This window comes from Brienomyrus brachyistius, chromosome 19 (assembly GCF_023856365.1).
Source record: "Brienomyrus brachyistius isolate T26 chromosome 19, BBRACH_0.4, whole genome shotgun sequence".
Classification (NCBI taxonomy): domain Eukaryota; kingdom Metazoa; phylum Chordata; class Actinopteri; order Osteoglossiformes; family Mormyridae; genus Brienomyrus; species Brienomyrus brachyistius.
The window spans coordinates 16910613-17034507 of NC_064551.1; the positions used below are offsets into that span (position 1 = coordinate 16910613).

The 123895-nt window shown below is 44.1% G+C and overlaps 1 protein-coding gene across 3 annotated transcripts; it reads left to right on the forward strand.

Moving 5' to 3' along the window:
- The first annotated feature begins 6126 nt into the window (after positions 1–6126).
- On the forward strand, positions 6127–114865 carry LOC125714578 (1-phosphatidylinositol 4,5-bisphosphate phosphodiesterase beta-1-like). Of its 3 annotated transcripts, none has more exons than XM_048985304.1 (33): positions 6127–6433; positions 10078–10155; positions 42648–42716; positions 62288–62428; positions 62996–63075; positions 64620–64673; positions 64969–65044; positions 65750–65850; positions 66741–66907; positions 67653–67799; positions 68546–68703; positions 69754–69836; positions 70210–70294; positions 71392–71560; positions 81988–82058; positions 82463–82559; positions 82639–82723; positions 83032–83156; positions 83731–83885; positions 84120–84284; positions 84717–84816; positions 84939–85043; positions 85398–85513; positions 89313–89448; positions 90372–90425; positions 90613–90832; positions 93818–93998; positions 95492–95568; positions 95713–95802; positions 96338–96395; positions 96688–96774; positions 97048–97072; positions 111723–111952. In XM_048985304.1, the coding sequence occupies exons 1-33, from the start codon at positions 6335–6337 to the stop codon at positions 111806–111808; spliced, it is 3540 nt and encodes a 1179-aa protein (XP_048841261.1). In that variant the 5' UTR covers positions 6127–6334; the 3' UTR covers positions 111809–111952. The 3 variants fall into 3 exon arrangements, with proteins under 3 accessions (XP_048841261.1, XP_048841260.1, XP_048841259.1); XM_048985303.1 differs by lacking the exon at positions 111723–111952 and adding an exon at positions 109361–111704; XM_048985302.1 differs by lacking the exon at positions 97048–97072 and having other exon boundaries at positions 111723–114865.
- Positions 114866–123895: the final 9030 nt, after the last annotated feature.

Below are 123895 nucleotides of genomic sequence, written 5' to 3' on the forward strand. Positions count from 1 at the left end.
AGTTTTTTTGAAGCCACCAAAATTCTTCTGATGTCGTGTTCAAATCATTGATGTTCTCTCTTAGATGTGCCCTGTATGATTCTATGAGTAGATATACAATTTTGATGTGTAGAAAGTCGATTTAAAAAATATTTGCTGCTCTTTTACTCCTTGAATTACGGCAACAGGAAGGCAGGTGTTTGGCTCCACCCTGTGGCAAAATGTAAGATTAACTTGTTTTATTTTGGCTTGTTTAGAATATATTTTTAAAGATAATTGAATTACATCCTGTGTTTTGTTTAAAACGTTCGTAAATAATACTCATTTCTGGGTGACCTTCACAGGGATATCTAGATAGTAGACTTTGCAATAGTACGTTTTTTTTCGGAGTAAATTAATAAAATAATGCCCAACCCTTATGCTTTATCATTTGAACTGATGTTTCAAATACATTCCTAATAATTCTTTTCACTCGAACCCTTCCTTCCACCCATGCATGTACCTGTCTGTATAAATAACTAGTGAGTCACGTAAATGCACTCTGAAATGCAATCTGTATCAACAGGAAACGTTTCTTTGACACTTGGTAAATATAATCTTTGAGTACAAATGCACGCAGTGATGAAGAATTGCTAGTGTTTTTTTTTGTGCTTCTTCATAATTATAGTGTAAACCACACTGCCTGGCCAAAAAAGTCGCACAGTTTAATATTTTGTTGGGCCGCCTTTAGCTTTTGATTGTAGTGCACATTCATTAATACATCGTTTCCATGCGTTTAGGCTGCATCTCAACTTTTTTTTCATCCAGATGCATTAATTTCTCATTAAAGCATTATTTTCTCGTCAAGATCTTGTATGGATGATAGGCGAGTTGAACCGCCCCGTAAAGTCTTCTTCAAACACATCTCAAAGACTTTCAATAGTGCTAAGACCAAGACTCCATGGTGGCCAGTTCATGTGTGACGATGTTTCCTTATGCTTCCTGAATCACTCTTTGACAATTCGAGCCTGATGAATCTTGGCATTATCGTCCAGGAATATGTCCGTGCCGTTAGGGAAGAAAACAAACCCCTTGATGGGATAACCTGGCCGTTCAGTAGATTCAGGTACTCAGCTGACTTCACCTTATTGCTGCATAATGTTGCTAAGCTTTAATAAAGATGCTATTAATAAAGATGCATTTAAGTACCTGCTGATTCAAATTCAAGCAGTGACTTTTTTTGGCCAGGCCGTGTATAACTTTGCGTCGGGTTTGTAAGATTCACCGGTCGGCAGAAAAGCTGTTGTCTTTTAGAAAAAAAATGTTAAGGACTCACAACTGCTGGCGTTGTACCAGTCAATTTAGGTAGGCACGTGCCTACCCAATATTTTGTAAAAATGTTACATATAAATTAATTATTTGGGCAACCAATCACATTACGTTGTGCATAACACGTCGTTAAAACTGCAGTCAACTTGCAGTCAGGGAAACCTGGCCAACGATTTCAGATCGCATCCCGTAATCCATCCATCCATTTCCCAAACGGCTTATCCTACTTGGTCGCGGGGAGTCCGGAGTCCCTTAATCCTCTCACCCATATATTCCTGTCTTCTATTGATACCAAGATTGTGGTGTATGAGCATTATATAACACAGTGTTTGTAGATGTGAGGCAGGGTGTAGAAGACAAAGAGCGGCTGCAGCATTGCAGAGGATACTGGTCAACTGTTTATGAGGGTGATGGCATGAAGAAAGAAATTGCTTCAGTATCTACTACTTTTAGTAAACAGGGTTCTGGGGGGGGGGGGAGTTTGTGTCCAGGTTGTGAGGAATCTGTAATGACTTTGGCTGCCCATTTCCTAGTTCCAGGTATTTGTGTGCAATTCTTATGCTGCTTGCAGACGTCTCCACAGGGTGTGTTGGCTGAAAACCTGTTTTCTTACCTTCTTAGTGTAGCTTCTTTTAGCCACTGTGATCTCCTTTATCACTGCATTTCTGGCTTGCTTGGACAGGGCTCTATCCCTCTTCTGTAAGCATCCACCCTGGTCCGATGAAGTTGTCTTATTTTGGCTGTGAACCATGGCTTCTTATTGTAGTGTATGCAGAAGGTCTTGGTTGGTTGGCACGCATATCTTCACCAAAGCTGATGTAAGACGTCGCAGTGTGTCAGATAGGTCAGCCAAGTTGCGAGATGCAGATTGCTGGTTTGCCTCTCTGGTCTGTTTCTTCTCTGTTTTTACCACAGATTTCAGTTTCTGCCCGTAGGTTGGAATAAGATGAACAGTCAGAGTCGCATAGCTGCCAGGGGAGCAGAGTGACATCAATCTGTAAGAATCATGTAGCAGTTTCCAGTTATGTTGTTGGGACAATTGACATGCTGTTGACATTTTTGTAGTTCGTGGTTTCATTTTGCTCTGTTAACATCGTAAAAAGTGAGTCCATATGTTTTTGTTACAAGTCGGTTATCTGGTTTGCGATGTGTCATTGGCGCTGGCCTGGGGTGAGACTTAAACCCCGACCAGGATGAAGGAGGTAAAACAGAGCGCAGTCCCAAAGCTGCCATTTGTGCCCCCATCTACCCTGTATATTCTGTTCAGAGTATCTTTAAGGCTCGTGCTCTGTAGAGGACAAAAGCCAGACAAATAAACAGCAGAGGGCGATATGGAAACATGGAAGTGGAATTCAGGAATGAGCAAATAAGGAGGAGTGATCAGACCCAGGCCGTGAAAAACACAAGGCAGGACAAAGTGCGATTTATATTAGTGCTGGAGAAGCGCGTGTGTAAGGCAAGTAGGAAAGATGCAGCGCGTGCTGCGATATTTAATCACAGTCCATCGGATGAGGAATTTTTCAGTTTGGTTTATATCTGAAATGTAAATGGATAAATGCTGAATGCAATTCACGCACCAATCACCTGGTGTTCGCTTCGTATACTTACTTAAATTACTGAATGTTATTAGACTAATTGCTTTGCTTTAATGTTCAATGTTCCCGCCTGAAATATTTGTACAGGCGATACGCTGCGCTGTCTGGGACCAAAGCAAGAACCGGACCTGAACAGGTGCCATATTTTTTACCTGGTCAGTCTCACACAGGTTAATTTTTAAACTTAGAGGACCAAGTATATCCCAGATACCCACTCTTGTGTTCACATACACACACACACACACACACAAATCTGTAAAACGTGTATAGAATTTCAGGTCATTTATTCAGGTACATTTTCAATGGGAAGAACAAGACTGACTTTATTTCCAGGTTAGACTGCTTCTTTAAACCACAACGAATAGTATGTGTGGAATAATGGAAGCATAATCAGAAAGACAAAAAAAATATGAGATATAATCTGCAATTAGAAACAATTTTCCCATAGGAAAACATGGAATGTGCCGTGATTTCACATCTTAAATGCAGAAGGCCCTGAGCAAACTCCAGATCCTTATCAGCATTCGGTTAACGGCTCTCTGGGACTGGAATCATTAACAGGTGGGCGAAAGCAGCCTTTCTGACCGCTGTCCTATCAGCAGGGCCGTGGCTTTTGTTTGCTTCCCCAATTAGCCAAAGGTCAGCCAATGGTATGACCTGAGGAGTCACCTAGCAACCAGGTCACCGGAGGGTGACCTATCTCTTCAGCGGTAAAAAAAAAAAAGAAAGAGTGCGATCACTTAAAACATTTCATTTATTTGCTGGTAGGAGTCTCAGGGCTATTTTCAGGCCCCTGTGGAAAAGCACCAGGACCAGTCGAGCGTGACTTTTGCAAAAAAAAAATAAAAAAATTGAACTCCTCAGGAGCCAGTGAGACATTGCTGACGTCATACGGTTCCCTAAATCACGCTCTTTGCAAGCAGCATGGCAGCAGCAGATCATGGCTGATAATTTCCGGTGCTTGTGTGGCAAATACCTAGAAAATACTGCAATGTAAAATATTTTCTTTAATCTCATGTGCTCTCTGCGAGTTCCTTCTGTCAGACGGATGGGAATAGGTCTCCAAAACAAAAACGTTTGATGGTGCTTTGAATTTTAAAGGGTTTTCAATTGAATTTATAGTTTCAGGAGCTGAAAACAGGCTTTAACTTTCTGTACGATTGTCTGGTTTATAAGTTCACTGTGTTGCTGATATGTACATTTGCAATCTCAGTGACGCCATCCATAGATAAACCTGTGGATCTATCACAACATTGTGGTGATTTAGAAAGCAATTTCTGATTCTGTGGTGAACAGGGAGAAATGGGGACTGAGAGGAAACGCTTATGGAGGCTATTGCGACAAATTAAATAACACAGATGAAGAATTAAACCAAATGAGCAGCCCATATAATTACGACGCTGACTATCTGAAGAATTAAACAACACAGGCAGCCCACATAATTACAACACAGCCTGCATGAAGAAGTGAACAACACAGGCAGGATATATAATTACAACACAAACTATCTTGCCCGTTCAAACAGCATCTCAGCCTGTTTTCCTTAAAACTGATACCTAGACTCCGTTCAGTGGACCTTTGTGCTCGTACAAAGACAGAGAAAACCGTGGCTGAGATGCACACTAAATCTCTGGAGGGAAAAATATGTATAATAGAGGAGGCAGCCAGAACAGGAAAGCTGAGTAAAGACCAGTCAGAAAGGTTAGACTAGAGGAGCAATTCCATAGCTATGGGTTGGACTGAGAAAGCAAGCGGTCCTCTCAGTATGCTGTACGTCACAGGCATTCGTATGACGTCAAGTGATCCGCAAATCTGAAGGTTATCTGGTCTGTGATCTTCGTGCAAATAATGAGGTTGAACAATGGTTAAAATGTAAGCAAATGCAGCATGACCATTCAACACATACACACAGAATGGGGGGGCGGGGGGGGGGGAGATAGCGAAGAAGACGATATATATAGACCCGGCCTATGTCACGATGACTTGTTACAGAGGATATAGAGGACTTCTGGCTGCGTCGAGTCCAGATGTACAACTTCTCGAAAGTACGCGTCATGTGGAACGAACAGAGCCACGCCCATACCCCATTTAAAACGAAACGACTAAATATCCCACTGACCCTACCAACAGAGCGAAGTTTAGTATAATCTGTGCAGAAATTAACCATTAACTCCACAAACAAAGTCTACGGCCTTAAACAAAAGAATAGGAAACTCGCAGAAATACATCAGAGACTCTACTCACCTTCACAAAGTCCCTGCTGCACTTGCCGGTTCTGCCTTTTGAAGTAAAGCGCCACCTACCAGTATGCAGCTGTAGACTGGATCCTTTGCAGTGCAATTACATTAAGTTCTGTGATTTAATACTATAATTTGATCTCATCGCTCTTGCCATATGCTGTAATCAGAAACGGTGCTGAATGAAAATCTGTCATACTGTATTTAATTGAACTCAAATGGTGTTAATATTAGCCAGATGTAACTGCAGGGTAACTCTTGGGCTATTTTGGCCTGGAATATATTGACTAATTAAAACTACATTTTCTTAATCACTAAACATAATTATTCTACAGTCCGCCAATTCACACAAAATTGAATCTCTGCCTCATTTTGTCCAAAGTTTTAACAAAATACTAACGAATTGCTATATATTTCTAGTCATTTATTTTCTTCGTCTTATCAGTTACATCACAGTCCTTATGTCAGAGTCAAACGGCTTTGATATAAAATGTATCCTTTTAAAAGATTCCCCCACAGCATGCAAATAAACTTGATTGCCCATGAGGTTAATTCATTTGCACATTTAGTCTTGTCTCTTACGTGACCAAATCATCAAAAAATATTCCATTAAATATATAATTCCAAAAGGCTGCAAATGGCAGTCGCCTTGGTTAAGGCTGAAATCCGCTGTGTAATTTCAACGCACGGTATATTCATCCATGTCATTGATCATGCGATCTCGCATTTGTCTTTAATATGAGTATAATAATATTCTCAAGATATATATAATCATAAATCAGAATTTATAAAGTTGCTTAAGTTGCTGTGTGTGGGAGAGAGTCATGAAAACTACGACAGAAGTTCACATCCTTTTGCGTTTTGACAGAGCAGCGAGGCGCATACAATATTTTAACAGGAGGGGGCGCTATATGCAGCGAGCCGGAACCCAGTGAATTGAATGCAGTGAATGAGTCAGTGTGGAGACCAAGTCACTTTATCTGCTCCGTCCCCCTGCCTCAGCCGTCAATAGCAAACCGCAGAGCTGCCTTTCTCATTCTCTAACAGCGCTGCTACGGCCGGATGGCTCTGTAATAAACTAAAAGCTCCTGCTTGTCAAAATATAAAAATTAAAAAGCTCTTCTTTGGCTTCAGAACAAGGAAACAACATAAATTCTCCCAATTCTCGTTGTTTTGTTTTATTTTTATTTATTATTATTTAGTGTAAATGTGTAAATGGCAGGGGCACAGCCCGGAGTTCACGCCTTGCAGCTCAAACCCGTGTCCGTTTCGGAAAACCTGAGAAAAGGAAACAAATTCATGAAATGGGAGGATGTAAGTACGGCCGCCGATGTGCACCTTTCGCCGGGTTTCTGATGGGAAATAAAAGCGGCGAAGTGCCGGCTGGGGGGGGCTAATTAATATCGCTAGACATTGTTACACGTTGCTGGAGCCAGATCACTTCAGAAAGGAGGAAAACCTCAACGTAACGGAGTAACATATTTATAAAGTCGATTAATATTTAACTTATTAAGAAGTAGTATTATAGTGCGGCAAACCTTTTGTTTTACCAAATGCATTAAAATATCAAGTCCTGAGCAGAATTAGCCTGAATGACTTAACTGTTCGGACTCTAGAAATGAGAGCGAAAGTGCTTTATTTGGCTTTACACTATGCTGTTTGCAAAGGGTTTTAAAAAGCGATGCATAAATATAATGTATTATTATTATTAGGTTTGTTTGTGTGCGTGTCCAAGCAGGAAAGGAAACACTTGATGCTACTATCTGTCTGCCCGTCGTTTGTGAACTTTACCTGAGGTGTTTTGCATTTTATAGCTTCGATTGTCCTGCATGAGATACAAACCGAAATGCTACTTTGTCGTAATGGCACATTGCCCCGTCTTTGCAAACCAAACGAAGTGTACATATAGGCCTATAGCTAAAACGTCCATAAAATAGTCTCTAGGAGTGCAGGTGTGTTGGGACAAACGATTTTAAACAACTAAAAATAATAAGTTAAATCTGGACTAAGCCTCACTTTATGCACGTTCAATACTTTTATTTTCCCCGCATCATGAAACCGAGCTGCTTGTTTAAATGGGTTATTCTATAGGGTGACTGTAGGGTTCCGATCGTGCCGTTAAAAGGCGCATCTACCGCGTTCAAACGCCTTGGGCTGGAAGCTTCAAACCGAGTTAATTTCAGATTACAGCCTGTATTACAACCACAGTAATATTGCATTACTTTAATGCACATTAATCGGCTGACCATTTAGCATAATTGTTTAAATCCTTATTATTTGACTGATTTCCTGGTTGTACACGCCTTTAGCTATTATCGACTATACTGACATTCTGCATAACCGCTTACCGAGTGCGATCGCAGGACACGAGGGAGGGGGCACCCTGGACAGGATGCCTGGCTTTCATAGGACACACTCGCAGAGCAATTCAGAGACACCTATTCCGCTAAAGGTACCGCGAAGGGTGCTGGATGGGGGTCCGGATCGAGGGGCTGGATGGCTATCATCGCCCCCCCCCCGGCATTCTTAGTCAGCCCTGTGAGTCATGCCGGTGTCACCCCGAAAGCACCAGGGAAAACACCCAGGGATCAGTCCGGGATATCGGGGAAGTCACTTTGCATAAAAAGCCCGTGCTTCATGTTTACCTAAAGGGCGGGGCGGCTGCTTTTAAAATTAAAAACCTTATTAATGTCATATTACATTATTCCGACGTGCCGAAGTTGAATGTTTTACACTGCTATTTCATTTAGAGTGCTTTGCAAATCTTTGCATATAGTGGTGAGAGTAGACTTAGAGAACCCACCTGCACATGGTCTCATAATTATGCTGTAGTAACGTTGAACGTTTAAATAACACTGAAGCTATATTAAGGAAGTAGCCTGTTTGCTTCCATTGCGTTAAAAGTTAATTAATGGGGCAGACTGTTCGGAGGTGGACCGGTTTGAGTCGGTGGTCAGTGTGGAGACAGAACCTGTTTATCCCTGTGTTTCCTCTGTGTTCTCTGGGTTGTTCTCCATGTGTGTCCTGTGAGAGCCTGGCATCCTGTCCAGGGTGTCCCCTTCCTCGTGCCCTGGGACAGGCTCCAGGTTTACCTTGACAAAGTACTGGGTAAGCAGTTATGCAAGATGTCAGTACCGCCAATAGCTAAAGGCGTGTACCATCAGCAAATCCAGTCAATTATAATGTATTAAGGCAGTAATGGGAAATGCTTAGCATCTGGCTAATGCGTATGCTGCATATAGATACATGAATTAAAGAAATACAATATGACTGTGATTGTAACACAGGCTATAACCCGAAATTAACTGTCGGGTTAGGATATGTGACACTAAGCACGGCTTGTAAATTGAACTGCGTTAAATCCTGAAGTAATACATATTTTGTCAGTATCTGTTTGATCTCTGATGCCCAGATAACAAAACTGGTTTGTTGTAAAATCCTCGGTGCATTCCAGGCCTTGGACTCGGAAAGGTCGATTCTCAGCTGGATACAGGATTTGGTCAAAGCACTAGCGCTGCGATCTGTTCCTACCGGCTCTTGCAGAGCTCCGAAAATAGGTACAACTGTTTTTTTTAAGTCACATTAAAAGCTGCCAGACTTTGTGGTTACTGTCCATTTTCAGTTTTTATTCAGAAGACCAAACACATTGATCCAATGAATAAATAATAGTATCAGTACCAGAAATTTTTAAAAATCGCTAAATGAAACTTTACTACTTTGACAACTTTTACCAGTAAAGGTGTTTAATACATTTTTATTAAAATTGGAAACTGTGTGAAGTGGAAAATATAATTTGTGGATCAGCATGTAGACTGACCACATACAGACGCGCCCAGGAATAGCCGAACCTGTTTATTCGCTTTCTTATGCACATCCTAGGTAGTTTTCAGGTGTACAGAGGTCTGTGATTCATATTTAGGATGATTAACAGCAGAGGAGTAAGTGATCAGACCACGCTGGCATTACGGGCATCGAGGCAGTAACCTGGAATGATGCCTGAAAATAGGAGGCAGTCAGAATGATAGAGGTCTGAGAGTCTGATTTCCCTTTCGGTAATTCGAAAAAGTTTTCGAAAGAGAGAGAAAACGAAGACAAAGGAAATGCCATCTATGCCTGGGTCTGGGAATGCTGTCATGGGGAGGGGAGGCACGTCCCCCCTCCAACTTTGTAATAATCATTTTTTTAATGGTGATGGTTTAAAGTGTAGAATGGATAATGACAAAATTGCTTCTTGGTTACCATGGCAACCAAAGCTGCCCTAAGACCTGTCCTTTGACAGCTCAGCTCAGATTTGACTCTTACTCCTAGTTGTCATGATTATTGTCGTTTGGACACAACAATCTAATACAGAAACCATTTGGCGTCTGATCTGAGTAGTTCAGGTACATTTTAGTTTGCTAATTCATTCATTTTTCTATGTTGCTTGTCCTATAACAAGCTGGAGATGGAGAGTTTTCCAATAAAACTCAGTAAACGCAGGAAGTTAATAAAATCCAGAAGACAAAGTAAACTATCAATCCAACCATCTTCCAACTGCTTATCCTGAGCTGGTGGCAGGGCGGCCTGGAGTCTGTCCCGAACAGCATGGGGGCGCAAGGCGGCATTAAACTGAGCACTTTTCTGTTTCAGCTGATGCCATATTTATGAGGAAACGGCCACCATGATTGGGTAGGGAAATAATTTCGGGCGGAACAGCTTAAGTGTAAGACGGCGTGTCTGTGAATTGTTTCTGTGAAGAGTAATGCTCTGCCTGGTGTCGATGTGAGAGAACCTGTGGAAATAGCCACTCATCCATCCGTCCGTCCATTTGCTCCAAACTGCTTAAGACAGAAAAGCACTGTTTGACAAATAATGGTGTTGAGAATGGGGTTCCACTGATCCTCTGCAAGACTAGTGTCACGATCTAGCTTGGTGCAAAGGGATTCGGCGCTGACTCATTCCTGTTTCCAATTCTGCAGGATTCTCCCGTGGTAACCCCTGTGACCTTGCGAGTCGACCCACAAGGATACTTTCTGTACTGGATAGATCAAAACAAGGTAAGTCTGGCCTTTATCTGGTCTTCAGGGGTTAACAGCTTGATGAGGAACTCTATAAAGACTTCCAGGATGTAATTGAAATTAATAAATTTTACACAAAATTTACTTCTAGTTTTCGCGCTTCTAAATTTCCTGTGTGTGTGTGAGAGAGAGAGAGAGAGAGAGAGAAAGAGAATGAGAGAGAGAGAATGCGTGTTGGAGAGTCCATTAAAGGACTCTCCAAAGGTCATTGTTATTGGATTTGTATGTATGAAATATCAGCCTTGTACAGTATTGCACAATGGAGGAGTATAATTTTGGAGGAGAGACTGAACTCGCTGTCAGTGTTGTTGAGAGTGATCCTGTGGAACTTGTGCCTTTTGATGTTGTAGATGGGGGAGTCAGGCTCAGACCTTAAAGTGCCGAAAATCCAGGCCTTGCTGAAAGGCACAAAGTGAGAAAAGGATGGGGGAGGGAGAGAGATGGTCGTGTGTCCTTCACATAATGTGAAAAGCATTATGTAGTAATGACAGAAGCCTGGTAATCCTGTCCAGGGGGACGAGACTAGATCGCTGGGTCCACTGGGGGTTTCTGTGTCGGAATTAAGACCGCCTTTCCACGTCGCCTTGCTGCGGCAGTTGTAATCTTGTTCTCATTCCGTTCAGGAAAGGCAGGAGGATCTGGTGATCAGGCTTATTAAAAGCATACGGGTGGGCCGTTTGCGGAGGGAGATGCTATCGGCTGGCCTTTAAGCCTATTTGGCGCGGGTGAAGATCATCCTGGTAGTGAGCTGAATGTAGTTACGTCACATACAATATGATGCAGGGTCTCTTCTTGGGTGGGGAGGCAGTTGGTAGAAGCAGGTGTGATGATGTGCAAAGATGTCAGGGGTTGGTGGGCTGCGGGGAGGGGCTAGCAGCAGGTGGGAGAAAGTCCAGTTCGCGGTGCTGTGTGAAATGATGAAAGGGCCGACCATCGATCGGTTAGAGGGCGGCCTGGTGGTAGCTGTTTCTGAAGGCGGCGATCCGGAGGTGGTCTGTCCTTTATAACGAAGGGGGAGATTCAAACACTTGTTTGATGCGGATACATGTTTTTCAGATTTCAGGAGTGCTGAGTAGGTGTGCTGGCTAGACGGGTCTTGTCAAATTCCCGCCTTTTCCTCATATTGGGCCCCATTTGGGTCGAGCCCCTGTGCTGTACAGAAGAGGAGTCTGGCTGTAAGTGAGGATTCTGTAATGTCTGATGGGTGGGAGGCAACACTTACAGTGAGGATGGCTGAGTAGCTAATAAGGAGACAGACCCAAAACCAGAAGGTTGCTGGTTCTATTTCTGGAAGAGGTCCTACTGAGGTAAATGCATGGATAAAAATCGTCTAGGTATAGACCAAAGCTGGTTCATTGTGAGAGAAACTTCTTAAAGATTAGGTCTTGCTTTTTTAGATTAAGACTTTATTGGACTCGATTGGTCCCATGGGGAAAATTCGAGATCTTTTTTTCTTCTCATGATGGCCTGTTTGGGGTGGGTTCAGCCTCTGGTTGGGGAATGACCTTTGTAAAGATCCGAGGGACAAAACTGAGGGCAGCTGTGACAGCCCTGAGCGACTGAGGCACACGGCAAAGCCTCCAAAGTCAAACTTATCGGGAGAAGCTCCCTGGTCAGGAGAGCAGACCTGGTACATGAAAGGCAAGGGTGATAAATTGTTCGAGGGAGATGAGTCACAGTAATTGTACAAATTATATTTGGGGGTGGGGTGAAGCAAATGCCCGAGATGTTGTGACGAGCAAAGGTTGATGGAAAAGGAGGATGTGCAGCTGAGCAGGCACCTGGACCTAGAAACAGTGAAGCTTAGTGCAAGATGACGCAAAGTAGCTCAACTGGACCACCCTAGAGGGCAGGGCTGCAGGACAAAAGGGGAGGTCTGCTTTTCCATAAACAGGCGCCACCTACAGGAGCTCATTTTGGTGGAGAGCAGCATGGGGTGGAAATATGAAGGCAGTAGGTGTGGATATCTCAGATTTAGCAGCTGAAAAGTGTCTGGTTAGAGAGACATGAGGATACACCCCGCCAGATTTACACGAGCTGCATTCTTTTATAGGAGATAGTGAAGCAGTATGTTTATTGTGGATAATGGGGCTCAGAAAGAAGAAATGGAAGGACCACAGCACACTGTGGATCACTGCCTGGTATAACTCAACGGGAACCAGTGAAGCAAGTAACGCGAAGCTGGCTTAAGGAGTAGGTAACTGTGAGAAAATGACATTCTCTGCATGAGCAGAGTCAAAGTTGCATTTCTCCTTTTATTAATCGAATCTGCTATAATTGTCCACAGCGAGGTATGTCAATTATTCACAGCTGGTTAGCAGAAGACGACGTGACCTTGGACTAGGGCAGAGTTTCTCAGCAGTCCTTGGGTACCCCCAGACAGGCCAGATTTTTCTCCCACCTCCCAGTAAAGAGTATGGAACTGGGAGGGAGCAAAAATGTGGACTGTCTGGGGTCCCCCGAGGACTGTGTTGAGAAACTCCGCAATATGGGGATTCACTCAACCCATAACATGCTTGTTAAGATGTCCTGTAATGACATGTAATGTCTCCTGTTCCAGCAAGGTGCCTGTCGATTGTTTTACAGATAATTGTGGTTAGGGTACGATTTGTGTGTCATAGAAATCCACCATAGGAGGATTTGAGATATCCAAGCCCGCTGAGAATTCCTGTTTAGGTATTCAGCTCATCCACATCACTCAACTGGAGTAGCCGTGGAGATAATCTCACGCTCATCTCGTTCAGGACAGTCTGGCAGGAGGATGTGGTGAGCAGGCTTATGGAAAGCTCGGGAGGAGGGTTAGGGTTATCATGGGAATTTACAGAGCAAATCGAACTCGACTAAGGTACGTTCTGCAGATGCAAGGAGTGTGATGCTGCCCCTTCAAGCCAGATTTGACTGGCTTTTCTTAGGATGCTCAGAGGCATCGGCAGGCTGTGCAGCACATGTGATTCCACATGCTCATCTGAAAGGAACCCCCCCCCCTTTCCGATCTGCAGCGTGCCACTGTTAGTATTAATCATAAAAACCCAAGTGGAAGGTCGTCACCTACTTCCTGTCAGCAGAATGAAAGTATTCTGGACAGACTCCTTTAGCTGGTCTGCTTTAAGCTGCAGCAGAAGGCTGGTATAGCTGTGTTATAGCCATAAAGAAAGCAAACTCTGTGCTTTTACCCTGGATGTTGAAAACTGGTGCTGAGAGCCTTTGGTATTTATCAGTCTGTCGTGGGGGCTTAAATATTCCTGTGTGGGACAACTAGCTAATACTGACGCCTCAGCCCGAATGTGTCCTGCAAGATGGCGTCATTGTAAACTTGTGCAGCATGTAAACATGCAAGGTACTGAAATGAACCGTCGTCCTCCCTCATGAGTGTAATGGGCTGCTTTTCACTCGTGTAGCGTTCAGCATGACCCAAATGGGTTTGCCCAGGGTTCCGCAAGGTCCGTACAGCAGCACCCCTCTGTCACTTGGGGCGGGGCTTCACACTGCGCGGTTTGGTCACGGGTCACGAACTCTGTGTCGACTCTGTGACGTCAAAATCCTAGTAAGAGTGTCAGGTCGCTGAATATCATAATTTCGCTGCTAGAGAGGAGGGTGTTTTTAAAATAAGAATACTAATTAGAGCCATAGAGATAATTTTATAGAAAAAATAGCCATTTTTTAATTATAAAAGCCTTTATAATTAATGCAGGGTTGTGGACACGGAGAGAGATTTATTAAGCTTTTGCTCTTGGCAACAAAATTAATTTTCTCTTTATGTAAATGCTGTTTGATATGGCTTGCTGACAGTCAGGCATATAGCTTGCTTGTGCACTGGATGGGAAATGTGGGCAGGCATTTTCTCTGGACGGCTAATGTGTAAACGGTGGACCCCTTGGGTTTGCTCACAGGTAAATATCATGCTAACATAAAAAAGGAAAAGAGTGGGCTAATTAAGAGAGTCCGTTTTGGAGAAAATAGGCCAGGTTCCCTTTTATTTTTTCCCTCCCTCCTCTATCAGCTGCTCTTCCCAATTCTTTGGTCTTTTGCCCACTGGCTGCCCCCCGTCACTACACTCTCACTTCTGCCCTTCAAGAAGAGGACCTGGAAATGCTCATTTGCTTTACAGTTTTGTGTAAAATTGCTGTACCCCCCCCCCCCACACACACACACTTCCTCCCTGCAGCTGTTTGATACATCCACAAACTGGGTGCCTGATTTCAATCTGGTAAAGAGGCAGAAATTAGCAGCCCATTCCCCAGAGCCGCCTTCCCTACTGCACGGCACCCTGACTTATATGCACCTCTCCTTTTAACTCCCGACTTCCGAGCAGGAAAGCAATTAGTGCCATTTTAGTTTGGGGTGGGTTTTTTTTTCCTGAGAGCGAAACCTCATCTCTCACAGGAAGGACATAACACTGAAGCTGATGTCTGATTGCGGCAGATACTGGGATGGATACTGGCCACAGACCCCGGAGCCTAGCTTATCTAAATTTGCGGTTTACCTAAAAAGGCAGGCGGAGCATTTTCCGAATCAGCGGTATATGGAGGCAGATTCAGTCTTGAACCATTTAAGCTTCTTCGTGGGATTTTCCAAACACATACCAACTAACTAAAACTTCCGACTTCCTGCTTCCTGTTTTGCCTCTGTTGTCCAATCAAATTCCCACAAATTCAAACCAGTAAACTGATATATAAATCTTAAACAGCAGATTAGAAACAATAATAATATTTAAACAGATAACATGTCAGCAGGATAATTTCTATGTTATACTTACATATTTGAGCCGGCCGTGGACGTCATTGATGAGATCTCACTGTATCTGAAGGATTCGGTCGTCATGGTCGACATCGTCGGCGATCTGGGGATTTAGCCAGTGTGATGAAATACGACGGTGAAGAGCAGATGAACTGGGGAGATGATTTGGTTCTAGTTGCATTTATATGTATTTAGCAGGCACCTTTATCCGAAGGGGCACGCTTTGTTTTGAGAAAGCATTGTCAGCCATCTCTGGAGCAGTCTACTGAGCAGCATATTTTGGACAGGAGTAACATTCTTAAAATGAGACTTTACTGTTTGCCCATTTGAGATTGGGAGACCATGTTTTGCTCAATGGGTTAGGATACCATGTCTGTGATCAGAAGGTTGCTGGTTCAAATCCCAGACTTGGCAAAGTGATGTTGGGCCCAGAGGGGGGCCTTAAACCCCAGTTGCTCCATGGACTGGCTGACCCTGATTCCTCAGTTACAGTATATGTTACTTTGGATAAAATTGTCTTTGTCCACTTGATATTTTTTATTTTCTCTGCTTGACTTGCTCCTTCACGGCTCTTGATCCCTCCGTTAGGCTTCCATTTGTCCATTTAGCAAGGATTTAGGCAGCGGAATTGTATCAGTAACATGGTAAACTGTTGCTGCACTTGGGAGGCTCAACTCTCTGTATAACACTGATATTAACCGAAAGCACCCTTGTAAAAATCTGCTCGCTTGTTTGTTCTGTTGGGTCTGCTGCGGGTTTTTGGTGACCTTCAGCCAATTCAGATGTGTGACATCGATTCCATGTTAAGCAGAAACCCCTGTCCTGTTGATTGCATTGGCTGCATGTGCTGTGCTGTGTATGGACTTCCAACATTTTTACATTTACCGGCCCCAGTATCACACCAACCATCTAATGCAAGTCGATATCAAGGAGGAACACGCTCGACAGTGTGCCCCTTAGGTAAGCAGCTGCTTACACTGTTGAAAAAGCAGTATTGCTTTTAGAAACATTGCAGCCCTTTCTGTGGATATGAGTCTTTAGAGGGGACTCGCATACTTCGGGAGGTCTGAGCGTTTTCAGTTATGCAGAGGTAGGGAACCTGATCCATGGAGAGCCAGTGTGGGTGCAAATTTTTGGGATGGCCTCTCAGTCAGCCAATAATAAAGCAGCGATTCTCAACTCCAGTCCGGGGGAGCCACTGTGATTGGCTGATTAAGCGGCCCTCCATGGATCAGGTTCCCTATCCTAACATGGGATCTTTTGCTTTGGGATCTGAGACTGCTCTGCCCCTCAGAGGAATCCCCTGGGTTACAGCTTCATGGTCTCCCTAAACGCCGAGCCCCTTGTGCTCTCCGCGCCCCCTAGGGGGCACTGTGTCACTCACCAGGTCAGGTTCTATGCCTGTAATCGGAATGTTTCTGATTCGAATCCTGTGCTTCGCAGAGGACACATCTCTGCTGGGCCCTTGAGCAAAGCCCTTAACCCCCCCCCCCCCCCCCCGAAAAATGCTCCGGGTACGATGGATAAATGGATGACCTGATGCTCTGAGCCCAAGCCTCCTTCTTACCTCTCTAAGTGTGTGTGTGTGTGTGTGTGTGTGTGTGTGTGTGTGTGTGTGTGTGTGTGTGTGTGTGTGCGCGCGCATCTTAAAGGAGAGCATGATGGGATATGTGACAGTTATCAAATTCCAGTGGTGAATAAAGCTTCATCTTGTGTTTCTGCTGCCATCAGCAGCCCAAGTTCCTGTGACGCCTACTGAACTGTCCGCTGTTACTTCTGAGCTCAGTCTGTAAGTTGAACTTGAATGCCTATTTTGGATATTTTTCTTTTCCGTTGGGAGGGGTAGGGGGGTGTTACCATACTATGGTATGTGCAGTTTTCTCAAGCCCATTGCCATGGAGACCGGCAATAGTGTCTTCAGTCGGGTCGGCGAGTGGAGTCACCCTGTGACACTGGGACATGGCAGTCAGCGGCAAGTTTGTCTGTGGGGAAAAAAAATCTCTTTTTTGGGATAGACAGGGGAGCCAGCGATTAACAGGAGCTGGGCGACCCAAACACGCCACCAGGGCGGCGACATACAGAAAGGATACCAAGCCGGTTTGAGTTGGGGCCCGAAAGCCCCCTAAATATCGCCGCTGTGTTGATGGGACTCGGGAGCCAGACGGGGCTTGTGACCCCACTGTGGGCTTGTTGGGGTTTCTCACCATGTTTTGGGGGGTATCAGGGACAAACGGAAATTTGTTTTCCAAGAGCTGGACTGTGAGGAATGTCAAAGCCAGCATTTTGGATTTGGCAATGATAATGTACGATTCACGAGAGTGGTTGGTTGATTACCCCCCCCCCCCAATCCCATGCTATATGTTTTTATTTGCTGTTAACATTTATTAGCAGTTTTCCTGGGGCTTGATCCCCCCCCCCCCCCCCAACATTTTAAAACCCTTACAATACGTGATAATTTCCCAGTCTCACTGGCTGACTGTAGGAGACAGTTTTGGAAGGCGTACATTGATACCTTGAGACATATGGTTTTAAATAATTCACCACTTTTAAATTTTAAATTAATTAGTCTAATTAATCTAAATTAGTTCAGACTAAAATTAATTGAAGCTATACTTTTTTTTTTTTTTTTTAGATTTTATTACCATATATTTATCCTGTCCATATAGTAGCCTGATGTAGCTACGGTAGGGTGGTGTAGTGGGTTCCGCTGGGACCTCCAGGGCTGTGGGTTCGATTCCCAGGCCCGGTTCTGTGTATATGACAATCACATCTTCTCATTCACCTGGGTGCTTCAGTTTCCTCATGTGCTTTAGGTCTCTGGTGTCTGTAAATTTGTCTTGCGTGTGGATGACAGACTCCATGGTCTCCACAGCCAAGCATTCATTTACCAGAAGATAATCAAATAAAATCAATCGCATATAATAATCTTTGTACCTTTTTGTAATTTCTACATCAGATTAAAACTGTTTTGGGTGAAAAGCTATTTTTAATGTGCTTTATTGCCCTGTTTTTTGCCCTGATTGTTATAGATGCATGTTGTTCATAAAAAAAAAAAAATTCTGTCTGTCTGAGTCACTTTTTACACTGTAGTCAATCAATCAGACATAAGTGAAAATAAGGCAGCGTCCGTGAGGATGAACTGGAGAAGGTGCAGCTGTGACAAATTATTAAAAAGATTAATTCACATCTACGTTTCAAATCTGAAATAGCAGCAGTAATTCAACATTGTGTATTTATTTTTGTTTTTACTGTACAGAAGTATTGGAAAGTGCTTGTATTGGTATAGAGTGGTGTAGATTTACAGCACCTGAGCTAATTGTTATGGTTACACAACTCAGTAGAGAGTGAGTGAGTGAGTGAGCGAGAGAGAGAGAGAGAGAGAGCACGGTCTCTGGTCACACTGGGAATACCTCAGAGGAACTGCAGTGTGGCCCAGAACAATGTCATGGAGGAACACCCTTCCTTAGCAGTGGGTTGGCAAAGTCAGGAGTCTGAAGGGAACTGATTTCCTCTGTTAGCTCCCGATTCCATGTGAATAAATGACCCTGATGGGGCCCTGAAGCTGATGTCACAGAAGCCCATGCCGCTTCTGTGACGGGCGAAGCTTTGGGTGTCTGAGGACCCGCACCGACGTCCACCATCACCGACAAGTGCTGCATCGTATTCATGTTTGCCAGCTTTAATGTGGTGAAATTAAATTCTCTCTTCACATAGAACGGCACCTGAGTTAATTACCAAAGAATAAACAATGTTTTATGAGACAGGATATAAAAAACAAACAAACATTGAATTGTATTTTATGTTTTGAACACTATTTCATACCTCATCTCTAAATTAGACAAAGCGTTGGCAGATTCTCAGTTTTACAGAATGTACTCATAGATTCTTCTTCCACGATTTTCATAGCTAGCTGGGAATTTGCACAGCTAGCTGTTTCGATTTGTATTTACATTTGCAAGGCATTGCATGGTGGCTTGCTGAAGGAACCCATCCCCCGGGCAAAACGTTTCACTCCATTATAAATATGTCATCTTTTCCTTCTGCTGATGTGATGACCTTTCTGAACAACAAAGCCAGAGTCAATCAATTTGAATCAGTCCCACCAGCAAGACAGTCTCAGTAGAATAGTAACCAAATCAAATGTTACCAGCTGTCTAGGTTTAATTGGAAATTCGTAACAAAACAGTGAGGTGCACGTAAGTCCATTTAATTATTTCCCTCCTGCTGGAGATGGTATCACACAATAGAAAACACTCCCTTGTGTTTCTGAAAGAAATCGCGTACTTAATTAGACTGTGGCCATGAATATTGAGTTGGTACCAAGGATCCCTTCCAGCCATGGGGCACAGTAGAGTGGATTTAAAAAAAAAAAAAAGCACCTGCCTGTTCCATACCATATGTTAAGCAGATATCCCACCTCTCCTGGAAGTTCTGGGAATCTCCCGGAAATTGACAGCACCTCCCTGACACTCGCAGATGTCATTCTGCTACCAGCCCCCTCTACCAGAGCCACCACCAACCTCCTGATTGACTCATTTTCCCCTCCCCAGTTTGATGTGTATTTTTTTAATATTAATATCACTTACAGAGCGTTGGCATGTATTCAAACACTATGGGGAGGGGGGGGGGTGATATTAGCCTTTTAATACAGGACGTATCATCGGCAAATAATCAATGATGATAGAAAGCAAAGCACAGAGAATCTATGGAAGTACAGCATCAGAATTTATTTTTATTTTTTATTTAGTTTTAACCAGAGAATCAGTTTGCCTCTGATGAAAAGGGAAACATGAAGTTCTCCCAAAGGTCCCAGTTTTATTGGGCAGTTCCTGGTATGAAGCCACAATCATTGCTATACAGGTTAATTGCTGTTAATGCGCTGTTTGGCAGTGTAACGATGCATGATGGGTAAGGTATAGGAGTAGTGCTTGGGGTCACATCATGTGACTGTGCTCGGTGACCACGAGATCTCGGCACGTCGCCATGTGATTTGGCTGTATGGAAATATGACACATACTAAGCCAGGATCTGTTAAACCTTTGCATATGCCATTTGTGCACCTGCCATTTATTACCCTGCTGCGTGAATGCTGTGTGACAAGTGACCGCAGGGCTCTCAAGTTTCATCAGAAGTTTGGAGTGAGATTACATCTGTTAGGGGCGGAGCCTGTGTCTCATGGTCAGTGCGTGCGACTTGAGAGCCCCGCCTACCACATTCATCGGATCTTCCTCTCCCACCTCGTCTGCACTCCGTGTTTATGCGCATCCGCGCATCAACATGCTTTCAGCAGGATCACATGCAACTTATTCTGGAATTTACCCAGAAACAACAAATATTTTGTTGATTTTTGCTATTTTCTGATTGGCTGGTAGGTCTCTATTAACCCTGCATAACTTGGGACAGCTATGAACTCTGCGGAAAACTCTACTCCGAATGCCAGCACCTCATTTACTAACCCTATATAACGGGACAATTTGGTGGGCGTTTTCCCTTACTTCTCAGCATGAGGAACACAAGGTGTGGCATGTGAGCGGGTGAACTTTTTGAAGACTTAAGAGGCATGTAATTGATTTGGAAAAATATATATTACATTTATATTACACACACCCACATACAATACTGTCCAAAAATCTTAGGTGGTCAAAAAAAAAAATCTGTAAATGCTCTTTATGTTGGTGTAACCCCGGACAGTCCACGTTTTTGCTTCCTCTCAGCCCCCAGCGCACCTGTACCAGGTATTCGGTGTTCCTGATTGGCTGGGAGCTGGGAGGGAGCAAAAACGTGGACAGTCCGGGTTTCCCCGAGGACTGGGTTGGGGAAACACTGCACTAGCATATCATGTTTGGCTAATCAATAGCTCATCATGTTATCTAACCAATTTAATTCCTGGCTGATGGCTATACGCAGGCATATAAATTGTCTTCATGAGAAGCAGCATCAGTGCCTTTCATCTGCTGATATCGCCGACATAATTTAATCTTTCTGCTTCTTCGGAACGCCTCCTCTGCTTCCTGCCACTTTTTCATCAATCTTGCAGTTTTCTACTTTTAAGTAGCCAAGAACTAAGGAAGGTGGAGGGTACGGTCTCCTTGAATGTCTCTCACATTGCATAAAGGCGATGATGATACAGACCACCACCAATATGCGCTGTGTTTCGGTGGACCCCTGTAAATGCTCTCCAGACCCTGGAGGGGGGGAGAGAGCCACAGGCTGGAAAAGCCCTAGTCTACAGTAACAAATGGCTGAATCCATGCATTTCACTCATACATAAATATGAAAAAAATACTTTTCATGTGCGCGTTAGTATCAGGAGATGAAATGGTTTTTTTAAAGGGAGGTGTCCCTGGGCGGTAATCCTGAACTTCTGCAGCCAGCCGTTCCTTTCTTGCTCCCTGGGTTTAAAAGCGCCCTCCTCCCACCTCCAGGGACAGCAGGTATGGTTATCCTCCCTCCTCCGCTCGGGACCCGGGGCCCTTTTATCCTCTGGTCTGCTGTTTATAGATGCCCTGTTTGGTCCAGAAGGTCATGCTGCATGCATGTGCAGCTCATGCTGACTTAAAGTGGAAAGATGATTCCCTGTCATGTACGGCCAGTGGAAAAGGCAGGATATATCATGTGTGATCTAACTGTGAGGGGCCAGTAATATTGTATTTGCCTTATGGGGCACCTCGTGGCAGACACTTCCCATCATGAGACAGGGCTGCATTTCCTGAGCCAGTAGGAGCCAACAGGTCAGATATGGGTGTTTGTCAAAATGTGTACTTGAACATTTTTGTGTTCTTGCGTACCTGTTTGACATCACCTTTCATTGCTGAAGTATAGTTCCAATTCTCAGGAATAACAGGATGGTAAAAATCCCAGGATGTTATACTTGCCCAGTCCCAGATATCAGTGATATATGGGTTGCTTCCTTGCCAATGAGAACAATCCCATGATTCATTGTGTCCCATGTTTGTTCTTAGGAGGCGAGATAGGAAGAATGCTCGTGCAAGTACCGTCTTTGCATTCTTTGTATTGAGAAACACCCTATTACTATGGCCTGCTATTCTCTGGGTTTAATAGGTGGTTGCATTAGGAATTGGCCTCTCGGCTTATTCAGCCATCAGCAGGCCTGCAGCAGGCGTAGACAGCACCCTTCCAAGCCCAGTGATGGAGAATAAGGGGTAATGCCTTCAGTCTACTTCAGTCCTCACACATCCTGTCATGTGGCTGAGCTTCATTTCCTGGAGAGTTCCATCAGTTGACATCCATAGGCTTGGATGGATAAGATCACAATGAGACTATAGTGGGAATCTGTTTTCTTACAGTTTAAAGGGGGGGGGGGGTGATCTGTCCCACTCCTGCACTGTGCATTATGAAAGAAATTAACGGTGCCTTCATCTACCTGATAAGCTAGTTCATTAAACAGTGATGCCAGGCAACTGTCAGGTATTTGCTGAAGCGAGGCCAGTTTGGGTTGAGTGGGTGGGTGGGAGTGCTCAATGTGAACTTTCAGTGACTGCAGGTTGATCGAAGAAACGCTAAATCTAAGAGATGTCTGGAAGGGGAAAGATAACATGTATGAATGAGTGTCATTTAGTAACACAGCAGTGGTGACCTAAGGCTTAGGAAGGTGTGCTTCTGATTGAATGGTTGCTGGTTTGCATCCCCGAACAGCAAGGTACTGCTAAGGTACCTTGAGCAAAGATACTGCCCCCAAGCAATGGTGCCCGGGTGCTGAATTAGCTGCGCCCTGCTAAGTCACACATGGCTGAAATGCAGAGGACACATTTCATTGTTGTGTGCTGTGGTGTGTCAATGGCAATCACTTTTTTACCTGTTTGTTTGGCATATGTATTGGGAATGGATTGGTCAACAGAGAAGATTATCAACCAAACCAGCAATAAATGCACATCTGTATACACATTCATTTTCTGAATAATTATTATTGGGCTGTGACTCCCCCCCCCCCCCCAAAATGTGCTCTCACCTGTCTGCATTAACATCAGTTTTGCACCTGCACTCCAGAAAGGTACTTAAGACTGGACCATATTGCAAAAGAAGTGTGTCTATTAATATGTGCTTAAAATAACGCAAGAATGATCAATAATGATTCTGTGCTTTTGCCCTCCAGTGGGATTCAGGGTAAATTTTCTCCCTCAGCCGGTGGTGTTATTCTCCTCCGTTGCCCTTATTTTCCTCACGGGCGTCTCGCTTGCGTAATGATGAGACTGGCTCACCGTGTTTTGTCGTGCCTTCGTGGTCTGAGGCTTATGTGCCGCTCACATCCTGCTTGTAACTGAAGATTGGTAGAGAGAGAGAGTGATTAAATGATAAACAGGGATGTGTCAGGTTCAGCACTATAAGGTAAGAGAGTCATCTGCATGTTAAGCTGTGTTTCTCCTATTTTAATTCTTTTGGCTTGATTTGTTGATTTGTGTCTCTACAGGGTGTTTTTGATGGAGTGTCTATAATGAGGAGAACTTAGACCTGGCAGAAATTTAGGATGAATCACTATGGTTCTACTAGAAATCATGAGCGTATTTGTGTATTTCTGTGTCTTTTTCAAACTGTTCACTTGTTTCGCAGTTTTACCAATGATAGCTACAAAAAAAGTAACTCTTCCGATATGAGTTTTCATTTGGGAAATGTGTCATATTCTGTAAGTATTCCTGCCATATATTAGGAGTGCAAGTAAACAGAAAATGGCCATGAATCCTAAAGGAGTTGCAGCTGTCAGAGCATTTCAGGATGGAACCGCTCGATTCTCTGCCATTTGGCAAGTTGCTTTTAATCATTTACAACTGTTTTGTGTTGTGATGAGTTCATTTTCGTTTGCATTTTTAGCAGACAAGCCTTGTTCTGAATGGCGTACTAAGTAGTTATTGTTTATTGTCGCTGTGTAGAGTTTTTGAAGTTTGTCTAAATCCCGCAGCACTATGTGCTACAAATAAAAATGAAAAACAAGCCAGTTTTTCCATTTTTTATTAATTCGAAAAAAAAAAATTGAGCAGCGAGCTTTGTGCTATTCAGTTTCGTCTTTGCTTTCTCGATCTCACAAATACTGTTTTAACTGAATTAATACATTTTAGATGAATCACACCGGTCAAAGAGTACATGATACTTGGGACCTTTAGTGCTATAGACATTGGGGGTAGACAGTTTATGCTCACAGTGTGTTGTGTGTCCCAGGCAAACGTGCACTAACGCATCCCTGGCATTTACCTGATCATTCCTGTCGTCATAATGTGGAGGAGAAATGGAACATGTCACTAAAACAACTAATTCATGCTCTGAAGCTTTCTACCAATGATCTTCCCATTTCCCGCCTTTCCCCAGTGGGAAACGCAGCCATCCAAATGCTGACTGGTGTTAGCATTTCCGGAGGCTTCCGTGGTCCTTGAAGGTTAGTGAGGTCACTGCTTTGCATGATGGAGTGCTTTATTTTAAGACCACGCAGCACACTGTTTATGTAAATTTGCTGCCTGTACAGCATCTTAAATCCTTATTCTCTCATGGTGTCTTCAGAATAACTCAGTAACTACCTTGGTGTTCATGGAATAAAAATACAAAACTCCAAAAACTCTGAATGTTTAAAATGTGTATTTAAAATGTGTATATACCTGCGGATCTGTACCGGTCTATAGTTGGCCAAAAAAAAAACCTTAGCTTGCTGTGCCATTTGTATCTGATTGTCTTTGTCATTGTACAAATTTACTCATCATTTATTCTGAGAATAATGCATCTTAAGATGGGGCGGCATGGTGGTGCCGTGGTTAGCACTGTTGTCTCACACCTCTGGGACCCGGGTTCGAGTCTCCGCCTGGGTCACATGTGTGTGGAGTTTGCATGTTCTCCCCATGTCGTAGTGGGTTTTCCTCTGGGTACTCCGGTTACCCCCCCCACAGTCCAAAAACATGCTGAGGCTAATTGGAGTCGCTAAATTGCCCATAGGAATGCGTGTGTGAGTGAATGAATGGTGTGTGAGTGTGCCCTGCGATGGGCTGGCCTCCCATCCTGGGCTGTTCCCTGCCTCGTGCCCATTGCTTTCAGGATAGGCTCTGGACCCCCACAACCCAGTAATAGGATAAGTAGTTTGGAAAATGGATGGATGCATCTTAAGATGAATATTTAATTGCATGCAAATAATGCATTTTTACCTTAAAAATGATTAACTTTGTTTTTCTTAATCCTAAACTGTTTCACGGGATATGAAAGGAGATTTCGGGGGGAAAAAATCCGGTTAAAATGCCATCAGGACCCAGATCCAGTGTTACATCACTGGTTAAAAACATTTTTGTGAACCGAAATAAGTTTACGTGCATGAGATTCAGTCAATCCTGGAAACTCTCGTTAGCAGATGGGCTCTTATCACCCAAAATGCAGATTGACTTGGGAACCAAACCATCTGCAACGAACTTTGTTGGAAAACGGTGAATTAAAACGGATCAGAAGTAAATCACAGTGCTCTCAGTGGTTTACCTTTAAAGAATAAATTAAACTGGCAAACGTGCACACAAGGAATTTAAAGAAAACTTTAAAGTCTTTATATAACTGTCTCTTTGCACAAAATGTTTGAGGTTTGGTGCACAGAATGGCCTTGAATCTAATCCAGTAAGTTAGTGTGCAGCTGATACAAAGTCTGATGATAAACTTTGGTCGAGACAATGTTTCCTCACAGCCTGCTAACGTGAGGACGCATTCCTGGCCACGGTCTCATTACTCAGCATGCTTCACGGGCAAGAGACGTTCTCGGATGCAAGAGAAAGCCTTTTCTGCGGCTACTGAGATATACTTGACTTTGGTATGAAGCACAGAGGCGTGTCGTAAAAAAGCTGGTGCTTCGAGGTGTCCTCTTTTATTTTTTTTACATTTATTTAGCAGACGTTGCTATCCGAAGCAGTTGGATGTTTTTTGAGAAAGCAGAGTCAGATAATCCCTGGAGTATTTGGGGGGGGGGGGGGGGTTAGGGTCCTTGCTTAAAGCTCCAACCGTGACATCACTCTGATGACCATGGGATTCGATCCAGCGAGTCACAGCATCCTAACCAACCCTAATCTTATTATAATTGTAGCACCTCATAAATACAGCAGTAAAGGCTTTCAATGCATTTCTACTCCCCCATCAACGGCTTGAGCAGATCGGTGCTTCGGCAGAACCCTCTCCAGCTTGTTGTGAGGCACCCTTTCATTCTTCTTCATTTTCCGCACTTTCGGCATTATGCTCGCACTGCCTGACCCTCCCCATAGGTAGCTCTGCCCTGATATGTCATTTATATAATGCGGCATTGGATGGACCAACGATGCTTTTAGTGCTCAGGGGCTCTGAATGCTGTAGCAGGCCATTGTGTCCTGACGGGCTTGATCGTTTTTTGGTAAATTGCTTGTGGGGTGTCCGGGTAATTGTCTCCGACATGCCGTACGTTTCTCAAAGCCGCCGTTAAAAGCGTTCTTAGCCGAAGAGAATTAAACGGAGGATTATTTTTGAACGTGGGTGGCTCAGTGGATAACCTCACGCTGCGTGGTCTGCGGGTTTGATTCCGGCGTCTGCCTGTGTATGTGTGCCGATTATCCCTGTTTAGAGGGGGGGGGCGGGTATGACAAGCAGATGAATGACGTCTCTGAACTTGCTTTGGTGTGTATGTGAGTGTAAGTCTTGCATTTGACTGGCATCCCATCCATGGAGGCCCCTTCCTCGTTCCAATGCTTCCTGTCATGGTGTCCAAGCCCACTATGTGCAAGATAAGGGATTATGGAAGATGGGTAGATGTCACCAAACACTGGGGAAAAAGAACCGAGGGAGGTAGGCATGCATACATACAAACGTATGTCCATACACTACCAGTCAAAAGTTTTTGCACGCCACTTTTCCATTTATTTCATAAACTGCAGATTTTGTATTCTTGTTAAACCCTTGAAAGTTTGGTGACCAACTATAAATGAAAATATAAGTTAAATGAAGCTAGTTTCCTTTATAACATGGAAAGATTATGTAACAGTGCATGTCTGACATCCTGTTAACTGGTTGTGTGGTAATGGCAGAGTCACATTCTAGGCTGTTCTTTAATTTTAAGTCCCATGAAACAGAGCAGTATTTAATGTCCTTTGTAGAGAGCATGTCTCAGACTTTCACTGTTATTGTAACTGCTAGAGGAGGTTACTTTGATGAATCAAAGGTATGACATTTTATTGATAATTGCAAAATATTGTACAAAAACTTTTAACTGGTAGTGTGTATATATACATGCATGCATACATACTTGCATTTTACATTTAGCAGATACTTTTGTTCAAAGTAATATGCGGTTAAGGAAGTCTTTAGGTCACGAGAGCAGCGTCAGTCACTGTCCCTGTACCATTTGGGGTTAAGTGTCTTGTGATGATACGATTAATCTGCTGTCCGTGGGATTTGAACCCACAAGCTCCCAGTAACAAATCCCTAAGCTGATGAGCCACGCACGCCCCCCCCACCATCGTCCTTCCTCTCCCGGCTTGCAGTTTACATTGTACTCCCAGTACTGGAGCAGAGCATTGAACACGCAGGCGCAATTTGAACGTTTTTTTAAAGTTTGCCGACGATTTCCCCACTCTTCCTGCCCCATTTATAGTTAAACGCTTAAAGTATGTCAAAAATGTGGGTCACATCTTTTTTTTTTTTGTGAGCTCAGTCAAATTGGTAAAAGGATAAAGACGATATCAAATTTTAACAACTCGGCTGTGCTTTGGGTGAGCTGGAAACACAAAGTCTGTCATACTTAAAATACCATCCGTCCTCTGAGGCTGTTCCACGAGAGAACGGTGGGGAGCAAAGAAATGGGTTCTTTAGGCGAAAAAGCGTGAGCATCCACATTTTACAACAGATTGCATAGCAAAAAGAGTTGGGGTAGACTTGGAGCAAAACGTGCAATGATGGTCTATTTGTAAAAAGAAAAAAAAAAGCATTGCTAGGTCTTGCTGTCATCGTTTTGAATTGCAGAGTGTATGTTAGCAGTTGCTATTAGCCATCTGTTGCTAAAGACTAGCATCGATGATCGTAGTCAATCTCATCGTGGTATTGAGGTCACGTCGTACTTGTAGCTTGCCACTTGTTGGTTCCACTTGCACAGGCAGTGATATCCAACTTCATCTTCTGTGCAGTCAGATTTTAGGCTAATCAGACACTTCATATAGGCGTGCAGTTGTCTTGTGCCTTTGCTGCATAGCTGTTCAGCTTCAGTCGCCATTTGGTCAATGGACAGCCTTTTTAAGGATGATTAGCAATTGTTCTGCTTTTCCGGAGTACAACGGGAGCACTGTGTCCTCTACGCGAAGAATGTGTTTCTTCGCAGTCTTGATCAGCTTTATCTGCACAATCAACAGGCTTCCTGATCACAATGGGCAAGTGGATGTGAATCTCAAGCATAGAACGATGGTTGCGATTGCAGATGAATATTTACCCATCGTAGCTGAATCCTCTCTGTCATTCTGGAGTGCAAAACACTGTGCACTTTAGTCCGATATCGTGGTGTGCAGCATATATCACAATGAAACCAGGGATTTGGGAGGGGGGGGGGAGGGGGGCATCACCTTGAAAGTTATGCCAGGAAGTCAAAATGGTAAAGGGAAGAATAGAGATTAATAAATATTCCACACATTAGGTGGGGACAAAAAGTCCACTGAATCATAACCCAGACGTGTGAGATCACAGCAATGTGACTATGAGACAGCAGTGTCAGATAAACCTGTGGTAGAACAGGAAGTAGATGATATTTCCTGTCATAATCCAAGCCACCCTGTGTTCACTGTGCATTGACTGTAGTGACCATTATCTCAAGGTTAAAGGTTCAACACAAAAGGGGAATCCTGAGCCTGGTGTAACGAATTGCATTTTTTTCCCCCTTATTCAAAATAAACACAAGCACATGAAATACACATAAGGGTGGTATGTTTGTCAGACGTAGCTATGGAAAAGGCTTAGTGCGAAAAGACCGTGTGATACCAAGGTTTATGGGATCACCAAAGGTGTATTTTAAGGAATAAATCAGAGACAGTAACAGATAAAGTTTCACAGTTTTCATGGAGCTAATGGAACAGAGGGACAACAAATTCACACACATTACTGACGTCACACTGCAGTTTGTTTGGGTTCCTGGGTCTGATGCCAGACAGAACAAAGGAAGAGGAACAGGTTGAACAAATCAACATGGACGACCTTTCCACTGTCCTCCTCCCTGCTGTTTTACAATGAGATACTCCTGCTTTATAATATGCAAGTGAAACACACTGTATCACACAGCGTTAATAACCTGAAATGTACAGGCAATCCAGGCGCCAGGGACAGCAAGTTAGTCCTGAATGCATGAAGGAGGCAGTGTCAGAGATCAGGAGCTGAAGCGCTGCCAGAAGACAAGCTTTTCGGGTCTCCGCGATCCTTAGGACGAGCTTTTCGAGGGTCTCCGCAGGCCTGGGGACGAGCTTTTCGAGGGTCTCCGCTATCCTTAGGACGAGCTTTTCGAGGGTCTCCGCGGGCCTGGGGATGAGCTTTTCGAGGGTCTCCATGGGCCTGGGGACGAGCTTTTCGAGGGTCTCCGCGATGCTTAGGACGAGCTTTTCGAGGGTCTCCGCGGGCCTGGGGACGAGCTTTTCGAGGGTCTCCGCGGGCCTGGGGACGAGCTTTTCGAGGGTCTCCGCAGGCCTGGGGACGAGCTTTTCGAGGGTCTCCGCGATGCTTAGGACGAGCTTTTCGAGGGTCTCCGCGGGCCTGGGGATGAGGTTTCCTAGGGTCTCGCTGAGCCCGAGCCTTTCCAGGGTCTCCCCAGGCCTGAGGGGAAGCCTTTGCAGGGTCTTTATGGGTGAGCCCGTTTAGGGTCTCCATGAGCCAGAGGGCAAGCCTTCTGAGGGTCACCCTGGGCCTAAGGGCATACCTTTCAAGGGTGTCTGCAGGCTCGAGGGCGAGCATTTTGAGGGTCTTCGTGGAACCTAGGGTGAGCCTTTTGAGGGTTGCCAGGCATCATACCCCCCCCCACATAGGAGCCTATACAAGGGGAAAATTTGATTTCTATACGCTGTAAAAAGGTTTACACTCCAACGTGTATTCATTCATCTTGTTTTATTGAAAGATGGTTTGGACAGCTTTGGAAGACCTTTTACGTGCCTTTGGAATGAAAAAGCAGGTAGCATGATCAGTGTCACAGCTTGAGTTATTGTGCTGCTTAGCCCTTCCCTTGGGGCAGGTTTCGCGTCTCGAGGGTGCCACTGTGCTGTGAATAGGCAGAGATTTGGAAAATATTCATCATTCCTGCATTCATAAACTGTGTTTATCAACATTCAAACCTCACATTTGTGAGCCCCCCCCCCTGAGATTTGGGCCCCCCTTCTAGGACACAAACAGTCACTAACACCAAATATTCATTTTCAGGAACAAGATCCATCAAGTAGGATATCAAAGAAAGAAAATGTGAAAGTGAGGTTCTTGAATCCCTTTCGGAATTGCGCCCATTTTGATGATACTCTATCAGACTCTTCAGCGCCATTGAGCAGTAATTACCATCTCAGTCTAAAATAAGCTTTGAAATAACTGTTACATCTGCTTTGGAAAGTCATCTGCCTTTTTACGGATTAAGTTCAGCGCCGTGCTTTTTAGTAAAGTCAGTTTAAATTTCATGAAATGTGAAGCTACAGCCTTGCAAGCTGGACCTAGACTCAAATCTCTATTTAGACCCACGAACAGGAAAATCATACACGATGGATTTCTGAGTGAGGGACACAAACTGTGCATGTAGGCAGTAGGCTGTGAAATTGGTTTACTATTGTTTTCAGACTCTCCTAAACAAAGCTGGCTGCATACGCGTAGCCTCCCTTCGATTATTGCGAAGCAGATATTTTATTTTCCCTTCATTTGAAACTAGCTTTGAGTAACAGTGCCTGAAGTAAAAAATGAAGGGGGAAAAATCACGTTAAAAAGCTCGCGAAGTGGAGACTCGTTTAAAGGCTTATCTCGCGGGTTCCGGGCCTTGCGGCGTGTGGACGGGGCTGATAGCGATTATCTGTTAATCCCACAAGTCCGGGAGCAGCTGCTGCGGAGTTTTACCGTCTGCCTGGATCGTCGATGACAGCCCCGAACGAACGGCGCAGAACGGGCGATCTGTCACTGCTAACGTGCGAAGGAGACGCACAATAGATCCAGAGGAGGGGGGTGCCTTTGATTGTCATGCCAGTCCTGAAGCGAGCGGTTTAATAAAAACAGCACATCACCGATAATGAGGCCGAGGCTGATTTGTTTCAGCGAGGGCTACGTTGCAGAGGACATCTTGTACTTAATGTGAATAAGTGTCGTCAGTGTTTTGTTTTTTGTGTCGTGTCTTTTTTCCTCCTTGTGAAATGGTTATGGCACATTTTCTGTCATATGTAATCGTGTTATGCTTTCAGGCCAATTAACAAAGAAGTTGTATATAAGTTTAGGTTGACAAAGTGTCAAATCAGCTGACACATAATTCAGAAGTAGTACGTTACGGGAACAGGAACAACCAATATCACTCCAACTGTAAATTACTGCACTGGACAAGGTCATTTTTCTTACAGACGGGCGGCTTTAATTTCGCATTTTGAATGAGACCCTTTTCCAGGAAATGTGCTGTTTCTGCCACAGAAGCAGAAACCTCTAGCGCTTTCAGATACGCGTACTTGGGAGTTCAGGCCTGGATTCTAGTGTAGTCTAGGCTTATCGAAATGCAAACAGTGGAAAACAAGGCAGCTTGTGGGTACCCCTGAAGGTCGACAGAGATGTAGAACATGCATTTCCATCTACAAAGATCTTTCATTTACCCTTGTTTTTTTTTTCTTTTTAACCAAACTGGCTACGGGTGCTTTGCATCTTGGGATACTTCTGCACCAAACTCATTATGTGTGCTTTGCATCATGGGATACGACCGACCACATACATCACAGCATGGATTAAAAAGGCAGACATCAATGCACTGGGATTAAAGGTGTCAGAGTTTTATGAAGTGTACCTATCCGCTGTGGTTGTTGACATAATTATCATGCGAGTCAAAGGCTTCCCTGGGTGATGGGGGAAATGCTTTTTAATTGTCATTTAATCATTTTACTATTGACCCCACTCCATTTTACTATTTATGAAAAGTTAATCATTATTATTAATATTATTTACTTCGGAATTGTACAGAAAATGTTTTGGCAGTAATAAGCTGATTTTTTTGGCTGAAATAAGATATTCATTTTAATGGAATCGTGCAGTAATGCTTAGTCAGTGGGGAATGTCATACATATTTATGCAATGTTTGAAAGTCGAGCAAAAAGGTTATATATAAAACCGTGTAGTTTAAAAGATAACAGTAATGCGTATTTGGTTTTTTTCCCCACAGACATTATTAGGACTCGGGCGTTCTTTGTGAACAGGAGGACTGCCACCGTCTTTATTTCCGCTGATTTAGTCCCGCTGATCGCCGCGGTGCGTCGGCGCTTTAAAGACGCTTCAAAGGCGACTCGTACTGCGGCACCCAGCGCTCTTTACCTTGGAGAGCCGCCGTCAGCGGGGCGTGTTCGGGTGACGGCGCTTTGTAGGGATCGTTCTGCGGGATCAGACGCCCGGTTTGGCATGAGTAACGTCAAATCACCGCTGTTCCGTTTTTATAACCTACACATTTATAACCTCATCTGTTCATAATGACACTTTATGTATTTTTTTGTGAAATAAAGTGAAGTTACACGCTTCCCAGGCAGCACTACTCAGCTGATACAACCCGCAAATTTTACACCAGCTGATACAACCCGTATTGGAAGAATATAATTAAAATGACTTTTCCTCATTTAAATGATGGTTTAATTATGCCTATGAGAATTATTAAGCGTATCGTCTCAATAAAAAGTGAAGCATCCGATTGCCAAAATGTCTTTTTAAATTACCGAGCTGTACAATCTGATCCTTTCTACCATTTTAAGCAAATTATTTCAGTAAACAGTTTAGAAAACTTAAGTTGCAGGGTCACAGAAAGTCTTTCTTATTAAAACAACACATTAATACATAGGTTATAGTATCGGTTATTATTACCACCTATTTTCGTCACCTAATTACAAAAGAACATTATTTGATTGAAAAAACGTTGACTCGGTGTTGTAATACTGCATATAGGATACAAATCAGTTATTTAGCAGTTATACACTGGAATAAGAATGTCTCCAGTTAAAGAACTATTTGAAGGATATCCGGGCAATGGACAGTCTGTGCAAGACTAGCACTCAACAAAATGGACTTCATATATTTTTTTTTTGCATTGAATTACCCATTAAGGATCAGTTTATCATTGTGAGCCAGTAAGACAATTTAGCAGTGAAAGAGAAAACCCAGCAGTACCTTGATGAAATCTATACCTCAGCTTCAAATCGAAAATAAAACATTCAGGAGTGGCCAGTCATCGGCTGAAAGCGAGAAGAAGCAGTTTGGGGTTGGGGGCTGCTCTGTGTCCACTGGCCAGTGTCCCAGTCCACAATGCAGCATTAGATTATTAATAATCATGTTGTCCCTATGCCAGGATGTAATCTATTAGTGGACAGCAGGTGGCATAGTCATTAAAGAATGGGACTTGTGGTAAAGGAGATCACATTTTCAAATACGTGGAGCGAGAGTTGCTTTTACCTCTGCGATATGCTGAGCTTAAATAACTTCAGTTGGCTTCTGTCTCTATAAATGCATTTTGTTTTTTGTTCAATCTGGTTACACAGAGAAATAATTCAATAACACAATGATGCTGGACGACTGAGTAAATGCTTCTTCTGTGTAGGAGCCAGGAAGACTCCTGTCTGACAGTGGACTTGGGGGGTCGTGTCGTTGGTCAGGTCCCGGCCCCCTTGCGACCTGTGGCACTCTGGGCAGTTCATGGGCTGCTTTCTGCAGGCAAACTCTTAACTAAGTTTCTCCTGATGCCCTGTTGTAGAATATGGTCAAGATGACTTTCCTTCTGCGTCTTCTGTGACATTAACCAGCGTGTGCTGGGTATCTTCACCAAATCCAGCCTGTTGTGCCATCAGCAGTAACACTGTTTACGGCACAGCACCTCATCTATAGATTTTACATGTAGCTGCTCAGCTGACATTCATCATTTCTGCCCAGTTAAACCATTAACATTTTACTGACCATGTCAGTTGACAAATAAATCTTTCTAAAAAAGGGCGAGGCCGGAAGTACGGCCTCTTCTGGAGCCAAGCACAGCAGCCGCCAAGTCCCCGCGTTGTCTGTGTGTAAGACTGTACGTCCTAAAGCTCATGTTGATTTAACACTGAGGGAAATGTCGGCTGTTTATCCCAGTGCTTTATACACTGCACGTTGTCACTTCTAATGCAGTTTTGGCAATGTTCAGTTACTCAATTAACTTAACGTGTTGGGGAACGCAGTGTCGAAGGCGATATTTTCAGAAATTACGCATTGTTTTTCTTCTTATTAAGCAGCAATGTAGGAACTTTGCTGAATGGTGTCTATCATATGACCTGCGGTAGTATTAATGATGAATAAAATCTACTGGGCAGCGTTTTATAGATCAGAATTCCTCTCCTGTCAGTGTTCGCCTCCACGTCGTAACCCTGAGGCCTGATGTTTGTCATCTGATGGTTGCTCGGTCTGGAACTATGTAAGGAATAGCCCTAGTGACAGAATAACCATCTGATTTGTGCTTCGCCCTGTCCGTTTCTGTTTTTTTTTTTTTTTTTTAGATGATGAGCCAATGGCACAAGTAGTGGGCGGGACCAAGCTGTGTGTGACTATCAAATTTGATGACTCATATTCGTCGATGTCTGGCAGTGCCTGAATGGTACAGAGGGAGAGACATAACAAACTGTCATTGTGGCTGTTATATCGAAGTGCCCATTAAGAAACCCTGTGAAATAAATGGTGCTTTTGTCCAGGGTGCCCTTATGCAACGGTCTTCATTTTTTTCTGGAAAACAAAAAGGTTAATTCATCGCAGCATATGCTGTTGCCCTGTACCGTCTGTTTATCTTAATTTCAGCTTGACTTTTTATTTTTAAGCTACCGTGATTCACAGTAATCCGTAAATGTTATTTACTTCCCCTTTTTGTGAGGCACCCTTCAGCACTCAGTGTATAGATTTATCACCCAATTATGATGCTAAAGGGCCCCAGTGTGGGATTAGCAGGGGTGTATTTCCACTGTCCAAAGACATGGATGTCGATAGATGGAGGGCGGGGCCTCTTTGCTCCCTGTGATTGGCTGTCAGTGATTGATGGAGGGATGGATGGATGCACCATCAAGTATTCCTATTCTAATGAGAGAACTACACTGTAGATACTGTTACTGCTATGGAAGTCCTTATCAGAGCATATTATCAGATCATATTAGAAATGTATAAAATAGCTGTACATCTGTGAACTTCCATTCTTATTCACTATGCATGTTTGTCATGTGAGATATGGCCAAAAAGGTCATATACGTTTTTGAAGTTTCAAAATTAACAAATGGAACAGATTGATGGTTCCTGGTTAAGCCAGGTGCTATTGTTTTACCTTTCTTTGAATATGTTAATGCTCTTTTTAATGTGATGAGCCAATCAGAAAAATTTGAATATATTAGTCAGTTTAATTAATTGTGGACTACACCGACTGGCTTAAAGTATAACATCATACTTACAAGCTACTGTCAGAGATGCCTCTAGTGATTTTGGGCCACATGAACATGTATAATATTGGGTCCCCAACCCAGATTGACAATTATATCCCCCCCCCCCCATTACAGTTAGTTCTTACTATCAAACTCAGTAAACCTAGTGAAGACTAGAGGAGCATCAGTTTTAACGGCCTAACCGATTGTTGGAGATTTTATCTCGATCGACTTTGAGCTGCTGGTGTTAGTGGTATTCATAACAGGACTGAAGACTTGTGAGGATCAAGGAAGGACGTAGTACACATGCAGGTAAGTCAGGGGAACATAATCCGGCACAATATACTCTGCAAACACTAAAGGACATGAGGATATTTAGAATTCAGGGCGAGACATGCCGGGATATGCAAATTAACTGTGTACCGATACAGGAATCGCAATACTTTGACTTTTTTAATTGAAGGTGGTGTTTAAAATTAACGGATGTTTTCCTGACCATGATTTAGTTCATCCATTCATCCATCCATCTATCTGTCTATTTTCCGCGGCTCCTTATCCCTGAAGGTTCAAGTCTGGGATGCCCAGAGCCAGTTTAGTAAAGTTCATTTGACCTTTAATTTTTCTGGCAAAAATAGCTCGGTGTGACTTACAGGTCTTTGCATTCGACAACAGAAGCAGATACAACCGACACCTAATCAATGAGTTACATGCCATATTCAGAATTGACTAGAGAATATGTATGATGTTTTAAAAGGACATTAATTATGACCCTTGTAACATAGTTAAAATATGCACATTTTTATACAGAAGTCCAGTTAATAAGGCAATTAAAATACAAAAGTTATGTATTTAAATGCTTGAATTGACGTATGTAGTGGTGGGGGGGGGGGGGGGGGGGGATAGCTGAGAATTAAAGTCAAAGTAACAATGAGCAAGTCACTAAATACAGATCAGGGAGAAGCTTCTAGAAAGAGGTCGAGATGCGGCTGGGAGTTCGGCAGGGCAGGACTGAAAGTGAACAGGCTAGTTAGGCTGTGAAAAAAATGCAGGAAATATGAAGTAAAGCTGTTACATTCGCAAAATAAAATCCAGAGTCCACATGAGCTTCCACTCTCCGACAGGTTAGACCGCCATGGCTGCACAGGAAACTAAAAATATACAAACTAAAACTAAATTACGGATCTGTGATTACTAATTACTGTCTGAATGTGATGGTGATGTTTGCAAAACGTGCCTGAAGGCGACGGAACCAGGTATTTTCTTGAAGAGATCAGACTGAGGTTCATCGGTGGACCAGTGGACTGTGGGTGGAGTCGTTGTCTTCTTGGAGAGGGTAACACTGACCAGGCCAGTGTAATGTGAACCATGGGCTCTGTGCTATGAGGACCAATCGCTGGCAGGGAACCCACCGGAGCTGGTCCGAAATGTCCCCACTCTTTGGTGTTTTCTCACTTGAAATATGATTTATTAGTTTATCAGCTTCATTTGTATATCACTGTGGACAAAAGCATCAGGCAGACAAATTTATGTAAATCTACGCTATAATGTGAAATATAGAAGATTCTGCATAAAAAAACAATAAAGTATATAACCCATAAAAACATTATTAATTTACAAAGAAATACTTTATCTTCAGCGGAAGATAAGTAGCTTAATATCTGTGTAAACTTGAAGTTTAAGATGTGAGATCATCTTCATGTTCCTTATCTAGTACATTGTTGCTTTGAAGGACAACGATAATATTAAGCAGATAGCCAGCCAGTCAGGGTTGTTGGACTTACTGTTTTCTCCCCACAGCAGTGAATTAAATCGTTTCATCATGCCCTGTTGCTGTGTGCATGGCTTCTCATTTCAGTTCAGTACTCTGCCTAATGGTGTGAGAGCAGCCCTCTTCCAGGAAACGCAAAAATTTTGCAATACCGCTTTCTACATGCTAATGTATGTTAAGCAGATTCTTAGTTTCTTTGACCAGCCGGTTATTAATAAATGTGGCTGAACAGAAGGATCTAATCCAGCACTGGACCACGAGGCTGGTAAATTTCTGAATCTACTGGAATGGGACTCTCTGGGTGGTCTGACTATGCATGAGAAGCAGCGATAGAGGGGAGAACAGCCGAAGACACTCCTGAATGCTCAATAATGCCGTTCCCTGCAACATGCTGGGCATTCGTCACTGGTCACACTGGTGCTCTGGTGTTCTGGACTGATTCCTGCTTTGAGTTATGTGCTACTGAGGCCTTTTCTGCGTCTTAAATTGAAAGTCGAGTCAGGCAGATTTTACACTGTCTGTAGGCAGGAGTACAAGGACAAAATAGTGGTCCATCAGTTTTTATTGTTTATGTTATTATTATTATCATCATCATCATTAACATCTTCCTCTAGTGGACTTTATTGTCATATTAAGCCCTTATTATAAACTAGAGGAACAATTAAATAAGTGACTGACCCAAGTGGGTTGGGCTTAATTACTGTATGTGGTAATAAAATAATTCTTTAAATTAATTTAATTTACATAACCTATGTGTTTATAAGTAGGAATGTTCAAATACCCTGTTTCTTTGCTCTACCGTATCCTGACATGATCTGAGCCTATTTTTTTTTTGAGCCGGACAGTAAGGCTCACACATGGTGGGTAGTTATAGTGACTAGAGACATGTGATATCCCTGTTCAAATACACCCATTAAACCTGGTAATTAGCCGATTAAGATGTGTTAGATTCTGGGCCTCCAGGACTGAAATTGGGCAACTCTGGTGTAGGACGTACAGAGCAGAAACAGCGAAGGCTATGAAGTGAAATCCAAAATATGGAAGCTAATAATCTAATAATTTATAATGAAATACTGCATTGGCTTTCACTGTATAAACCCCGACAAAATGATGCTTCACTGTAATGAACAAAGACTGCATCCTGCTGTTACTATGAGAAAGGCAGTTCTTGTGTCATGTTGATGTAAATATAATGGTCAAGTATTTTACTAACTGTACAGGTTAGTTCTTGTTATCGTTTGATGATTTGAATATTCTTTTGCCTTATGCAACAGCTTTTTCGTTTCAGGCATATGCAAATCTGCTGTGCCCTGTAACCAGGCAAACGGTAGTAAAGAAGGACCCGGAAGCATACCGGCGTAACGTTCTCATCATGAGGGTTACCTGAGAGCCAGTTCCAGCAGATACCCAGTGGTCCCAGTGACAGCGCTTTCTTTGCCTTTACATTGGGCTACTTTACGCCTTCTGACCTTCAATTCTGTGAAGTTCGCTGGCTGTTTTGATTTCTGAAGTGTGTCCTGAAGTCTCAGTCAATTTTCAGCTGCCCCTGTTAAGGATAATTAAACCTGTAGGATAAACGGGGCCTTCTGGGTTCATGTGGGAGGGCAGGATTGTGGGAAACCAGCCTTTCTCTGTAAAGTAACATCCCTGAAGTGTTTCTGTACTGTTATAATTATTTTGTGCTTTCAGTGAATCTCTCTTAGCGACAAACCCTTATTTGGCATTTTAAAGGTGCACAGTGCTGTTGTTGTTGTACGTTTATAAATTTGTCACCTCTAAGGAGCCTAGCTGCTTTCTGTCTTCTGCTTTTCCCATCCTCAGCAAACCATGCGTCACTCTAAATGCTAATAAATTTTACACAAATGACTTGAGTAGCTACAGAGTATTGATTGATTCGAAGAAGATTTTAGTCTACGACCCCACCAAAGATATGCAGATTTGGGGCTTGAGCAAAGGACAGAGTTCTAGGGAATGTGCTTGGTTGCTTCACACGGTGGATACATAAAGTGACAAGCTAAATGCTATATGGAAAAAGTTAACCAGGACACATCAGTATATTGTGGTGCTTGGCAGACCCAGGCATCGCAACGGCAGAAACTAAATGAGGTGAGACGGTTCCAAGCAAGGCAGCTGTTTTACTGTACCCCTTGAAAGGACAAACACCAATCACTACACTGACATGCATTACCGGGAAACGCAGGGAGGTATGGTACCGGATAGTAAAGCACACACGGTGGGTAAACTGCTCCCCCCAAAGGTCGACCATCCTGGCAACCACCACCACCCAGTCCTCAGCTCAACTGTGGATCAAGTCCCAAAGGTCTGGTGGCAGCCTCCAGTGTGCCATCTCCCATTAGGAGAGCCGTTTGCCTGCAAGCTCTGTTGAGGTTGAGGAGACTGGGAAGCTGATGTACGTTGAGCTGCTGACAGGCCTTGGCATTGCAGGTCCCCAGGAGCACTGACCTTTCGCCTTATGTGGCTTGGTGGGAACCTGCTTCCCCTTGCTCCCCTAATTGGGTGGCCTTGCGCAGCCGTTCTAGGTCCCGCTGATACTGGTAGTGCTTCTCCTCCATCTCGCAGTCCTCCCTGGCCAGCTGAGCCTCCAGACTGAGGCAGGCTGCATTTCAGTTGAGCACCATAGTGACACTTTTACTGATTCGGCCTGCTTCCTTTGGCTGTCTTGCTTTTGCTCCCAGCTGGTTGCTCCAACTCCTGGTCCTGCTGGTCCCACTCACACTGCTTGTCCAACTCAGGACACTCCTGAGCCAGCCGAGCCTCCCACCTGGGGCACACCTCCTCACCCAGCACCCAGTGGCTCACCTTTCTGCAGCATCAGCAGATGAGCTTCCTGTCGTGAAGCCTGTAGTCACAAGCAAGCTATCTTCACTGCAAAACTTCTCTTGGCCGTTCCACAGCTGCCAGCAGGTCTGCCAGGCTGGAGTGGACTTGCAGAATGATGTTATGGAGAGCCCACTTTAGCAGTGCCAGCTTTTGGCATCCTACTTCTGACACCAGTGAGGTGCTTGGCAGACCCGGACATCGAGGTAACAGTGATGGGACTAGGCGAGGCGGTTCCAAACAAGAGGGTTCTTCTATTGTACTGTCGCCCTTAAAAGGGCCAGCATGGACATCAATCACTACACTGACAGACATGAGGAAATGGAGGGAGGTCTGATGCCGGATAGTAAGGCACACACATGGTGGGTAGTTATACAGTTACTAGAAACATGTGAGGACTGGACAGGATTCACACATGACACAGGCAAGGGCACACATTATAAACGGAAACAAGTACTTACAATAACACATACACACATAGAGGCTATCTACAAAGGTCATGAGAATGCCTGGATATGCTAACAGGCGCTGCAGTGTGGAGCCATCTCATCAGCGCTACGATATTATTGTGGGAAGAAAAAATTTTTACGATATCATTTCCCATTTCTCTTCTAGATTTTCCTCAGCTGCGCTTCTGTTCATCTCCCTCATCAGTAGAAGCATCCTATGGGCAAATCAGGTTCAGATCATATCGGGATACGGCAGAGCAAAGGAGATGATTGTGTAAATAAGGGATTTTCTGGGATTTGCCTAGATGCTTGGGTATGGTGATCTGCTGGGTTTGATAGCAGGGTAGTTGTGTTGTGGGGGGGGCCTCTTTGAATGATCTTTTGTTTTGATTTGTGTTGTTACGATAGGTTATTTTTTGCTTGTTTTTGTTTGATAGATTGTCTGCTTGTTTTTCATGGTGATATTTCAATACTTACCTGATATCTGATTACTGTTGCTACTATCCTGTAGTGTAATGCTTTGCTTAACTGGGGCTCATCATGAAAACATCACTTGCGTCATTATTTGTTATATTATTATTGGTTATTGACGGTGGTGGGCACAGCAAACCGAAAAGTTAGCCTCATTAACGGCTGATTCACAAGCTTCAAAATTTTATTCAATAACACTAAACCAATCAACCACAAAAAATTGTGGAAACTTTTATTACATGAATTTAACTTGTTTAATGTTTTGTTGGCTCGGAAACCCTTAAAAACATACCAAGACAGCAAAAATTTTAACCTGCATAACGCTGACGTCCCATCTGTTGGACTAGAGTGATTACCAGGGGACATTTAGGATTTAAATTGCGTATCGTTGGATTCTGTAGTTTCAGGAATAAATCCGCATAGAAATTTTCTTTCTGCGATATTCGTTTGCAAGATATAAGCATTTTTGTTGGAGAAGTCTATATATGTTGGTTGAATTACGTCATGAAAAGAGTATATTATAGAAGTTAATGATGAAGGTATGGCTGTGGAAATATCCAACGAGAAATAGCTTTGTTGTGTCATGCCTGCTCGATTTGTTCCTGCTGAATGTAAATAGCATCTTTGACAGTCAGACCACTATGGGTAACATGTTAACAGAAAAGCCAACCAGTATGACGACACAGATGTGCAGAGCAATGTCAGATTTCGCCAAATTGATTATAAATACACTATCGATGGTCATCGTTGTGGAATGATAACTTCAGAGTAATCACTGCCTTCCAATATGCCCGGGCATCCGCCTCAAATGTGCAGTGATTACGAGGGAATCTGGGGTTTCTGAAAGTGACCAAGGACATGGTCCAGCCTAAAATATCCATAAATGGTCACACTGAGTATAAAGATGGGACAACTAATATCTGTGTTCTGGGGAAATGGTTCAAGGAACCAAGAGTTTGAACATCTGAACAGATGAAGAACAGGAGATTGTGTCTTGTGGTTTGTGTGAATTGGGTCAAAGGAATCCTCAGTCTTGTCATCTGCAGTAGAGGATTCTGGGAGTTTTATAAAGGGGTGTGGTCTCTGTTATGAAGCAGAGGTAGAACCTAACTTTATGGCCCATCCAGCACAACCAGGACTGTAAAATGCATTGGGTCTTGGTCAGTGTGGGGTCCAAACTGGCTGTGCAATAGACCAGCATGCTGCTGGTGGGAAGTACGGGAGGGGGGATCGTAGTACCATAAACAGCCCGTCCCAGAGAGTGGATCCTTTCACTGGCTGGACTGAAAGTATCAGTGTGCCATAATATTCTATGCAATTTTTGTGGAGGTTTAGAGGTACTGAATACTTCATTATTGTTATAATTGTTTGTGGATAATATTGGAGAAGGAGATTACCTTCATATATAATATTTTTCCGTTAGACGTTTATTTCGAGATTGAAGATTCATGACGTTTTATTGGCCCAGTACAAGGAAGAGCTAACAGCACATATAGAAGCTGGTCATGAATCACCGGAAGGTCTGGGTCTGCTGTACTGTATGTGCATGAAATGAGTCACTGCCTTCCGTGGGTCTTTTTAAGATGGTGTCTCATTCTTCTGTTATTTTGCTGTTTGTTACAGGAGACTGAACTTTTGGATATTGCATATATCAAGGATGCAAGAACAGGGAAGTGGAGCCGGACGCCAAAGGTATGACTGTGCTGCTGCTCCTTCGCTGGCTGCGGACCCGGGTTCGACTTTTGCATATGAACTATTGCGAGTGTGGGTGTGATAGACGCCGAGGTCATTTCCTTGCAAATCTCGTTTTTGTGGCAAAGACCGCAAAGCAATCTGTCAAACAGGCATTCGGCTTACAGAGGTTTGTGAGGTATATCACACCCCTGGGGTCTATTTTGTGACGAATCTATGTCACAACTCAGCTAACAGTCAAACCTGAATGTCTGTAAACAGCTTGAAGGAGTCCATCACTCACATTAAACTCGCCCCAGACTTCTCCATTATAATTAACTGTCAGCAAATTCCCCTCCTCGTAGAAATTATTACAGCCATTGATGGAAAAACAGAAATGGGATTTGATGTAAGAAATCTGATTTGAAGATCTTGGTAGGCCTGCCTGTACGTCTGCCAGCTGCCTACCTTCTGCTTAACAGGCTGCTTCATTATATTGCATGGGGCAGTTAGGCTTCAGAACTGGGCTGTATTTGTTTTGGTCCAGCGTGCCTGTTTTCAGCTTACAGCTAAACCTCAAGGGTTCCCTTCTTCTGCTTTCAATACCCAATTCTGAATAAAAGGGGTGTTTAACAACCAGGGGTGGATTAGGGCCCTCAAGCCTCAAGAGGGCTACTTGAGATATTTTTTGAGTCAAAAGAGACACAAGAGAGAATGAAAAATGTGACGTCAATAATCCTCGAAGTTTTTTATTATGGTAAAGCTTGCCACTGTGGGGGCTTGGTGTCCTGGCAGTTAGATCGGCCAGATTTAAAAAGTTTCATAAGTTTAAGCATTCCATTTTTCCCGGGGCAGGGGCCCCTGATTTTGTGGGGGCCCTAGGCTATAGCCTAGGGTAGCCTATGCATTAATCCATCCCTGTTAGTGCCGAAGGTGGCTGACATGCCAGCCACATGCCAGACTGGAGATATTTGAATGATGCTTATTCTTTGGTGCATTTTCCAGCCTTGTGGTTTTCGGACATACTTACATTACGCTCGATGAGTAAGGACAAACACGACCCCGTGAATCTTCAGAGAGAAACCACGTCACAGTTACACTGCAGTCCCCACCTCACTCTGCACCATAGGTGTACATATTGGCCACTTCTCTGAGCAAAACATTCTGTTGCAGTGTCTTATTTTTGAGAAATGCAAGTTGTGAAATGCCACTTACTTATATATTCATATGTGTTGTATGTATTTTTATGATCATGACAAAATCAAAAAAAAATGCCTGTCTGGAAATTAATTACATGTGACATTAATTGAAAATGAACATATTGTGGCACTGGGTGGACTGAGGCATCGCAGGAGCAGTGAGAGACCTGGAGACTTGCTTGCCAGGGCAAAAAGGCTCTTTATTCGCAGTCCTGAAAAGGACTACGGCAGGGCAAGGTTGTCAGACGCCGAACTGCAAGATGCACACACGGTGGGAGATTCACACAAGTTAAATACACGCGAGGATTGGACTGGGTGCACACAAGACACGGGCAAATACACACGTGACAATAGGGAAATGCAACCGTTAACATTAACAACAAGAACAATAATACAACAAGGGCTATTCACTATTGCACGCGGAGCATGCTAGGACATGCGCCCTGCCGGTGCTACAATATTGAATATGAAACTTTATGTGGTATCATTTGAATATGGTTTGGAAGATGCGGTTTTTGTTTGCATACACTGTACATGGATTTAGGTTGTAAGAAGAACTTTAAGGATAATCCATTTTCTGCTGTCACTTACTGTACGCTGGACTGTTATTTATAACCGTTGTTTGGTTAAAGCCTCGTATTTGTAATGTACTGTGGTGTTTGTCTATTTCGTTTCAGAATTTTTAAGATTCCTCCGTATTCCTCACATCCTTGCTGATGCCCCATTAGTGGCTGCCTTTTCATTTGCCTGATGAGAAAGCGGGGTCCTCGTCAGCGACGGCACAGTGCCGTTAGTGTAATGGCAGGGAGCACTTTTAGCCTTTTATCTTGGCAGCTATGAGGACGCCACATTCAATCCTCTTAAAGAGGGCACAGTTCAGCACATAGGATAAGCGTGCCTAAACACTTTCTGTGAGTACCGTAGTCACAGTCATCCCTTATCTTTGTGGCATTTTGTCTGCTCTGTGATTGCTACTGTTTAGGAATGACATTTTCTGAAGTCCTCTAAGAAATCTGCAATAAATTGAATTGTTGAACCATATTCCAATAAATGATGGCATTTTGAAGGATAAAAGCCTGCTAATGAGAGGCTGATCACTGGCACTGACATGTACACAGGATATTGCAGAGGATTAGAGCTCGCGGGGCACGTATTGTCTTTCCTGCCGAGTCGCATTTGCACAGTTCAGTCATTCTTCATTGCCCCCCATAACCATGACCGGAGTCGTCAGCAAATGAAGCTAACTTTGTTGTCTTAAGTAAAACTGCCTTAAACAAGCATATTGATGTTTAGTCTGGTGTGTTAATCGTGGCTGGTAGTAGCTGGTTTAACGCTATAGCTAAGGTATTTTAGCACGATCCCTACTGAACTCACTGCACAGTAATCCATAGGATATTGTATTAAAAAGGAAGAGCCCCCCCCCCGGAAATAAATATGACGGTATTAACATGTTGTTTCATTGTTCCACATGCTGATTGACAGAACACAGTTCCCTCTTCACTCACATAAATCATGCACATGCCATAAAAGCTGGGAAATGTTTTCACGATGAAACAAATGAGAGGAAGTACTTCCAGATGAAATAACTGAGATTTTTTTGGAAATTAAAACAGTCCATCTTTCGAGGTGCCAGTAATGTGATTCTTTTGGATGTGTGTGAAACTGTCTCAAAGTGAACAGAAAAAAGCAGACACTGGACAATGAGATGTCTGCAGGAGAACTGAGGACCGGGACTAGAACCCCATGCTGTTAAAATGTGATCCCAGTTTGAAAGCTGGGTGATATTGTGATTGAGATCGTCCAACCTCTTTGTTTGCTTAAAAATATTGTATTAGGTGGACTGCATAATTCTCCTTCCGACGTCTGTCATACTGTTTTTGAGCATATCATCCAGGCTGCGCAAGATCTCCATGACCATTAGCTTAAACTGAACGTGTGCTGCTTCTCCTCCTGCTCAATTGCTCACTGCCACCTCAGGATATAAAGAAGGTCCTTGTGATTTCTACACCGAACAGAACAGGAACAGGGTCTTCGCCGGTTCGCTTGCTTTAGTGTGGTAGCAAAAACTCACCCTCTCCAAGAGGATTTTTCAGCCCCAAACTGGAACCTTTGCCAAAACCAACAACACAAGAATTTCCTCAGTCAGCATAACACAATTGCCACTTTCACATACATGTTTTGAAAGAATTCAGGGCTCTGATTCGAAAAGACCGCTATGTCTCTTCCTGTTTGTAATCGACCTTTTTATTAGACACAAAGGGGCCGGATCGAGTGCCAGAAAGCTGTCTCTGAGTGCTGCCATCCTGCACCCTTTGTTTTCCTGTCCCCGCGTCACCATTTGAACAACAAACGGCTGCCGGATTCAAAAGGGATCATGTAGTTAAGGTCGATTGCAAGCGCTAATGCGCGTGTTATGTCCTTAAAAGGACGTCGTCTTTGCGGCCCGTGCACATTGGGAATGGGCCGCTTTCTGCTTTTATGGTCGTCTCTCAGCTTTTGCCGCCATGTTTGTTTTTCAAAGCTTAAGTAAACAAATTAGCGGGCAGTCATACGGTCAAATTTGGCTGCTGAAAGTATTTATACTGACAAGCCGAATAAGACTGGTTCCCTCTTACTCCCCTATGATTTTTTGTTTGATCTTGAACATTTTTAGCATTTCTGACATGAAGGAAACAACTGAAGAGCTCGATTAAATGATGGGTCTTTACAGTAGCAGTAGAGTGAGCAGACCTATCAAGAGAAGGCAGACTTATACTGACAAGAGGTGTCTCCAGAGGTTAAGATTACAGTCTGTATAGGAGGATGCAGACTGACAGGGTCCAGCATGATTAATGTCCTGACTTGTGGGTCTGGAGACGACCTTCTGGATTCAGTTTTGGGTCATTGGTGGAAGGTCATGATGAGGAAGGAAAATGCACATCCAAGGTGGGGGAAAACCAGCTCCGCTACACACGAGAAGGAAATGGCTGACAAGCAATTTTTTTCAAGATATCAAATGATGGCAAGGTGCCCTGCATTACCTGCCTGATTTACAGATAATGCTTTAAAGTCTTATGTAAATTCAGTTCAGCACTACTGGGAAATGAAATAAACCTTTATTTTGTCTTTGCACAAGAATACTGAAATGTGGTAGCTGTCACTAATCCCATTTTGCTCTCCTTTTTAAGACACACGCACAGTTATAGAGGTGAGAGTGAAACTTGAGGACGGAGTTGTTCAGTTGTCCAGGGTCCCTGGATTCGGGGGGTTAAGGGCCTCGCTGAAGGGCCCGACAAAGATTCTCATACTCTCATACAGCCACTCCCATCCTGGAAACGTTTTGTCACTCGTGTCACCAAAAATCCAAAAAAAAATGTATTCTCATTCATTATTAAAATGAAATTAAAATCAGACCCCCCTCCCTAGTAAATCTCTAGTGACACTTCCGGCCCTCAGTATATGTTCCAAGATGATGTGGCATCTCATCCTGGGTGTACCCCAGCCATGTGCCCTGTCCTGCCTGGCAAGGGCTCCAGGCACCCATGTGACCCTGACTTGCATAAGTGGTTATACATGAAATATATTATGCATTTCTATGAAATATCAGTACATTGTAGTCATGGCAAAGACATTTTTTTTTTATTAATGTTTATGCACTGTTGGTTTTAGTGCACAATTATATATTGCAGGGTTGCCAATTCTCACACATCTGGTGTGATATGCTTTCAGACTCTCACGCAAGAAATTTTACAGCAAATGTATATAATTCCATTATCAATCTAAATTAGCTACATCAAAAGCGCTGGGGCAGTTTGAAAACCCAGCAGACTATTACCTACTATTACCTACTACAAGGTAATAAAACTGTTACATACATGTAAATGCATGTACATGCGTGTGCAGACTTGTCTCGAGCTGAAAATCTCACGCCAGCCAGCTTGTCATTTCAGCCAGTCTGGTTATTACTGAGTGTGTAAGAATGCACTTGCAGACAGGAGAGTAACTGTGACTTATCGGAGATGTTCACCAGGGAATTTATACGGAAATTCTCTCGTACCGGCCTTGCTCAGGAAGACCCGCAGGGCGGCAACTGTAGATTTTTTTTATCAGCAGAGTGGATAGGCATTAGGCAAAGGCGCCTTCCTGCAAACGCTATGTATGGGCTTCGGCTCTGATCTACAAGCACTGTTATGACAGTCACTCCGCGCGCGGAAGCAGCAGCGCATGTTTGTCGAGCAGTGCCGGTCCCGTCCCCGCACGCGGCACATCTCCAGCGCGTTCCCAGCTGCTGTGCGGAAACAGATGATCATCGCACCCGCCTCTCCCCCGATCCATCATCTGCGCCGTCTGTCAAAGCGCCGGCACGGCATGGCGTCGCTGAGATTCCGACACTGGTCACGTGAGCGCCGGCGCGCGCGAGGGTTTCGGTTCGCGCGGTGACGGTTGATATAAGCTGTCGTCGTTCATAAGCACGTTATTCATTCATTATTTACTTTTTTATTAACAAAAAGAACGGAAACAATACAGTATACTTTCTGAGTATAGGTAAGAGTCAAAACGGTTATGACAGGTTGGCAGGCGAATACATAGCGGCCATGTGTCTAATGTTTTAGGTTTTCAGGTGTGGGTGTGCTTGCGTCTATCCACACACATGTGTACGTGCTTGTGTGCACACGCATATACGAGTTTTGCCTTTGCCTGGTCACTTTTGGATATATTTCTAATCATCGAGGTGACACTGTAAGGACAAATTGGTGAGCCAGGGAAAAGAGAAGGGTTGTTCTGAGCCGACTGCACCGTGCCATTGTTGCGAGAGGGTAGGCTGGCTGGCATAGGATCTCCTGGCAGATGGAGGTGGTGTGCTAAGACAGCAGGAGCAGGACATTTATGCACAGCATCGACAAGAAGAGCATCTGACTTCAGAGCAGACTGCTGAGCTAAGCAAAGGCGTGCAGCAAAGGGGGGTGGGGGTCCTCAGGAACTGTCCTGCCACATGCCTGTCTCTCCTGGATTGTTTTTCAAGTACAGTTTTTAAATCTTCCAAATGTTTGCCACATTGGCGATATGAAGTCTGGATGCATTCCATCCATCCATCCATTTTCCAAACCGCTTATCCTACTGGGTCGCGGGGGGTCCGGAGCCTATCCCGGAAGCAATGGGCACGAGGCAGGGAACAGCCCAGGATGGGGGGCCAGCCCATCGCAGGGCACACTCACACACCATTCACGCACACATGTGGGCAATTTAGCAAGTCCAAGAACATGCAAACTCCACACACATGTGACCCAGGCGGAGACTCGAACCCGGGTCCCAGAGGTGTGAGGCAACAGTGCTAACCACTGCACCACCATGCCGCCCCCTGGATGCAATCCATTTATGGGGAAAATTTTTCTGTAATACTTGAAAAATAGTTGTATTGAATTAAATTCTGCGTGACCCCTGAGCCCTAACTCATGCTGACATTAATGGCCATATATATGGCCTATTGATAAAATGGAGCTGACCTCTTGTTCATTTGAATGATGGCAGAAGACAGATTTTATCGGTTTGGGACACCCTCCACACTTCTGTTTGTCAGCTATGGGTCCCCTGGCTGTTGAAGTGAATTTGGCTGTTAAACACAATCACATTTAACAATTTTAAAGGGACTCTGTATTTTATAGTGACTGTCATTGTCCCTGTAATGGCTGATATTTTACCTACAAACATCAGGGTGGAATCTGACTTCTGTTTCAAGCCTTTTCTAGAGTATATTTCTGTTTTTCTTTTCTTGTAGTACATCGGTGGACTGTGAATTAAAACAGCCACAACAAGAATGATTATTAAAGCAATATGAATTGCTTCAAAAATCATATTATTTTTCTTCATTAACAGGCAATTTCCCATATTTCCAAAGGAAATCATATCTCAATCAGATTTAATTAGCCGGTCCTTCTTCAGAATTTTCTGAAGAATGGGTAGATTTGTAGCTTTGTCACCTCACAGGTTCATTGTTGTGGCTTCAAATTCCGCCCCCACTCTGTAGGTGTGGAGTTTGCATGCTCTTCCTGTGTTGTATGAGTTTCCTCTGGGTATTCCAGTTTCCTCCCACTGTCCAAAAAACATGTGGTTAAGCTAATTGGCGTCTCTAATAGTCATTAGTGTGAGTGTGCCATGTAGTGAACTGGCATCCCATGCAGGGTGTCCTCTGTCTGGTGCCTTATGCATCCTCAGATTGGCTTTCCCTGTACTTTATAAGAGGTACTTTTCAAAAGCTCTGTACTTCATAAGAGGTTGAAAGATAGATGGATGGAAAAGTATTCCAGGATGTCTGATTACCAAGGTGTTTTTTGTCTTTCTTTCTTCCATATTTTAGTATTTACTTGAAAGAATTTCTGATCCTCTGTTTCTCTTGAGTCCTTGAAGCGATGGAAAGCAGTCTGGGTCATGGCAGAGCCTGGGGGAATTGCATGATTGACACAGCAGGAAACAAAGCATGGAAATAAGTCATTCTCTTGCTTTGGAAAAATAAATATGTTTAATTCCAAGTACAGTAAACACGGGTTATGAAATTACTGATTTTCTGTGTATTTCCCCTGTTACGTTTGTGCAACATGCAATTATGCTTCATTATTTTTCCATCTGTTCATGTATTGTTTGGGGGGGGGGGGGAAGTCTGGTACTGAATTGTTTACTGACTCGACCGTCTGACTGTTCTGCTGTCTTCAGTGTGCATGGGCAGACATCTGGAGAAACACTTCCTTCGTCCATCTCTTCATTTAGAGCTGGTCTTGCTGATGCCTTATTTGTAGCACCAGACCTGTAAAGCAAGCCTTGTCTGCTTCCGTTTTTAAAATGACGCTGTTCAGGCTTGAACTCTGGCTACTCAATGATCTTTCATGTTTCTCGCTGCTGTTGGGCCAATCTGAGAAGTGGCAGGAGGGAGAACCATAGACTGACTCGCCGGTCCTCCATAAACGATTAAAATTCGCCTCAGGCGCAGTTGTCGTCGGCTCTCCCAGGGGCAGCTCTCGTCAAGCCCCCGGCTCTTGGCATCTGACCAGTTAGCAGCTGTGCTCTACATGCTGCCGCTGGCAGGACGCTGAATTGGGCGTCAACCAAGCCAAGCTGGGATCACAACATGCAGCACTGAAGCTTTGGATCCGGTCCAGGAAAACTCTGCACTGCCTCGCAGGAATAGAATTCAAACAACAGGGCCATCTCTGCGTGGGGCTCGCGGTTTACGGTGGGGCAAAAGGGGTACTTTTACATTGCCCTGTGTGAAACCCTGCCCTCTACCTTGATTGAATTTACTCTTTTAATTAAGCAAAATAATAATGTTGTCAGTTTTGGCCATTGACATTTTAAGTTGCATTTTCAGATTGTTGACGTAGAACTGATAACTATAATATTAGAATACAAGTATAATGGTTAAATAATAATAGCAAAAATTAGATATCACAGTGTATTTTTGCTATAATCTTTCCCTATAAGTCTGCCAATAAGTAGTCTTTGAATGTCGAAACCTGTCAATTCTCATAAATTACCTACAGCAGTTAATAAAAGATCAACATCAGAAATGCTCCAGAAAACTAGGTGTTGCTGGTCTTTTGTTGGAAAGACGTTTGTTTCACTTCTGAAGAACAGCTAGAATATAATTTCAGATAGATCTGAGTTGAGAGGAAGTAAATAAGGGAGGTGGAGTAATATCCTCTTTTAAATGTGCACTTGCAGAATGTTCTTTGTAGTATGTATCCATGAAAAATTCTTTCCTTTACTCATTCAGGAATCCCAGGAAGGTGGACTGAAGCTGAACTAGCAGAATGTGTAACTACGTGTTGAGCAGCTAAGCTGTAGCCCTGTCCACAGCCCTCTGCCTCCTTCTAAGGCTCGCTCCATCATTAAGTTTCACTTAAGGCAGGCTTTTCCCATATGACCCAGCCGTTTCCAGCACTACCAGGTTGACAGATCAGCAGTAACTAATAAAGCAGAAACAATGGAAACACAGCACTTTGCTGTCCTGAGATATTAGGTTTTTATTCCGTAGCAGTTTCAGCTGGCTCCAAGACCCTAGCAAACTAGAGACGTAGGTGAGTCGCCTACCTGCTAAACAGTATCCAAGTATTATAAGTATAGGCAGAATTCCTTCCTACTATGTGAACTATGTGTTTAAGGGGTGGAGAGGTTATGAGTTAAACAATGGTATGTAGATTTCAGTGAATGACAAAAAGGTCAAACAGTAACAAGATGTGTTTAACCTGATTTTCAGTAAAAATGGTCAGTTAACACAGCTGCATGTCTGGAGAAATGGCCCTCCTTCTATTTGCTGAGGGATCACTTTCAGTCATTAATTCAGCCCTTTAAGATGCATTAAAATGGATTGGTTTGATACAACATTATGGAATGGGTGTGAAAGCAGCTTAATTAAGTCTTTCTGCCATCAAAGTCCTGCTAACAAATATGAGAGTCGGCCCTAGCATAGATCGGGAGCTCGTAAATCTGAAGGCTCCAGCGAATCTCGGGTGCGTCACAGCACTATCGATTAGCTTCGGAGATGTTGCTGAGGTGGGAGGCCTCCCCACCCCCAGGTACAGGGCCAGCTGGCTGTCTTCCCTGGGATGCTGATATGCGGCGTGTCACGGAGCCCCAGATCGACGGCGTGAAAAGCGCTGAGCTGGGAGTCAATTACTTAACTCCTGGGCTTCAGGTCCCTCCGCTGCAGCTTTCGCTTTTACTCCGTTTTAAATGAAGTGGTGCGACTCCTCTTGATTTATGATTTGTTTAATCACCACAAAGGCAAGCTTTTATAATATTTCAACAGCAGTACCGCAGGATTCTTCGAATTCGTCTTTATGAAAATCGAACTTAGGCCTAAGTCTTGTTCCAGGGCTGTCGATCAAAGATTTGTCAACAATATTTAGTATACGTTGCATTTCTTTACCAGATGCTTCTGTCCAGAACAATGTGCAGGTGAGCACAGGTTTGGCTCAGAGAGCTGGATCAGTAGCCATGCATGGTGCAGTTTGGGTTAAGGGCCTTGTTCAGGGGCTAACATGATACAAATACTCATCTGGCCACAGAATGTGAACCTGTGACTTGAGGTGCAGATACAGACCTCTGACCACACTAAGCCATACACCAAAACTGTATAGCTTTGTAAAGTTCTTGCTCTTGTGCTAACTTGCACTCGTTAGTGGTCACATACTGGAAGCACATATTGGCACTTGTGCCTGAGTTGGTGCCTTGAGGGTTGCATGTTTGTGGTGTTCTCTCTTTTTTACTTGCATGTCGCTTTGGACAAATGGATCTGTTAAATAAATACATGTCAATGTGATGTAATGATCCATAAATGTAACGCTCCATAAGCAGCCATCGTGAGGTTCATTTAAGCTGTGAGCTGCTGGGAGGGGGGACGGGGGACGGGGCTGGAGGTCTGTTGGCGAATTACGACCAGCCTTGGGCCTACGGGCAACCCGGTTAATGAAACCCAGCCGGCCCTTGTTAGCTTAAATATGTTGTTATTGTTATTTAGTGGGTCGACTGGAAGGAGAAGGGGACGCTGGAGAGGGAGATGAGCTCTTTGTGTGCTAATGTGTTTTTTTTTATTATCTCTGTCTGTTTCACGGGTTTTAGTTTTTAGTTTTTTGCTTTACTTAAAGTGCCCTCGTCCCTTTTGTTATTTGATACATCAAGTTGTTTAATTTCTGCTACCCTGGCCTTTGGTGGTCCTCTGCACTGTGGAGCATTAAAATAATCCAGTATTTCCATCTACTCTGAGCATGATAGCAGACATGCTGCAGAGTTTGTGTTGCATTTTTTTCTACCCTGCCGTTTTCTTGCAAAGGAGCATGACTGCCGTTTAGCCTGAAATCTACAATCGGCAAAAGGGTGACTGTTGCTGATTGCTTCCATTTCGATGCTGCTGGCACATAGACGCTAATCTGTTTAGCTGTGGCGGTCTGGTTTTCTGCAGTGTTGCATGGGTTCTTTGTCTTCCATCTTTGTTTTGGATGCTCACGAGTAAAACTAAACCTGGTCACATGGCAAGGTATAGTGGATTTATGATGTGAACATTACAGCCAGAGGTAATGACTTCACACGCAAAAGGTTTTTTGCTGAAAGTGACAAAGCGTTATGAATTTTATTTTCATGCTTAGGTTGAGCATTGTGTGGATCTGCTGCCATGGATCATGACACACCTAAAGAGTCACTGTTATACTTTCTGTGAGGAAACTTCTGACTTCACAGAGAGAACCACAGGCTGTGTGCAGCTGGAATCACATTTGATGCTAAGGTTCTCCCGGCTTTACGTCTGAAGAGACTCGATACGGCGTCCAAAAAATCCTCAGTAAACAGAAGCACATGTGTTTTATTGGGCACAACCGTGCTGCACATACACAACCAGTGGGCTGTCACCTGTCTCCGGTATGGCAGGCCCTAATTCATGTCAGCCTGCTGCCTTTCGAAAGAGATTATGTTCACTAAGGTGACTGTAATGCTTATAAAGCCTTTAAAATTTAAAGCAGAGGCACAGTGTTGTGGCATGGCTTTTTTTAACAGCAATTAGCATGGTATTTTAATTGCAGCAGCTGTTTAAAGGAAAGCCGGAGCACCTGCGAATAAACAGCCAAACGTCAAGGCCGCCTGCAGCTTGAGGTTAAAAGAACAACATTAAGCTGTATAAAATGTATAGAATGTTATGCAGATATTTTAGTGCAGCTTTGTATGATGACAGGGGGTTAACAGGCATGAAAAGGTCCCACTGGTTATACAAAATGGATTTTTAAATTTGATTTCGATGTGAAAAGGCCATTAAGTACTGTAGCAATACAGGCTGATGGTGAGCTGAAAAATAGCTGTAGTTCATAATACATCAGAATCTATCTGAAGTGATTTTAGATCACTCAGCTAGCTGACAACATAAACTTCAGTCCTTCCTCAGATGCATTTCATAAACAATGAAAAGCGGCGCTTGGTATACTATCGAGAAATCGATGCTTCACGGAAGATGTACTGCGCCACAGCTGACAGGTGTCTGATGATTTAGGGGACAGTTGAGTTTTCTAGTGAGACCGGGTTTCTTCTCCCGGTCCTATAATGGGCCTTTTCAGTTTTTTTTTTTTTTTTTTTTTTTTTAACTTAGGTGATGCAAATATTAATGGTCTTCAGACATGGCTGCTAATGGCAAAGCTTGACAGTGCATGAAGTTTGAACTTTAGAAAATGCTGTGTGAACTTCACAGTGCTCCGGTGGAAGTTGGTTCAGTTGGTAATCTACGATTTAAATTTAGATCTTGATCTTTTGAGCACTGGGTAAGCGGGGATCTGAGAGATGAACCTGTGGAAAGCTTGCAGCATCTAGCTTTAGTGCTTTTATAATCAGTCACTGCTCTAAGTGGTGTCCAAGTGTTCCAGAAAGATCTACCAGAGTGAATAGGCACTGGATGGATATTGCTGCCAACATAATGAGGAATATTTTTTTGATTGGAGGTCATTAAATGTCTTATAGTGAGCCATTTTCTTGGGTAATATTTAGCAAAATTATTTCACTCATCAAAACCAGACCTGCTGTGTTCCTTTTAATCAGAGGATCTTACTGATAAGGTGTTAAACTCTGCAATCAAAAACTTAACGAGCGATCGTTAAGCCTGTCAGCTCCAGTCGACCCCCCACAGCATGAAACCGTACTGTTCGACACCTGACCAATGAGATGCATGACCTTTTCATATTCCATATAAGTGTCTGCTGTGTGTAATTGATTTCAGTTAGCTTTAATTTTTTTATGGTGTCGTCACTGAGTAAACGGCACAAACCCTGGGCCACCTGGTACGGATCACCGTATACGGAATAACGGGCCCTTTCTCAAAATGTTAAACCCCCCACATACTGTGCCATACTGTGTCTGTAATAGTCTGCCATTGATTTCTGCTGTCTGGATTCGAGTTTTCTTTTAAGTAATTAATAGTTTAGTTACTGCGGTGTTTAAAGTGGCAGGTGAGGCAGTTTTTAAAATGGTTATTCATTTGTAAATTTAGTTAGGTAACAATTATGTCTATTCATATACATATATTTCCACACATTCTGCTCAACACGTAGTTACACATTCTGCTAGTTCAGCTTCAGTCCACCTTCCTGGGATTCCTGAATTCCTGAAGAATTTTTCATAGATACAAGTTGGCTACCTTATTCTTCAACGCAACTTATTCCAAAGCAGCTCTGTAGGGTTTAGGTTGGGGGGATTTATATATGGCTGCAACAAATGCAAAATACACCAAATTTAAAATGTCAGTTAAGAGTAAACCAAAGTATACCAAATGCCATATTACTGGATAGCAGCAATTTCAACTGATGAAAATATAAACTAAAATTTCAGACATGAGATATTTAGGTAAACAGATCAGGCAATGCCAGAAAATATATGAATACGGTGTACGCAATGCAAGGTATGAATCAGGCAGGCGGTGCGGATCGGGTAGAAGAGATTTTGCGTGACAGCGGCCATTTGTCGAGTCTGACAGGTGGCCGATTATATGTCCATGAGCAGGTGAGATTCTCCCGGCAACGAGCAAATGTACATGATCACCACAGGCAGGCAGATGAAAAACAACACAGTCAAAACAACAGGCCAACTCACTGGGAGAGCAGGTATGTCCAAAACAACCAATAAGGGTAATCCAGCAAAATTCAAAACTAATGTCTACAGTAACATTCAGTTCATGAGAAATCCACACAGTAATTACCTGCAGGATTTGTGAGAATAAGCAATCCAAGGTACCTGTATTTGTCTCGTGAGCATCTAATAAAAATATCATTTTATTCATTTACGATCAGAAGCTGCTCTGTCAGCACATGAAGCCTTGACTGGCTGTCATCCTGCAGTCTGGAGCTGTAACCTCTGAGTACCTCCAAAGACCAGGGGAACCGGAAACAACAAGCAGGCTGTACAGTATGTTGAAGGCTCTGGTCACTGACGGGGATTTCCAGGCCAGGCTCCTTGGTTGTGGCTGGTGGGTTCACAGCAGTGTTGTGGCCCAATAGACTGGAGGATTGACTGTATCTCCACATGGTGGCTGAATTGTCCCATCTGCTCTGCTTTCTCATCTGTTATCCTAACATTAGCTTGGGCTTTGAACAGCTGCTACCATGTGTGATGAGAGAGGACTGCTGTGAAACTCCACGTCCTGATCTTTGTTTTAGTCTCACAGTGGCAAAATATGAAGCAATATTAACTGAACCCCCAAAATAAACAGAGGTCTGTTCAGAATACAGTCTAGCTCTGTTCACAAATCAGCATCACTTTTGAGTCCAAATCTGACGACACGGGTTTGTCTCCGGCTCTGACTGCAGCTTGTCTCATAAACAATTCATCTCACTCAAGTTTTAAAAAGTTGATGCTTTCATAAATAAGAGAGGTTTTACTTAGCTTGCTATTTAACCATTCAGCGTCTCTTGAATGTTTTTTTTTTACAAATGCAATGCAAACAACTTTAACAAACTCTAGAACTGCAAATGGGTCCTTTTTGATAGCTTTGATAGTTTGAAGATCCAGGCCCACCCATTAAACACATTCAAGGTCGTTTCTTGTCATCAAATGATAAATGACTGTAGTTTGAGGTGTTGCCTGCCGATCAAGGAGGAGACAATGTCAAATTCGTTGAACCTCCAAAACAGTCCTGGCTGTCGTCTGCAGTGATGTATCTTTTCCTCATTTGAAATGTGTGATAAAGAGATGTCTGGCCTCATTTTTTCGTAGAATTAATAATAAGTGTGCAAGTTAGACAAAGGAAAAGTAAAATCTAATAAATCTATTACTATCGCTTTTATGGGACATAATCATACAAATATGACGCTTGCTGTTGCGGTGAAGCTTGGATTTGACCCCCCATGGAAAATAAATACCTGCAGTGGAGGGTTGAGTAGCAAGCTTGAGCTTCTCCAAAAGAGTGACCACAGGGCAGACGCGTCATTGGCTGAAATCGTTTTTCCACATAAGTGCTTATGGGTCACTTAATAGACAGCCCCACGGAAACATCCGTCTTTACGAATGCTCTGAGGTTTGCAAAACGTGAGCATTGGTCATCCTGTCCGAGAGCCCGATGGTTTTAAATCCATGTCTGTCGTGCCTTTAATTTGAATGGTGGGAGCGCTGTTGTTGATGCACTTCATATTTGTGAGGTAGACATGCGGTAACATTTAGCTACCTAGTTATGGGTCGGAGTATTAAGTGGAGCTTTTAACCGTAGACGCTATCTTCACCAGATGCCCGTCATTTTAATACCGGCTATAAACTGCAGATCGATGATATGGGAAATGAAAGGCTTGCCTGCAAGCATTTAACTGGAGCAAAAATGCCAATTACACCAAGTTTCTCTTTCCAAATTGCAGGCAGGAATCCCAGTGTGTTTCTTTTTTAGTCTGTGTTTGGGTTCAGCTGAGGAAGTCCCCAAGTCCCTTAAGTGGTACAGGTATGAGGAATCAGCAACTGTCAGAAGAACAACCTGGGGGTGTCAGTCACCATGTGGGGTGCATACACTAGATATCTGAAAGTGAGACCTGACCGTATTTCTTGAAGCTCTTTAGGGCTGTTGCCATGGTCTACCAGTACCTGAATCAAGAAGCAAACATAGAGTGCAATTTTCATGTGTCTAGAGCTGGGTACAGGTAAGGCAAAGCTCCCCAAATCACTGATCGATTTCTGCAGGACCTGAGTGCCTTTTATGCTATTGCCAGTGGCCAGTTGGACACATGCCAGCCTACATTAAATTCCTCTGAATACAGGGCTTTGCATGCTTTGGATCTGGTTGAAATGATTTTAGCTAAGAGAGACCTACAAAACAGGCCATCCAGGAGAGATTTGTGCACATGGCCAGAGGTAAGTTTGGAGCCAGACTGACGATACTGGCTTGGCTTTACTAAGCAAACACGCATGACTTAGGCTAATTGATTGCATGATGCCAGAAAACAGGATTGATAAGGATTAGTTTGTACTCCCTGTCTAGGTCATTTTGAATATCATTAGCTTTTTAAGCAATGTGATGGGCAATAATCACAGAAACATGATAAAATATTGCCATCTTTATCAGATTAAGCATATTTCAGTGGACTCTTAGTTGTCTTTGAAAAGCCAAACTTTTTTTTTTGTTGGTGTAAATTTGAATAATGTACTAGAAATAATCTATTAATTTTGTTAGGTTTTTAGGAGGGGTTTAGGGTGTAACATTTAAGCTGTAAAATGATTTTGCGTAAATCTGATTACAGAATTTCTATATTGTTTGTATTGGTGCATATACACCGATGAATCAAAACATCATGACCACACCCATGTGACGCAAATAATGTTGACTAACTGGTAAAAATGGTGCATGTCAGAGTCTGGGATATATTAGATGGTACTTTCGGTAGTTGACGTGTTGAATGTAGAAGAAAAGGGCAAAGATAAAGATCTGAGTGACTGATGTAGCCAAATAATTATGGTCAGGTGACTGCTTCAGGGCATCTCTGAAATGGCAGGGCTTGCGATGAGCTGACAGTCAGTCATGGTGAGTATCTACTGAGAGTAGATGGAGAGTCCGTGGAGGGAAAAACCATGAACCGCCAACAGAGTGTTGGACGATCTGGACTCATTGATACGGGCTGTAATGTCTGGTACAAACCAATACCCCTTCTGTTGGCTTGTACCACACCGGGTAGTCCACATTCACAACTCACGGATGGATGAAAATTATGATTTATATTATGTTTGTGGCAGCTTAAATAGTTTGATTGCATTATTCCTTTCACTGGCTGGTGAAAAGAATCATTTTAAAATGTCACAATATCAGATTTCAGCATCTTATCCAATTTTTATTTAGATGCTTTTATCCAAAGTGATGCATAATTGCAAAAGCATCATCAGCCAGTCCCTAGAGCAATTGGCATTTAAGGACTTTCTGGTGACGTACAGTGGAGAACACAGAATACCAATAACTGGAAGCCAATCTGAGTGTCTCCACTACCACAATCACAGGTATAAAGCCGCAGAAAAAATTAAGAGATAACTCTATATTTTTAAACAAATTTTCATTTAAAAATCCTGGTTTAATCATAGTTCTGCCGGCAGAGGCTACGCTGAGCAGCTGGTTGCTTCTAGGTTCAAAGTTTCTAAGACAGCAGTACACAAGAAGAAACTGAAGCAGGAGACACTGGGAACGACCAGAAACCAGCCAGGTAAAAGGCAGAAGCGACAATCTAATGCCAGAGATGATTGTTAACTCATCCGACAGTTTCTCATGAATCGTAGGATGATATCAAGTGACCTTCAAAAGGAAGGGAAACATTAAGTGCTGGTGTGAAGTGCACTGATGGGACAGTTCGTATCAGGCTCCTAGAAGCAGGACTGAAGTCCGATGAAACAAGGAAGAAGCCCTTTGTTAATGTGAAGCAGAGAAGAACCAGGCTGCAGTTTGCAGAAAAATATATTATTCACAGACACACACCCAGAAATTAAGAAATGAGTCAAACAAATAATTGTCCTGTGGTCTCTTCATTTTTTCCATGGGTGTATTTGTGTAGTTTGAGGTGGTGTATTGCTGTGCCTGTAATCAGAATGTCACTGGTTCAAATCCCAGTGTCAGTAGAGTGATCTTACTGTCTTTACTCCAGAGCAAGACTCTTAACCCTCAGTTGCTCCCGAGACAGTCTGACTCTGCTTTCTCCAGAAATGCATGTCACTTTGGATAAAGAAGCCTGCTAAATATACAAAAAAGTAAAGTATCCAGAAGTAAAGGGGTTTTTGTGTTGTATTTTGGTTCAGCTTAATTAAATGCCAAGGGTGTAGTTAAGGGTGTAGTTTAGATTTCATTGAATCTTGTTGGGCTATGAAAGACACTGTGTGTTAAAAAAGATTAAAATGACTCGTTCCGATGCCTTAAGTAATGCCCATGTTTCCTTTGACAGTCAGAGTTTTACAGAGAAGGCAAGTGATGAAACAATCAGATGACTACGGAAAGGTAGCAGCGCTTTGGTTTAGCCTAATTGTGAGTTCAATTACAGAAGGAGTTTAAATATGGAACACGAAGTCCTTTATAAATATCACAATCTATTTCTATTCTCTGTGCTTAACAGTTTTACACATCCTACAAGGTTAGAAGTTTTAGATGAAAACAGTTTTCTTTATGAAGGAAATGTTCACCCAGACCCAACGCATTCCTGCGGAGATTTCATAGATCGGTATTTCACACAGGAGCCTCTTGGAAATCGTCATCTTCTCACCTCTCAGGCTTTGTAGTATTCTGTGGGTCTTCCATTCTGTGCAAAACACAGTAGGGAGCAGCGCAGTTAGTCAGGGAAAAGTCAGATGTAGCGCAATTGAAGTTGTGTTACGACTGGACAAAATTGCCAAATGAAAAGTCATGGCAGTTATGTCATGTCTTTATAAATATTGTATGTTCTTCAAACAACAAGTTCCTGTCTTTTTTGTTTTAATGAAGTATTACTTATTTCCAACAGAAAATGAGTGTCGTTAATGAGTTGCTGGGTTTAACTGTGGTATAAACAGCAATTTATATTTAATGTCTGTCTGTCTTTAACTAACATTGTCTCACTCCCTATTTTACTGTATCTTTAAACTGCCTTAATTGACAGCTTTAAAGCCCAGTAACGCAGAATGAATTTCCTTTTATAAGCAGAGTACAAGGCACAAGAGGTCATGTTTTACTTTGTAAAATCACTACTAACGGTAGCTGCAGTCTGCTTTGAATACATTGCTACGTATTTCCCTTCGTCAGAAAATAAACGGCCAGTATATTAATAACACCCAGTTTCTGCCATTTCTGGCTATTGTTACAAGTGTGTCATTTTAAATGAATTTTCAGAGTACGGTTAATGACAAATGCCCTTCATAGCCATCATTTCTGCCCCTCCTCTGGGCTGGTTCCACACACCATTAACCATCGAAATGGGGTCCGGAAACAACTGACAGTATTACAGAATGAGAGACTCTTTCATTTGCACGGTGGGTCATTAGGTAGGTGTGTCTCCAGTCTTACTTAGGCTATGACGTAACATTTCAACTAACTGCACACATTGCTCAACTTGTTTAAGCCAATCAGCATCCTAGACCAGGAGTTTCATTCATAAATAGGCTTGTTTGATAGTGCTGTTCTGTTGTCACCGACCTCTGCTGAATAAGACCAGGGCTCACAAGAACCCAGCGGCAGCTGGTCTTGGAGGTCCTCTTTTAAACTGACAATCGATAGAGGATTATTCTTAAATGTAAGAAATGGCAGAAGGCTGTGTAACTGTTTAGGGTTTGGATTTGCAATCTGATGAGTCAGATCTTAAAGCTGACCAGGAAAAGTGGTGAGTGGATGGATGGATGGATGGATGGATGGATGGATGGATGGATGGACGGATGGATGTCTAGCAAAAAGCCGACGCATTGTGATTCTGTGTCTAGGATGCCAAGGTGCGGGAGCTGCTGGATGTGGGGAATTCAGTCGGGCGGATAGAAAGCAAAATGCTGACGGTGGTGAGCGGCCCAGACATGGTGAACATCACCTACATGAACTTCATGGCCTTCCAGGAGGAGGTCGCCAAGGTAACGCCTGTTCAACCATTATTTACGCTTTTCTTTTAATGTTTTTTCTTTTTTTTTTTACTTTGATTTGAGTTTTCATTTACTGCAGTGGGGAGTAACCCGAAATCAAACGTGATGCTGAATTTGAGTGATGATTGATTGCAGATTGATTTCCTTGGTATGTCTGTGCTATGTTTAAACATGTTTACTGTGTTAATTACTATGACACTATAACATTAAAGTGGAAAAGGATCACATTGAAGTCACTGGTCTCAGTGAATTTATATTATTGTACATTAGAATTACTCATTTATTGTTGTATTGGGATATTTAAGATAATTGATATTTATGTTATTAATGGTAGTCTTTACATTATGTTGGTGACTCTGTATTTTTGATTTTGCCTCTTTCGGTGTTAAGACTGTAGTTTTGTAAAGTGCATGTCAGACTTAAGGGTACTTTTGGACAGACACATCAAGCAGAATAAAACTGAAATGCTTCCCAGACTGAAATGCTCCTTGCCGCCATTGTCTGTGACTCTCCCCGCGGACCAGGCTCATTCTTCTGTCCCCTGTGCCTTTAATCCAGGAGTGGGCAGATGAGCTGTTTGATCTGGCTTCCAACCTGCTGGCCCAGAACATGCCCAGGGAGTCGTGCCTGGAGAAAGTGTAAGCGGCCGTGACGCTTCTGCTTCACGACTCCCCACATCAGCACTCACAGCCACGGGTGCTTTTATTTTTTTATCTTTTCATACCACGGGCCAGCAACAGGGAAAAGGGCAGATGTGCTCACAGCTTCTTCGGTAATTCAGTCTGTCCGCTGAGATGGAATCTATCCAGGGGTTTAAGCACTGCTGAATCAGGCTGGATTTGCAGGGTGTAGGTTAACTTTAAGGGCTATTTTGGGGCCCTGTGATGTCTGGGGGACATTAGGCCTTTATTTTCCTCTCTTCTCAAATGATTTGCACCATATCAGGTCCTCAAGTTCCCCTCAAACAAAACTGTACCCCTCAGGTTCTGGGTTTCATTGTCTTCCTACAACAGCGGTAACCTGAGCGGGGGCTCATATGGGTCACTGTATTTAGACCAGAGTACACAGTTACAGGGCCCTCAAATTCACTGGAATGTCCTCATATTAAAACATCACATTCTTCCTCTGAAGGTTTCGTCACAATCGTCTGAGGTGAACGAGCTGCGCAGATCCGCAGCCGCTCCCCACTAGTATACTGGACCGGCCCCTCCACTGCAGTCACATGCCACTGGCCTCTGAATGTTTTCTTTAATGTGTCTGAGCTCCTGCCCAAAATAGCCCGTACAGGGGGCATATCCCCACGGGACGGAGCACACAAGCCTGCCCCCTCTGAGCTTTTCATGCTGCCCGTCTGCTACTAGCAGACCAAAGCATTCACTGCAGCTGTTTTTTAAATTCAGATCAGTTCTTCCGGCCTTGCTGAAGCATCTCATCCCTCGTTAAGAATGGCCCTTCTCCCTGTCACACGGACATACCCATCCCTGCATGAATATACACAATGCAATGACAGGTAGCTTCTCTCCATGATGAATGACAGCCTTCTGGCGTTGAACGTAACAGAGGAATGGATGTAAGCAAAACGTTTAAAAATAAAAACGCTTGTTCCCCTGTCCTTCACTGGGTAAGCGGCAGTCTGGGTCTAAGGTGGCTCCTTCACAAACGAACAAACCGAACCTTATAATACAACATTTACAAACACTACATAACGTAACATAACTATTTATTGCCTGCACTCTCTTTCTGAGTAGAAAATGAACTGCGCTGTCTGTCAGTAAATTAAATTAAAGCAGCAAAACAGTCTTTGCTCTGCCTTACTTAAACATCAGCGCTGAGACTCTGCTCTGAGGAGCTGTTCAGGGGGGGGCACTCTCCTGTATGTTATGAATTATTTCATTTAGTAGCTAGCTGCAATCTCGCAACAGCGGTGGTTATTTTTAGCCTGCCTGCCATATCCGTTGAAGCACTGCGGCCAGATATGAAATGAAAGGAAAGGGAAATGGGGCCTGATTTTGGAAATGCACCCCACCCAGACACGTGTGCATACGGACCTCATGTTAGGGCTGTGAACTTTGGATGCAGCTTGCCTGATAAATTAAAGTTTCCTGTGTAACAGAAGAGTCTGAAGCATCCTGCCTTCCGATGGTGAATGTCAAAGGCGTCCGTCACTTGCTGTTTCTAACAGGTACATGAGGCTCAAACTGCAGCTGAACCCTGAGGGCCGCATTCCTGTCAAGAAGTAAGTCATGAGTCACTTATTGAAATTCACCTCCAAAGTGCTGCTTCATGGACCTGTGGTCACCAGCTCCTTTCCCTCCCCTGCTCTCTGACAGCACAGGAGAGGGCAAACTGCCCCAGCTTAGCATCAGTCACTTGACTGGTGTTTGTTGAAGTCCAGGCTCCTCTCAAAATTAAGAAATGCAAATATTCAACATGGAAGCATAAAATCTGTACATTATATGAGGGTAGTTTGAAAGGTAAAAAGCGTTACTTATGTATGGTGATGGCTTTTCCCACTCGCCCTCTCCCCGCAGTATCTTCCGGATGTTTTCTGCTGACAGAAAGCGCGTGGAGACGGCCCTGGAGAACTGCAATCTTCCTTCAGGCAGGGTGAGGATAAGTCCAGTGTCACTGGATTCCGTCTGTCGGCTTCCGCATGCACTGCCCGAGGTACGGCAGGCCGTGCTGCAGCGCTGGAGGGCAGGTCCGTTTGGCTGACTCTGCAGTTCTGATACTCGCATCGATTGGGCTTGTATATGTGCTCACTCTGAAGGTTGCAGCTAGTGGACGTTCCCCGGACATTGCTCCGCGTCCGAGTGTGTATACAATCATATCGGATCACAGCTGTGTTTGTAACCGTGTACTTTCATTTAAGTGAGTTTGAATTATTTATCTTCACAAGAAAGGGACAAAAACAGCTGTGTGACGTCTTTTCAAACGTACTGTTGAATGTTAATGTGCCAAAAACAAAGACAGTTCAAACGTCGAAAAATATGAGATTTAACTCATTGGTTGTCCAATGGCTGTACACACGCTGAGTTCCTCATCAGCCAATCAGCACCCAGCTCGTCATACCCATGCCTTGCGATGTCCTCTCCGGGCCACCTGTGCTTCATTAGCTGCGGCTTGTGTTGGCATAGAGCCGTTGATCGATTTCCATGGCAATGCAGAAATCACTCAAAGTGAGACCCCTGCCACTCTTCCGCCTGCACCATCTTACACTGAAGTGGAGCATTAAAGGCAATTTTTTGGTTTTGGTTTTGTTGTTGCGTGGTGGTTTTCTCCCATGACTTTGGTCTGCTCTGCCTTCTCCAGAATGATTCGATTCCCCAGGACGATTTCACACCAGATATCTTTCGAGTTTTCATAAGCAACATCTGCCCGAGACCAGAGATCGACACCATCTTCTCAGAATAGTAAGATCAGTGATTTCATTTTTAAGAGGCTCAGCCATTAATTCATTTATTTAAATGGGTAATTTATTGGTTAAAATTATTTCTGTTGGTTTATTCTGGTTCACAGTGGGTGTAGTAATATATATGTCAGCATAACATTGAAGTTGGTTAACAATGTGTATGGATGATAAATACGGAGAAAAAATGGATCCGATAAATTATTGAGTCGATTAATGTGTGAATACTCCGGTGACCTCTCATCATAATTTCTGCCTCGACTTGCATTCCATAAACCGTTCCTCCTTATTTATTATTTAAGAAGCATGTTTGTATCATTAGTTACCGCAGAGATTTGATGCTTCCTCGGCCCTTTTGTGTCCCCTGTTCAGGAGCGAAGCCAAGTTAACTGTTAGTTAAGTGAATTTTTTGCTTGGAACAGCTCCGAGGCTCTCAGTAAATTAATGCAGCGACGTCACCTACAGCCGCAGTGGGGACTGATGATAATGATGACGATAATCCATAAAGAAGGGGAACAGTTGCCTGTATCATGAAGCAGGACTTCTTGCTTTGCCGGATAAGTTGTTAGATTTAAGGTAGTCTGAGCTAAATGTAAGTGAACAAAGATAAAGGCCATTTAAACTGGGGTAAATCCGACAAGTTATCTGGCTAAGCAGGAAATCCAGCATATAAGCTCCAAGACTGGGGAATGGTGCAAAGGTGAATGTTAGCTTATATACCATTCGGATGGGGAATGCTGTAACCTCAGGGATGGCATCACACTACTGTGTTCCATCTGTAGTCAGTAAACACATAACCATAACCATGATTGTGATCATAAGTTGCCTATAGCAGCTAAGCATTAGCTATGTATACGTACGACGACCAGGTTAACAGCTGTCTCCCGTCCGCAGTGGCGCTAAGAGTCGGCCCTATCTGACGGTAGATCAGCTGACCGACTTCATAAACAGCAAGCAGCGAGATCCACGCCTTAACGAGATCCTGTACCCGCCTCTGAAGGCCGAGCAGGTACAGCAGCTCATCGAGAAGTACGAGCCCAACGTGAGCATGGCCAGCAAAGGTCAGTGTGCCGCCACCGGCCCCCGTCTGCAGGAATGCGTGACACCCGCGAGGGGAAGTCACAGGATGTGACTGACATGCATCATTGTCAGACATCTGCTTTTTTTCCTTGAAGGTTTACATTTTCAAATAAAAAAGCCATACAGCTTTGCATGCACATAGGTACACCAGCATAATTTGCTAGTGAAGTAAGACATTTTATTTTGCTAGACTGACGATAACTTTGTTGTTCATTACATTCTCTGTGCGATAGTTGTGGTTTTTTAATTAGATCTGAATTATAATCATAAAGGATTGAATATAATTTTCTCTATACATCTTCTTTTCAGTCTGTTATTACAGAGCTCTTTGCATGCTCGTGTATACTCTGACCTGGTCGATTTAATGTTAACTGCCTCTCAGGGATTAAAATGAATGAATACAGTGCAGTTCTGAGTGTTTTGTGGGCTCTTTCCAAGGTCTCAGTAAGTGGTCTTTTCCTGCTTTCTGTTTATATTAAAAGAAGGCAAAGTACCCATTGTCTTTTTCATTATTTATTGTTTTGTTGATTGACTGAGAATGGAAACTTCAGCAAAACGGAAAACAGTGCCCACGGTTTTACTACGGGTTTATGTATTAGATGCCTGCTCGATTTAATCTAGACATTCTGTAAATTTATAGTCCTGTGTGTTGGAAATGTTGCTTGAACCTTTTGTAGAAATCTTCACAGGCCAGTTTGAACATTTCCATTTCCCACCCCTCTGCAGGACAAATATCAGTGGAGGGCTTTGCCAGGTACCTGAGTGGGGAGGAGAACAGCGTGATCCCACCCGACAAGCTGGACAAGAGCGAAGACATGACACATCCCCTCTCCCACTATTTCATCAACTCCTCCCACAACACCTACCTGTCAGGTGAGCCTCATTCTCTCAAGTTTGTTATGCCATGAATTGCAATTGTATCATACTATTTAATTTCCAATTACTGTTACTTTGCACCGTCTGATCCTCCTGGATGGCTAGAAAGGGCTTCATTGCCTCTATACCCATGAATACTCATGAGCAAGATAGATGGAATGGGTCTTCAAACTGAATTTCTGTATTGGTTATAACAGAATGTGCCATTTAGATTCAGTCATGCAGAGAATGGATCTTTTCACGTTATGTGTTAATTTTAATTACAATATTTTAGCTGATAAGGGCTTGAAAATGTCGATTTCACAGAAGGAAGAGTGAATTATAAAGAACTTACTAATGTTCATGGGAAGAAACATTATAAACCTGGCCTGGGTATCTTGGCTGGTTGCCATGTCTTCTCCAGAAACTATTACTGGAATATTCCAGAATATAATTTCCAACATACTAATACGCGAGGTTAGATACTTGTGTGTAGTGTCTTAAGAAAACACCCCTGGCCTTCCTGGAAGTCAGAGTAGCTGGCAGTTGTAGCGATACGTGTTGAAGAATGACCAGATGTTACGAAGGGCGCCGTGTCTCGCGTGGAGCTGGGAACCGCCAAAGGGGAGCAGGTCTGACCGTCTGAAGGGGCTATTTTTGGAGCTGATGGACGCGCGTCTCTGTTTCCACAATACGACGTGAGGAATGGTCTTAAGCTGGAAGGTCACGCCGGCGGTAATGTGAGGGCGGCGGTGTGTCCGCAGCGGGCCAGCTGGCCGGCAGTTCCTCGGTGGAGATGTACAGGCAGGTGCTGCTGACGGGATGCCGATGTGTGGAGCTCGACTGCTGGAAGGGCCGCATGCCTGAAGAGGAGCCCATCATCACGCACGGCTTCACCATGACCACCGAGATCTTCTTCAAGGTGAGGAGGGGGGGGTCACTGACTCAGCATTTTAAGATGTCCAGCTATTATAACCAGCTCACCTGGTCGACGCCATACAGTGCGGAAGATTATTAATCGGGTGGAGATTCCCAACTCAGCTTCTCTAGAACAGGAGCTCAGCCTCAGAGAGACAAATGGACAGACAGACAGTTTATTGATTCAGAAGTAAGCTTCTCATTTACAGTAGCACCACGCACAGATTTCGACATCACAAAAAAAAATTGACATTAATATACAGTAATAATAAGTAATAAACAACAATAAACAGCGTCAGGGCAGAGAATGTTTATGAAAGTATTGCACAGAATCCCGTAGTAAATAAACAGAATTAAATAGTGCCACACGGTGGGTTGTACAGCAGACGGCTGTATTTGCGGATCGGTGATAGCCCGTACTTCACCGCAGACAGTCCGTAGCTTTGAGTACCACCTGTGCTAAGAGTGTTATGGATTAATCCGGATCAGAGGGCAGCTCGGGAAGGAGCTGCTGTGGGTTTTGTTTACCGTCAGCGATTATGGAAATGAACACGGAGGTGTGACGCCCAAATTAATGCCTGATGTGCGCCCATTACAGACCCGGGGGGGTGGGGGGAATGGGGGGGGAGCGTGTCGGCCACCGATAAGCGTCCTGGGTTACAGAGGAGCCGGGACCAATGTTTTTACCATAATGAGGCGATGAAAGAAATTATAGTGAAAATATAAAAGAAGAGGAGTCAGCAGCAGTAATTCTTTCATGAAAATCACCAGCTTTGAGTTCTTAAATGCAGCAGCCAGTTTTAGGATTGGGCCTCCTTAAAGTGGGGGTGAAAAGGACGATGTTTTGTACACGCCCAGGGCTTCTCTGCCACTTTCATTCGTTTCTGTGCTCTCTGCCTCTTTTCCTTTTTGCCATATGTGCTGTATTGCATGTTAAATGTCATGTTCTTCGTCTTGTTTTTAGAGAAAGCTTTGACTTGGTGTGGATGTCAGAAATCACTGGTTTTCTGCCCCCCCCCCCACCCCCCCCCCCCGCCCCCGCACACATACACAGGAAGTCATAGAGGCGATCGCAGAGTGTGCATTCAAGACGTCCCCCTTCCCAGTCATCCTGTCCTTCGAGAACCATGTGGACTCGTGAGTGGACATTGATCTTTGATGTTTCACAGCATGCCGTGGGCTTTGGGACGGTGGTGCTGGAGGTATCCCTGCCCATTTTCCCTCTTCCTGGTTCTGTTTCCAAGTTTGCACCCATGTTGAAATTGAACTGGACTGGCTTATGGATTTCTAATAGAGCTTTTTAAAAGGGCCGTTAATGCAGTGGTTATAGAGTAACTGTGCCAGTTATTTAATAACTGCACACTCTGCATGTGTTTGCTTACAATGCGTCAACTGTCTGGAAAACGAACATCACTCATTGTATCAGAGCAGTATCTCATCACGTACTCCGGCTATTAGGGGGTGTCTGGTTGTACTAACCTTTTCAATTGTGTCTGTTCTTTCATGACAGGCCAAAACAACAGGCCAAAATGGCTGAATATTGCAGATCGATATTTGGCGATGCTTTGCTAACAGAACCGCTTGAGAAATACCCTGTAAGTAAATAATGTGTTTCTTAAAGTGAAATTAAATGAACATGACAGTGACCTCAGGTCTGTATGCATTTTCACGGTGCCGACATGTGCATGAATGCAAACTGCCTTTTACATGCACGGACGAATAGTCCTCAGGGTTTAGTGGCAGCTTCAAATGACCCAGTAACCTCAGGTGATGCTGTGTCCTGGAGCTTAAGCAGCCTGGGCCATCGGTCATTCGCAGGGAGAGCTTTGGGGAAGCCATCGCTGCCCGTGTTAACCTACCTCGTATCTTAAAAAAAGGGTTGCCTTTTTTGGTAAATGAAATGTAAATTTGTCATGGCCTAATCTGAGTGGTCAGTCTTGGCAAGCCTGTATCTGCTTGTCTGGTTTCTATGGCTACAAATCAAAAGCACATATTGTCTCTCGACAAAAGATGTCGTCCGAGACCCCATTGCGTAACAGCCGGGGTTTTCGGTAGTTTGTCTCGCCGTCCTTCATCACTTTATGCGGTCAGCCTGAAGTTTGCAGAAGTGGCTGAACCTGCTGTCAGTAATGGAGCAGTACCTGCCCTCATTCCATCCAAGAGGCAGTATTTAAGAGTAGAAGACTGAGTAGGACTTGAGGTGAGGTACAACTACAGATGTTGGCATGTATGTGTGGATATATCATGTGTCTTCTGTTCCTTTAGATCATAATGTGATATTCCTTAAATGTTTGATGTAGGCATATGCTGGTAGAATGTTAGGGTGTGTATTTGGTCACTTTCTGAAGATATGAACTCAAACCATTTGTCCCGGTGAAGTCATGTTTTTATTTTCAATTATGTAGTTAAATTAGTAACCTGGAATATAGGCCACTTGCTATCCAAAAATGGCGTGTTATGAATAGCAAATTGTATTTCAGATAATGACAGATTTTAAGTGAACCTTACAAAGAGTCATGTGGCCTGAGGGTTCGTTCATTTTAACCCAAAATATATCCTAGAAAGTTATGCATGGAGAATGCGTCCCTTTAGCGGCAGTGACAGTGGAGACCTGCATCCTGCTGACCGACAGAGGATGATGTCTTTGAAGTTATGCGTCCAACAGTAACCCCCCCCCACCCGCCTTACCCAGCTGGAGACCGGAGCCCCACTGCCCAGCCCACAGGAGCTCATAGGGAAGATACTCATCAAGAACAAGAAGAAGTCTCCTAAGTCATCAGAGGACAGTGTGAAGAAGAAGCTAGCAGAGCAGGCTTTGAGCCCCCTCAATGATTCCTCTGAAACCCCAGCCCCCCCTTCAGGTAAGGCGCTATTGACACCATGATGTCATAACAGGCAAGACCCCAGCTATGAGTCCCAGAATGTTTATAAACAATAAAATCCGGTAAAATACTTTCACACCCATGGCCCTAAGTGCAGGAGTCCAGTTAAAGTCACACACGCGTATATATGCTAGGCAGACGTACCACTTGAAATACTGCAGTGTATTATACATCCTTTCTCTGATGACCTTTTGATAATTATGTGAACTTGTACTGTTCCTTTATTAATTTAGCTTTGCTTAATTGAACTGCTGAGTATATTCAAAGAGATAAATGGTAGCGGGCGTAATCAATACTTGTAGCACAAGCCTATAAACTGAATCATGAAGTTATAAACCCACAGTGTACAACAGTCCAATCCGGGCCATTGGTTCTTTATTTCATAGCGCCTCCTGGTGGCTCTTTCACCCCATGCATGTGGACTATATTTCCTCCAAAAAAAATGCGGCAAATGTGCACAGCTAGTGTAGAACCCATACTACCGTGAATAACTGCTTCGATGTTTTGTGCAGTTTTGTGTGATGTTTTGCTGGGCATACTGGGCATTCAGGCTGGCAAAATTCCCCCTCCGGTGGACAACCCTATATTGGTTAGGTGGCCGGGGGAAAGTCAGGGGGAGTCCAGCCTTGATCACAGTGCACATAGTAAGTGCACTTTAGAAACACCAGTTAACCTTACTGCATGTCTCTGGATCGATGAAAAAGAAAATCAGTGGAATTATGACACGTGATTCTTGAAATGATGTTTGTACAAGTGTGAGCTGGGTGACACAGAACACAAAAATGCTATAAAATGATACTTTAAAACGTTTATTTCACTAGCCAGTTAAATGAATAACGGCATCATGGACTTCCAGTAAAATCATTTAGGCTCCTGTGAACATAATATAAATAATGATTTTCACCCACTTATCCACTCTGGGGTCGCAGTGAGTCAGATGCCTGTCCCAGTTTTTACAGGGGACACCCAGGATGGGATGCCAGTCCATATGAAATGGTGTTAAACATGCCTGCTTACTGAACACATGTCTGTTTCCATTACACACGTATGACAGGTCAGGCTCCAAAAGTCCAGCAGCAGTGAAGTCAGGGTGTTGCATGTTTACACTTGCTTTTCTTTAAGCTGTATGGCATTACTACTTGCAGAGGTCGCCGTTACACTTTTTTAATCATGTAGCGTACATACATTTTTTTAAGAATCTGCCTAAATGTGAAGTAGCTCTGCCAACCCAGGGATTTGACCCAACAGCCATCTGATTCCAGGCAGAGAGCCCGAACCGTCGGAGCCACACAGCCCCATTAAACAAACAGTATGGCTCTGATGCTGTCATGTTAAAGACGTGCTTTCCTCGTTTCTCCCACTCTGACACACTAAACGCTGTAACACAACGGGGGGCGGGGGGCTGTGTGATTCATTCACGCCATGCGCTTGACTCGGTGCCTGTGTGACACACTGAGGGTTTATTCCGTGTAAGGTCATTAATGATCAGTGTCACTGCCCAGATTCCTGTGCCCTGGCTTGTGACCACTGAGTAACTGCATGGATGGGACCACGGAGGAGGTGATCCTGTGATCTCTGTCCTGCAGCGTCTGCGGTTCAGCATTTACCCTGTGACGTCTTAACAGGCGGCACGAAAACTTAGTCCCTTTAATTCATTTTTAAACAAAACTGCTTCCCCTTGTCTGCTTGATTAACGGCTTTAATAAAGTGATTATAGCTGGCAAAAGCACGCAGCTCGCACTGAATGCAACCTTTTTTGGAGCATCCTGCTGGGTTTTCCAGCAGCCAACCAGAAGAATGGCTTAGATCAGCAACCAGTACAAGGATACAGTATTAAAAAAATCATCAAGTCTGAGTGACAGTACAAGTACAGTACAACAGTACTGTGGGTGTGTGGGTGTGAGTCCATGTCTGGATGCTTCTTTATGTGTGTCCATGTCTGCAAACTGGCACAATTGGGATAAGTTTCAAAATTTGATGACAATTATTGATGACTGGGATAATTAAAAAGGACGCAGGTCCTGTCTTCCAAACTGCAGCCTATCTTCCACCTTCACACTCTCTTAGCGGCTGGATTGAATCCTTCCCTCTTCCCTTGTAATCTTTCTGCCAATAGGGCACTCATCTGTGATGCTTTGAACTGGAGTTATTAGTGAGTGGTTGGGGGAGGGGGGGGTAGTTATTGATCTCAAAGCCCGGGCTTCAATAACCCGGAGACTGCAGGTGCTGCCCAGGAGGGGGAGGGGGGGGGGACAATGACATCAGCATTGCTGTATAGCTACATAGCGTGATGCTTGTCCAGCGAGGCACAGGCTGGCATAGAAGCAGCACCCCTGCGATACTGTCCTAGCTCTTAACCCTATCGTGTACCAGCCTGCCGTGTTTTACTTACCGCCTTTGCTGGGATGCCGTGTGGCTCATGGCCCGGCATCTTGGCGGCCATCAAGCGTGAGAGACAGACGCCTCATTAGCCATCAGCCATCCCAAGGCCCCGAGAGATGGCCTTCACTGACGTATGCGTGTGACACATCCAGCCTTCCGCCACTTTCTGGTCGGCGTGACACCGCTTCATGCATTTGGACACCAGAAGTCGTCATGCTGTACCAAACCGACGATGGAGTTTGTCAGGGAGACCCACCGTTCCAAGGAATATATGGAGAAGCTTAATTTCATCTGAGTCTGAATGGGTTTTTATATGAACCCCCCCCCCCCCAGCATCTTCTGGTCCATATCACCAGGAAGACAGCCAGCTTTTGGACAGCATGATTAATCGAGCCTAGGCAAGAACAAGATACGCATTTAACTAAATCTCACGGGGTGTGAGAGAGGTTTCGCTCTTAACTAATACAGGGGGCGGTGTGTAGCTCAGCAGATTAATCCTCTGTGCCTGTGATCCAATGGTCACCTGTTCAAATGCCATGCTCTGGACTAATGCTTCCCAATCCTGTCCTTGCGGACCCATAGTCAATCCGTGTTTTTGTTCCCTCCCAGCTCCTAGTGAACAAAAATGTGGACTGTCTAGCAGGGAGCTGGGAGGGAGCAAAAATGTGGACTGTCTGGCAAGGAGCTAGGAGGCAGCAAAAATGTGGACTGTCAGGCAGGGAGCTAGGAGGCAGCAAAAATGTGGACTGTCTGGCAAGGAGCTAGGAGGCAGCAAAAATGTGGACTGTCAGGCAGGGAGCTAGGAGGCAGCAAAAATGTGGACTGTCTGGCAGGGAGCTGGGAGGCAGCAAAAATGTGGACCAGATTGGGAAACACTGGTTCAAATGGCTAACCTAGCACTCAGATCCCAAGTTTCACTCTACATTGTGTGTTTTAAAAGAGACATGGGATATGGTAGAAAGCACATTCCAATGTATCAAATGTACAAACGTCGTCTCAAGAGTCATGATTCTGTGAAACATTCTGAATATTCCGGCTAACAAGCTCTTATGGCTTGTTAATCATAAAGTGTAGCTCCTCTCTGGAGTTGCCCCTCATTTATCTGCCTGGAGAGCACCACATGGACAGGATCTGTACACCACCAGCTCTCTCCGCATTGTTCTTGGAACATAAGAACATAAGAAGTTTACAAATGAGAGGAGGTCATTTGGCATGTCAGGCTCGCCTGGGGAGAGTTCAATTAATAGCTTAAAGTCTCATCCAGCTGTCATTTTAAGGAACCCAAGGTTTTAGTTTGCACTATACTAACAGAAAGACTCTAATAGGAAGTGCTTTCTCAAATCCAGTTTAAAATGTTCTCCAGATAATCTATGGCCACAAGTTCTTATTCTGTATTCAAATTAATATTGAAGTAACTAAACAGCATGCATACCTGTTAGAATCTTATCTACATGGATCATGTCCCCCCCTTAGTCTCCTTTGCTTGAGGCTGAACAGATTTAGCTCTCCTAATATATCCTTAAAAGACTTTCCTTTAAGACCAGGAATCATTCTTGTAGCCCTGTGTTGACGCCTTTCTAAGGCAGCAATGTCCTTTTTAAGGTAAGGTGACCAAACCTGCATACAATATTCTAGGTGGGTTTTACTAAGGAATTGTATAAGCATCACCTCCCTTGACTTAATGTAACCCAACATCCTATTGGCCTTTTTAATTGCTTCCCCACACTGGTGAGAGTGGGACATGGAAGCATCAACATACACACTGAAGTCCTTCTCATAATCAGCTACCTTTATTTCAGTGGAAGCCATAAAATATCTGTACTTTATATTTCTGCTCCGTACATGGATTACGTTACATTTGTCTACATTAAATTTCATCCGGCATGTATCAGCCCAGTTACTAATTAAATCACGATCCCGCTGTAGCCTCTGTGCCGGTAGTTCAGTGTCTGTTACACTACCCACCTTGGTGTTGTCTGCAAATTTCACTAATTCACTGTATATATTAATGTTAATAATGTTTATGTAAATTAGGAATAATAGTGTTCCTAAAATTGAACCCTGCGGTACCCCACTATGAACGCAGGCCCACTAAGACATTGTGCTTCTAATAACTACTCGCTGCTTCCTGTCTGTTAGCCAGTTTTCAATCCAAGCTGCTACAGTTCCTAAAATCCCCACTGCTTTGATCTTAAGCAGGAGCCATTTTTTGGGGACAACATCAAAGGTCTTCTGGAAATCTAAGTAGATCACATCGTAGGCCTTTATATGATCAGTTTTCCTTGTAGCTTCCTCAAAGAACTCAATCAGATTTGTTCAACCGTATCTAGCTCTCCTAAATCCATGTTGGTTATCCCTCAAAATGTTACTTGAATCTAGGTAATCTACCATTTTTTCTCAGATTATAGATTCCATTAATTTTCCAGTTATGCGAGTTAAATTAATTGTCCTGTTGAGGGAAGGATTTCTGTCCCCCTTTTTGTATATGGGTGTTAAATTAGCATGCCTCCAATTAGAAGGTAACCACACCAACAGATAAGGAAAAAGGTTAAAGGGCGGAAAACAATATCCCTAATCTATTTTAAGACTACAGGTAAGATGCCAACAGGGTCCTGTGATTTATTTATTCTGAGCTTAGCTAAGTTGTGTAACACAGTTATACATATATTAGTAAAAGACAAAGCTGGATTAGGAATAAGAGTCGATATGTTACTCATGTCCTCCAAAGTGAAAACCCGTGCAAAACCACCATTAAACTTATTAACTATATCAATTTCATTTTCCATTATAAGATACTTACTATTCTGCAGATTAGAGACTTCAGCTCTTTTGGAGGTAAAATATTGGAAGAATCTTTTAATGTTACCCTTAGCCTTTAATGTTACCTTCCTTTCTACATTCCTTTTAGCAAGTCTCATATTATGTACCTCAACCTGTAAACTTTGATACTCCTGCCTTATTTCAACCTCATTAGTTATTTTCCATTTGTGGTACAGAGCCTTTTTCCGTAAATTAAAATCATCTATAACTACCACATCGTTTTTGTGATGTCATTGTATAATGTTATGCTTCCCTATTTTGTACTCTATAACAAAGACCAACAACCTGGTCATTTACGTTTTTACCATCTTAGTAGCTTCTGTATCTTTACTTTTATCAGTGAGCTCCCTTGCCTTTTACATACACTGCAACACCACCTCCCTTCTTGCCTATCTAGTCTCTCTGGAACAGCATCTAACCTTCCTATTATATTCTTCTCCATCGTCACTCAACCATGATTCTGTTATTCCTATAATATTGTAACAGTCTGATGAAATTAAAGCCTCGAAATCATGAATTGTGTTTCTAATGCTCCTAGCTTTTAAGTACAGACTGCAAAGGGCAGGCATTTTACAGGGCCCATCATTGATTTGAGCTTTCCATATTCTCCCTGCTATACTAACCCCCCTGTCCCTCAGTCCCTAGTTTAAACTCCTCGACTACACATACGCCTCCCTCAACACACTGGTTCCCCTTCATTTCAGATGCAACCCATCTGGTTCAAACAGACCCCACCTGTTCCAGAAGGTTCTCCCGTGCCCCCTAAACCTGAACCCCTCTTTTGTACACCACCCTTCTACCCGCGCATTTAATCTCCTTATCTAACTTAGCCTGCGCATGGCACAGGAAGTATTCCAGAGAATACCAGCACGGACGTTCTGCTTCTAAGATTTTGTACAAATTTTTCCTGCAGAACAGTCCACCTACCCTTGCCTGTCGCTGGTGCCAACATGCACCCGACCACTGGATCCATCCCAGCTGGCCAAAAGCCTGTGCACACCTTTCGGAAGGTCCCCTGCCTGGACGCCCAGCAGGCAAGACACTGTACAGGACTCTTTTCCACATGCACACAAGCATCCAGAAGAACAAACATCTTGCAAACGCAACACTGAGCTGGCCCCATTCACACGACCTTGACCCTCACTGCCAGCCCAGTATATTTATATAAAGTTTATTTGATTTAATTAACTAATCAAAATAGTAAGTTAACACGTAGATAACTACTTGCTGATTAATTATAAGATTACTATACCGCTCAAATTACTTAGAATTATTGGATATACCTGGAGCCTAAACACTTATGTTGAAACAGAACTTTAACTTAATTATTTAATCCGATTGGGTAAGAGACTTGTGTTGTTTATTAACAAGGACAGACAAGGACTCGCGCAGACTGAAAAACAAACAGCCACCCACGCAAACTAGACTCACAAACACACAAATACAATCCCATACAATCTCAAACAACCGCTGTAACGCATGCATGTATACCGCTCTCTCTCTCAGAGCATCAATCCCAGCAGCTCCTGCCCTCTGACATCAGTTCAAAAGGTGCTTTTATGATTGTTCTCGGACCCCATATAAGGGGAAACCACAGTTTAGCTCCGTGTAATACCACATTTATTACTTTTCAACTACCTGTTCTATAACCCTAAATCCCCAAATTTGGGTTACCCATCTGTAGCTACGGTTAGGCTTAGAAAGGCTTAGGGTTAGGGTCAGGCTTAGAAAGGGTTAGGGTTAGGCTTAGAAAGGGTTTGGGTTAGGCTTAGAAAGGCTTAGTTTCAGACAACAAATGGTGTTTTATGATAGTTCTGTCCTCCTGTAAAGCCACAGTTTAACTCGATTTAATAGCACATATACCTTCCAACAGCCTGTTGGTTCTTCACTGTGACCAGCAGCCTTTTGTCAGTGGAGCAGCCACCCCCCCCCCGACCCCCATCACTCCAGCATTCAAGCAAATACTCTCTGGTAGCAATGAGATAAAAACCACATTACTTTTTATTGCCCCCCGCAGGCCCACCAATGGCAGCTTCATAATGATGATTGATTTTCCAGTAAAGCTGTCACTGTAAAGCTGCTGTATCTGTCACATGCATCCTTGTGGGGTCTTGATGTCTTCATATCGTCCCTCATGTAAATTTATCACTTGATCTCTAAGGCCTGTAATTCTGTTTTCTCTTTTTGCTAAGTGTCCATTACTGTCCAGGCCTCCTCTCTTAAAATACGTTTCAGTTCCCAAAAGTAACCTTTCCAGCACTTTACATAGTCGCTCCAGAACGGCCGGCAGCTTTTCTGCTGTTTTACACGCCAGCCCCCCGCTAGCCGTCCTGAAAATGTCCCCTGGCTCTGTCTCAGCACACTGTTTGAGTTCATTCTCCTCAAATATTTTAGCAATGAAAAGTGAAAGCGCACTAATCAGCAAATCTTAGACCGTTGTGTATGAACTGAAGTCCTGTAAACTTGTATTGGATAAACATGAGGCCTCAATCCACCCCCATGTGAAGCACCTGCTAGTGCCCCCTCCCCCGACAGTGAAACATCCATCATTTTAATAGACTCCCCTCCCACATCACATTTCGGCTCCTACTGAAGATCAGAGGGGCAAAGTGTTTCTGTATACAGAATATCCATCATCTGATAAATGGAGATGTTCCGGTTGGTCCTGTACCTCAAGTCCAGTTTTCCTTTTTCCCTTAAATTTTGATGGACTGGTCGGATGTGTCTTACTAGCAGACACGTTTGCTGCCATTGGCTTGCTATGTCAGTTCCGAAAGTTCCGCCATTAGATGGTTTTATCGTACATGGTTTCAGGCTTTAGCTTCCAGCTCGTTTCTGTCTTCCCAGATCTCCCTTCCAGCCTGTTCAGCTCAGTGGTCCCTGAAATCTGCAGTCTTCCAGTTTCGTGAGATAGGCTTCCCCGCTTCTTCACGTCCGCGTCTTTCGGATGACGAATGACCGTTCGCTTCAGCTCCAGCTGCTATTCCGCCAGGATTCTCTTATCGCCTCCCACCGTGTGAAGATGCAACAAATCTATCCAAAGGAAAAATAAATTATGGTTCTCAGAATACTATATGGATGAGATTTTTTTTTTTTCTACAGATTCGCGTCAGAATGAATCTTGAATGTCGCTCAACCAAAATGGCATCTCCCTCCTTCGTAGGCTGGACTCTCATATCACCACTTAAACTACCTTGGGATGATGAAGATACTATTCTTATCATGGCTGGGAGATAACATATCAATATTATATTGCAGTAATCACCAGGGCTTCAGACGACAGACGAAACATTAGGCTATACACCTGCTTTTCAGTACTATGCGGATGTACAGTGTCATTTTCGGTACTATACGGACGTTTATTTACGCCCATAATTTGGTGAGCAGATTAGTGCATCTTTTAAAAGAGAAGATCTTGTGGATAAACAAGGTAAAAGTACATTGATGATGTGGCGGGATTTCTTGTAGTTTAAAGACTGATACATTTATTACACATAAAGGTATGATGAATTTAAACTGATTAGTAACTTTTGGGCATCATAAAATGCCTCATTATTTTTTTAATCCATATTACTAATCTGTTTAACAAATTGTTAATGTAAATGAATGTCCATATAGTCCGGCCAGATATTTCGCCTGTCACCCGAAGCCCTGAGGATTATTGCACTTGGGCGATGTATCGAAATGATATCGCCCAGCCCTGATTCTTACAGTCTCAGCTCTTACTGATGTATATGAATTTCTCCTCCAAAGGTCTGAGGCTATTTTCAGACCTGAGTACAAAGAGATAGTTAAACAGTGACCATGGGCAGTTAATGGTTTCATAAGTGTTACCTGGTTTGGTTTGCTTTGCTGTTCCAGCTCCTTGAGGAGTTTAATACTTGCTGTGTTTTGTTTCTCTCTTCATGTCAGTATTAATATACTGGACCAGTTCTGGCGTAATGTTCTGTTTTAATGTGTTCTCTGTTAATTTGTGTTTTGGGGGGCAAGTTCTCCTGTCTGGTGTGACCGTTTGAAATGTGGCATATCTGTGATATTTTCAAAGATGTTTCTGAGACAGTTGAAAGGATTGTTCCTTGAAGCATGTTGTCAGAAAATTACTGGGTGTTTCTTTGAGCTTCTATCGTCTGTTTGTCTTTCCAGGGTAGTTTTTCACTTACTGTACTTAATGCAATCTGTTAGGCTTAATCCATTATGCAGTACAGAACTAGAAAGCAGTAGCTTCTTTAATGAATATTGTGAGTGCTGGTGTAATGTGTGGTGACGTATATTACAGCTAGATAAAGGAACCGTTGGCCCATCCCCCGAGTTCCTCACTCGCCCTGTTACTGTCTTGTGATGGATTTCCAGTGCTTTTCCGGTCTCATAAATGTAACCATCTCCGGAAATTCCCTTTTTTTCCAGTTTAAAAAGCATTGTGTGTTTTCCAGGAAATCTGGAGCTGTTTGTTAATGGAAGGTGTGATCTGTTTTTCCAGGGGTTTTGGCAGCTATTAGGTTCCAGGGGAATTTTCTGCACCGTTAGTTTGCACTGCATCTGAGTGTGTCCTCCTCCAGTTTGTCATCACAGATCTTTGCCCCTGATAGTGCACTAACAAAGGGCGTGTGACTTCACAATCAAAGCAGCCAGCTTCCCTCTCCCGAGCAACTTCCGTTCCTTTTCTTGTTAATAATGTTAATAACAGGGAAGGAAGGGTGCAACTAAACCTGTGAAGATGTTCAATTGGCTTGGGTGTTTTATACATTTTTTCCTGAAGCGGTTTGAACATGGATGATGCAATTCAGGAATCTCAGAATCAGCTGTGATCTATTCAGGGAAGGACAAAAACATTTTTCTTCTCTCCATATGTTTGCAGTTCTGCATTTCACTGGTATAAACAGCACTGCAGATGGTCCATCGAGGGTCTGAAGTGGTTTAAAGTAGATCTGCAAAAAGCCTTTTTTTTGTGTTGCTTGTCAAACGCCTTGCATCACTTCCAGTAAGACACAGACAGTAGCCCGCATGTAATGCGTCGGTGGGAGTTCAGTTCGTATGTATGATTTTTTTTTCCTCCTCATGTTTTGGACATCAGGGATCGTAACTGGACAGCATCTAGTTCCCTATGCTGTGATACATTTGCTACGTTGTTTTGAGTCTCCTTGAAGATACAGACCACTTTGTTAAGCGGAGGATCGTCCCTGACATCTCTGCCATTCTTGTTGCAGGAGAAGTTGAAGCGGAAAGTGAAGATGATGAAGATGATGATGACGACTGTAAGAAGTCATCTATGGATGAGGTAGCGAGCCTTTCCCCGTATCTCCCAGTGTAAATAAGAGGGACATATCAAAATGTTTAAAGCAGGCTCAAGGTAGAAAGGAATATTTAAGTACTCTACATGTTGATTTTATGATGTTCATTAATTTCTAAGTTTGATATGTGCAATGTTCTAGATGTAACCTTTTGCTAAGGAGAAGTTGATTTCCTTTCTTTTATTTTTCTTTAAACGGTATTCATTATATTTTGCAATTCGACAAGCCACCCTTATTCCTAAGCCAAGTTTGCCCCCTGGTGTACAATACTAGAATTACATCTACGTCTTCACAGGTTCTTGTATTTTGTTTTTGATTTAAAACTTTTTGTATTTAAATATTAATCAAATGGAATCAATTGTCTGTCTCTGTCTTTGTGCTAATGATCCAGGGAACAGCAGGAAGTGAAGCTTTTGCCACAGAGGAAATGTCCAATCTAGTCAACTATGTCCAGCCTGTGAAGTTCTACTCTTTTGAAGCTTCAAAAAGTAATTCCTCTCTCGAAAAATCATTCAGCCTTTTCAGAAAACACGTTTGATACTTTATCTATTTATTTTTCTCTTTCAGAGAGCAATAGGAGTTATCAGATGTCTTCTTTTGTGGAAACTAAGGCTCTAGAACAGCTTACAAAGTCACCGGTTGAGTTTGTAGAGTATCCTTTCACTGTCCGCCAGTATGCTTCCAGAGTGAAAGCAAACCTTGAATTACTGATGACCTGTAAAGCAACAGATAAGGATGGATGGATGGATTGATTTATGAATGGCTGGTGAATGGTTGGATGGATAGATTGACCCGCCTCACCACTTGAAGAAATGATCAGTACGTAGATGTAATGTAAGACTCATTGACATACATAACCGTGGCGTGTAACTTTCCAGTTAGCATGTCGGAACGCTCTTCCCCCGAATCTGCTGGTCATTCTAAGTTGCTTGGAGGACCTCCTTGATGATACATCACTAGATATAACAAACTTCAGCTCAGCCGAATCTATCCCAAGGGCACCAGGGTGGACTCCTCAAACTACATGCCCCAGGTATTCTGGAACGCGGGCTGTCAGCTGGTGGCGCTGAACTTCCAGACGATAGGTGAGTCTGATTTGTCGCTCTGTCTGCACTTTGTCTCCACGACTGTTCATTCTGACCCATACAAGCTGACACAGGGACTGTAGCTAAATGCGGACCGGCAGTATGTCAGTGTGCCTTCACTGATCAACCACAGAGTTAATGCTTGTAGCTGGGGGGTTAAGCCCAGGGATGGGTGTTGGTTCTGGGGCTTCACTCAAAACGTCACTTGGCACCCCCTGCCCCCTCTGATATTTCAACAACTAAATAAATAGTTAGTGAGTAGAGTCAGAAGATTGTAGATGGCTAGCTGATTATCAGGATGTGCTGCTTTAGGATCTCTTAATTGAGGTTTATTTCGTATTGAGTATGGTGAGTGTTTTTGATCCAAACCCTAGGACCCCATGCGAATGTGAGGTTTGAGTGGTGATAAACAGCTCTGTTGGCTAAGTCTGTAAGATGTTCAGAAGATGACTTCCCAACCCGCAACATATAACTGGGTTCTGGTGTTAGACCGGTGATCCCAAGTGTCACCTTTCATCTCATGGAGTGTGACGCGAATACGGGGATGGTGGTGGATCTGCCCGTCTCTTTGTAGACCTCCCAATGCAGCTAAACCAGGGCCTGTTCGAGTACAATGGGAAGACCGGGTACCGGCTCAAGCCCGAGTTCATGAGGAGGCCGGACAAGAACTTCGACCCGTTTACGGAGGTGACAGTGGATGGGATTGTAGCCAATACCCTGTCTGTGAAAGTGAGTCCGCTTCTTTGTGTGGTTTCAGAGTTCAGGATAAGTGGTTGGAGGATGAATGGATGGATGGATGGATGGATGAGTGGATGGATGTTATGGTGTGAAATGGGCTTTTGTAGACAGAAATATATGATGGAAAACATATGCAAGCATATAAGGAGGATTTGCGGAGAACATAAATTTTAAAATGTGCAGTATGTTTGCAGAGGTTGAAAGAACCTGATTTGCGCTCTACAGATTATATCTGGACAATTCTTGTCAGACAAGAAGGTCGGCACATATGTGGAGATAGAAATGTTCGGACTTCCTGTCGACACGAAGAGGAAAGCATTCAAAACGAAGACATCACAGGGCAACGCAGTGAACCCCGTGTGGGAGGAGGAGGCCATAGTGTTTAAGAAGGTGGGTCTGTGGCATCCTGTGGACGGTCACACTCTGAACGCATCACTCACAACCTCTCTGTGTTTCTCTGTCCAGTTGCTACAGTGTATCTTCTTCAAACAGACCCATCATCTCAATTTTGGGCAACGGGGTTCTTGTAATTGGGGGAACTATATGGTTCAGTGGGTTAGGACTTTGTGCCTGTGATCAGAAAGCTGATTGTCCAAATGTCATGGCTGGCAGAATGATATCTGTATTGGACCTTTGAATAACCCCAGTTGTTCCAGGGACTGGCTGACCTTGTTTTCTCTTGTTCTCTGACCTTGTTTTACGTCGCTTTGGATAAGAGCAAACTGCTAAATAAAGAAAAATGTATATCTAGTTCGCCATTATGGAGGTGATGTCCATTAACCTTCTGTGAAGAGTTTGATGATCAAGTGCATGCTCCCTTAGGTAGTGCTACCCACTCTGGCGTCACTCAGAATAGCTGTGTTCGAGGAAAGTGGGAAGTTCATTGGCCACCGCATCATCCCTGTGTCTGCCATCCGCCCAGGTAGGACTTTGGTGCTAGACAGTGTCCATTCTGTAGAGGAGTTCAGTGACTCCTGACCTTTGACCCTGATCCTTGAGGTCATATGACCGGTTTCTGATTGGCTGTACCTCCTCTAATCATAGGTTATCGCTACATCGGCCTCCGAAATGAAAAGAGCCAGTCGCTGCTGTTATCGGCCCTTTTTGTTTACATTGAAGTCAAGGACTATGTCCCTGATACCTTTGCAGGTAAAGTCCACGATTCTTTTAACTTGTATGTGAGCCTGTTGTTATCACAGTATGCACATGTGGCTTACCGTACTATTGGCATTTTATGAGAACATTTCCTTGAAATAGTCAGCTGTGTTTATTGGGTTTAATGTAGTGAAACTTAATTGTTATAATGAAATGATTTTGGTTAATGCAAATAATGTAATTAATCATCATTCCCGTTGTTGTGTCACGTTGTACACTGATCACCTTGTAAGGCATTTTGCGTCGCATGTTTCATTGATAGCTGTCTTTCACTGCATTGCTTCGTCACGGGTTAAGCATGCAGACGGCCTCAGTCACTTGTGTTCGCTTTCCGGTCTCTCTGAGCAGACGTGATTGAGGCACTATCCAATCCTATCAAATATGTCAACCTGATGGAGCAAAGGGCCAAGCAATTGGCAGCTCTCACCCTGGAGGAGGAAGAGGAGGAGGACGACGGGAAGGAGGTGGGCATTTCCGTCACTATCAAGAAAACACAGAGATCAGAGATTCCTGTTCACATGCTGCCAAAGTGTAATGTAAATTATTGTTACAATGTTGCATGAATATCCTCACGGTTTTTCACTGATAGCTGCTGCCGCAGGAGCTAAAGTAGTGTGGTGCATTATGGGAATTTTGACAACCGTTAAAAGGTGTCCTGTTGACCAAAACAGACCTTAGCGAATCTGACGTTTGACTTGTGAATGATTCTGAAAACTATTGTACCAGTCTTAATATATGCGATACCTTCACTACTTCATAAATATTTATTACAGAAGTCTGAGTTACGAGGTTTACATTTAAGTGGGAATAATTTCATTACGGGTGAAATGTGATCATACACATTAGTGATTTATTGAATTGATTTTTTTTTCTGTTTGAGTTTATCCGACGGCTCTTATGAAAGCTTTCTGAAAGGCATTACTGTTGTTGTTATTAATAGATACATTCTGGGCCACTAAATCTAAATCTAAAAATAAACCGCGGTGCTTGTCCCCAGTCAGTATGTTTTGCTGCATTCCATAAATTAGATTGACCTCACAGACAGACTCACACACACCTGTACTCATACCTTTGTGGGGATCATCTATTCAATTCTATTGGCAAAACCCTAACCCCAATCATGGTGACCTTAACCCCTACCCAGCCCTGACCTTAACCATGAGTAACCAAACAAAATACAAGACTTTTGGGATTTTTAGTATTTCGATAGCAGTCACAGTTTTTTGTAAAATTGAATTTCCACTTGTGCGGATGGGAAAATTGGTCCCCACCATGTCAAAATAACAGGTTTTTATCACATTGTGGGGACATTTGGTCACACACACACACACACACGCATGAACATGCACACGCTCTCACACTGACATGTTTGCTTTGCCCTTGTACTGAATGTGTTGCTTTTTCTGGATGAAATCAGGCAGAAAACATTATTTTTGGTTCCTGTCATTTTATTGGGTCATTTGCGGCAGAATTGTGTTATGTAACTAATACACATGGGTGGGAAAAGTACTTTAATTCAAAATTGCCCTCATGCAAATGCTCTCCTTAAATTATTTCCATTATCGATGGTGTAATTTCATTGTTGCTATTTATTAAGCTGAAGTCTCAGCTTACGTCCGTATGGATGGTCCCCTAGGCCCAGTACTCTATCATAATAAGATTCTATTTTCAATTGGGATGGAGGAATACGTCTTAATATGTGACCCAAATATGTACGCAGTCAGGCATGCAGTCATGATGGTGTTTCTTACTGTAGCTTTGCTTAATTGATTAAAAGTAACTTCATTTAATCTTGAAAGTTTTGGTAATTATGACTCTCCTACAGTTATAGCAGCCTGGAGTTACAGCAGCTACTGTACAGCAGCCTCCTGGAAGCTGACAGTGATTCAGTGCCTCTCTCCATTACATTAAATTATCTTTATTTATTTTGCAAGGAGACAGGTCGGTGTGGGTAATGAAATGCGACAGGTTGCAAGATGCGTGAACGCAGCCTCTAAAATGAGTGTAGTGAGCATCGTCAGTACATATAAAGCAAAACGTGGAGAGCCTGTGTGAAATATTGAAATACTGTACAGACATGATTGCCGTCCTTTGATCTTATCGTCCGTTCTCATGATGAATTGCCACTGTTTTTATTTGTGTATTAATGTTCATGTTGTCTGTTGCCTCACACATCTGGGACCCGGGTTCGAGTCTCCGCCTGGGTCACACGTGTGTGGAGTTTGCATGTTCTCCCTATGTCGTCGTGGGGTTTCCTCCGGGTACTCCGGTTTCCCCCCACAGTCCAAAAACATGTTGAGGCTAATTGGAGTTGCTAAATTGCCCGTAGGTGTGCATGTGTGAGTGAGTGGTGTGTGAGTGTGCCCTGCGATGGGCTGGCCCCCCATCCTGTGTTGTTCCCTGCCTCGTGCCCATTGCTTCCGGGATAGGTTCCGGACCCCCCGCGACCCAGTAGGATAAGCGGTTTGGAAAATGGATGGATGGATGGATGTTCATGTTGTATTTTAGTACTGCTTGCATATCTGCACCCCATGATTCGCAAGTTGCGTGAATTGTCTGGTATTGGTTAGAGATTATGGATTTGTTTGGAGCAGAGTCACCAACGAATGTATATGTTCATCCAAGCCGGATTCCTTGTGATCGATGCTGCTTTCCTGTACGACGAGGAGGACTTACTGGAAAACATGAAATCTGAATAAACCTAAATGTGCTGGAGCCTTTAAATCACATTTATCGCACAGTTTGTCTGAGTAGTGGCAGCCATTTTTACCAATGTGGTGTTAACCCCCGAAACGCCATCAGTGTGATTAATAGGAAACAGATCTAAAAGTCCCCAAAGGAGCTTCCTTCTCCTGTCGCAGCTCATCTAGGCGGCTGCCTTCGAGGAGTCAAGGGCCCCTGATATCAGGGGTGCGGGAAACCACACCATGCTGTCACCATAGCAACTTCCAGCAGGAAGCACTTTATTCCGCTGACGGGTTAGGTAGGGTGAATGCTCGCGGTCACCAGTCTGAACCCGACGAGAAGCAGCGGCTGGTCAAACTGGAGCAGACTGGGAGGACGTTCCAGTAGGAATAGAGAGGCTATGCTGAGGAGGGTCGGACACCAGAGTTACATTTATACACTCTGCAGCTGGAAGGAGGTACCAAGAGACTGCAGGATTATCACAGTGTGTGTGGAAATATCCAGGGAGTTAACATTGAGGCTCTCTTTGACTGGGTACTTTCGGTATAATGATACTCATTGTAATATATTAGATTTATGGGAGTGTGTCTGTGTGTGTGTCTGTTTGTCTGTGTGTATGTAATAACCAGAGTTCGATAATTCAGGTCGACTGAGTAAAAGTCCAGACCAGGATTTTGTTTCCACCAACCAGTTGAGTGCTCTGTGACTGTGACTCTTTATGCTCAACAGGTTGGTTGAAAGAAAATCTTAGTCTGGACTTTTACTCTCTGGGCCTGAATTACTCACCTTAATGGTTAAAATTTAAATGAGAGCCAACCCTGTTTCCCTGAAGTTAAAGTCAGCCAGAATTTTTTATACAGTCAAAAGTCGGAGAATGTTTTATATGTTATAACTCTTGGTTTATTACACAGCTTAAATGTGGTTAAATGTCATTGTTTAAATGGCCTTAATATTTATGGTGGAAATGTGGTGAAGTAGATTTCAAATTGTGCTTTAGCACTCGTGTTTCTTTCATGTGAATAGATGCGTAGTAGATGTTGACAATTTCAAGGACTATTCGTTTAGATCTTTATTAATGTAAACATAAAATTATTATTTTTTGTCTGGTTTGAAAAGGATGAGGGCACAACCCTGGTGTCTGCTGGTGGAGGTCTGGGCACAAAGGTACACTGTGAAGTAGAAGCTGTCATCTGTGAGACTTTTATTATGGATTCTTTAGGAAATAAGAGGGTTGTGAAGGGGGTGGAGCCATTGAAACAGCGATGGCCTCCCATTGGTCCAAACCAGGTGTGGTGGTCCCACCTGTCCTTTCTAAACCTCATGTGTGTCACTGGTATGGTAATGGACTAGTTGCTGCTTAGTGAAGCGGTCTAGCTGTGTCTTAGGGAAACGTGCCGCGTCTAACGAGGCCCCCAGTCGATTGCTACTTAGGAACCAGAAGCCGGGTGTTTTCGGTCATGTTCAGCAGTTAGTGGTGGTGAGACGGCGAAAGATGATGGGAGGACCCAGTGGGTAACTTGGAGAACAGGCCAGAGTGGAGAAGTTCAGATGAACTCAGCAACACTTCTGTTGTTCCAGGTAGAGCCGGGGGGTGACGACCCATCCGAACCTAAGAATGAACCCAAGCCAAACCCGGCGGAGAATGGTGTGAGCCACCCCCCATGCAGCACCCCCCGACCCCCGTGTCAAGTAACCAACCAGCCCCAGTCCAAAGGTGAGCCTGACACCAAGCTGGGAGAGGGATCCAGCCCCACACCCCTTGTTTTTCACACTGCGTTGGCTCGCGTCTCGGATAAATGGCTCGCTTGGGCCTGAGCTCAAAACCACTGAGCTGCAGTGAGGGAAGGGGGGTCAATGAGCCACCGGCCACCCACAGGCTGACCCCACCTCATCCTGATGCTGAATGCTCATCAGAAGTGTACTTAACATTTACATTGTATTTATTTCATTTAGTAGACATTCTTGTCCATAACGATGTACAAGTGAGTAAAATTGCAAGCTACAAATGGCAGTCAACAGGTACAAGGGCAGCTAGGCTGAGATTCCAGTTACGATGAGTAACTCGTTACAAGGTTAAGCAGCATTAGAGCAGGAGCTACAGATCATCTTTCAACAAAAGCAGTTTTATCCTTATAAATTTAAATACCCTTTATAAAGCTTCTAGCATTTGAGGTTGACACATTATACTATAGTTAAAAATTTTGCAACAGAAGTCTAAAACTGCTATAAAAGATTATATTTGTGGCCATGTTTACACCGAAGGTGATGTAATTTCAGATTGAAAGATCAGGTCTCATATGGGTTTGCTTAAGAGTTAAGTATTCCTGCAAGATCTTGTGGAAGAACACATCTTGTACAGGTTTGCCTGTGAGTGAAATACTTCTGTAGCACAGCTCTCCTATGAGTTTGCCAGTGAGTAAAAAGGTTCTGGAACATTCAGAGTTTCTCTCTGCACTTAAGTACAGATCTGGATTCTGCCCCTCATGAACTAGAGTCCAAGACGCAAGGACAAATATAAATGGAAGAATTATGATGAATGTGGTCTGCTGTGGAGTTCAATGGGGCTGAAAGGATTAGGTGCTACATTACATTAAAGATCTGTGACAAATAAGTTGGTCAATAATGTGTGTATTTTAGGGTCAGTGAAACCGGCTGCAAAAACTGAAGATGTTATACAGAGTGTCCTGACAGGTAAGAGCTATTAACATAATAACTTTTAATTTGGTAGTTGAGCTACATATCAAAATATAAGTCGGTCAAGACTGTGTGTATTTCATTGGACATGGATTCGAGTTTTAGAAAGGTGGAGACAATTCAGTGATCATGAAAAAGCCCCTGTATGGTCATGCTGTAGTCTGACAATCCATTGCCCTTCCAGAGGTCGAGGCACAGACATTAGAGGAGCTGAAGCAGCAGAAAGCATTTGTGAAAGAGCAGAGGAAACAGTACAAAGAGATGAAGGAGTTGGTGAGAAAACACCACAAGAAGACTACAGACATGATCAAGGAGCAGACAGCCAAGAACAATGAGTTTCAGAACGAGTACTTACGAAGGAGGGCTGTCCTTCAGAAGAATGTCAAGAGAGATAGCAAGAAACGGTGGGGGTCATCGAACGGATGTGTCTGTACGCATTGATGCTTTTCTCCTCATCATCAGTCTCTTGGTCATCCATCCATCCATCCATTTTCCAACCCGCTGATCCTACTGGGTCGCGGGGGGTCCGGATCCTATCCCAGAAACAATGGGTACGAGGCAGGAAACAACCCTGGATAGGGGGCCAGCCCATCACAGGGCACACTCACACACACATGCACACCTACGGGCAATTTAGCAACTCCAATTAGCCTCAGCATGTTTTCGGACTGTGGGGGGAAACCTGAGTACCTGGAGGAAAGCCCACGATGACATGGGGAGAACATGCAAACTCCACACACATGTGACCCAGGCGGAGACTCAAACCCGAGTCCCAGAGTTGTGAGACAACAGTGCTAACCACTGCACCACCATGCCGCCCCCTCTCTTGGTCATCTACCAATAAAAAGTATTTATGTATTTTAGGATTTATGCAAAAGGAATCGTGATCATAAAAACAGATCGGTGTGGTTCCAATTCGAAGGGGCTTCCCAGCCCATAGTCAATTTATATCGCTGTAAACTAAAAAACATAAAATTAATGGCCAGCTTATGTAGTACACCCATTCTTCAAAAAAATAAAAAAGTGACAAGTCAAGTTGAGTCTGAATAGAAACCTTCCATCTATCTTCCATTAAAAAAAACATTCCATAATTTATAGAAGCCGTTTTTTTCCTGCTTAGTGCTGTATCGTTTATCCAGTAATGTATTGTTGTAGATGTAATGTATTTATGCAGTACATCAGCACAGGAGAAGAACTTCCCTTGAAGTGCAATACTGTAAACGACTTTTTGATGTCAAGTGCTGCTGTAATCCACAGGCTTGTAAATGCTTTGTGTACCTCTATACCAGCACTTCGGGTTCATCTCCTTAAGGCCCTGACAGGTCGCCGTTTCAATGAGTCTGATGTGTTTATAATGAGTAGCGCCACCGTGATGCAGAACGCTGTCCTGTCACCTGAAGCTGGCTGTAAAAGATGCCCTGCCTTGTGCCTACCTTAGCGACAGTCTCTAAGGCCCTGCCGGCACGGAGCCCGGTCTCTTTACCGGGAAAGGCCTCATCAGTCAATCGGAGCGACCCACCACAGACCAAGGCGGCTGCCTTTAAAAGGATCCGAGCTCTTGGGGACTCGCAGCTGGACGGGCTGATTTCCAGGCTCGTTTCCAGACCCAATTCCATCGCTCTCAGCTTCTAACGATGTGTAAACCATCTGAGGCTTCTTGTCTGGGGAGAGAGCTATTATTCAAGCAGGTGTTCAGCATAGGCAGTCTCTCTTGCTCTGGATTACATCCCACTGCCCTGACACTTAGGGAAGAAATGTGTGAGCGATCATGAGAGGAATCTGTATGAGGTGTTTATGTTCCTGTGCCCTGCTTTTCTTTACCATAGTGAGAAATCTGGAAAGTTCTTGCTAATGTGAACAGAATGTGCCTTTAGTAGTGATCAGAAGCCAGGCCTGATCACGGTCACGGGGCACTGAAGTCCGTCGCTGTCTCTGCGCATAACATCGGGTGGAGGTTTGCTCCTAAGCACATTCCCCAGGAAAGACGTCAATTTAATCTCCGGAGTGTCATTCATTCCTGACCGATGCCCCCGACACCAGATCCTGTGGATGGTTAGGGGTGTCTGGGTAGCCCACATCCCCCACACATGCTCATTTCCCCATGAAGGGATGCTTTGCTGCACATACACAATTAGGTGCTTTAGAAACTCACACGGGTTAAAGTCACCTTGTCCACTCAATATAATAAACAAACCACTGAATCCACAGCTGATTATTCGTACTGCTCATACATAGACACTGTTGTTGAATTTTGAATGGTGTTCTGGGTTTTCATAGAACCATAGAACCACCAGCTAGTTTATAAGGAGAGGAACAGGGGCGACATGGGCAGTGCTGGTCGAAGCCCATGTGGCTGCCTGTGCGAGCTTTTCTGCAGATTAGTTTAGGCAGCCGCCTGCGTCACCCAGTGGCTTGACCGGCCCTGAACTGGAGTGACTGTGGTGCTGTTTTGCAGTGCCTTTAGTGATCTTTCTCAGCAATCGTTCTGTAACTATCAAACGGCAGCCCTGTGTTGGTGTGCCTTAATTTAATGGAGAATAATTGCTTAAGCGGGTCACTCTCCCTGAATGCTCCTTGGGGAGCAGTGGTGCTGGCTTCCACAGCACAACGCATATCTGCAAGCGTCCAGGAATTTCACGGCTTTTCATGGTGGTGCTCAGGCCTCCTTGAATAATAGTTGCTTTCCCACAAGTTCTCCGGAATATCTTTATCGCCGTGGCACATGTGCAATGACATTGGACGCCGCGCTTAGTGCAAAACACTGAGGAATTATAAAAATATTAAGGAAATATAAATATGAAAAGTTGTAAAGACATATAAATATCAAGATTTATAAAAAGAAGTCTAAAAATTGAAAAGTAAAGCACACATACCACACATAAATGACATTTTTCACATTTTGCTAGTATTCATTGCATGATTTGTTTCCTTTAGGGTTACAAAGTTTAAGCAGCATTTAATGCAATGATGGCTTTTTGGGGTAAAACAGTTTTTTAACCTATTTGCCCATTTTTTTTTTGTCCTAAAGCGTTTGCTTGAGAGATCACCACACCTGGTTTGGACCAATGGGAGGCCATCGCTGTTTCAATGGCTTCACCCCATTCACGACCCTCTTATTTCCTAAAAAATCCATAAATGTCCTTGAAAATTCAATAACTACATTATTCAATCGATAACTCAGGCATTCGAGTGGCTCCAAAATCTGTGTTGCAATACAGACGAGTGCATACAGATTGTACAGGAACAGATCGTATAGGAATGTCAGATCAGGTCAGAAGTGAGATGTGGAAGTCAAACATCGTAGCAAGCATGTTTAACAGACTGACGTTTCCGGTGTAAGAATACTTGCACAGTTCAAAGACTGACTTGAAATGCTGGCCGTTTTCCAGGGTCCCACCATCCAGCCCGGAGCATGGCCTTTCATCTCTGGAGCAGGAACTCTCAGACCTGGACCAGGAATGCAACCAGAAGCTCAGGGAGCTTAAAGAGCAGCAGCAGCAGCGACTCTTGGACTTGCGTCAGGAGCAATATTACAGCGAGAAGCACCAGAAAAAGGAACACATCAAACAGGTAGAGAGAGATATCAGAAAAGGGACACATCAAACAGGTAGAGAGAGATATCAGAAAAAGGAACACATCAAACAGGTAGAGAGAGATACCAGAAAAAGGAACACATCAAACAGGTAGAGAGAGATACCAGAAAAAGGAACACATCAAACAGGTAGAGAGAGATACCAGAAAAAGGAACACATCAAACAGGTAGAGAGAGATACCAGAAAAAAGGAACACATCAAACAGGTAGAGAGAGATATCAGAAAAGGGACACATCAAACAGGTAGAGAGAGATACCAGAAATGGGACACATCAAACAGGTAGAGAGAGATACCAGAAATGGGACACATCAAACAGGTTGAGATACCAGGAAAGGAAACACATCAAAAAGGTAGAGAGAGATACCAGGAAGGGGGACATCAGGCAGATAGTAAGAGACACTAATAATGAAAACACGTCTAGTAGATAGTTATAGCAACACTGTATACTAACACATAAAGCAAGTAAGACTCACATCATTATGCACCTTTGAGGCTTATTTTACCTACCATGCTCCAACTTACATAAGGGGACCTCATACTAAATGTGACTGTGCGTCTCCGCTTCCCTCTTGTTAACGTCAGGGTGGAACATTGTTACCTACGCACAATTATTTATTTGTTTCACGGTGGTACTTCTTGCTGAAGTTCATCGTTAATCAATGGCCGCTGGATCACTTCATAATTTTTTTCCTCCCTTGTCATCTGTTCTTTCTCCTTCCCACAGGCTTGGCAATGCTGTTCCCATGCTTCCCCTCTCTCTGCCATTAAGCAGATCAAATATGCAAGTCTGTACGTTTATCTATAGAGTATTGCTTGGTTAAAACAGAGATTTTTTTCTGTCCTTCCTTTTTCTGCTGCCACCTTATCGACCCCCTGTCATCTCGCAATGTTTTCCTTCACAGCCCTTTGAAAAATGACTTTCATATTGTGCTTTTTAAGTCGAGAACCGTGTTCCAGCTCATTGGTTGAGCTGTGCAAGAGAGCAGGAGTGCTCGAGTCTGTTAGCGGGTGCGGCTGCCTTGTTCGTGCATGGAGGCTCACTGAAGTGCGACAGCTAACCCCAATTATATGTGATGCCAGTCTAATGGAACAGATAAGTCAGCTGTACAGATAATGAGGCTTTGCTGAAATAATAATAATGAGAAAACAATGGCGGTGATGGACATCACATTTTGTCTGTGGGTATGATTTTCCGTTTGGGTACAAGAGGGCCCCCTTGGGGTGGTGTGTGGGTTTGCAGGTTAGAGAGAGATTCAGGAGATTCCTATAGCTAACAGACTGATGCACTGTGACCCCAAGCCTGCTCTCACCTGTAAATATGCCTGTGTCTCATGGAGAATAAAATGCAATAAGTGAAAAGACAGTATATCCCAATGGTGATGGATGAAGTATCTCTTTTATATGCATGTACACTATATGTAATCTGTAAACTGTAATCTATTCTGTATTCTGATTTATTTTTTTTCATAGCTTGTGGAGAAATTGACTGCAGTAGCGGAGGAATGTCAGAACATGCAGCTCAAAAAGCTGAAAGACGTCTGTGAAAAGTAGGTTGCTATGCGTGCAAAGCGTTTCTGTGTTTTTTAAGATCTTAAAGGCACGACATGTTTGCTGAAGCATCATGACGCCGCTGTTGTGAAGGAAGCGTCATGCATTTTGTGGTGGGAGTTTATATCCTCTTCATCATGCAGGGAGAAGAAAGACCTGAAGAAGAAAATGGATAAGAAACGACAGGAGAAGATCAATGAGGCCAAGTATAAGGAGAAGAACCTCACCGAGGAGTAAGTGAGAGTCTGTGTGGGAGAGAGAATCTGCTGGGGGTGTGTTCAGTTGGGGGAGGGGTCATCTGTCCCCTGTAGACTCTGAGACATCATGCTGGTATAGGGGTCATCTGTCTCCTGTGCCTTCTAAGTCTCACACAGTTAATAGTGTATAAATGTAGTGCAGCGTGTCCCAATCTGGTCCTCGAGATGTTTTTGTGAGGGGGGGGGAGTAAAAACACAGCCTGTCTGGCAGGGAGCTGGGAGGGAACAGAAATGTGGACCACCTGTGGGACCGGATTGGGAAACACTGCTGTAGTGCATTATTATTATTATTATTATTATTTTATTTTTCATTCACACATTTTCTTAAAATAGGAAGGATACTTAGGAATATGTCATAGTGCCAGTATCGAGCAGTCCGGTTATTTTGAGGTTTGTATGACAACTCAGGCAAAACAACTAAATAAGGTTTGCTGTCCTTTAAGTAATTTTTCTGCCTGCATTAGTTTACTATGTGCTGTACATCTGTAACACAAATTTCTGTGATTTCCAGAGAGAAACTGGAGATCAACAGGTCTTACATCAATGAAGTGGTTCAGTCCATTAAACGGGTAAGAATCTAAGGCTTATTTTCAAACTTAAGACATCTTCAAGGAAGTTTAACATACCGTAGTGTATTCATTTATATTTAATGTATGATTTAGAGTGTGAATGTGATTTCACGTGACCCATTTTTAAATTACGGTTGAATTACACTGCATTATGGTCGAATTATACAGTATTACAGTTGACGCTGCAGTTGAGAAATTCTGCCAAACTTTACGCCACCTAACCTTGCTCATGGATCGTCTGTGTGTGTCTGTGTGTGTAAGCGTAGCTTTTCCTGTCAAATTTTGCCCTCAGCTAGAGGAAGCACAGAGCAAGAGGCAGGAGAAGCTTCAAGAGAAGCACAAGGACATTCGGCAGCAGATAATGGATGAAAAACCTAAGGTGAGATTTTTTTTTGTTTTGTTTTGTCCACTTACTCAAGCTTAACTATCACACTTAATTAGCAGGTTTAGAGTCGGAGTTCTTTCATGTTTTAATAGTAACTACATTAGTAGCATAATCACTGCTTATTTTAAGATATTAGTCAGAATGGAATAGTATGCGTTCCTAAGAAACTGTTACTGAACCTTAATTTGCATTTGAGGTAGGGCTACCCAGTAGTTTTGTAGACTCATTATTGTCTGTTATTGGCTGTCATTGTTATCGTTCTCATAGACCGGCTGCTCATTGGAGGAGGAAGGTAAGGCGTGCTGCATCCCAACACTAACCAATCACTGAGTTAATGCGGCTGCAGGGCCTGAACGTACCCTGAGCCAAAGGGCCCGACTCAGTGGTATGCCATAATCGCAGTGAGAAAGCAGGAGTTCCTCTGTGGTCATGTGACACGCCTGCTGAATGGCCTTAGTGCACTGGCACGTCTTATGCCAAAGCTGCAAAGTGCTGCATGCACTCCCCTATTTCCAGTTGTAGGACCCCTGTTTGTGTGTAATGTGCACTTGTAACACTGACAGCTGTGTAGAAGCCAGGCCCTGGTCTGAGTTGTGGTCCAGAGTTGCCAAGTAAACAAACACAGAGCCGTCCTCCTCATTCCCCTCCACTCCGCTCCCACACACAGAGCTGTCCTCCTCATACCCCTTTCCGCTCTCCCACACAAAAAGCTGTCCTCCTCATTCCTCCTCACCGTTCTCCCACACAAAAAGCCATCCTCCTCATTCCTCCTCATCGCTGTTCCACTCGCAGAGCCGTCCTCCTCATTCCCCTTCACTCCTCTCCCACACACAGAGCCGTCCTCCTCATTCCTCCTCACCGCTCTTCCACTCGCAGAGCCGTCATCCTCATTCCCCTTCACTCCTCTCCCACACACAGAGCCGTCCTCCTCATTCCTCTTCACTCCTCTTCCACACACAGAGCCGTCCTCCTCATTCCCCCTTGCTGCTCTCCCACACACAGAGCCGTCCTCCTCATTCCCCCTTGCCGCTCTACCACACAGAGCCGTCCTCCTCATTCACCTTCACTCCTCTCCCACACACAGAGCCGTCCTCCTCATTCCCCCTTGCCGCTCTCCCACACACAGAGCCGTCCTCATTCCCCCTTGCCGCTCTCCCACACACAGAGCCGTCCTCCTCATTCCCCCTTGCCGCTCTCCCACACACAGAGCCGTCCTCCTCATTCCCCCTTGCCGCTCTCCCACACACAGAACCGTCCTCCTCATTCCCCTTCACTCCTCTCCCACACACAGAGCCGTACTCCTCTCCCACACACAGAGCCGTCCTCCTCATTCCCCTTCACTCCTCTCCCACACACAGAACCGTCCTCCTCATTCCCCTTCACTCCTCTCCCACACACAGAGCCGTACTCCTCTCCCACACACAGAGCCGTCCTCCTCATTCCTCTTCACTCCTCTCCCACGCACATAGCCATCCTCCTCATTCCTCCTCACCACTCTTCCACTCGCAGAGCCGTCCTCCTCATTCCCCTTCACTCCTCTCCCACACACAGAGCCGTCCTCCTCATTCCTCCTCACCGCTCTTCCACTCGCAGAGCCGTCCTCCTCATTCCCCTTCACTCCTCTCCCACACACAGAGCCGTCCTCCTCATTCCCCCTTGCCGCTCTCCCACACACAGAGCCGTCCTCCTCATTCCCCCTTGCCACTCTCCCACACACAGAGCCGTCCTCCTCATTCCCCTTCACTCCTCTTCCACACACAGAGCCGTCCTCCTCATTCCCCTTCACTCCTCTCCCACACACAGAACCGTCCTTCTCATTCCCCTTCACTCCTCTCCCACACACAGAGCCGTCCTCCTCATTCCCCTTCACTCCTCTTCCACACACAGAGCCGTCCTCCTCATTCCCCCTTGCTGCTCTCCCACACACAGAGCCGTCCTCCTCATTCCCCTTTACTCCTCTCCCACACACAGAGCCGTCCTCCTCATTCCCCTTCACTCCTCTCCCACACACAGAGCCGTCCTCCTCATTCCTCCTCACCGCTCTTCCACTCGCAGAGCCGTCCTCCTCATTCCCCTTCACTCCTCTCCCACACACAGAGCCGTCCTCCTCATTCCTCCTCACCGCTCTTCCACTCGCAGAGCCGTCCTCCTCATTCCCCTTCACTCCTCTCCCACACACAGAGCCGTCCTCCTCATTCCCCCTTGCCGCTCTCCCACACACAGAGCCGTCCTCCTCATTCCCCCTTGCCACTCTCCCACACACAGAGCCGTCCTCCTCATTCCCCTTCACTCCTCTTCCACACACAGAGCCGTCCTCCTCATTCCCCTTCACTCCTCTCCCACACACAGAACCGTCCTTCTCATTCCCCTTCACTCCTCTCCCACACACAGAGCCGTCCTCCTCATTCCCCTTCACTCCTCTTCCACACACAGAGCCGTCCTCCTCATTCCCCCTTGCTGCTCTCCCACACACAGAGCCGTCCTCCTCATTCCCCTTTACTCCTCTCCCACACACAGAGCCGTCCTCCTCATTCCCCTTTACTCCTCTCCCACACACAGAGCCGTCCTCCTCATTCCCCTTCACTCCTCTCCCACACACAGAGCCGTCCTCCTCATTCCTCCTCACCGCTCTTCCACTCGCAGAGCCGTCCTCCTCATTCCCCTTCACTCCTCTCCCACACACAGAGCCGTCCTCCTCATTCCTCCTCACCGCTCTTCCACTCGCAGAGCCGTCCTCCTCATTCCCCTTCACTCCTCTCCCACACACAGAGTCGTCCTCCTCATTCCTCTTCACTCCTCTTCCACACACAGAGCCGTCCTCCTCATTCCCCCTTGCCGCTCTCCCACACACAGAGCCGTCCTCCTCATTCCCCCTTGCCGCTCTCCCACACACAGAGCCGTCCTCCTCATTCACCTTCACTCCTCTCCCACACACAGAGCCATCCTCCTCATTCCCCCTTGCCGCTCTCCCACACACAGAGCCGTCCTCCTCATTCCCCTTCACTCCTCTCCCACACACAGAACCGTCCTCCTCCTTCCCCTTCACTCCTCTCCCACACACAGAGCCATCCTCCTCATTCCCCTTCACTCCTCTTCCACACACAGAGCCGTCCTCCTCATTCCCCCTTGCCGCTCTCCCACACACAGAGCCGTCCTCCTCATTCCACTTCACTCCTCTCCCACACACAGAGCCGTCTTCCTCATTCCCCTTCACTCCTCTCCCACACACAGAGCCGTCCTCCTCATTCCCCTTCACTCCTCTCCCACACACAGAGCCGTCCTCCTCATTCCCCCTTGCCACTCTCCCACACACAGAGCCGTCCTCCTCATTCCCCTTCACTGCTCTCCCACACACAGAGCCGTCCTCTTCATTCCCCTTCACTCCTTTCCCACACACAGAGCCGTCCTCCTCATTCCCCTTCACTCCTCTCCCACACACAGAGCCGTCCTCCTCATTCCCCTTCACTCCTCTCCCACACACAGAGCCGTCCTTCTCATTCCCCTTCACTCCTCTCCCACACATAGAGCCGTCCTCCTCATTCCTCCTCACCGCTCTTCCACACACAGAGCCGTCCTCCTCATTCCCCTTCACTCCTTTCCCACACACAGAGCCGTCCTCCTCATTCCCCTTCACTCCTCTCCCACACACAGAGCCGTCCTCCTCATTCCCCTTCACTCCTCTCCCACACACAGAGCCGTCCTCTTCATCCCCCCTTTTGTGTGGTAATATATCACCCAGCACTTTGTTACTCTCTTCAGCCCATGTGGAATGCACTGGAACTCAAAATGCACGCACAAGCATGGCTTGGTCAAGGCGTCTGTATCGCTTTCATTACATTAGGTTTTTAGACATAGTTGGTGGTTATTTTTGACAACTTTTTTTTTTACTTTTCGATCTTGTGCTTTTTCCTGTTATTAGGTTTTATTGTTCTTTTTGCAGGATACCATGGATTTAAAATAAGACACATGATATATAACATTAAAGTACAGAGATCAGGATATTACATCATAAATCCCAGTAACACAAAGTTCATATCAATGCTCATTTATAAGCACAGGGGTCAGGATATGACATCACATACCCCCATTGTTTGTGGCTCCCATTGGTGTCGTATATCCCACCCATTAGGCCTCGCCTCCTTCACTGCTTCGTCCTTTAGCTTTGATTCGGTGTTATTAGCCCTTTTCACCTTTCTGTAATCGAAACTTTGAGGCACTGATCTGTGGAGTTTATTTATGAGTGTTGTGAATCTTGAATCAGAAAAGCATGTGACTCAGCCATGTTTGTTGTGGGAGAAATATGTCCGGTATCTTGGTGTATTGTGGCAGCTCAGGCAGCTGCTTTCAGTTGGAGTTCTGAGGTGAGAGAATGAACTCCTGAAGCACGTTTAGAGGAGCAGCGATGGTGTGCGTTCCCCTATGTTTTGGGAGAATACTCCCATCTGCATTGAACATACAGTGTAAACTGGGGGTTGTAATCTGCCTATAATCTAATCTGGACATCATGGACACGATCTTAGCATACAGATATTTCCTCTATGATTTTTTTATGTTTTATTATTAGATATATGACTAAAAAGAACCACTAGAGGTCCCCATAGAATATGGAATCACATGAGTGATGAGCAGGGACCTGGCAAGCATGGAGTAAATGTGGTTATTCTTAAAGTATATAATGTATACTGTACCTAGTAAATTTAGCAAATTTACCATAAGGTATATGTTGTATGTTCTGACAATTTAATAATCTAATGCTGGCATTAGATTATTAAATCTAATAAGGCAGCTTGTTGGTGTTTGTGTTTATCACTTGTACAGCATGAGACTGAATTATCCACAAGGACTAAAATACACTTTGTTAGCAAACAACATTGATCGAAATCTCAAATTCATAGATTCATAGTAACGACAATTAACGGGGAAATGAATAAAAGTACAGTGTAAATTGGCAGCCACTTAACCATCTTATTCTCTGAATGATGCTTATTTCGAAGTGCCCACATTTCCTGCAGACAACACAAACGAGTGCATCTGAGTGCCTTCTTCCTTAGATGGGAATCGTTTAAACACATTCGACTGATAATTGAAACCCTAAAAGGCCTCGGTGGCAGCGCATAAACATGTGCACACGCTGCGTACCGTACCAGGAAACCGCGCACGGGGGAAACCCCGTCCCCACACCGATCGTGGCGGAGGTGGTCATACTGGAAATATGTGAAAGATTAGATGGAGGAAACATTTCCAGGCTTGTGCCCTAGGTAATACCTGTGGCTTATGTTGTGGCGTTTGTCTGAGAGCTCACCTCTGTTATACTGCTTGACCGCCGACACTCACGGTACCGAGCCAAGATATCAGTGTCTTTCTCATTTTGTTGTGGACTAAGTGAAGAACCAAAACCCATTTACTGTATGTGTCCTTAGCCGACACGCCACCTGCTGTCTGACATGCATTTATTTGGAGGTACCGCTTAATTTTTGGGCTTAATTTAATGACACTTTTTGTGTCCAAACCACAAATAAGAGTTTTTCCTTTTATAGTGATCAACAAGCAAGCCCTTACCATCAGTCTCTGTTCCTCATAATTCATCTCAAGCACATTTATGGTTTGTGATATAATACTGACCTTAAAGGGAAAAATTAGCTTGGTTAGAGCACTGTAGGCCTTGGCTGTAATTCATCTAATGCTCAGTTTAAGTCAAGAGAAATATTGGTTTATGGGTTTTATTGATCGATGCAAATATTAATAAAGGATCATTTCTGGGATCTGCAGCTTCTTTGGAGATTTGGGGAGCTCTGCAGAATGACTTCTGTCTCTGGTTGCTCTGTGTGCCCTCAAGCCTTCCTTTAAGGGTGTATTAATGGACTGCCCATCACTATCTACGGGTGCGTTGAGCCCACTAGAGTCGTAAAGCAGGATTAGGAGGCCAGCGAATACTGTGCCCACAAAGTCATCCTGCCGCACCTGGCAAAGGGCAGAGTCACACAGCTGGGCTGTTTATCTCACGCTGCGGGTCTGAACAACCCAGGAAGCTGCTGAAATTGGGAAATTCAATCATTTCAGTCCAGGGCGACTGTTTTTCAAAATATTTCACAAAATATATCCAGACAAATATAAACAGCACACAGGCCGGAGGTTCATGGTTCATTTACGGTGTGGCCGAGCGTTAGAGCAGAGTGTGATTGCTGGTGCCAGACGTGGTGAACCCCGTGCCTCAGAAACAGCCACTTTCCTGGGATTTTCACAGTTTACAGAGGACAGTGTGATGGACAAAAAGCATCCAGTCAGCACATCATTAATGACGGAGGTCAGAGGAGAATGGTCAGACTCGTCAAAGTTTACAGGATGGCCGCAGGTGTAAAAATAGGTCAAAACAGCAGGAGTTTGCAGAAAGGCTGCTCTTAACCATTGAAGCAGCTCTGGAGGCAAAAGGCAGCCCAACACAGTACTAGTGAAGGTGCATGTGATGGAGTGGCCAGTTAGACTATTAGCCTCCTGACTTTTAATATACCTCCTTGTAGGACACGACAACTGGTAGATACCTTTGTTCACTTCTTGGGTGTTACACAAATTATTAGAAGTATTTATTTATGTTTCATGTAGAGCAAAGAGAATTCTGTGCCTGATTCAACACCTCATCTCACACATATTGCTGATTCAGCTCCCTGGCGGATTTAAAGGGACAGCATTTTATTTCTTCACGGTGATGCTGTCTCAGAGACATGCTGGGTTTGTGCTGCAGAAAGACAGCCTAGAAGTGTGTCCCCGACCACACAAATCAGCCCCTGTGTATGAACACGCGTCTGCATATACACAGGTTGTTCCTTAAGGACAGGTTCCTACGGACGCTCCGTGTATGGACATGTCCCTGTGATGGACAGGCTCCAGTCTACGGACATGTCCCTGTGATGGACAGGCTCCCGTCTACGATCATGTCTCTGCATATAGATAGGTTTCTGCTCCAAGCTGCAGGCCTTAATCTGCGTGTGGCAGTCCTAGCCCAGTAACACAATCACATTCTCTCCTCGTGAGCACCTTTCATTCTCTGCCTCGCACCCACGTCATTCACAGCTCTGTATTCATCCGCGGTTTGGATTGGTGAGCTTGTCAGTTGTGTATTTGCTATTTTGTAGACCAGGCTTGGTGATGACTGTCTTTAGTTGAAGGGGGGCTAGTAGACGTTAACTACATCTGACTGGGAGGTTACGAGTCCCCAGTCAGGGCTCAGCAGTTGGACTTGTGGATGACTTGATTAGCCTGAACTCGCCCAGTGAAATATGCAGCCTTACAGGTGGGTAAGAGCATCAGTTACTTTGGAAACAAGTGGACATAGCTATTTGAATATAAACATTTGCACCTGCTCTTAGACTGCGGTGGCTTTGGTTATCAGATGTAAAATGCAGTCGTAAGTATCGTGGGTCTGAATGTTCATGTTTTCATCACACCTTGTGGCTGTCACAGGGTGACGAAGTCAAACAATTACCCTGCTTTTACAGTGCACCTGTGAGCCGTGGTCCAGCCCGGTCGGATGCCATTTCTCACCATTCAGTCGTGTGCCATGGTCAACATCCACCACGTCAACAACAGTAACCTCACCGCGTGGAAATCTTCAGTGTTTTCAGAGCAGGAGGCTCAGATTCAACATACTGCAGCATCTTGTTATGCTTCTGAAGGTGGAATGCCGGGTGGCAAACACTCCCGGGGGAATAAAGGCATTCTTAATTAAATATTGATAGGGTACAGAGATAGCGTTGGTAACCAGGACGACGCTGTGACTAACCCCTCGCTCAATTTAATAAGTCATTTAAGAGGCTACGTCAATGTGTAGTTCTGACCCAATTAGGTTCCTCGGAGCATCAACGGATGGACACTTATATCCTTCTCAGTCTTTTGAGATTGAGCCTGAAAAATCTTAGGACGGCCCACTAGGGTTAGGTCTCTGCCAAGAAAAGGTTTTTTTTTTTTTTTGATTAGTTACCAGTTTACTGGGACAGTTGCAAATGAAACCGGTTTATATAAATAACCGTTTTGCTCCATTTCAAATTATCAAGGAAGAAGCAGAAGATAATATTGTAAGAAATCATCAGCCTGGATTTGCTCGTTACACGTAATTGATTAGTAATCCGGACTTGATCTGTTTGTTGTTGTTGAATAATTAGCGTAGAACCAAAAAAAAAAACAACTTGTCGACTAGAGCGTGGTGTGTTTGTAGCAACACAGCATTGCTGGCAGAGACCAGGCGCTGCCGTTTGCCAGCTCTACTTGCCAACAGAGCGTAAAAGCATATTGTAGTTTGTGGACTGTTTTGGCTTTGCTAACCACCAGTCGCTAGGTTGGAGCCAACCGCCGTCCCTCCGATAGCCTGCTGACATGTAAATGCACATCTTTTGCCATGAGATATGTGAGCTGGGGGTGTGTTGGAAACCCCCCAGCCCCACTGCCTAAGGACATTGAGAGCCCCCAGTAGCAGGGAAATGTGACCCCCAAAAGACTGAGGAGGGGACAGTCCGCTGTCATCACAGTGTGTTTCACTAAAGAGACAGTCTGGCTTCCTTATTGACTGCCACATGCCTTCTGTCGTTCATTAACAAGCAGGGGGAAAATATTACTAATCCTTCTAGCGTTTTATTTTTTTCTTCTTTTTTTGTGACATTGATCCGGCTCATCGATCTGATTACTTGTCGCTCGATTTTACTCATGCATTTACGCCAGACTAGTGGGGCGAATGAGTGTGTGCTTGGAATTCCTGCAGTCTTGTACTCAGTCCTGGTAAACATGGAAATGGTTTGGATCTACTGCATGTTTCTTCACCATCACGACTGAAGTCTTGACCCTAAGAGGCACGAGGCCTTTGGAGAGTCGCAGTCTGAAATCACAGCTCATGGGGTGGGGCGGGGCTCTAGGCGGATCTAGGCTCAGGGACGGATTACGGACCGGGCCAGCGGGGCCGCTGCCCAGGGGCCCTTGGGGTGCAGGGGGCCCGTGGGGCCCCTAGCCCAAAACAATTTGCAACGCTTATCAACAATGTATTTTTGTTTGTCTATTTTAGAGGGCCTACATTGTTTGATCCTCTGCCTACAAGGGCCCCTGACCCTATAGGGAGGGCGTTTGGCTGCCAAGGGCCCTTAAATTGTGGTGGTTGTGGTGGTGGTGCTGGTGGTGGTGCTGGTGGTGGTGCTGGTGGTGGTGGGGGGGGGGGCCTCGCGAACGTTTTGCCCAGGGGCCCACACAACCCATAATCCATCCCTGCTAGGCGTTAGCACCCTGCTAGCATCTTAAACCTCCACTGTGTCATAGGCAGACATGGCAGCAGAGTTGGGTAATTCAGGTCCAGATAGTACAAATCCAGACCGGGATTTTGTTTCAACCAGCCAGTTGAGTACTCTGTGACTGTGACTCTTTATGCTCAACTGGTTGGTTGAAATAAAATCCCGGTCTGGATTTGTACTCGCTGGACCTGAATTACACAACTCTGCATGGAAGTGGCCTCACCTTGACCAGTAATTCATACTTATTTAACCCTGTATGGGGGAATTATGTTCAAAAATATAAGATATTCCCCTGAAGGATACAGTTTTGCATTTCCCATTTTAGCGTGAGCCGTCTCAGGGGAGGTGCAGAGACAGGGTGTTGATGTAACGCAGTTCAGCGGCTGCATCTTTTTTAGCGCAAAGACACGAGTAGCTTCCTAGGTGGCACAAGGCCCCAGTACTGTGATCCAGACTGTGGGGGTGGAAAAGCATGCAGTATGACATGGATGACCATTTGCAGTGATAGGAGACGCTGGCTTCTCACACAGTTTCTTTTAAGACACACTGGCACTGCATTGCATCCTTATCTCCCAGCAGTGACTCTCTTGCACCGTCTTCCGTTTAACGACAGAGATTCCCGGCCGCTCCTTTCCCGTTTCTTGTTCAGACCGAATTTTTGTTCACTCCGGGTGGAGGCGTGAGGACAGTTAGGGGAACGCGCCTTCTGGGAGCTACCAGGAGGCTGCTTGATCCCTGCACGCCTCTCCCACTCGCAGGGAGATAAAATGGTCGCGTCTGCGGGCAGGGCAGCTCTGCTTCTCCAGTTAATGGCTGTGTTCGGGGCGGACCCGGCCAATGGGAGCGGTGTGTGGTCGCCATGGAAACGCTCATCTCTCCCGGTGATTTGAGCACCGCTCTCCACTGCTGAAGATAGGTGTTAGGAAAGGAAAGCCATCTTGGGGGGGGGGGGCTTATATATATAAGTGGGGGGGAAGGAGTTGTGGTGATTGTTGTGTTTGGTGCTTAGTGTTTTATATCTGTTTAGTAGTGATAAAGCAGGTTAAAGTACTTGAAAATAACTGCCTATAGAGTTGCTTAGGGGGCATATGAGCACAATTATAATCCCATTTTTATGACTTTACATTGTGTAGGGTTCAGTGGGTGTTTGAAAATTGAGCTAAGAAGTGGGTGAAAGATGAGCACTCCTGTTCATGATCACACCCCCTTAAGCGCCCCCTAACCGAGCATGTCGGTTCAGATGACCCAACCAGCGTGGAGCAGGCCTCCTGTGAATAAAGCGACGTATCCCTCAGTGCAGGTGTGGGGAATGTGGAGTCTGTAACGTGCTGAATGTGATCGTCTCACAGGCAGTGTGTGTGTCTATATGCGCTTCGGCTGTAGCGCGTTCGCAGAGAGTAAGGTGAGGGCTTGTTTAGCTGTGGAGCCGCCTCATCCTGTTCTTAACAGACCAGCTCTTTTTTAAACACTGTGATGTCTTCCAAGAAATAATCTGTGCCGTGCTCAGCCAGTGCGGAGACGGGGAAGGGACGGGTGAAGCGTTGCTCTGGATTTAGATTGCAAGGCCCACTCTCCCTGTAATGGCAGTTCAGAATTAGGACAAATGTTAAAGAAGGTCACCGTCTCACAAAGTATGCCGGGAAGCGCGAGAGCTTTGGGGTGTCAGGCCTGACTGGGCGATTTAAGCGTGTGCCTGAAAAGTGGGCCAATCGGCCGACCGGCCATGTGGTCCTTCAGTCCGCAGCGTAGACGGATCGCGCGCAGAATCATGCAGTTTCACCTGCCCCTGTAATTGATATTTATAGCCATAATCTGTGGGAACCATACGTACTTTGCACATCCGGTACAGTGTAAAGTACTATTCATAAGGCTAATTAAATAATTATTACGCTCAAGGTTAATTAGCATGCTGCTAAAATTGAAAGGTTGAACGCAATACCCTGAAGATGAGAGTAATTTCCCCACCATGCTCAGAGGCCTCCGTTATTAAAGGGATTTAGAATAACCGATTTTGTGCGCTCGCAATTAAAGGGAAAGTCTCAGGTCCAGCCGGGAGCTGGCAGTGGGCTCCATCTGTGCCAGGCCCGGTCATTCCCTTCCGCTGTACCCTAACTTTTAATTACCAGGCTGTGGCGCCCCCCCCAGGTGATAAAGAGGTGCCACGCGTGGTGCGAGGTGTGTGGCGGACACGGCCGGTGGCACCACGGACCCCGGGGGCTTTGCGCTGGGCAGGAGAGGCCCTGTTTCGCGGACCCTCTGCCTCCGCCCACCGGACGCGAGGAACGGTGACAGAGCGGAATGACATCTTTAATCAAAGGCTCCAAGCTTTTCCTAGCAGACAGATTGCTTCTCTCCCTAAGTAGGTCACACGTTGCGTGGGGAAATTGCGCCGTGTCCTTAGCCATCTGGCTGCATGCATCAATGTCAGCCGGATGAAAATATAACTCGCGCAAGGTGACCTCCATCATGGTGCCTTTCACAGGAGGGCTTACCTGCATGTGTGAGGACCGCGCGAGGATATAATTAGTGACGGGGCCACATTCCCACTAGTCAGGGAAGGTGGGAGCTCGCCGTCGACTGCATGGATCCAGTCGTGTGCTGGCGTAAAAGCGGAAACCGAGCTCATTCCACGTCAGCGCTGCCGTGCGGCCAGCAGTACGAACCTCCACTTCAGTCAGCCGATTTGGCTGTAGGGACCTTTGCAGGGCACAGTCAGGACACCTACGGTTCGATTTATCACACAGTGATTTGCGTACGTCCAGCTTTAAATGAGAGGTATAAGTGGGTGAAATAAATGAAGAGAGCCACATGTCCACATGTGTTTTGCAACCAAGGGCTGATTTCACGTACAGTGTGACGGCAGATTGTCTGCACATCTGTTTTTTAGACTTAGTAAGAGTTTACAGTGGTCCCGCCATATCCGCAGGCGATACGTTCCAAGACCCACCACAGATGACAGCAAACCATGCGTGGACCCCATGTATAATGTGACTTTTGTGTGCACAAAAGTGTAATCGACAAATTACGCACAGTAAAACATTACCAATATTAAATTCCATAATAATGTAGTCCATCGCACCTTATTATACAGTTACTGTGCAACTGTACTCACTCAAACGAATGAATGGGATTCTGATTTTTAAGCCTAATTCTCGAGAGACTGTAGAGCAATGGAAAACATATCATGTATTATAACCCTCAAAGATTTTTATTGAACAGCAGTAAACTGTAGTTACTGAAACCCAACGTATACAGTGCACATGCAATCCACAGCGACCCTGGCATTAAAGTATGGTCCCTTCTGTCTCCATAAGCCAGCAACTCATTCCCTGAGCTCTCCACCCAAGTACAGCTACTCCCAGATGACATGACTCCCTTGGAAAACAGGTCATGTGACTCGCCCCGGTAAACTCATGCTTCTTTCTTGCTTACAGTGTCCTTCCAATGTAAATCTCTTTGTTTTCTTTCGGTTCTCTGGTTATTAATGTTTGATTTACTGGGGCGAAGCCTCCTGGCCACAGACATAAGGGTGTTTTATCTGATGTGGGGATCTGCATGTGGAAAAGACTCTGTGTACTTCCTTCCCATAACTGGAATTTCCCAGCGAAACTCCGCAGTAAAGAAGCTAAGCAGTCAGGCTTGAGGGCTCACAGTGTACGGTCAGGAACTCCATATTTACATTACGTTTATTTACTTAGCAGCCGCTTTTATGCAAAGCTCTACACATATTGGGAAAAAAAGGGGTAATTTTTAAATATTAATAATAATTTAAAACAGCCACCCACCTCCCCATGTATGAAACCGTGTTAGTTTATGTGTTGTGTTGTGTTGTGTTGTGTGTATTTGGGCGTATAGTTATTTTTTCATTAGGTTTGGTTTGTGTTTTCTCATAGGGGGCAGGGAGGACTCGGAAATGCAAGGCATGCTCTGAGTGCGTTATCTGACTGCGTAGTCCAGGGCATGGACGGATGGACTGATCCTGCAGGAGTGTTTCAGGCATGAACCTGGTGGCCCTGTGGTCCTCTTCATTTGAAAGACATCCGCTTCGGGTAGTTGCTTGCCCGTCAGAACGTGAGCAGAGTCAGAAGCACGGGACGAAAAGCATTTACTGCCTTTACTGTGCAGTGACCTTCCATGGGAAGTCAAGATTTAGTTCTACATTATTCCTAAAAACAACGTACGCTTTTTTCTTCCCAGATTTTTTTCCCGTTAGATCTTGTTTATCTTGAAACACGGCAGTGCCATGGTGCCTGTTCTCAGTCAGGCCGCTCTGTTAACTGTGATGTCCAAGCAAACGGTTACATCAAAAGGTCACATGTAGGTCAGCATGGCCTGGCGTGTTGACCGGCTCGCACTTGTACCCCCTGCCGGTCTCGCACACGGCAGGGTGAATCAAAAGCAGCCGCCCCACTCTCCCGTAGATCATGCTCACCGTGACCTTTTCAGACACTGCAGTACTCTCAGCGAACTGCGGTGGCAGCAGCGAGTCCCTGTCCGCGGGTGGCCGCTGCCCCGCATGAGGCGCCAGCGGTGTCCTCTGACGTCCTCTCAACGTTCTCCTGACGCCCATGTGCTTTGAAATGTTTGGTTGTGCTTTGAAAGTGTCCGAATGAAAAGTTTGGGTCCATATGAGATGGGAACTTCCCGCCATGCGAGAACCAATCGGAGGGGTATATCCTGCAGAGACCCTGTCAGTGGGTTAGGCATATTTCTTCTGCTGTCCATCGTGGCTTCAAGCAGATCAGAATATCAAGCTGAACAGAAGACAATATAAGCCCCAGTGGAAGCTCCTTCACTTTTTTTCCAAATTAATTTCTGTTATTTCATTGGAACATGGTGAGGTTGCTCTTCTCTGACATAATTTTTGGTGCTTTTCATTAATTATAGGTTCCCCAGAGATAGAGTCTGGTAGTTAAACAGTGAAATAAGCATTAAGGCAATTATTGGAGCAGAATTAATGCAATTACATAATCTTTAATCATGATATGAATCTGTGACAGCGAGAAAATAATGTCTGACTTCAAGGAAAGGCACTTTTATGGGGAGACAAGGCAGCATAAGAATACTGTGAGATTTAGTGGCAGTAGCAGCAGAAAAAAGGTGAAGATCCATTATGTTTTGGTGACACTTGTAATATTTTATATTTTGAACATTACAGTTCTGGGATTACAAAAATTCCTTCACACTTTGCTTATATGTAGTAATGTACGAGAACATTTTATTTATATATATATATATAATATATATATATGTGTGTGTGTGTGTTTGTGTTCATATTGCATTGTGCATGGTCATTAAAGAGAAAAAATGAATTTGAAATAATAATTGGCATCTCGGCCTCGCATGCAGGTGAGTTACAATGTGTTGGCCTGTTGTTTTTGCGGTGGCATGCTGACGGCCTTCGAGTGTTCGGCCGATGTACAGTGTGAAGCTGGGTGTGGGGGTGCCACTGCTGGAAGGCAAGTGTGAGGCCAGACCAGAAGGGCCCGCAAAGTGGGTTTGCGACGGACTACAGCTGACGCTTACGTCCACGGATGCATTGTGTGTGAGACGGCAAATGTGCTAAACCAGAAAGAGAGGCATTCCCTCTATTTCATACCACTCTAGCCGCTCCATAATCCTGCTCTCTCTCTCTCTCTCTCTCTCTCTCTCTATCTATCTATCACTCTCCGGTAGCTTCAGCACGACTTGGATCAGGAATATCAGGACAAGTTCCGCCGACTCCCAGTGGAGATTCAGGAGTTCGTCCAGGACACCGCTAAAGCCAAGGCGAGTGAAGACGGGGAGCCTGGCCCCCAGCCCCTCACCCAGACCCTGGGGGAGCCTCACCACACGGCAGGCCAGTCTGAGGAGGACGTCGAGGAAGACGAGGGCGTAGAGAAGACCTTCGACACGCTGCTCTAGGCCGCCTCTCTGCCATCGTTGTTCTCAAACCCTCACTGTCTGTCTGTTTCAGTTTTGTTTTCTTGCCACCCGTTGCCATGGATGCGCCTCCCGGTTACGGAAGCGGCCTGTCACCTGGGTGCTGATGGCAGGAGCCCCAAGCGTGAATGCTGCCCCACCCCAACCCCTAACCCACTGTGCCCACTATCTTGCAATATTAACAGTGAGAGTATAGCAACAGTTCGCCCAGTCTGCGAGGGTGATGCTCTCCGCTGATCAGCGTTTAGAAATGCGCTAAGTAAAGAAAAAAACTGAATTAATGGTGTTAAGGAAATAACAGAGGAAGGGGGCAGCCGAAGGTGTTATATGGACAGACGCACCCAGAATGTGGCCCGGTGTATGACTGGTGCGAGGCCCCATGTTTCCAGTGCCGTCCGACCGGGGAACATGCCGTCACTGGTGCACTGTACGGAGTGTGCAGCAGAGCAGTAGAGAGAAAACGTGCACTGTACACTCACCGAAACGTCATAAGTTATCTGCAAGCTCAGCTGGCTTGCCAAGTCTAATTTGTCATTTTGACCCACAGGAATATCTGTTGCTGCTGTTAATATGATTTTCTTTGTATAATGTGTACAAAAGAGTACATCTTTTATATCTTTTGTTTTTCCCATTTTAAAAAAAATGTTTGACTTTCTGAATTTTAATAAGTAGTTATGCATTATGTGGTAATCGGATAAGATTCAGAGATGCAGGAAAGAAGAATCTGCACATAATGTAAATGGTATCTGTAAAAGGAGAGCCCCCATCTCTTTGCGTCGAGGCAGTGCGACTTGTTTTCAGAGTTTGTAAAAAAAAAAAAAAAAAAAGTAAACTGTTTTACACGTGCACTTGAAGAAGAACACTCAGCGGTATTTGTGCAAACATAAGGGTGTGTGCGGGAAATGCGGAAAGGTAAAGGTCCCTGCACAGCGACACCTCCTCCCCCCACCGGCCAAACACACACATGCCCACACTCTGTGCCTGGAACATTTAGCGAGCGACTTGGGTAAAAAGAGAAGGTAAAGGGTGCGTTTCCTTCAGTTCCAGCATCCAAGAGAAAGTTGAGGCAGGTTAAACAATATATATGTGTGTGTGTGTATATATATATATACATACAGACGTTGCTCTACTTACGAACTTTCAACTTACGAACTTTCAGACATACGAACGAAGAGGACCGTAAGTCCAAATTGTGTTCATTGGGCTCCCGTTTCCTGTCTGCAGCATCAGTTTGTTTTTTCTGTGTGCCAATTACAGGTAGTACGACTTCTGGCCGCTACTCCCGCCGCGTTGCAGCGTAGCGTGCGCACTGCCAGCATCCTAGTTCTTTGTACTTCCGTATATCCTTAAAATGATATTGAATAACGACTTACGAATGGCCGTTCAGAACATATCTCATTCGTAAGTAGAGGAGCATCTGTATATATATATATATATATATATATATATAACAGATTCCAATTTAAAATACTGTAATGCAGCATGCCCAGCGTACCCAAGGCTGAATAGAAGTTACAATATTTTGTATTTTAGTTTTTTTTTTATTTTATCAGTAAACTGGGGAATTACAGTTTCTGCCTTGATTGAGATTTTGAGCTTTTTTCATTCTTCATTTATTGAACATATTTATAATGCATAAAATGGAAATACTGTAGGTTCTTAATTTGTTTAAAGTTTACATTGAAAGATAATAGATTAAGAAGGTGAGATTGTACTAAAGAAGACTAGAGGATTATGTAGGATTCCTTAAGCGATGGCTGCCGGCATTTGTGGATTTTAGCTCTGGTGTCTCCTGATTGGCTCATCGTTTCCTGTTTTCTGCCATCTGTACTAAAGAGGTGATGTTGATGTGGCTTCAGTGGTGTCTCTCTCTTTCTCACGGCCTTTCTTCCCTTCATCCCTCTTGCCATGTTTGGAGTCCCCCTCCTTTCCTGTGGTTCAGGTCACCCCTCTTGTGTCATGTTTTCATACAGATAGTCTTCTGCACTGTAATTTCTGCCGCTTTTATTCTGAAATTAAATGGACGTAGAAGCTGTAATGGATACATTTACATATATGATGCTCCAGTGAAAGATTTCTTTTTATTTAGTGGATGGTTGCTATGACTGGTCACCTGTCTGAAAAGCTATGTAGAATACAGTGTTCTGCGGTAAACAGGAATTGTCATAATTTAAAAAACTCAATAAATACGTTAATTATGGGAAAACAGTTTGTTTGACTGACTTAGTGACAGAGATGACAAACATGTTAATTGAGCCATATTGCTTGTTGATTTCGGAGGCGAATGAAGGGTATTTTTCATGTAATATTTACAGGCCGAAAGTGAGATATTACTGACAGAATTTACCCATGCTTGTATTTTTCATTTTGTCACCTTCCTTCATATATTCACACAGACAAATATGTGCAAACTATATAGTTTTATAACTGTATGTGATATAGTCAACAGGTATTAACAAAACATTTGGAAATATGGAAATTGATTCAGTAAATATTGTACAGTGCTTAAGTCGTTGTGCTGATTTCTTCATGCAGTGTCACACGTTTTCCTGCATCCATCATTTAGTGACCATATTTTAAAGCTTCAGAATAGATGCACGTTTACAATTAATCCCTGTTCTACAAACACCTTTAATTCAATGTTGCTTTAGGAGTGCAAAACAGATTCTGTTCTAAGTAGTGTTCCACCAGAAATTTTACACATTTATCCACGCATAAAGTAAACCATTTTTGTCTTTACTTGAATGAAGTTTACACTGTGATGTGAACATGGATTCCAAAATAAGTCCCGAAGAGGAATTTGTGGACAATGGGATGTGTTTGACCTTTTTAATGTTGAATGTGTGAAGTGCATTCTTGTGTATACTGTCCCTGTATTAAAGCTGTATTTCAATAGACCGCAGACTGTTTCCGTCCTGCGACTTCCTCAGATCATGGTCGTCTTGGTTCAGTCATGGTTCATCCCTGAACACCTCCGTCCTCCTTCCGCGTGTCTCAGACGATGTCCAGAATGGCAGAATGGGCTTGAGCCGGAGTTGCTTCACACTGATCATTTAAACCTTTAAATATCCAAGAATCAGGAAAACATGCTGTGACAATGCAGGAAGAGAGTGTCCTCTCTTCTATACTGTATGTGTTGCTGTTAAGTCACTTTAGTTGCAAGAAATTACCATTCCACTGGTTCAGAAATGTCATATCAAGTCTGGGCCTAAACATGATTTATGGCATCTGCCGTGTGTTTCTACGATCATCATCTTTCATGAGCGCGACGCGGCATAACTCTAATACGGAACGCAGTTTGAAAATTACTGTAAAAAAAAAAGTTGAAAGCTTTGCCTTACAAATTTGTCATATTTACATACATACTCCATTTGCATTTATGCTTTTGGTATGTTAGTCAGGACAAAGCCTTCCCCTCTTCTCACCGCCACAAGTACTGTACAGTCAGAGGCTGACTGTTTACTTAGCAGATCCACTTATCCAAACCATACATGCTCATTATTTTGAGAAAACAGGGTCTGATAATCCCTAGAGCAGGCAGTTAAGGGCCTTGAAGTCACTCTGCTGCTAGTGGGATTTGAACCCATGACCTTTTCATCACAAGTACCGCACCCTAGTGCACTGAGCCACACAGCACCTAAGCTCAGTCATATGTGTCACATCCTCAGTATTGTCTGCAGACGCTGGAACTGAACCAGAATATTCCTCGATTGAACCACAGAGGCCAAAGAAATGGGAGATACAACGTCTCCTTGTCCATCAGCTCCCCTGGTCGTTCCACATATACTCATTCTATTCCACCCATCAGATTAGACTAATTAACGATCTTCATGCCCATAATTAGCTGAATCAGTTGTACCCGAGGCGAATAACACAGATATGTGGAACAGTACAGGGAGCCATACGGAACTCACTCCTCCATATGCGTGTCGTCAGAAGAGCCCGAAATAACACCTTACTTACCCACAGATCTGTAGCGGTTATAGCTTACAAGATATTTTCCAGTATAAGAGTGGAGCCACAAAACCATCTATCCTTGATATAAGGTCTAACATCAAAAGTTCATAAGTTCTACCATGCGTATATTTGTTAGCATGTTCGTGCTAACACTCTGCTAATGTCAGTATATGTAATATGCAGTTCATTCATAGCTGTACAGGCAAAATGCAAATACATTTGGCTACTGTCAAGCTATGTTTAAATACAAAAAAAATAACTCAGGTTTTTCACCTTTGATGAGTCTTTGCCTTACATCAGTCCTCAAATCCATAATTTGCACCTGTGCATTTATTAGACATCTGATTGGTTGGTCCCGCCTCCTTTAGTTGCTTGGACCCGCCTTCTCTACATCTGATCCTCTACTATGCTGTCTCTCTGAACCAATCATTTTTCCTTCTGCCCTCAGAACATTTTTGTGCAAGTGAAACTCCCATTAGTGTGCAATTCACTTCCTGATCACACACCTGTGTAGTTCACTTCCTGATCATGTCCAAAATATCAGTCTTGTTTGCTATGTTTGTTATCATTCTGTTCCGGATTTGAGTTTTGCAGGATTCCTTAAGAGGGACCCAGGATGAATGCCCCCCCTCCCAAACATACACAGTGATGCTGCTCTTATGTTGGACAGATACAGGGAAACACAACACTGAACCTATCTACTATACGCGGGTAACTTACCTACTGGTCGAGATTGGGCTGAAACTCTAGCTGTGAAGATAACGAAAATATACTTACTTACACATTACGAATGCGTCTTGCACATGACATAAATTAAGGAATAACTTTGATTCAAACACAAATGTTTTAAGAATTTGCTTCCTGCCTTCATAATAATAAGAAATAAGGCAATAATATTGGTAGTCAGTAGAAACCACCTGAACCAGACACAGAGGAACTCAGGAGGAACTCAGAAGATGTTTTAGAAATATGGATATTTTAAAATAAATGTGTTGGAGAAGTAAGTTTAGTGTGTTAGTAATTTCTTGATTTAAAGGCAGGATGGAAAAAAATCAGAGCTGAAAATACCAAGGAATTCATCAGGGCAGAACCAAACATCCCTGATGGATGAGTAATCAGTCATGCTGTCGCTAGTCAAGCATAATGTTTGATCTAGTGGCATCAACCATGAACTGATGGCTTTTAAGGATTTCGGGGGGATGGGGGGTGTTAGTGAATCGGGTACGGCCGGTTACTTAGTGTTCGACTACTGTAATTCATAACTAATTTGTATGTTAGTTATGAATGGGCAGAGCCTTCTTCCTGCTAATTATTTTTCGTTCTAGGAATGATTACCAGACATGAGGATTAAGGTATGGAAGCGTTCAGAGTGCCCAGGTTTCTTGATGTAGACGGGGTGTCCCGTGCCTTGGCGGTAACCCTGAGGTCCCCGGTAACCCTGAGGTCCCCTCATTCGCAGCCAGGCAGGCCGCACACTCAGCGGCTTCGCAGTGAGAGAGTCTGGTGCCTCAACTCTCACGTGATCAGTTGTCTTACGAAGTACGTTTGTCTCGTATGTGTGAACAGGAGGATGAGACTCTGCCTTCAGGAGTCATCAGGCCGCTAGCATAAGCAGTTTTAAAGCAGAACCGGCAGACAGGGCTGTCAAATCTCACACGCTGACCGTGTCACACAGGCTCCGCCCCTAACAGAAGTAATCTCACTCCAGACAGGAGATGCTCGTGTAAACAGCCGAAGGATCCCACCTAAGTCAAGCCACTATTTTATGTAATTCAATTACCGTTTTTATGGCCAATGAAACTTCTATATGAATCTGCAGATGACATAACCTCCATCACTCAGAAGGATGCGACAGGAGCCATACAGTAGGTCAGCCTGAATGCCGATTTGACTCTGTATGTACAGAGGCACATTACCATGATCAGAGGCTTCCGCTACTATTTCCTGTGATGTTGTAGTTATCCACCGTGGAGATTAAAACAGTATCACACGAGGTTAGCTGAAGTGCCTTTGGAGCAGAAACTCTGGGTTCAGCCTGTGTAAACCCGTGTAAACGCTCCCATATTTGTACAAAAATGTTTTCTGCACATTGTTTTTCCGCTTAATAAAAACACAGTCGTAAATAAGCAGTGACATTCTTGAAAGTGAATTAATATTTTTCACGCCTCTTATTTAGGATGCCTAATCTCCTGGAGTCCATCTCCTCATTCTTCCTCTACTGCCACCTCCGATGGCTGCTGAAATACGCTGCATGGAGATCCAGCAGGCGCTTCCGCATGGCAGACGCACCGCCGCGAATCCCGTCTCTCCCACGCAGCCTCTTCGCACCTCACACAATCATGTAACTTTTATTATTCTAACGTTTCACCTAGGCGCACCATGAGTGACCCAACACTGCCCCCCCCCCCCCCCGCCCCCCAGCATCCGCTCAACGCCAACGCGCCGAAGGCCAGGCAGGAAACGATAAAGAAGCTTGCAAGGAATGCGACACTCGCTGCAGGCGTGTCATCGCATTCCAGGGACCAGGAACCAGCTAATTAACTTTCTGTTGAGGTCAGAACCTGAGATAACATCCCTTCCTTATGATCCTGAAGGTTGTCCAAACAGATGACCCCCCCCATCCAAAAAAAAAAAGTACGACCCATCTGTTCAGGGCAATGGGACGCATTAGGTGGTTATGTTTTAATGAATCGCACAGTAAGAAAAATATGAAATTTGTGCTTGTGTTCATTAAAAAGGCATCTAGTTTGTTGACGGCCAAATGAAGATCAGCTTTCTAACGTTATCTGGCAGGACTGCTTTTTCCGGGGACGTCGAGATCTGAATTTATCCATCACTAAAGCCTGGAAAGCAAAAGGTGATAACAGTCACTTTTTTATGATAAGACGAAAGATTGATACCCGTGGGAGGAAATTTCCTTTTTAGATAATGGGCACAGAAGCGTTCAGTGAACCTTACAGGCTATACATATCTTCCTGGTGTCCATCTTGCAGTTTTATTGCAGAGATAATTGTCTTCACGAGAATCAGCATAATTCTGTCTGGGGTTAACTAAGAACAACACAGAAACAGCCAGATAAGTTGGTCTTGTTTTTTGGAATTATACTAACAAGTTTGTCAATAACAACACATGATACACAAAAATTATTTTGACAAGTCATGTGATTACTCTTAATTGTCGAAGTGTGGTCTGATTTGCATACCTTTGGCTCATGAGCAGATGCCTGTGGGTAATTATCCTGTGTAAGGGAATCCCTGAGGTGTGTGTGGTGAGCAGTTCTTGCCAATTCAGCACCCCCCCTCCCTCCCCCTGTGAGCCACACTCATCCTTGACTTGTATTCAGTTCCTCCATCCAATTTCCATTCCGTTCCCTGAATCAAGGTCCGTCCCTGGCAGCAAGCATGTGAAACCATGCCATCGTGTGGCTCAGAATCTCCCGCATTGAAACCACACAGCTTGCAGATGAGACCCTGGGGGGGGGGGGGGGGGGGCTGGGTTCTGTTGTTCCTTATGCGCTTTTCAAATATGAGATGGGTGCGAACTGAATTCAAATCAAGCCGTGCAGAACTGCCTCCCATCCAAGGACTTAAACTGCAGATAACTCTCACCCAGTACTACAGTTCAGGGTAACAGACAATGGATGGATGGAAACAGAAATGGACTGGGATTAAAAATTGGCCCTGTGATTTAAGGCCCCCCACAATACACTTGACCAAGCACATGGAAGGGGATGTCCCACGATAAGCCTGTTTGTCAACCCGAAAGTTGCACCATGTGCCAAATGAAACACAACAGAGGTCTGTGAGAAAAAACCACCACTGCCCTTCTTTCCAGTACGTTCTGCCATTTCCGTTCTATGAGCATGCAGATTGATTAACTAAGCTTAACGCTTCTTTGACAAATTAATCACTATATTACTCTACAGGGGTGTGCAAATATTAACGAACCACCTTATTACACTAGTAACGGGTGTGTAAATGTTACATTTACGTTTCATTTTCCCATCTAGGCGGCAAACATTTGCATCTCTTTATTTATATCTTTATTGCCTTATTTGCGTGCTTGAACATATCCACACATGAGCCAAAAGATCCGAAGGAACTCTTTTCACATTTCCATTTTTATCTGAACGTGCTAATTGGGGGGAAAAAATGTCAAGGAGCATGCTGGCTAACTAGCTGGGAAACACCCCACATTCCTGAAGAGGTTATGAAGGGACATGAACATGCAAAGGAGCCGGTGATCCCACGGAAAGTGCTCGGAAGGTTATGCAAGGTCCCAGTGATGCGAGAACATGCAGGAGCTGGGGGGGGGGGGGGGGGGGGCAGGAGCAGGAGATACAATCTCACTTGGGGAAATTCACACCTCAGCCTGCTGGGTGTGAGGTCTGATCCGCAGGTTCACCATGTGCATTTTCATCTCTAGGCTTACGGACAATAATAACAGCAGCACATCAGTGAGCTACTAACCACAGTCACAGCGTCAGGTTTAGTCCCAAATGCCCACGAAGACGCTGCCCTCCAGTCCCACAGCATGTGTATCGTGACGCGTCACCTTTATTTAAACATACAGATCTGACCGTGCACACTGCACATTACTGTATGTAAATACTGATTTACTGGTTGCAATCTGCACTGATTTGCACTACTGATTATATTTTGAAGTCTATTTTATTATCTTTTATTTTTTTATGATCTATGACGATTTGGATTCGATAATTATCAGTCGTCATTGACAGAAAGGAGCTGTCAAGTTCAATTTTCAAATTTTAATGTTTAATTTGGAACACGCTGGAATAAATGAGAGGTCGTCATGGGGTTTCCCCCGGTGCTCTAGCTTCCCCTCATTGTCCAAAAACATGCTGAGGTTAATTGGAGTTACCAAATCGCCCATAGGTGTGCATGTGCACTGGAAATGGATAGATGAATGGAATTGTGATCATATAAATCTCTCTCTCTCTCGCTCTCTCTCTCTATCTTTCACACACACACACACACACATACACCCAAATATCATTTTCTCTGGAGGATCCTGATTCAGGATACTGCAGCAGCTCATCATAACTATCACTGCCTGCAGTGGTCTGCTGTTTGTGGTCTCTGGGCAAGTTATGTAGATATTAAGATTACATCCGTGACAAAAGAGAAGCTTTTTTTTCTTCTTATCCTTAATAGCATATATGTATGTGCTTTGTTCCCCACGTGTGCTTTGGCAGTACTATTTCTTATGGTCATGTCAGTGGGCGAGTTCACACCGCAGGAACTTATTTCAGGAACCAGAAACTTTTTTCCAGAACCAAGAACTTTTGTCGCGTTCACTCCACAGGAACTTGATTGTAGATCCTTAGAGGCAGTTCCGGAACCGTTTTTTTAATACCTACTCCAAACTCTTTGCTCTTCATCCGAACACAAAATACTGCCTGTGGAACATGGTATGCAACCCTGTACTTCAGCAGGTAGCGCTTCAGTTGGGATTTTGTCTTGATGAAAGTTGCTAGGCCACTGCTGGGCACCAACTTCTTGTGTATGCAGGGCTTGTTGGTTGACATAAAGAACCACTGACTGGAGGACATGAAAGACTTTGCCACCCTCCCTTGTGCCCACAGCAGTATTGTTACCTCCTCTACGTACAACATAAGAGCATCAGCCTGTGAGTTTTCCTGCCTGCTCAGTGACTTTCCACAGCTACGTAAGCCCACCTTTTCTACTGTAGAGACTAAGGATAAAACACCCCCCATTCCTCAGGATAGGGACAAAAAGGGAGTACAGTTCATGCCGTGCATAAAGAAACACTGTCCTTCAGTGACTGTTTGGAAAAAAAATAGGCAAGGTCACGTGTGCCACTCGATTTGTACATGAGAGACTGTTTAAAATGGCTTCGAAGATTTGATTTAGCTGAGCATTTGTGCTCCCAAAATGGCAATTTCCGTTTGTAGGTTAACAAGTTCATGACTAGGACACACCCATGCGTGCGGAGACACTGCGTGTATGCCGAAATGATTCTCACCCTCGGGGACCTTTGTCCAGAGACTTACTCTGTTTTTATTCGGAAATTATCTGTTACTGACATCCTTATTCCTCTGGCTGAAAGTCAACACTGGCTGCAAAAGATCTCTCGAAAAGAATCCTATGAATAACTATATTTATGAGCCATCTAATAATAATATCTACAGCACCATAAGCACAATCTTCAAATGAACTGTACAGTGCTACTCTGGTATCTTCTAACAACTGTCTGTATTGACATGATTATTGATACTTCAGGAAAGACTTATTCCAACATTCTCTGTCTGTAATGTGCATGTTTTTCATCATTACATTCAACCACATATGTTTAATGCAACTAGTAAACCCTTTAAAGCTGTACTTGATGTGGAGACTGATGTCACTCTCTATCTGTGAACTGTTTTCAATACTATTTTTTTTTTATGACAATTAAAATGACAAAGTGTCTGTCAGACTTGCCTGGACAAATAAAAGAACATGCAATTTAGGAATGTTAGCATTCTGGTATTTTGTTAGTGTCTGTGTGCATGATATTACTGCCACGTTTCCAAACCGATCATATCACAGTGAGATATATTTTGCGAGCCTTGCTGAAAATGACTCATCCTTGTAAAAAGCACAGTTGCCAAACCTCAGACTTGTGTTTTCATAAATACTGCGGAAAACAAATCTCCCAACAGATTGTCTCCATCCTGCGCCCTTTTAAAATGAATCTCAGTTGAATTTTTTTTCTTCAGTTCTCTCATATCACGGTGTCAGGGCTTATTCAGCTAGTTAATGGTACATGTAGCAGAAATTCTCTGGATACCTGTATGATTTGGAACAACACGTCGCTGAATGAAAATCGTAGATATGAAATGATCTTTTGGTGTGTGCTGTCATTGTTCAGATCTCACTAAACTGCTTTATTATGGAGTCTTTCTGGTTTCGGTCTTGAGTCCTCCTCACTTTTGCTTCGAAGATTCAACCTCCAGATGTTGCCTGAAGTCATGTGGCAAAGATGGAATGATAGTCAACGTAAAAGTGAAACCAAACAAGCCAAAATTTTCCAGCAAATAGACACCGAGGAGTTATTGTATTTTGTTGTTAAATTCTGGCAGACAGAGACCAGCTCTGATGTCAAAATTATGTGAAACAAATGGGCAAATGTAAGGTTAGCTTGTGGTTTAACCTTTGGCTTTGAAAATAAAATTTTATAGTGAGGGCTGTTTATTTTTCTATTCTGCTTCCTCACAATAGAATTACAACACAAAGATGAGCCTGTGTTAATCATATTATCTGTCTAAAGCCCCTAATTATTCCTCACATGACCCACTGATCTAATCAAAGCCAGCTTTGCAGTAAAATTGCAGTAAAATTTCTCTGTAGGGAATCAACTGGAACCTCTTGTGTGGCTTAAGGACTGCGGATCAATCCAGATCTTTTCTATAAAAGAAAATACATACAGTACTCGGATTAAAAGTTTGACGTCTGTAATGATACAAATGTGTGCATGTTGTTTTTTTCAACAAGGCTTGATTATAGCAAAACCTGCAGTGTCTGAAATCTCCACAAAATCTGTGTGTCAGGAACCGCACAAAACGGTTTCCCTGTGACTCGTCGCTGTTCCTAACTGGTTACCGGGAGCCACAGAACAGGTTTGAAGATGTTTCCACTCAGAAAGTGCAGAATTCACATACCGCAGTAGGGATATTCTGTTGACACCTCTCGCACTTTGCATAATTTTATCCCCAGATAAAAAAAAAAAAAAAAAAAAAACACACACATACGCTTCCGACCTTCAGTTACTTTCATGCTTAATAACTTACCTCACTATGTCTCAGAGACCAAGCTTTACTGTTAATAAAACGTCGTGCGCTTTATATGTTCTTGGAAGTGACTGAGTGGCAGGCCTCCCCGCAAAGAACAGTGTAAAAAAACTCAGAGGCGCAGTGTTGGAAAGTGTTCCGGTTATTTCCGTGCTGA

Bases quoted from the DNA above. Each gene is read 5' to 3' on its own strand.
- LOC125714578 (XM_048985302.1), top strand. From the start codon at position 6,335: ATGGCAGGGGCACAGCCCGGAGTTCACGCCTTGCAGCTCAAACCCGTG. The intron at 63,076-64,619 runs GTAAGCGGCCGT...TGTTTCTAACAG, and splicing joins GAGTCGTGCCTGGAGAAAGT to GTACATGAGGCTCAAACTGC. The intron at 82,059-82,462 runs GTAGCGAGCCTT...CTAATGATCCAG, and splicing joins AGAAGTCATCTATGGATGAG to GGAACAGCAGGAAGTGAAGC.